The sequence below is a fragment of the Seriola dumerili genome, unplaced genomic scaffold (genome assembly GCF_002260705.1).
Source record: "Seriola dumerili isolate Sdu_G_001 unplaced genomic scaffold, Sdu_1.0 BDQW01000442.1, whole genome shotgun sequence".
In the NCBI taxonomy this organism is placed as follows: Eukaryota; Metazoa; Chordata; class Actinopteri; order Carangiformes; family Carangidae; genus Seriola; species Seriola dumerili.
This window is the reverse complement of record NW_019174697.1, coordinates 277,701-421,879: the sequence shown is the minus strand read 5'-3', so window position 1 is coordinate 421,879 and position 144,179 is coordinate 277,701. Positions and strand designations below refer to the sequence as shown.

Sequence of the window (144,179 nt, the reverse complement as noted above, 5' to 3'; positions counted from 1 at the left end):
TAAACTATTTAAATTTGATCTTAATAGTTTAATAGTTTTTTCTTTTTCAAAAGCAGTCAGATATTGACTTGTACATACGAATAAACAATGACTCTATATATTTTTCCATGGAATGTCCTCTATAGTTAGCATGCTTGCTGCCACGGTATCGTGTCCTTAGCAGACACCGGCTGGCTAGTGCCCTGAGAGTGTCCCCACCGTCTGGCACCCCCGGTTCACACATGGACACACAAATCATCACTGCTACAGCTTTAACAAATAAAACTAAAGACAAACCGTTCCACAGTACATTCTTGCCCATATTTTTCTAGACACTGTGGACAATAGCACCAGACATTAACTTCAAAACTAAAACTCAAAACGAGAGAAAACAAAAGGAAAAGACCTTCCTGAAAAGATTTGGCTTTATTAGACTGTCAAAAATGATGGCCCGCTAATAGGAACCGCAGGTCGCTGGAGACTTTGTGGCCTGAGTCTAATGCAGTCCGCCTCACAGTCTTTTTTTTACTGTGGAGAGAACAGTGGTTATGGCAGAACAAGACTAGGACCGGCAACCACAATGTCACTCACAGCACTGTGCCCAGACTATGTGTGTGTGTGTGTGTGTGCGTGCGTGCGTGTGGGTGAAAAGGCATTTGTATGTGTTGTAAAAGTGCCTGAGCTGCCTGTCCATCTGTGACCATCTACAGTATGTGTGCATGCGTGTGTTTTGTCTCTCACCCGTCAACTAACCACCGCACCATTTGATCACTATAGCATAGAGACTGCGCGAGGACAGTGGTGGTTTAGACGGGCATTCTTTGTCTATCCCCTCAGGTCACCTACAGATCCAGATGTGAGATAGCTTGTAACCTACAGTGACTCTGGTGGCGTCTGGTGGAGACCTCCAGCAGTTCAAAGTGTTTAGAGTCTGCAGCTGCTGAATTTGGCGGGAAGCGAAATTTTGCTGGAATTAGTTAACCTCTGTTGTTTTGCTTGTAAGAACTTGTGAGTGTGTGTGTGTGTGTGTGTGTGTGTGTGTGTGTGTGTGTGTGTGTGTGTGTGTGTGTCCCATAAAGGATGTCAGACTATTTCATAAAGGGTTCCTAAATGCTGTGCTGCTGCCGGCTGTTTGTTTAGAGAGAAAACAAGCCGAATGAGACAGGGGAAAGAGACTCTTCAATTTCCTTATCTCTGATTCTCCCTGGTAAATGTCCAATATCCTCAGTGTGTGTGTGTGTGTGTGTGTGTGTGTGTGTGTGTGTGTGTGTGTGTGAGAGAGAGAGACTGACTTCTCCTGCAGAGTCCAGTCTGTGCGACCTGCATTCACAAGCAGCCTCTTTTGCTTTGCTTTCCATAGTAACAACCTCCATATGGCGGGCGTTAAGATGTTGTGCTTTTTCTTGCATGAAATGGATCGGATAGAACTGATCACGGCCCAAGCTTTTTCCACAGTTTTCCCGTCACACACACACACACACACACACACACACACACACACACACACACACACACACACACACTTATTGATTTGCTTATATCCAACTAGAGGCAATACAGACATGCATAATATCTGCACTCTTCATATGTGCACACACACACACACAACAATTGTACATTCACAGACTTTACACACACATACACCCACCGACCAATGTTTACTACAGGTTTGTCCCAAATGTGCTCATGTCCATGTGTCTTTGATAAGGTAGACCTCACTGTGTCTTACATCTAACTGCCCATGTTTATCATCTAATGACTCCTCTGTACCACACCACACTGAACTGAGAATTAAAACAAGGCTTTTAAAGTCATATCATAGCAAGGAGCATTTCTGATAGTTCTTTTAAACAATATAAAGATCAGAAATGAAAAAAAAAAAAGCATTCACCTGTATTTCACCACTTAAGATTCACTGACACTTTTGCAGGCAGCCTGAATTAGCAAGAACAGAAAACATGAAGGCTCTGTTTCTCATCTCACTGGGATAGAGGCCGCAAGATGAACTGTGAGAGGTTTACAAAGATAATGGCAATTATCTCATGAGGATACCACATTGGCCCTCCCACAGTACGTTTCTGTTATCCTTCCCTGCTTTGACTTATTTTGATTGCAGCCATCAGGCCATGTTCTCAGAAGCTACAGTATGGTACGTACAATTATAAACTCTTTCCAGTTTAAATTTCAAGCCTTCAATCTTGCTTTCTTGCCTTTTTTACATCGAGCTCCTCATCTCTCTGCCATTCCATTGCTTTCCCGTCTCGCTCATCCTGCTCTGCCTGCAGCTGCCCTCACCCTGACATCTCTCCTTTCTCTCTCCCGTTGTTTTATTAGCGGAGCTCTCTTAGCCAGATGTACTCTACAGTCAGAGTTTATCTTACCTTGGCTTTAAAACTCAGGTCCTTCACATGATTAAAAAGAGTCAGGGACTGAGAACAAACTTCAAAAGAAGGGGATGAGGGACCTCAGGGAGAGAAGGAGAGATGGACTGAGCACCAAATGATGACGATACATTTATTTTCATGTGTGTGCACACTGCAATGATGCAACTCTACACTGTCAAGCTATCACTGTCAAGAATTAACTATCAACTTCATACAGCACAGATGCACGAAGAAGAAAATGATTTGCGTGAGTGTGTGTTTGTGAATTTCGAAAGCAATAGCATGTATGAAAGCACTGGGATGACACCGTACAGCGCACTAAAACCAGGACTACACTGACACGAAAATGACTATATTTGAAAACAGCATGCCTTGACACACAGTAGACATATTTCTGTTTGATTGGTAAATACTGGAGACAGTAATGATACGTTGAATAAAGAGGGAATTTGCTGGCTCTCAGAAGCTGTTGTGAAATGCCTTTGAGTGATGCATCATAACCTGATACCTGGTGTCCATCAGTCTGTACAAGTGTGCTTTAACAAAACAATCCACCAGTATAACTATTTATGGATCACTGCAGTGCTCCATAAATCGATGCAAAAAGACAGCCGGAGAAAAATTGTAGGATCGTGTTATTAACAATAAAGGAGGTACCCTCTGGGAGGGTTTCCCCCGTTGGACTGTTACATGTATGTGGTCACAAGCCTATAATTGACCTATAATTAAACAAAGCTGGGTGAATGAATGGTCCAAGCACCACTGCCACACTGAACCCCCCCACCCCACAGGGTTGTGATGTGGTCTTGTTCCCAATTCCTGTTTGAACACAAGCTAAAAGTTGTTCTGAATGGAAGCAAAGCTGAAAATGGGAGTAATGGATGAATCCCGCAGTGACTGTTGCAGCTTACATACTGCACCGCGGTTGTACCACACGCTGCCATAAGGAATGCAGTCGTATGGATTCAGTCTTGAAATTTGATTCCTATCTTGTGCTCAAGGTTGATGCACCACTGACTATTTGGCATTGGATTAGACTAAGACTTACTGGCAAGTTCATTTGTTTCCACAAGTAAGAAACCTATTTACACCATGTGGCTTTTACAGATTTGTCACATTCCCATTCAGATTCTGCTGCTCAATGACATGCTATATTTCAACACGTCATATATGGACATCTTTCTGTAATGCATGCAGTTGTACAAGTGGATGGAGAGCAGCGCAGTTTGAGGTATGACTTGGGTTGTAAGTAAATTTGTACTTGGACAGATAAAGCAGCAGTGATTGCAGCTTGTCCTATAAGCCCAAAATTTGAAAGTAGAGAAGGCAGTGTGTGGGTCTGGCAGGCTGATACTCGTCTTTCATCTACACCTTCTCTTAGCTGACCAGAGTTGTGTCTCACATCTGGTCCAGCAAATGAGGAAGATAAAAGTTCGTTCGGGAAAGAGTGATGAGGCTGGCTGACAGTTGTCTTCCTGCCTGAACCTGCGCTAAAAGCTTCATCAAGATAAAACACTGATACAACTAAACAATAACAGACAGACTACAAATACCATCTTAGATCTGTAGATATTTGACACGCAGCTGCAAGTACAGTAAAATTATTAAAAAAGGGTTTTACAACATATTCATCCACATGTGAATAATGAGAGCCAGGAGCCTGATTAAAGAACTTTGGAACCCAAATCCTCTCTAATGCACCAAGCAACACACACATGCACTTCTGCAGACTGTAATAGTTAAACAGGGATGTTTGTTGGCTGAACATAGCAGTGGTAATATGCAAATGTAGAGAACCAGCTGGCCAATGTCATCCTAATTGGTAGATGCCAAGAATATTTGTTTTTGTGATGATGATTCACCTCGTGCATCTGTTTGTGCGTGTGTCCAAGTACACCTGCGTGGGTTTAAATGAAACTTTATATCTAATATCAAGTAATGGCTCGTCCTGTACGCGTGCTGGAATGAAAGGGAGGGTTTGGCAACAGGACTTCGTAAAAATGGGAGACGGTGAAAATATTGTGTAATTCTGACAATGCTGTTTTATGTGTTTAAGTTGGATAAATAACATCTGTTATTCCAAAGGATATCATGAGCTCTAATGTGAATGATATCCCGCTGTATTTTCATATATTGCTTTCATTCAGGTAGCATTAAAACTGCTTGGAAAAATAAAAGGGATCTTCGGCACTGTATTCCCAGCCTTTACATTTCATGTGTTCACAGAAGAGACCTGACCCCTTGAGTGTTTCTGTGTCGTGTTTCATTTAGATGGCTATGGTCTTGGCTCCGCAAAATTTTGACTGGACCTTAGGACAAAATAACATGTAATAATAATAATGACTGATAACATTGGCAAAATATAATCTTTAAATAAAAATCCAAGTTAAATCGGGACATTTCATGTTAGAGAGAGAAGGTAACATGCTACTTCCCGAGTTAGCTCTGGGTTAGCTCTACTGCATGTTACTGTTATTCTCTCCATTAATGCAGGGCTGCAACTAACTACTATATTTCCTTTAATAGAGTTGATCCAATTTCAACACTAGTATCGGAAATGCCTCTGATACTGTCAAAAATCCTGGATCGGGAATCGGTGGGTACGTGAGTGTATGCACGCCTACGATAGTTTAGTAAGACATTCAGCCCTTTTATGTACTATACAGTGTAGTTGGAGAGGAAATAGCGAAAAAGAGACAAATGTCATACTGCAACAAGTACATGTACCACAGGTCTCCAAGCAACCATACATTCGTGTTTCCTCAAGTTCTCTGTATTTTCGCAGTCTCTCTTTGGACATGACACATGAGAGACAGAAGCAATGCGTGGAAAACTACAAACACCAGTGTATCGTCCAAGTGTGAAGCATCTTACAGTACTCAGCCCGGAGCCTTGGACCAACCTGCTCATCAAAGACAGAGGGGGAATTACCCTGGCCTGATGAACACACACCCATACACACATACACACACATACACACACACACACACACACACACACACACACACTCAAACAAACACAGACACAGGTCTAATGAGTCCCAGCTGTGAATGGTTGCGTGATACAGCAAGACAACAACTAATGTGGAGAGGAGGTAGGACATGTTGACCTACTAAACAGACACAGAGAGAGAGAGTGAGAGAGGGGGGGGGGGAGACAGAGAGAGAGAGAGAGAGACAGAGAGGAGAAGATGAGAGGGAGATGGAAAGATGGAGGGAAGGTGAGATACATGAGGAGGAGGTAGAGTTAGGAAGTTGAAAGTGCAACAAAGACGCTCACAGCTGAAGTGACTTACTACAGTAGAAAACAACAACCGTGTGTAACTGCTCACGGATAACATTAAAATACTTCACTGAATGCTTTATTTCCTCAAATACTTGACACTGAAATATCAACAAATAAAACAAGAAAAATGAATCGGTGCATATAGACTCATCCCTCAACAGCTGTTGGACGGAAGTGATGTCAGTTTAATCACTCTTGACAAGCCCCATACTGCAGAGAAAAGCCAGTCTAAACAGAATTGCCATGTGTTATTCTGCAGCTCGTACATGGCTCAGATAATCATTGTGAACAGGAATAAGTCTCTCCCAAAACTTGAAACCAGAGAAATTAAGGAAGAACTGAAGGCCGAGTGTTTGTGTGATTGAACTTTACTTTGCATCCTTTATTTCACTGTGGTGTTGACATCTCTGAACCAGAGAATGTGCCCATATCCCCATAAAATTTCCCTCAGTACTGTCAGTGCCTGTAAAATCAGTTTTTCATTATCGGTCAAAGGAGCAACTGTTGGCTTTGTAAGTTAAAGTCTGCAAGTCTTGACTTAACATTAAACAAAGCAGGTTTGTGGGAATTTGATTTTAGTGTGTTTAACCTCTGTCTGGAAAGTCTACGTGAAGAAAAACTACAGCTTGCTGTTCACGAGTCAGAGTGAAGAATTTGGGAACAAATCTCAACCATGTTTTTTTTCTGATCAACTGCTTGTTCATATTCCACGTTTGCAAGTAAAGGAATACAGTGTGAAAGGTCATTCTTGACCTGGGAAAATAAAATCTTGTGGTTGAAAAGCCTGGGAAAGTGAATCTTTAGTTTAGATTTTTTTAAGCAATTACTATTGTTATTATACGGAATTTTATTTTGTGTTAATTATTTAATCTTCTTTAAAAAAATTAAAAATAAAATAAAAAAAGGGGTGAAACTGTCTCTTCTAGAATGCAGATGATCAGTATTTTCCTATACCTTTCACACTATATGTGACAATTAAAATTCTGAATCACTCCATTATGCATACATTAAAATCACCCAATGCTTGAGATGAAGCCCCGAATAATTATTTTGTGTGCATGAAAAGTTACTCAAGTAATTAGGGAAGTTAAGGAAGAAGCATCAATGCAATAAATGCGATAAAGCTTTAAAAACGGGGCAGAGTACCACTGGTCCTGTGTGGTCGGAAACAGAGTCATGAAAGAATAAAGTTGCAGGTGAGATCATGATAAGACCATAAACAAAATAATCTCTCAAATCCAACAAGCCCTATCCACCCCTCTCCTTATCTCTGTATATATCCATCCATACAAGTTATGTAAGAAAGTCCTCTGAGCTCACTCTCAAACTGTTCAGGGAGGATAAAAATTAATCAGTTTCGACGGCTCTGCAAGACAGCAGGAATGTGTCAGAGTAGACACGTTATTCTCATCGAGAAGACTGGATGTCCTCCCCTCAGCCAGCAGCAAGGCTGGGTGTGTTGATGTTTAACTGGCAAACAGCTCAAGAAGGGAAACCTTAGAATGTAGAGCTCACAGTAAAATAATGCCACTGTAAAGTTGCTGCACACCACCCTATTTTAGGTCGGCTGTATTTAAATTTGAAACGTTCTCCAGAGATGATTAATCTTCCATTGACATGAATGGCTGATATCCATCAAACATCATGGCTAAACATGTTGCAATCATCACCTTCCCCTAATTCTATGATTTATTTTATCAACAATATAATCAAATTATCACACTTGACGATCTGACTATATAAACCCGTGAAAAAAATGTAATGTCATTTTAAAAAGGCAACATAAGTTCTCATTGTGCCGTACTGAAAAAGTGTTGAAATGACCGTTCTCGGGGATGGCTTTCAGGGATTTTGGCCAACACAGAAACTTACTAATGCAGTAATACTATATCCTCTCCATCAAAACCCATTAAAATACTAACAGGCCAGCAAGCTCTGGTTGCCCGGTTGTTGTCTGTGTTTACAAAAAATTAAAAATATGTATACAAAAAAGTAAAAAAAGAGGGAGGAATGGGGAATATGTGAATTTAAAGATGGCTCCATGATCTTCTGACTCAACAAAAAGATTGCATTTTTTAAATTTCTTTGTCTCCTTCTCCTATGTGTGCACTCTTGTGATTAGTGTTGGGTATCTTTTGGATTTTTTTGCGATACAGATACAAATGATACTTTTGAAATGATATCGTGCCGAAACGGTGCCTGAATTGATATTTCAAAAAAAACAAAAAAAGAAAACAGTACCCCGCCTCTCGCCCGAAAGGATGCTGGGATAGGCTCCAGCCCCCCCGCAACCCTACTAGAGGATAAGCAGTAGAAAATGAATGAATGAATGAAAAAAAGAAAACAATGATGGTCGGCAAGATAAAGAACAGCTTTAATTTTTTTATTTGAACTTGAAATTTAACAATACATTAATTGTTAACAGTTCAAAGTATACTTAAACTTATTACCTTACATTAATGAGTCTACAGTAATTTAACATTAGGAAGAAGCATTGAATTAAGTTCTCGGTCCTCATCCTCAAACAGCTCCACTAGAGCTGATTTCTTGGCACAATTCTTATGAGATGGAGGCTGAAAAATACATAAAAGTAGTGTTTAGATAAACGAAAGTATTATTTGAAATATTCCACGATTACAAACTTACATGTTCCTCTGCCTTGCCCTGCTCATGATCATTCAATCCTCCTTCCTATATGTCCTGAAGGCCCTCCATTGGAAGCTATAGGCACAATTTTGCACATATAAATAGCAATACTTCATAACAAAAACTGTAGCATGGCACAAATGGGAAACAAGGATGAGCATAAAATACCTGTTCTGTTGCACTGCCAAGTGCTGCTTTCTCCAACCTGTCCCTGGCATCAACAACAGCACATCCAAGTTTGCCTTTGAAGCGATGGTGCATCAAAGTGGCCTCCTGGAGGGAGTTCTGAATATTTTCATCCAGAGTCATGTTGTGTACTGGCAGATCTAAAACACAAATACACATTTTGAATTACAAAATGGATCTACATTGCTAAGGCTTTTTGAAAAACTTTGAGATTTATAGGGATATGCTACGTACCGAAAAGTCGCTGTTTCTCTTGCAGGACAGCTTTGGCCATGGCAGTCCTCTTCAGCTACACCTCAACAGCTCCAAGTCTGGCACATCACTTTGTAACAGCACTGTTGTAAACCTTCTGTGCTGCCTGGTTTAGGTGTATGTGTGAAGAACCCCATCTTTAAAAACTTCAGATTCTTCAGTGCGACCTTCATACTGCTGGCTTTGTGTACAGTGGCAGCTAAAACTTAAGTGTTTATCTGGATTTCCTCCAGGGCGCCGTTTATTTCGTCTGCCACCCATACACAACTTTGGTGTTTAGCACTTTCTGCTTAATGTGGCCATGACTGTTGTAGTGCACAGTAACTGTTGCACTACACATGACTTGTAGGAGGAGACTGCACAGTGGAAAAAGAACACGATCCATTCACCACCAATTTGGTCACAGCCCAGCTTCAGGCATTTTAAACTGTGTTTACATTAGCTACTAGCTAACGGTCAGCTACCTACTGCAATCCGAGCATAATGCTAACTAGCAATGGCACGTCCATTTTTGGAACACCAGAGGGCAAATATTTCAATCGACGGCTCAGGCGTTTAAGCGGAAATCTGTGTTGCAGTTCAGTCTGGTAGATAGATACCGGTCATATATGACCTGGTGCCATATCGGCAATGGGTTTCGGTATCCAACCCTACTTGTGATAGACGTGTTATGCAACACTTTTATTATTCTGACCAAGTAAAAACCAAAAGCGCTAATAACAACAGTTTTAACTATTTTAATGAAGCTGCATTGCACCTGTCAGCAGGTGAAAACATAGCTGACTGAGATAAATACCTGTTTGTGCTGCAGACACTGTAAAAAAAAAAACAAACAAATAATGCAATAATCACCTCCCCACTAACATTTTAAGAGGTAAAGTCAACCACACCACAGCAGCTGGTCAAAAATGGTCTAAACAACTCTCTCACACACACACACACACACACATATGATACACACAAGCAGGCAAGCATATAAATATATAAACTCCCTGTTTCAGTTACTTGCTCCATACACACACACACACACACACACACACACACACACACTCGGCACACACAGTCACGCTTTCAGATCTGGCCACCCAACACTCATCTAGCTAATAAAGCTTTTGGGCCGCAGCCCAGAGAGGGGCTGGTTTGAGGGGCTGTTCAGAGTAAACAGAGCTTTAAAAACAATAACAAGTCACTTGTGAAAGATTCTGAGTTTGCAGCGGCTCTGTGGACTAATAAACTGTGTATTAGTGGGCAACTTTATTGGGACCTTAGGGGAAATGTGTGGAGGTGTTTGCTTGAGGAATACAACAGAGATCAGACTGCCTGGTGTCGCAGAGTCAGGGGGGATGACAAACACGCACGTATGCACAGATGCAGACTCTCACTTATGGCTCGTCATTGTCATATTTATGGAGTTTCACCAACAATTACACCAGACTTTATTTATAAACTCCAAAGTTGTGTTTTTTGCTGAAAGCCGAAGTTTATTGTAAACAAGAGGCGCTGATGCAGCAATACTTTTGCCACAATACAATGCGTCATCATCTCACAAAGCATCAAGTGCAGATTAGTTTGTTACGTCAAGAGCTTGGTTCTAGTGTTTATCCAGCATTAGTCAGAGAGAGTATTGTAAACCTCTGTGTTTTGAAGACTGCAGAGTTTTCAAATTCAAGGATTTGCCATTCAGATAAGTCCTGCTGAAGCATTTCATCACTTCACCAGAGTCCTGCAGTATGAAGCAAGTTCAACATACCCAGGTTATCTTTTCATTATCTGGCTTAACTGAACCTAATATTGGCTGTCCTGGATAACCTGTACTACGAAGCTGGCTATCAACTGGGTAAGTTAACTCTGCGTTTACCTATTCAGCTACAAGTGCGTTCATGTGAAAGAGGTGGAGTTGTTAAATATAAGCAACATTGTCAGAACCATGAATAAAGTACTTAATATGATATGAGAAATGCTGATACCTGTCAGTACATTTGGTTATAGTGTCATCCAAAAGTGATACTCAACAAGGTGAAATCTAAACAATATGATCACGTGACTAAAATAGTAAAGAAACACCAGAAATAATTTCCAATGATTAGAGTCAGGCTAAGGATATACTGTAAATAGGTATAATTATGAAGTTTCTTACTGAGTGAGGACGCTGTACACATACATAGGGCACTTTGAACACAAACCAGATTGTAAACTACTCTGCAGCACTGATGCTGTTCTGTGTATTTGTGGTGCGAAACAAGCCAACATTTTACTTCAGATTTATTAGTGTGGTAATTATACTCTAAGGCAGCCACACCTTTATCCATTATTGTTCCGTCTGTGGTGTTGAACAGACAATGCTTCAACATTACTTGGCAGATGATGGTTTGGTGTGATGATTATCAGTTCAGGATAGGGTCACTAGTTTCCTCTATTTTGTGTTATCAAAAAAAACACTCTTCATACAGTCTGCAGCTCTTATACAGAGTACATGTTGAATTCCATCTGATCATTACAGATCAAATATTTAATTTTTTTGTCATGTTTGAATGGAAATTCATATTTTGAATAACAAATGATGACCCTGATAGGCACACATGCACTTACAAACACAAGCACACACAGCCATGTTCTGCTCTACTGAAGTTCAGGTCACCCCATCTCACCACAGTCTCCGCAGACCGGGGGAAAAATGAAATAATGTTCACACTGACAAAGAGAAAACACACTCTCCATCCAAAGAATGAGAAGGGAAAACAGGCTAGCAGTGCAGCTAGTGAGGTGGAAAAGTATTCCCCACACAAAGAATCAGCACAAAAGGCCAGGCACGCTGGAGACTGGAAGATGTAGCCACAAAATCCTGGCTCTAAAACCACACAAAAAACAATAACTGTTGATCTTTGGAGGCTAGAAAAAAAGAAAAACCTGCCCCGATGAGTTTTAATGCAGAGTTGTAAAATTAGAACGTCTGTCTAGAAATATCTGCTGTCTTTTTCCGAATCCGAGACAGCAGCGCCAATATTAATACACCTCTTAGAACACAGAGGCAATGTTATTTCAACTGGATATTGAGTATCTGTATGTGTGAGTGTTTGCGTGTGTGCAAAAATTACATCTAGGAACAGCCAAAATGACCCCTGAAAAGCCAAGTTTAAAAACCACACACACACACACACACACACACACACACACACACACACACACAGACACACAGAGGAATCTGTACTATGTTTGTTTTGTTTTGTTTAATTCCAGACCCCCAGTATGAGGGCTGACAGAACAGTGAAACAGGAGCTGAACAAGGGCCAGACACTGCCAGGAATGAGACCAAAAAGTACTCACTCACACCTTCCCAAGCCTCCGCCGAGGTGCACTTCATCTGTCATATTTACAGCAATCTTGAAACCATCTCTCAACAGAAGAACGGGGACTGGGTGTTCACTAAAAGAGGTCGTTTTAGGGTCTTACTCCGTACCTTGTACTGCAGAAGTGATAATGTTGACACAAGAGACAATATTTGAACAATCATAAATTATCTAGTAACCTTTACAATATCAGAGAGAATACTATATTATTTGGACTTGATTAAAATGTAATTTGTGCCAAAAGAAAGTGTCTCACACAAAAAGGTTAGCACTATAATTTGAAACTTTTAACGTTTCCACAAGAGGGATAGATAACACGGGCCCAACCCTGTGGAAAAAGTCTCATCAAGAAGAAAGCAGCTACTCATGTATGAAATAAAACATCTTCTAAAACACACTCGAGAAGATCACCACACTCATGACTCATGAGGTGCCAAGAGAGAGAAAAAACCCTCTGCAAAATTATATCCAAAGAAATTGTTTAATAATGCATTCAAGGTTTTGAGAACTTCACCTTCTTCAGGAGAAGTGTCCTTAAGTACTTGCACTGGGCACAGGGCCACAGGCCCCTCTTTTGTCCACAAACAGAGTTTTTAAAAACCCAGTAGAATAACCAAAAAAAAAAAGAAAAAGTTTTCTTATCCTGCTTCACTGCATTAACTTAATATTCTCCATCTATAAAATATTTTCAATGACTCATCCTGCACTCGGGGGTGTACACATGTATTCAGTTCAATGTGATTTAGGGATTCTAGCTAACCCTGCCCATCATATACAACCTCAACAGACCCTTTTCACAGCAGACATTTGGCATGTCATAGGAAAAGCACAGGTGTAATTGATAACATTAAAAAAGGCACTGCATTCACTTTAGGTGCCAGTGTCCTGCTATTGAGCATGCTGGCTAACTATCATGGCTTACCGGAACACTTCATAGAAATGAACCCTCATTCACAAAATGTCATTCATCTAATTATTCATCATTAAACAAATGCTTTGACATTTCCAAAAGAGTGTGGTTTCTGACTTATCTATTCATTGCTCGTTCACCCTCCGCCTCCTGATCTAAGAACCTAAGCGAGGGACATGTATTGCTATGACACAGCGGCAGACATTTTGATTCGTCATAGCAGGAAAAGCACACATGCTATTTATAACATCAACAATGGCTCTGTTCTATTCAAGCGTCCCCGTAAGCCGTGTGGTGTGACGGTGAGTCAGCATGCACAATACCAGGAGCCGCAAACTGAAGCAGCTTAAAGGAATTCAGTCATTATTCACTTTATTATACACACCTGTGCTTTTCTTACTGTGTCGTGTCAAAATGTCTTCCCCAGAGGCTCGTGGTCTGTGAGCCAAGACCACTTTTGAAAAAATACAATCAAACGCATCCCTACCTACATATTCTGTTTAATTTGGACATACTTCACATTATAGAGAGCAAAATACACTCACTGCTATTTTACTGGGACCTCACTGGACCAAAATACACTATGAGGATGATTATGTAGTCAAGCGAAATGCTGTCAAAATCATGCCAAATCAGGAAGCACACAATCTACAAAAATATACTTTATTGATTTTATGAAACACTAACTGATCCTTCCAGTACAGTCAAAATTTATAATTCATTTTTGGCATCTTTGCTGTCAGTTCTTGTAGCTCTTATTTGTACAACTGGGCCTCAGGGGCAACAAGCTAATGCAAACAACTTTGATATCATTTCAGGAAATAACCCTCGGGAAAGACCTCGTATAAAGACCAATACAAACAATGCTGATTTTGATTTTATTTGAACGACATGAGCCGTGGTCACTGATGGGAGAGCAGAAATCATCTGTGCTTCGCCACATCCAAACAGACAGGCAGGTAATTTTAGACCCCGAGAGAACAAATTGGCCTGTTTCACCCACACTAGTCAATCAAGAGAGTGAGGGGGAGGGGAGAAAGAGACAGACAGACAGAGAGAGAAAGAGAGGGTAAAACAGTGAACCAGACAAAAGGCAGCGGATAGCAGAGATAAAAAAAAAAAAAAAAAAAAAAAAAAAAAAAGATTGTTAAAATAAATTTAAAAAAGTATAGAAAATGGGTAATCATACACAAACTGTGAAAGAAAAAGTGGGAGAGTAAAAAAAAGAAAAATCTGTGTCTCCATCCTCCCACTGGTGGTCCATGTTCCCACTGTTGCCTCTCTTGATTTAATTGCCGTGGGTAGGAGTGAGATCAGAGCAGCAGTTCAGCACGAGGCTTCTATCAGACTTGAGAAACAATAACAAATAAGAAATTAAAGAGATGAGAGAGGAAGAAAGAGACGATAGAAGAAAGAATAAGAAACCAGTGAAGCATGAGGAAAAGGCACATAAAAAGCGTACACTTGGAGAACAAGCAGGACGACTGAGCGCAAAAACATGAGTGAAAGAAGGGGAGGGACAGAGGGAAAGCAGAAACAAGGAGAGTTGGTGGTCCATTTCCTTGTTTTCAGCTATATTTAATTACCCAAGTAGGAGTAAGTTCAGTAGATCAGTAGTAGGAGTAGCAGGCCTTCATCAAAGCAGCAGTCACTGCTTATTAGAATATTATTACAGAACAGCAGCAGCCAGCCAGTGGGCTGATTACTGACTGGGTCCAATGGGAGGCCTCATTTGACTGGAATGTATGGAGGCTGAAATGGAGAACAGGGATAAACACAGAAATACCATTTATAGACTAGACGTTTTGATAGACTCTTATAAAAACTGTGTCCACAGGAGCGAGAGTAAAAGACCAGGCGGTCTTTTTCATTATGCAATGACTTTTTTCTATGACTTTCATTCAGCTCTGAACATGAGATTTTCTCCAACTCTTGCTTTCCAAATATCTTGTTAAAAATGCATGTCATAGTTTTTTCAGTTAATGGCAGCAACAATCTATAACCTGACAAGACAATTATGCAGATAATCAAAAGAATATTATTGTTGTTTGTGGAATGGGTGATGGATAATTTCATCTAGGGTGTTACAACTTCTTAAGAGGAAATTTATGATCACAGGAATAAAAACAAATATTAGAAAATATAAAATGAATCAGAGCAAAGACTATGTAGAAGATTAAATACAGAAAAGGGGTAAATACAACAGCATGAGCAATATGATACAACTTTATAATACACAACTTTCCCTTTCACTTATCCAGTGTTTTTTGAGCTGACACTATGACAAGGGTAATGCATGGCTTAGGTGATGGGACAGGAAGACAGTTGGAGTAGATGTTTGCCTGTGTTAAAATGGGTTGTTAGGTTTACTCAAATCACTCTGCTTTCTTAGTTAAATCCAATATGTAGAAGGAAGCAAAATGGCCGAAGTCATGGAGAAGCAAAATATTTTTAAATTGGAGTATAAAGACACAGAACAGGTGATTGAAATACAGACCCAATCTATGAACACCAATTCTAGGATAAAACATGAGTAGAACAGCATGGTGGGTAATTAGCATAAACTACAGGATTTCAGATCATATCCCCACCACCAATCAGGACAGAGACTGAACTCAGGTTGATTGGTTGGTTGTGTGAAATTAGGCAAAGCGATGCCTGATATTTATCCTCAGATTTGATATGGCTGGTTGACATGGTCCTCCGCTACACAACACACACACGCACACAAACACAAGTAAGCACGCAAGCAAGTACGCAGGCTGTTTGCCTCAGCAACACACACCAACACATTACATCCCTCCAAACTCACGCACACACAGAAACATACACACACCTAGTGTGGTCCAACCGACGACCACCGTGACTGAATGAGACACAAACACACAAACCACAAGCATTCAGTCATTCCTGACTGAGAAAATATTCATGCAAAAGGTCGATTTGGTAGAATGGATAACGTGTGTGAGCACAAATTTAACACGGGGGGCAGTGCGCAAGAAAATTCAATCCTGCATAGTAACACTGTACCAAGCATTTATATTTTTCACCGTTTTGGGGAATAATATATTTTAGGTAAAAAAGGCTTTCAAATTCGGCTCAAAATAAAGCCGAAAAACGCCTCATAATATTTGTCCATAAATGCAAGAATATCCTTTTTTTTTTTTTTTTTTTTTTTTTTTTTTTTTTAAAAACAGCTTTTTTTCCTCTTTTTGCTTTTTTGTTCCAGACTTTTTGGAAATACAAGGTCTCTTCGGGCAGCTGAGTGAAACAACTGCCTTGCCGAGTTGGATATCCACTATTTGGCATGTTTGTACTAATATGACTTGGATCACAAGTTTAAGTACCAGCCCTGCCAAAAACCACAACGGTGTCAGCCGGGGTGGTGTGGAGGATTTCTGGAGAATTATGTCTGGGATTTCAGTTTGGGCAGTATCTTTCCCGAAGTCCTGGGATTAATCTCAGTCAAACAACACAATGAAGTACTGAATAAAATGTAGCGCTTTCAAATGAACTGAATCAAATGTCTTCTTACTTCACTCCCTTTTTAACCCCCCCGCCCCTCTTTTTCTGTCTAATACAGACACAAACTGCATCAACATGACCACATGCTAAATATGAGGTGGCAGTGTGTGTGCATATGTGTATGTAAAGTCCAGGTGTAGAGCAAGTCAAGGTTGGCCTAATTGGAGGTTGTTTGTATGTCTGGGAGAACGTGTAAATGATGGAGGTAAGAAGAAAATGAAGGAAAGGGAGGGAGCAGGTGGCCTCCTTCATCTGGACCACAGCTGTACACAGCATGACTCACACACTCCTACCTTGACCAAAAGACAGACAGACAGACAGACACACACACACGCGTTCAAACACATTTGCAACTGCACAACACTAAAAAAGACCTGGAGAAATCTTGAATCAGACTTCAGGGACGTCCATGTCACCTGCTGACGCATGCTTCGTTATGGAGAACAACACATTAAATGAATCATTCAATAACAAAAACAAAATGTTTTCATGTCATTTTCTTATGTTTGTTGCATAATTGCTCATTATGCAACAGGAAACATCTTACTATGCTCAACATTTTTATTCATGTTTATTTTTAAAGCCTCTGAGTATTACCATAAGGCAGTCATCCACCTTTAATTTATCCTACATTATCACTAACTTTTTTCCAAAATGTCAAACGGTGCACTAGTGCTGAGGAAATGAACCATTTAGATCCCTCCTGAAAAGCAAGCTGATCAATCATCTCACCACTGGTCAGGAAAACAGTCAAAAAATAATAAAATAATAGTACCGCATGTAAAATATTTGATTGAGGTCTACACTGAAAGTCAAGATGGCTTCCATTTTTCTGCATGGGTTGTTGTGTTTCATTCACTTTTTCAATCAGGCTTTAAGGTCTGTTGGCAGCTCTGTTCTCTTGTCTTTCACGGGATCACCTACAGGCTACAGGTTATGTTGCTGTGTGTGTGAGTACATGTGGAAAGGACATGGGGGTGCTTGCCCTCCAGGGTGTAGTTAAGGTCCTTTGGAGCTCAAGCTTTTTTTTCCCCTCTCATTTCACTTTGATTCCTGGAACACTTAACGTAGCACATGCATGAGCACACACACACACACACACACACACACACACACACACACACACACACGTGAACACAAGACATGGGCACTTTGCTGACAACAAGTTGGGCAACAGCTCAGACAATGTATTCAATTAAACTGGCAAGTGACACACTGACTCAACCCCCGTCTCTCTGAGTCACTGTGAATTACATGAATGTTGCTTTGATTTGAATCAAATTTGGAGCTTGATCAAATCAAGAAAGGCATATAAAATTCTTAATTTCATGGTGAAAAAAAAAATGATGTGCCAAAGTTTTCTTTGACAGGAACTTGAGCTGATGATTTGTAAGTCATGCCAAAAGTGTGTGTTTGTTTGAAACTGAAGAAGCAACTGTATGTTTTACTGATTTAAAATCAGCCATTGGTTAGCTGCAACTAGAGCTTGATTTAATCAATTATATAAATGTTTTTCTGTGATGTATGTGTTATGTGGTACAAAACAGAGATGTGAGGTAAAGTGAGGTGAAAAAAAAAAAACGGTGCATGCTGGTGTTCTGAAAATAACACAAAGTTACTTATTGTAGTCTGGCCTGCTGGCTTTGTATCATGTATCAACACAGCCACCAACTGCAGGGTCAGCAGAGGCTCATGGGAGGCACTTACGTATTTTAAAAACATTTAGTGTCCAATTGCTGAAATCTGCATCAAAAAAATATAAGCCATCTCTGGGTCAGTCCATCAGTCAAATCTCAGACATGATACACATACTCTTAGATTCAGCGTGACATGGTATTATCTCATTGAGTTGTTCCGATTCCAATATTGGAATCGCCTCCGATACTGCCTAAAATAGTGGATCAGGTATCAGCAAGTACCCAAGCTACGCACCAATCCCCTGGTAATCTATTCATAAACTTTATAGTTTCACACACCGATCAAAGCAGTTTTCTCAGCAATCAGTTCTTCGCCGCTCTAGAACAGTAGCCTACACAGGAAGCTGCGCTGTGCAGCCACTACTGTTTTTAAGCAGCGAAGAAGAATTGATTTCTGGTGAATAGTGTAACGTTAATTGAACGCTGAACACTGGAAAGTCCCAACAGTAAAAAGGAAAGATGTACAGCATGCACGGCTTTAATTCTGAGGGGCGGCACTAGTGTTAGGATTTATTACTAGATTTATCTATCTATTTATTCTTTATTACTGACAGTCAAATTAGACAGTAAGGTCCTATGACATTACCTGAGCCACGCAACAATGATCAGGGTTCTTACACTTTTTCCAAAGTCAAATTCAAGCAATTTCAAGGAGCATTTTCAAGCTTTTCAAGTACCTTACAGCTGTTGTAAGTTGCATATTTATATACATATAGTATATACTGAAAATGATTATTTCATTCCTCACATTAAATCCAATGTTATTATGCTATAAACAACCAAATTTCTGTTTCGTAACTGCATTCCACAGAAGGGTGACAAATTAAAGAAAAATAAAACAAAGTTTCATGTTTCAAAATGAGTGACCCATCTGTAAGTAGACTTGGCATCCTATAAAAACCTGGCTGAGCCAATATAAAACAATAATTAGACAAATAACTTTTCAATAAATTCTTTATCAAAAAAAGCTCCTTTTAGCCCCTTTCGCACTGGTGGAAAAACCTGCTAAGGCCCGCTAACATCGGGCTTTCGTCGGCAATGGAAAAGGGTTTAACCGGCATTCACACCCGGGTCAAATGATACCCCTTTTCCACCAAAATTAGCAGGTTTTTTAACACACAACTGCAAGGAGCAGAGCACACGCACAGACAAAGGGGGGGGAGCTGCTAGCCACCGTGTTAATTGGTAAAACGGATCTGTCAAGGGTTGGTGCTCCTGTAAAAGCGTTGAAGCCTCTGTGTGAGACCCTTCAATCAGTTATTGTTTATTTTAAAAACTTGTTTTGAAGCTCTGCTCACTCTTCCATCCCCGTGCAGTGTAACCGCGGTGTTTCCTTTGTAACAGCCCGTGGACAGGTGACAGGTATGTCTACAGTGTCTACAGTGTCTGTGCTCTGAAAGTCGTTACAGCACGAAAGGGGGTGAAAATTTGCGAGTTCACATGGGTGTTGTGTTTACATCAATCCCAATCAAGCCGACTGGAGCCGGAGCCGATAAAAACCCATGTCTACTGCAGAGTCATTTGACCCGGGTGTGAATGCCGATTAAACCCTTATCCATTGCCGACAAAAGCCCGATGATAGTGGGTCTTAGTCGTTTTTTGACCAGTGGAAAAGGGGCTTAACGCTGCAGTAGACACGGGTCCAAGCACCTTTCAAAACACCACATTAAAATTCAAGCATTTTCAAGGATTTCCAGCACCCATATCAACGATGACAATTGTCACATCCGTACAAGGTTAGTAGAATACAGCTGTTTTTTTCCTTTTCTTTTTTTTGGTATCGGACCAGGTACCCTATATCAGCCAATACACACAGGTATCTGAATCAGTATCCAAAAGGAAAAAAAAAATAAAAAAAAAGGTATCATAACATCTTTAGCTCATTGTAAATAAAAGTCCATAAATCTGCTTCGAAATCAGATCAAGAACACTCCTTATACGTCAAGAACTTGCCTGAGAATCGTCATGTTTAAGTTTTCTTCAGGATCAAAGTAATTGAATCATAGTTTTCTGTATATCCATGTTTATATAGCAAACAGGAACTACTAATAGCTAATTCTGCATAATTTTGATGGTGCCAATATGACAAAATGTAAGCTAATATGCAGTTTACATATATGCAACAAACAATGGACAGTTGTCTCTATTTTGTCTCGGGGGGCCCACTGTGTGGGACTTTGAAAACCCCTTGGTTAGGGCATTGGTTGGGCTAAATGTCAGGATAATTCCCAGATGCTATTAAGTAACATCTCAGTAAATGCAATTCCCTCAGAAGTTTGCTAAACCAACATATGTGTTTTTAGAGTAAAACAAGGCAGAGTGCCTTTCAGACCTCCTCTGAAGATTCCTTTCCTTCTCCTTGTAGACTTTTTGTCTACGTTTTTTACTGTCTTACTTTTCTACATTCTTCATGGCTTGTTGGGATTCCATGTCTTGAATTGTGGTTTCCCTTTGCCATGATGGTTATTTGACTGAAACTTGGCATTACTAATATTCTGAATTCTTAACATGCCCTTTTTATGGTTGGAGCATTGGAGAATTACTGTATTTTCCATTGTTGGAGAAAGCCAATGCATGCTTGTTTGAACTTATTTGGCACAAAATCTGATTTAATATAGCCTAGCGTGTCTTGTCCCCTTTGGCAGGATATAATTAAATAAGCTGATTTTACCATTAGTAATCTTATTGATGAATATGACTATACAGATCAAAACAGAAATCTTGACAAGCTTCTTCGCCTGACAAACGTTAAAAAAAAAACAAAAGAAAAACAATCGTCATAGGTGCTGGACCACTGGTCTGTTTTGATTAAACTTACAGGGATGCTGCATCTTGTTATTGATTGGCCAAAGGATGAAAAGGATGGCAAGTTTACTTGTTCAACCAGGATACAAAGCAGATATACACAAGTTCATCGATGCACGGTAACAGTGCACGACAAAATTGTATGGCTACATACAGATTTGAGCTTTCAAGAAAGCATGTGTAGGACAGTATAATATAGACTTGGCAGCCAAATACTCTATCAAGGCCTGGATATAGTCAAGTTATAGACGGTGACATTAAGTAACACAAACAGGCTAGAACAAAAACAGCACCATAAAGAATAAAGATGCAGAACAGAGAGCCACCATCATCCAAATGTCACGCATATTAGTCTTGGATAAAGAGAATGCTGCTTCGCATAGACTATTTTTTTTGCCTCCTTTTAAGGGAAAAATTTGACTCTTCTTTTTCTGCTCACTGTGCCCGTTTCCAACTACATAATGACTCTGCTTTGCTGTTTGGTCTTGGAGAAGACATCCTAAATCTCATAGGCTGCGTTTTTGTTATGGGACATCAATCTGCAGAACATGCACTAGAATCCATTGAGCCAAAAGCGCCATGAATCAGAGAAAACCAGCGAATGGTTTCATTGATGAGGTGCCAAACTAGGCACTTCTAAATGTACAATTTATGCATCATTCAGCAAGTGCTTGGCCTGGCATTTCATCAGAACACTTTTTCAGTTTGAAAACTGGAAGCAAGGAAATGAGTTTTACACTGAGTTTTACAGCCTCTCTTGAGGAAACGCAAATAATTGTAGCTCAAAGATGACAGAGTGGATTCTCCTTCACTTTCGAGCTAGAACCTGCTGCTTCACTGAACTCCCTGAACCATCCCTGAAGAGGACTTGTTGAATTGATCCTACAGGGGCTTTCAGCAGTTTATTATCTGGTACCATGACAGCATGAATGGGGTCTAACATGGAGTGTGTGGACGCGTGTGCACAGCAGCAGAAATAGATAATCAGGCTGTCAGATATGCTTTTGAAAAATCCACCTGGAAACTTGACTCCAGTACTAACATCTAAACATTTCTCACAAGCGATTTCCAGAAAAATACTGCTGAAACCAACATTGTGCAAAAAAAAAAAAGACAACTTGAAAAGTAGAGATGAAACCCATTTGTTTGTGTTTAACTTAATCTCAAGACCAAATTCTGCTCTGACCTTTTTGTTAATAGAAGTCATTGTAATCATTATCATTTAAAAGTGCAAACATTGCTACATCTCATAATCAAAACAAATGAGACTCTGTATTGTCATCCAGGAGACAGACTTTTTTCAGGCTTAGTATTAAGTTGTGTATTAGATAGCAGCAGTCACCTCCTTTCTGTTATTCGCTTCTCAGAATAGTAAAGGTAATCTGCCTGAAATCAGTGTTACAGACAGTTTTATCAATATTGATATAATCTCAAACTAAACATCAGTGCTGGAATGGAAAGTTTTCCCCTTCCCGCCTCCTTCTATCCCTTTCCTTCTTCCTTTCAACTGATCAAAATGAAACTGTGGTGAACGCTCAAAAAGGCAGAACTTTGGAAAATGAGACATTAACTGAACAAATTCTATTTTGTTTTAATTTTAATTTCATTTTTATTGGAAGAATTTATTTAAATAGTTGAGTTTCAGTTCATGTGACTTTCCTATGGTGAGCAGACTACAATATTCATTTTGGTTGTTTTTTCAGTTTTTTTTATTTACAATAGGCACCACCGAGTGCCAAATTTCACTCTTCAGTGTATGTGATTCCCTCTTTTTTTTTATCCCACCTGCCTTTGCTTTGTCACATCTTTTTCCAATCCGTTTTTTCCCCAAAATTTCTCCTCCGTTATGTCGCTCCTCTCCCCTCTACATTTCCTACTCCCCTCTCTACTTCTCTACTCTTTGTACTCTCCCACATTTCCATCGTTCCCTCAATCTCCCTTCCAATATCTCTCCCACCCATCCTTTTCTCCATCACTCCCACAGAGCCATCAGTGCTTTGCTGAGTCCAGGCTTGTATATCCATTAGTCAGTGTTATCTTCATGTCAACAGTTCCTCTCAAATATTTACAATAGTCCCTGGTGGGGGAGACATCCAGCCAGGGGTGGGATGATTCACCCTTTGTTAACACAGTCACCCCAAAGTAACTCTGTGCCACTCAGAAACACATGCACATGACTAATGAGCTTCAAGTGTCCCAAAACATGTTTGGTACACTGAAGTACGTGACCTTTGAGAACAGGTCTTATGTAAATTAAAGACAGGAGAGATCAAGCTGGAAGGCAGCAAAAAAGTATCTATGGCAAAACCTACAGTAGAAGAAGAAACCATCACAAACCCACAGACTGACATCTTCCACATAATCATCATCGTTGTCAGTATAAAATCCAATAGGTTTGACAGAAGCAACGATATCCAGAGTCTGTACAATTGGGATGTTCACACCACATATAAATACATGTGGAACTGGACTGATCCATTTACTTTACACTCAGTTGGTAGTTTAATAGGAACACCTACCTGAAACTAATGCAGTCTAATGCAACAATAAATCCTTCTTCATGAAGGTCATGTTCAGTTTGTGCTGAAACAGTGTAAAAGAGCTGTTCTTATACAGCCTACCCTCACTGATTTGAATGGGTTGCACAAAGTAATAGAAACACCCGTCAACATAACGCAGTGCAATTCAACAGCGCCACAAACTACAGCCTCCAAAATGATCACAGACAATGAAGTGAAGCAAATACACATTGCTTCAGTTTTAGTGGTTAGCTAAAAAAGGTTGGGAACCACTGTTGTAGATTAAAGCTAATACTATGGGTTGTTATGGTGATTTTTTTGGTGTTCATGGTATGCAATTGAATAATAAAATATGATTATAAATATGTAGATATATAAAAATATAAATCAAGGTAAAAAGTAGGAAAGACTGAGACTTCCAAAATCTTTGTGGATAATGGATTTTTTTTCTACGAGACCACACTATTCTCCTTAGGCCAAGAGAATACCGACAATGCATCAGCGACACATTCTTTTTTAACCACGTCAGGCAGCAGCAGTTGCTGAAGCTAGAAAACAAACCTAAACATACACTTTGAAATACTGTATATACCAGCAGTGGCAGATAGGCCACCCCAGGTTAACCACAGATATGCTGCACGCATACACTTCGTAACACTTCCATTTGGGGACACCCACTGACAACATACACAGAAGGCTTGAAAATAACCAAATATTGCAAATGTACATACAAATGTGCACGTGTCGCACAAGCAAACGTGAGCCTGTGCTTACACACATGTATACACACGGATGCAAACACATACACATTCAAGCAACAAAAAATATATTCAGAGTGACTCACCAGTAAACTCTGATAGATAAACAAGATGTTGGAGGCCAGCGAGTTTATTTGACATTTCTCTTTCTCCTCTTCTCTTTGTGGTGTCTCTCTTGGCCCATCTTTAACCGTGACCTTCTGCCTGCTCTATTTGTTTTAGAGGTGGAATTCTGTAGAGCTGTTCAGGGAAACACACACTCGTGTATCCATTCACACAAACATACCGTACATTGCACACGCAAAAACACAGACGTTGCTTAATGGAAGGAGGAAATGTAGTAACACATGACGTTAGTTAAATACTCAAGCGTTTCCTGGTAAGAGATTTTTTCTTTTTAAGAATCTGTCTCCTTCTAATCAGAACACTGGTATTAAATCAACGATCAACTAGTGCTTGAACTCTGAGGACTTGTTTTCTCTGAAACTAAATTCTGTCAGTCTTATTGAGCTTTTCTGGATCTAAATCTAGAAAAAGTTTTGTTTTTAATAACCAGATTTATCCTTTTTTTTTTCATAGTTTTGGCCATCAATACTTGGAAACATGGTGACAAGAAATAAAAAGTCTGACCGGACAAAACATGTGATCAAGACAACAAGTGCTCAGATGATCGTAACAATCCCCCAGGTTAGCCAAACTTATTTGGAAAGAAAAACCTTAAAACCTTGTGCCAAATTGTCCATTGTAGGCATTACAAACCTATGTTTGTCCATCTTCTGGCAAAATTTCCAACAGACAATAACTTTGTGAGATTTGTATAAATAGATATGGGTTTTTTTGTGGTTTTTTTTATTTTTTTATTACATCCAGCATTGGATGTGGAAGAGAGCACAGAAACAGATGAAAACAGGTCAAAGTACAAAGTCAGTATTTCATAGTGCTGTCATCATGAAGTCATCAGCTCAGTTTTGATGATGATGATGCACCTTCCAGGGTAGTCTTTCAGCCCATGCTGCACTAGTAGTTAACCTTATACCTTCATAGACTACAGGGCAATCAAGGAACACCCACACATCAGTGTGCACTCAGCCACACACACACTTATTCTCCCGGCCTGGTGATGAGCTGGCATGTGGAGCAATCCGTGTGCATGTCAGGGTGTGAGGGGTAACGTTTCAAAACACGCCGCCAATTTTGCTCAGAAACAAAGATGAGGTACCCTTACAACCCACACACACACACGGAAAAATTTGGAATGAACATCTAGAACTGATGTGAGTAGATGATGGAAAAAAAATTTTGGCAGCAAATAAAAACATTAGGCTTGCGCATTAGTTATTAGCCTTTATTGATTGTCCTACTATTTACAAATAGCTGAAGGCATTTTGTAAACAAGAACACTTGGAAATATTAAAGCATGCATGTGAGCCAATGTACAGTATGACAAAGAACTTCTCTCCCATTTCACTCTTAATTTAGATTGAAAATTGTGTGTTTCAAAGGCTTGGAGTTTGTACAATCCCCATCAAATTTTGGCTCTGTCAGTCTTCATACAGTACATCAGTTCTATGACCACATACAGTGTAATATCATATTCTTGTTTATCAACAGAGTTATCCTTATCTTGTTTTTAAGTATGGGACAGACTGACTCATTGACACAACAAGACAGAACTATCTAAAATCATAGCAATAACACATGTTGATCCAGTTTTGTGGTGGATTTTCCAATTTACAGTCATAACTTTCTGCTTGAGCCATCTCAAACTGAATGAATTTAAACTGCTCTACATACGTTTTTACTCAATCTCCATGTCTTTTTATTGCTTGCTATGTGCACTGTCAGTGGTTTGCATGCAGACTGTGTTGAATGCAAGCTTGACCACTTACGCATCTGGTTTTTAAGATCCAATAGCCATTTTTGCTAAATCTGATTTCTGTGCCCGAAAGTCAAACTGCAAAGACAAGTGTAACTGTAGCTTTGGTCTCAGGAATTATCATAAGACCAACAAGAATTGATTGTGGTCTCTGGGTTCACTCTATCACCAGGAAAGACACTGCAGAGAATTCCATGTTTCGGTGCATATTTTATCAGGCAAAGAGACAAACCACACTCAAAATCAAACTCAAATGCACACCCATTGTGCTAGAACAATATTTCCCCTCTTGGGAAAGACTCCATCAGACTGGAAAATAATGAAATTACTTTTCAGGATCCTGGGTATATGGTAAGGTGCAGATTCACATGCTTCATGTGTCAGCTTCTCTCAGCATATAACAAAACACAAATGTTAAAGGCTACAATTCACTAAGTGCATCCGTTTCATAGATGGACTACTTATGGCTTCCTCTGGATTCAAAGAAAAGCTCAATTATTTACATGATTGACACATTAAGGCAACTCCCTCCAGAGCTCGCTTGAGTGGTCACTGTATGCAACTTCAGAGGAACTCTCCACAATCTTATGTTAAACAGAAAAGGACCTGTCTAGAGCTAAAACTAGTAGTTGATTGTGTATGCAATAGCTGATTGTGTACACAATCAACAGAAAATGAATCCACAACTACTCTGATGACCAAGTATTTTAACAAGCAACATAACCAAGTCTACAGCCATGCTGAGTGGTGCTTTGAGCTAAATGCTAACGGCAGGATGCTAACATGCCCACAATGACAATGCTAATATGCTGATGTTTAGCAGGTATAATGTTTACTATCTTAGTTTAGTATGTTAGCATGCTAAGATTTGCCAAATAGTGCGAGACACATTAACATTTTGACCTAATGAAGACACGAGGAAAAGCTACGGGATGAAACAAATTATATGCAATCCATCCACTAGTGGTTGAGACATATTCAAAACCAATGTGGACCTCTTGGTGGTGTTGGTGTAGTCAAGAGATCACTTAAGTCACTAGCATTCATCCTCTGGGAAGAATGAATGTCTATTATATGTGGCGATACGTGACTGGATAATTGAAAACTTTGACCTGGTGGCACCACTAGATAGGAAGAAATTCGATAACCACAGTCAGTTGACTGTCCTCTGGGGACCATGAAAGTGAATGAATTCCATGGCAATACATCTAACAATTGGATTATCTGGACCAAAGGGGTGGACTAATCGACTGATTAACCCACACCGTCATCCCTAGAACCCAAACTGAATCTGCGCATTAAAAGAAAACAAACGTGACCAAGATCTGAAAGAAACTTACTGTAACTGCTAAACACCGAACACTGCTCTGCCTTCAGTCTCTCTCAAGCCCTCCAAGAGCTCAGATAGGGTGTACATGGTGTTCTCTGTCCACAATCACACAAACCAAAACAACCCAAACACTTAAAAATTATTATATATCAGTTTTTTTTTTTTTTCATTAAACCTGCTAGATTGAATCCAAAGTAGGGAACCACTACAGGAAAAATGTAATAAAGCAAAATAAAATAAACAACCTGTCCTTTACGTCTTTGTACAGCTCTCCACAGCTCATCTTCATTCAGGACCTTCATGCTCCCACTACAACAGCTGAGTAACATCTCTTGTTGTTGCTGTAGCATACACACATCCGAACACATCACACAGCTCTAAACACACACAAACATACAAGCACACACACTTTTAAACATACTTGCATGCACGTACACACACACACACAGGCAGGTCATGGCCTCTTATTAATATTTCCTATTCTGGAGTGATCTCTTGGCAGACTGAGCTGTGCTGCTGCAATGTGTGGCCCTGGCTGCACAAACACATCAGAGTTTCACTAAAACTTCTCTAAATTAACTTTTATTACCATTCCAAGAGGTGACTCATCGGACTGTCATACGAATGAGGGGTTCCCCTACTTCTATCCCATTTTTCTCCCTCTGTTTATTTCTGGTGTGTCTGTATTTGAGCCTCCTCCTCTTAGTCGTCATCATCATCATCATCATCACCACCATCATCATCATGCCTTCTTTCAGAACCGCACAGTGTAACAATGCACTATATCAATTTGTTACTTCAGAAAGCGTGGTGTAATTGTGCTATACTGTCCTGACCAGAAAACCAGTACTTTGCTCAAAAGGTAAGTCAGTTCATGTTGAACGTTTCTTGTCAAGTAATGTGCTATTGTCATGTAAACAATGACTATCCTCAGACCCTATAATATGAAATGTCTAATTTGACTGATTCGACTGTGACTGATCACAAAATGATAGTTGCCACGATAACTTGCCAAATAAAATCCAAACACACAGATCTATTACTCAGCCTTATTGGATCGTATTTCATATTCAACTGCACCAACACAGCCCCTTGAATTTCTCTCTTTTTTTTTTTTTATAAAAACAGCACCGTCTTCAATCTGAACACCTGTAAACCTCTGTGATAATGTATTGTAGCATTTAGCAGTGAAACACGATTTAAGTTTTAAAGATGAATTAGCAAAAGGCATCTATACTGTAAATAAGTGAAAACATGAACAACAAAATGAGTACCAGAGATTCCCTTTGCCATTGTAACAAGATAACTTGTGATGTAGAGAAACAATTTTTTTTACAAAAGACTTTTTTGTAAAGTTTTGGAATTGATCAACCAACAATAATCCAAGAGACTGACTGACTTCTATTTGCTGCAAGGCACATCTGAAAAACAATTCTGAAAACATCTGCAAGGCGCTGCATTTCTCCTATCTGAGTGATTGATTTAAAATTATTTTCTTGTCTGGCACCATGTAACTGCTGTTATTTTTCTCTGCCTATAATCTGTTCATTGTGTCAAAGTCTGTCATATATTATTCAAATCTGTTCAATTGGCAGGGAATTAACTGCTCTGTTATTACTGTCTGTTTGCAGTCAGTCTAAACTGTCAAAGCAAATGTATTTATACACTGACTAAAAGAGTCCTTGTCTGTTACCACCATGTAGTGTGACAATTAATGGCAGGCACATCAAAAGAAGTCTGCAGACCTACTTCATGTGCTGTGCTGTAGAAAATCCCATGTGCCATCTGAGCCAGTTCTGGCCCAGAATGAACAAACTAATCTTTTCTGCAGGTATTTTTGCAAATTTGATACAAATTGAGTTTACACTAGAACATGTTGCCTCCAAGAACTTGCTGTATGCTCAAATAGTATGCTCAAACTCTGAAGTCCGACACCGACAACCCACATACCTGCTTTCATCTTACCAAACTGCCAGCCATATAAATGAAAGCATTACAACCATTGAAAACCAAGAGAGTACTCTGTGATAAAGTTTATTTTGCTTTAAGTAGCATAGCCACAACTAAGCATAGCCATTTGCGATTGCTACTGAGATTACGAAGTACTACAAACCCATACAACTGATACCAGCTCTCGTACTGACTCGCTGCCTTCAACCCGCACATGTCAATCTACAGGTCTATATGCCAAAGAGGCCGCTTGGGAGATTTGTGGCTCGCTGGATTTGTTCATGTACCAGAATAAGAGAGTAGACTCCGCTTGTTAGCCTGTTGATATTACTCCTGATTTCTTCTGCCTGTGAACTTTGTAGATTCTTGCTGCTGGAGTTAATTTACACCACTTTTGGTGCCTGTTAGTATTAATGTATTTTTATTTAAATACTTTTATTGTCTCCATATGTTATTCCATATTTCTGCTAGTCATATACACAACTTGGAAAAGTTTTGTTTATTTACTGTAATAAACATAAATAAAGTAGACATGTAGAATCAAGACAATTATCTCAGCTTACGTTTTGTGGCCTACAACTTCATATATTGTGAGGATAATTAAACATATTGTGTTACTTCCAATCAACACCATCATATCATGTTTGTGTGCTCTACACTCCAACATTATGGTCTGAGCTTTACCTCAGTCTTTATTGTTGTCTTTGCATCCTTCTTCATGTAGCATTTGACCGCATACTCTGTCTTCATGGTATCCATACAAGACTACAGTTTACCTCCCTTTGCCCTGTCTATTTGCTGGCTGTAAATGAAACTTTGCAGGGACCAATCCTGTAAAAAACAGCCAAGATGCCAAAATAAAATCTCCTCTGTCTTTATGGAGCTGAGCTCGTAGAAGCATATTTGCTGTCAACGCTTTCTAATATTCTCACTTAACGAAATCAAACCCAGATGATAATTATGTGTTTTGCTGATTAAAGTATGTGAGACATTGGTAGAATAGAAACAAAAGAGACTTATATAAATTGAAGCTCTTAACAATGTACTGACCAATGTTTTGTTAAAACGATTATCCATGTGATTATCTAATAAACAAATAAATCAGTCCAATGTGCATGTGAGCATTAATCTCCTTCAGTAAGAATGGAGGTGGCAGATTGCTCTTTGTTGTGTGTTCCAGAAATTCAAAAAAGGACAAGACAGCACTGTACTGTCTCCTCTTGTTCTATCTTTTCATCCCTCTTCTCTGGTGGCACGGAATATCTATTGTCTATCCCTCACATATGGACATAAAACACCCACAACCACATCACATTCTTTTCTGTGCTTTCAAAACTTTCGACTCATGTGATGATGTGGGTATCAAGAGTTTCAAGCTTCTACCACTGCCACCATCAACACCATCATCAGCTATCCTCACTATAATACTATACATCATCAAGACACTCCCTCAACCTCATCCTACTGTCATTCCTTCACTGATACAGTACCGCACAAATTCACTTATTTCTATAGTGTGCCTTGTTACTTAATACAAGTCAATCCCCATAGACTCATCAAGGCTTTAAGTTATACATAATTGAGTGCATGTCACTTTGAGTGACAGGTGGGTGAGCGTATGCTTGTCACAAACCAACACGCACCGAAGTCTAGGCTACACACATGCCCCTCCTCTTTGCCCATTTTTCGATTGGCCAGGAGCTAGGTGGAGACAGTTACCGCCAAGGTGGTGGCGGCGGCGGAGAAGCCCATTCTGAGCTTTAAAACCACTCCTCAGACACCTATGGGTGAGGTCACAGAGGGTACGTCCATCTTTATTTACAGTCTACGGTTATAATATATGGGGAAGCCTAGCTGTCTGGAGTAGCAGGATTGGTCGGTCTGTTGGTTGATGATATATGTAGCTACACCGAAAGGAAAAAATAAGTTCTTTTTAGCTTGATTTTGCAATACACTGGCTGACTGGATTGGTGTCCGTTTCGTGGAGTTACATTTTCATCACACTTTGCAGGTTTTTTTCCCTTTCTCCCTTAGCCAAGTTTACTCTGGCACATTCCTAACAAAACATCATTATGCTGCCTTCAGGGCCCTGATGAAAATACCAAGCTGTCCATGTAAAAACCAGTCAGAACCAACCAGAATCAGTCATCATATATCATGTACTGTATGAATCAGCTCACATACATAGTGAATAATTAAGGGCAGGAAAATTCATCTTTACTCACTAACAATTAATTTTAAACCTGGAATCCAGCATTGTGTCGATGTACAGCAGCTCCTGTGTTTGGATTTATGTAGCCTACTTTTCATGAAGGTAATCCAGGATCCTCGATTTGAGTGAATGTGTGTCACCGTCCTGCACTACCAGAACTGATCGAAAACTGGCTTCACAAAGGAGATGCTAACAAAAAATCATGAAAAAGCAGTTTGCTCCTCAAGTATTGTCTGAACCATGACTTGTTTTGATCCCATCTTGTAGGGCACTTTGTTTTTAGCTTGTGTTCAGGTAACCTGAGCTCCACAAGCTGTAGAGGACCAAAAGAAGCTGGCTAAGCCCACAGCACGGTCAGTTAATGGATCTTTCATTGCGTTTATGTGAGAAAAAAACGCGTTTCATATAATTGAATGAAAAAATAAAAATAACATGCATATGTGTATTTATAAATGTTTAAATAGTAAATAAAAAAAAAAAATTAAAAGTAAAAAATAAAAAACTACTATACATATTATTATTATTCTATATCCAAAGTCGGTAAAGATACCTCATCTTTGTTGGTAAAGTTGCCAACTACGGCAAAGAACCCAAATACTACTACACTGCTAGGTGCTTCAGAGTAGTGATTATCTGATTAGCACAGCCTTACTCGCTAATGTTCCTTCATTTTTTCTTGTTAGCCTAGTTTACTAATAGGTCAATAGAGCAGGAGTAGGTCAAGCTGATAAGAATGCCCTCTGCTGGATCATAAAGGCAAAGTACAACTGATGCACTTGTAGGAAAATTATTATTTTCAACAGGTCATTACAGTTCAAATATTTATTTTTTTACCCCAAGAACAAATGCTCAAATTTTTAAAACAATGTTAAAGCCGTATTATCTTTATAACTGATAAAAAAAATCCCAGTGTTACTGCAAGGGTTTGTTGATACAGCTAGGGAAAAAAGGGGAGCACTTGGTGTGATGCAACGGATGTCCCTGCTAACGCAAACAACAGCGTTGTCATGCAAGAGTGAGATCGCGTAGGGGTGCGAATCAAGGTTGAGATTTAAAAAACGATTAATTGTGCAGCCCAATGCACTAACACCCAGCCCAAAATATCAGCATCAGTGTCTCCCTGGCAAACATTCAGATTTCATCAGACACCCATTCAGACTGTGTGATCAAACACTTCATGCGAGTCACTGATCACTGAATGGGCCACCATACAGCTGGGGAGTGTTCAAAGACTCTCAGGTAGGTAGGCAAGTGAGGTATGCTGGCTGCTGCTGTTTCCTTCTCATTCAAACACCAAAACAGAAACACACACGCACACACTCACACTCATAAGTGGCACATTCCTTCTATGACATAGTGCTGCCCAAATAAGGGGCTTGGGTGTTTCTCCCTTTGTAGTTTTACAAACACTAAGAAAGAGACAGAAAGTGAGTGAGACAGAAAGAGAAAGGGAGGGAAAAGATCTGATGTTTTCCTTTTTCTGCCTCGGCTGTGAAACCCCATCCCTCTTTCATTCCCTCCTTCATTGTGTCAGACGCTCTTTTGTGTGTGTTCTGATGAGGCCCCCCATGACACCGAAGAGGTTATCCAGCTGATACCTGAATCCCATTGAAGACACCTTTCTCTCAAAAAACACACACGCACACATTCACTATCTTTTTTTTTTTTTTTTAAACAAACCTCTGTCTCTCAATTTCTTTCTTTCTTCTTTGTTCTTTTAGTCACCTCTCTGCCACCCCAACAGATACACAGGTCACATCACAAAAAGATACCACAGAAAAAGTGTCAGAAAAACACTTACATCACCGTTGAGAGGGGGCTAGGGAGGGAAAGAAGAGTGCGAGTATGAGGGGACAGATATCTTTTCTCTTCTCCCATCTGTATGTCCTTTCCCCTCGTTCCTGCCTCTTGTTTGCATTAATGCTTTCCTTCACCCTTGAGTGATATTGTGGTTTTCAAAGAAAGCTCTTCTTGATTAGGCCATATTTCTATCATTAACAGAAATGAGTAAAGTTTCATCACCTTGAGGAGATAAGTAAACGCACTAACAACCCCCTACCAACCAGATACAGGATACCATATTAGGTCAGATCCCAAGGGATTGAACCTCCCTTCCAGACCTTCTTTTTGGTGGTTGCTTTGGCAACTCTCATGGAAAACTCTGGAGTTCCCCCTCGATAAAAGACACCTCAGATGACAGACCAAAGGGCCACCATGTCACAAGATAAGGCTGGCTATGTGTTACGGTGCTGGGTATGATGAGACATAGGGGAATAGTATGTGTGTGTCTGTTTGAACAAATGGCAACTCTTGAAACTATGAAAAGCTGGCACGTATAACTTTAACCCTTCTCTTTATCCACCTCTGAGAAAATATTTGATAGTAGTCTATTCCATTTTCTATATTAAATTTTTCATTTGTCATGACTCAGTCAGAAGTCAAATTATTCTACATCAAAGAATCTACATCAATGAGAACATAATTCATCATCCACTACCTTGTGTGATAAATTTAAGGCCCCTGTCCTGAAGTGGATTTACAGACAAATGTTTTGTTATACAGGTAGTAGTAGTAGTACAGTAGTAGTGGCAGTTATAATAGTGGTAGCAATAATGGTACAGCTATAGTAGCAGCACAACAGTAATAGTAGTTAACAAAGGAACAGCAGCAGCAGCAGTAGTGGTGGTGGTGTTGATGATAGTGTTTGTAGTCATAGTAGTCAAAGCTTGTCTTATTAATCTAGTTTTTCCTTGGTATCCAGAGGATAAGTTCTACCAGTGATTCATTTAAGAAACCGTTAAAAAAGGAGCCTCCAAGAATCTTTTTATATACAGTGGCATCCTACAGTGGCATATACATTTGGCATCCTCCAGGATCAATAAACATTCAAACAGACCAATGAAACATATTGTTTAAAAAAAAATTAACAAAAGAGCCCGGACAGACCACGGCAGCATTTACTGAACCACTCTCTCTACACACAGTATAAACACACAAACTCACCACCCCTTGCAGAGACAGAGCTGTTCAAACTACCACCCGATAGATGATCCATTTTACAAGCAGACAGGCCAAATTTCACACAGTAGGGACTTGGCAAAGGTTTGACAAAGGTTTGACCCCAGCCTCAGACTGAGCTGTGGGTGTCTGTGTTTTTGTCTTGTGGGTAATTTTAAAACCTTTATGCAATAAATATAAAAAGGAAATATGTTTTCTCACAAGAAACAGAAAACAAAGGAAGTTTGACAAATATTACCACATTCAGCATGAAATAGTGGCTTGTCAAACCACAAACTGGTCTTGACATTGTTTTACTTCGTCAGCATACAGGATACCTATAGTACATACCTAATACAACAGCTTCTATAGTGTCTGCAACAATAGTTGTTTTCTTTCCTCACGTTGCTCTATAAGCTGTTCACACACACACACACACACACACACACACACACACACACACACACACACACACACACACACACACACACACACACACACACCACACTTCTGGTAGGTATGGGAGATGCTATGAAGTAGGGCTGGGCGATTAAACGATAATAATAACAATAATTAATATATATATATTATATATAATTAATGCTTATAGCATACCCACAAATGGATCACGAACAGTCAATCATGTCGCAGGAATAGAGGTCTGCATTGCGCAATTAAGGATGCACATTGAGAGGTATCATAGTTTGTACCTCAGTTTTTAAATGTTCTGCTGTTTGGCAACTGTTTGACATGTTCTGACTAAATACAACAGTTTAAAACCACAGTTGACTGTCTGGTTTCTTCAGCTTTCACTCAGAAGCAAAAATCAGCCTTTAAACCTGAAAGAAATAAGGATGTGGCATTTATCATGATAAATATCGATAGAAGGAAATTTTTATCGAGATAACAGTTTCGGCCATATCGCCCAGCCCTACCATGAAGTAACACATAAGCAAACTGCCAGAATACCTGGTATTATGAGTCCCAAATGAAGATCGTATAGGGTAGAAGTCTTTCTAAAGAGCTTTGACTAAATTAAGAGAGGATATCTATGGGACATGGTGGATCAATAAAAAAATAAAAATTAAAAAATCACGTAAATACAATCACCATTCAGAAAGCAATGCAGGTGGACTCATCACCTGTGTGTGCAAAGTTATTTTCTTTTGTTATTTTTTTGTCAATCCAAAAGTCTGGATATTGTCTCTCAGCATCCAGCTATTATTAATTTGACTTTCACCAAATGGGAACCTTCATACAAGAGATGAGTCTAAAGCTGCACAACACAACTTGCTTCGTTATGTTCACTTTGTGGTGGGGTTGGGGGCAAATGATAAGAGCCCGATATCCTGTCAACTATTTAGATACATTTAGTATGGACATGTCAAGTGGGAAGCATGGAAAAATAAATATTTGTCTCAAGTCGAGTGATCTATTATAGCGACATCTTATGAACAAAACAAATAAATGTCATAATGGAAAGCACCACAGTTGCGTAAGACATATTTTCAAGGATTCCCATCCCAGTGTTTGTGTCTGATGACAGCCACAGCGAGGCTACATCATCTTCAAAGTCTTGCAGTGTGATTCCCCCCTTAATTTGCATAGGTTGGGTTTCCTAACTATTCGGTGTAAATACAATTTGTTTCCTTTTGCATTTCTTTTTTGCCCTTATAACTCTTGCCTAGCCACAAGACAATAACAAACTGATGTTAAGTGGTCTGGGAAGATGTTTCAATAAACATTTTGTTTCTCTCAACATTGTGATGCCTCTGCTTTAATGACACATATGCACAAACATACAGATGCAGACAGGCGTGTGTGTGTGCACGCACGCACACACACACCACTCTAAATGATTCCCTTTCTTACTTCAGAGAAAATCTCATCCCCTCACTTCTTACCACTACATTAACCACCCCCTCACCTCTTTTCCCCCGCCTTACGCCCCTCTCCTCTCATCCTTCCATCCCAACCTCTCAACAATTTACATCCAGAGATTGAGAAGCAGCTGGACAATAAAACCATCTTAAAAGGACACACTCTCACAGTGTTTATGTTAGCCAGCTCTGAGCAGCAATGAAACTCAACAGTAAAGAGGCCAGTTGTGTTGCCTGCTGGCCACGTTAGTGTGTCTACATTTATCTCTGGCCGTCACAGTCAAAACGTCTTCAGGACAGTCTGGGGCAGACATTGTGTATGTTTGTGTGTGTGTCCATGTGACAATGTATCCAAGAGCCTGGATCTGGGGGCTTTTAAGGCTTCTTCAAACAAGCTGTTAGGACCATCAGATTAGACATTAAGGAAGGGAACATGCCTGAGATCAAGGATGAAAGAGATTCCTCTCGTTGAGAGGTCCACCATTTTTACCACAGATTGATGTTACACCATCACTCCACCTGTAGCTATAACAAGACCAGTGCTGTAGTGATTGATTAGGATGGTGGCTACCAGCAGGTCACAAATTATACTACCTGCAACTTATAAAGGATGAATAATCTCTTATTTAACATTGTTTACATAATACTTAAATTGGACCTTACATTTATGTCTCGGGTCTAGAAAAAAGCAAATGGTGGCAATAGTTCAAAAGCTAGCACTTTTGAGTCATAGTATTGCCATCTTTAAATTCATGATATGATGTGCTTGATGCTTGGCTACACTGTCATTACAGAGGTATAATCTCTTCAAATATAGCCACTTAACCCTGATCCCTTTTTAAAATGTAGTCAATATACATTGTAGGCATATTTTTGAGTTGAGTATGAACATAACAAGCAATAATGTGCTTTAATGAGCCTCTGCTGTGTGGTTACGAGAACAGATTTCTCTGATTTGGGACCAGAGTTTGAAATGTTTAATAATGCCTCCTGCGGTGAGTTCAGGCTGTATATACCCATAATGCATGTCAGCAGAGTAGCAGATACACTGTGTAGTTCACGTTTAGTCTGACAATTGGTTGGAAGACATGTTAAACAGATGTTGATCCTGGTATAAATACTTGGAGAAGTTTCATCACGTACTACAGCCACATCCTCTGGCCTGATTTTGACACACACACACACACACACACACACACACAGAGACACACACACACACAGACACACACAAACGGTTCACTGTGGTGAGGATCCATGTACAAATCTCTCCAATCACACATAGTTTCATCTGCACGCCTTTCAGCAAGGATTACTTTCATGTACATAAGGCTATGTTCTCTCTCTCTCTCTCTGTCTCTGTCTCTCTCTCTCTCTCTCTCTCTCTCTCTCTCTCTCTCTCTCTCTCTCAACTAACTAGGGTCTGTGGGTTTGTTGCAGGGATGCTTTTGAGTGCTGTGAGGAAGCATACTGCACAGACTCGAGGCTGTCTGTGTAGCTCTGATTTAAAATGTGCCAGTTGAACTAACAGTGCTGGAAACAGCTCGATTCCTATAGTGGTGAGTGAGGGAAGATGTGGTTTCAGTAGGATTTGAGAGTAAGTTCTGCAAGCCAACTCAAAAGGAACACATTTTTTATGTGAATACGGAAAATGTACAAAGTTTATATTTGGCATCTAGACTCAGACCTCATCACTCCCCACAAGCATGCACCAAGCTGAGCACACCAGAGACTGGGGGGTGACAATAGTAAATAATCCCCCACTTCAAGGCAGATTAGACCCTACAGTGACTTGCAAACTGAAAGTGATGAGACAAGTCAGGCCAGGCCAGGGCTAGCATGCTTACATCAGTAGAAGTAAATAAGTGATGGAAATAGAAGCAAGCTCAAACAGTACACTTTAAGACATGGGAATGAGTGCAGCTGAGTGGAATAGCAATAAACCCCAGAACAGTAGTAGTGGTACTGTCTTCAGTGACAAGAAGTCCTGCAACAGCTGATGTGGTCCCCACAGACCCCTGACCTCAACATTTAGTGGATCTGGGATTACACAAGACAGAAAACTAAAAAGCCTAAATCTACACAAGAACTTGAGCAGGTCCTTCACGTTTGAAACAATACCTGCGAAGTACCTTGGAAAACTGTCCTGAAGTGCACCTAGGCAAAGAGTGGTCAGCCCAAACACTGATTTGATTTAGTTGTTTTTATTGTGCTTTCTTTTAAGTTAATTGATAAATAAAAACTATTCATGGTATTATTTTTGAAAGCATAGAGCCATCATGCCATAGTCTTGTAATGTTACCATAATATCCTCTACAGTGAGCCAATAGGACACCACACAAAACAACAGCAATAATCTAATGGCCAAAGCCAATTAAGCCAATAGGACCCATAATACTCTAACATGAGTATTCATGAAATTAAGCAAACACAATATTAGTACGACTTACCAGCTGCAGTACTTGGCTCAGTGAAGTGAAGCGGGTCTTCAGCATCTCAGACAGCACAGAAATCCTTCCGAAAGAGTGCGGTAGTCCCCTGCGAGGAAGAGCAGGACAGTAAACTTCCATTCAGGCGATGTGGCGTTTGAGGCCCATGGCTGGTAAAATTGCCGCTCACTTCATTACGGAAACATAATTCCTCTACAAGGTCCAAAAACCGACTTTAATGACTCTTGTCTCCCGGGCTAGCTTCTTTATGAAAACTTAAATATGAGCTGCAACCGTGGCAACATTAGGCAGTTCCGTCGCGGTGTCACCTGCTAATTGCAATTCAGCAGCACCTGTGCAGCAAACGAGTGGGTGGAGCCACTCAGTATTTCCATTTATTGTACTTTCTACTACTACTCCATTCCAGATGATAAATACTTTTTTTGTGGGTTAAGATCTTTAATACAAAACATATGATCAGTTTATAAAAAATGATGTAGGCCGACTATACAGTATTTACCTCCACTAAATACAACATTAAATTATGCCACTTAATACATGAAATGTTGAAAAACTGAAATATCACATTGATATTGACAAGTATTGAGACACACTTGAAATTTAGCTCAGGTGTCTCCCATTTCTCTTGATCATCTATGAGATGTTTCTGCACTTTGATTGGAGCCCACCTGTGGTAAATTCACGCCTGTCTATGTAAGGTCTCACAGCTGACATATCAGTGCAAAAACCAGGCCATGAGGAGGGATGAACTGCCTGCAGAGCTCAGTGACAGGATTGTGTTGAGGCACAGATCTAGGGAAGGCAACAAAAACATTTCTGTTGCATTGAGGGCTCCCAACAGCAGAAGTTTGGAACAACCAAGACTCTTCACTCAACCAAACTGAGTGATCGGGGGGAGAAAGGCCTTAGTAAGTGAGGTGACCAAGGACCTGATGGTCATTTTGGCTGAGCTGCAGAGATCCTGTGTAGAGGTGGGTGAAACTTCTAGGATAACCAAGGACAACCAATTCTATGCATGATGTCTGGTTTCCTTCAAACATGACGCCTAGAATTGAGGCCAGACAGGACAAACGTGTTTCTCACACTCTGAGAGTCCTTTAGGTGCTTATTTTGCAAACTTAAAGAGAGGGGAGGAGAGGCTTCCATCTGGTCTCTCTGCCATAAAGCCCAGATCGGTTCAGTGCTGTGATGGTTGTAAAATTACCAGGTTGCTGAATCTTTATTAAACAAATGAAATGATGTGTCAAAATGTAGTTACTTTATGTACAAACAACATTTTTAAAGTCAAAGTCATTTTCTTTATTCAGCAAAATCACACTCCGCTCACAAACAACTTACACACAAAGCTTTTAGTTAAGTACAGTAACATGAAAGTTATGAGTACACCTGACACAAAATAAATGTGTCACATGACCCTCGTCTGACTTGAGATTCATGTCAGTTTAAAACAACATTTTCAACCAACTGAGCTAGCTCGCTGCTCGGCTAGAGACATAGCATGAAGAATCTTAAAGGATCAGTAGAGGATTGCCTGTATTTGTTAGTTACTTCATAACATACTGACACTATACATAAAACATAATTCCCGTACACTGACATGGGCAGTAAGTCTTCCCATTCAGTAATGTTGCATTCATGACAGTGCAACCACTATACGGTTTAAAAAAAAAGAATGAAAAGTTGTGAAAAACTGGAGATTTGAACATTCCGTCCATTCATTTCAATGGGAAAAATTACAAAACCCCCCCCCAAAAAACATTGAATAAATCAGAGTGTATGTAATAGATGAAAAAACTGAATACAGCCAATAATATCCTGTTGAGTTGAAGTTTGAAAGGAGTGACCATGTTGAAGTGTGTAGAGGACTTAAGAATTAAAAATGGTGGAATTGGAACCTGAGAAGAAAACATAGTGCTTTATATATTGCTAATAATAATGTAACACCCAGAATAGATGGATTAGCAAGGCCCCAGGCCCCAGGGCGTCTGACTGTCAGGGACCCCAAGAGCCACAGGTTCATTGCGTGTTGACTTACTTTTTTATATTGTAGTATTTCTGGAGAAGAATCTGAATACTTCATCTACAACTGCGTGTTTTCCTCTCACACATGTAGATGCATGCTCACTGACCTTATCAAACATGGAATCCACATAGTTCGTCTCATCATCAAACAGTTTCAAAAGCATTCACTCACCAAAACACACTCTCCTTATAAATAATTAAATACCCTCCACATCAAATTGCATGCAAGGCCAGGCAAAACAAACTGTTTTTTTTTTTTTTTTCAGGGAGGAGAACTTTAAGCTTGTAGGGAAGAAGGATGGAGGCTTATTGTGGCTGGAACATGCTGGCTATCCTTCAGAGCTCTGGGTAAATAGTGGCAGTGTGACAATAGACTGAAACTGAGGAGGCTGTCACCTCAGCACTTATCAGATCATGGATCTTCATGCTCTTTCTCTCACTCTCTCTCTGACACACACACACATGCACACACCACAAAGATGCACATGACCTTTGTCGGGACCTTAGAAACTCCAGATGCATATTTCACTATCAGAAATAAATATATAGAAATATTAGATTAAGATTGGTGGGGAAATAACTTCCCTTCACATTCAAGAAGATAACTATTTCAGACAGAAGGTGAACCCAAAATAAGCGATCTCTCACACACATACACACACACACAATCCTTGTTAGTGATTTCTCAACTCGTTCTTTTATCACTATCGCTGCATCTCGCCTCTGCTGTGGGAGTGACAGTTCTCTTCAGATCTCCTCCAGCCTGAGAGCAGATAACAGCCTGTCTGAGTGCTACTTGTTACAGGATGAAGCCACCCTCATCGCACACACATGCAATCCCTCTCTCCATAAATCTATCTACGGTCTAATCTACTTTATTTCTGTAGGCACCACTCCCCATCTAAGTACCTCCAGTTCACTCTCGGCTGATGAATAGCAATCAAGTGCCGCTTGTAGGTGAAAATGTCACACAAACTGATATTTACATTTTAGTCATTATCCCAACCCTCATGACGGACTCATGCGATCCTATTCTGTGGCACAGGGACACTTTGAGGTTATAGAGGCGGCTTTTTCATAACCAGCGTGTGTATCCTCTCTTGACTATCCCTCATCAAAGTAGAGCCATTGTATTCATTTTCTTCATTTTTTGAATAGAAGAGATGCTTGTTGCATGACACTGGTTGCAGGATGGCAAAAAGAAACTGCCTCCCCGCTGTGTTTCAGTGCCTTTTTTTTTTTTTTATGAGACTGTCTTTAAGTAAAAATGCGAGTACCTTCTTGAAAACCGTGCAATGTAGTTCAAGTTATCTTGAATTGTTCAGCTGCATTTCATTTCTATTTTAGTGATAACAATTTTTTATGGTTTCAAATAATTTAATTTTTTTGGCAGATAAACCTGCAGTTTTGGCATCTTCTAAGCCCTGTCAGTGGCCTTATCTTTGGAAACTCACCTATCAAAATGCTGCTTTTGTTAAAGCTTAAATCATTTGCACAATATGTTTACATTATTTGGTCTCTTTAAAGCAGAACTACGCAGGTTAAGTATGTGTGCCAGTGTGGATACAACTCCTTCCCCTCATGATCCTTCATCCAGGTAATTGCAGCAAATATTTGAGTTTTAAACCCCTGCTGCACGAAACTGGGCAGGTAACATTACCATCAAAGCTGTGGTAGACCTCAGGGGAAACTGTGCAGATCAACTTGTTTACCATTAGGGAATTCAGTTGCACCTTTACGAGTGTGTCAGGAAAGAAATGACACCTTCAGGCAACATCTAGTGTAAATACAGGTTTATTAGGGATGAAAATGTTCCATGATAAACAAAAGAAGGGGAAAAAACACATTCACAGTACATTTCATCATTTTATTTCCTTAACATGGTGCATTGAAACGTTGTACAACTTCACAAACCCATTGTTGCTCTGCACAAATATGATGCCGCTTTACAAAAATACTCTCCTTAAGAAAAAAAAAAAAAAAAAAGGTATAAGGGGGCATATTGGTAAATTTATCAAGATTTTCCAACTCTCTTAATTTGATCAATACCTCATAAATGGCGACAAGCTACAAATATTAAGCCAACTTTTCAATCTAATAGTCGCTAAGGACTGCAGTTGCTTGTGTTAATTGACATGTAAGAACAATAACCCCTCATGAACACTAATGACATCTGCAGCTCTACACTAGCACAACATACAGTAAACTCGCCAGCAGCAAACTGAGGTCTGATGGTTTAAAAATGCAATGTGAACACAAAACAGAAGGCAATTGGTCATGTTTTAGGATGTAAGACTAGTTGATGGAAGTTGACTGGTCCGTTAGACATCCTGTGGTAGATTCAGTAAAAGGTGATTGGTCTGATGAAGGTCCTATGAAAAGCTATTGGTCATTTTATGGAGAGGTAGGATAGTTGTCATGGTCAACGTATCAGGTCCCAGGATAACTAACTTCTTACAGTACTTGTAAAATTGTTAAATGTGACAAAGGTTGCTGACATGTCACCTCATGGGCTGTTATTCCTCAAACCATGTACCACGTTTCTTTGTAAATCATTTACTGTATCATGACCATAAAAACTCAGAGTAGGTGAAGTCATAAAAAGGAGGTGTTAGGTGTTTTTAGTTTGATTGACTCGGCTGAATAAGGACAAGTGTAGAGTAGGAGTTACTGTCAATTTGTCAGTGACCTTTCTTGAACAAGTCAAGGGTTATACAGCAGCCAAACTGTCTATATTTGCGCTGTAGACTATCGAGGTTGAGTGTAAATGGGGAATGTTTGGCACAAGTTTATGTTTTTGGCAAATGTTGGGCTTTAACAAAAGAGAGGGAAAAGAAAAGATCCTGATCCTGAAAGAAATCCTCAGTCAATAATGAACAATTCATGTATTCTGAAATGTGGTGAGAAAATATAATTTAAAAAACTGCATTGTTGTTTTAGACTCTTCACACAGATGTCAGGTTAACATCTGGCTCTACTTTACAAACAGTGATCCTTCATTTCCCTCTAGAGCAAGAATGAGGACACACATATTGGAGTGGATGAGCCACATTCACTTGTACAAAAAAAAAAAAACGCAAAACGCCAATGGCTAGCATCACATGTACTGTAATATCTGAACCGCACGGGAAGATGGGACACACTTGGGTCAAAAACATCATCAAATCCATTCAGCTATCAGAGCTGCATGAGTGTTTGTACTGTCTTTACTAGCATTACTGGGCAGCTGTGGTCTCAATTGTAAAGGCCACATCCATTTGGTTTTATTGTATTAAATGCTTGATAGAGAAGGTTTGAATGGATTTTTTAAAATCTGCTTTTGGATCCATGTGTGATTGCTGCACTAGCGGCATGGGTGGAGGCCACAAGACGCACTCAAGTGAAAAGAAAAAAGGCAAATGGCGTGACTAGGTTCATCTGGCTGGCTATGGCTTCTAAAATGTGATCACGTAGACCTTGTCTGGGTTTATGATAATTATTAGACCGAATACAAAAATCTCCCAATACAGTATAAAACTTGGACTGAAAGAACTTTACAAAAATGTTGCACTATTCTGCTTTTTTTCTTTAACTTGTACAGAAAAAGAAGGTATTGAGAGAACACATGGTGTCTGGCATAAGCATTTCAGCAAATAGATCTATATAAAAGGGAACATTAATTGCCTTACTATAACAAAAACAAACTGTAGCGAAAGATTGGCGGGGACTCTTTACAGTGTGGAAAAATGTTAGTGCCTCTTTCTCTGATGGTTCACCTTTTATAAAACTGCTTTTGTTACGTATTCACTCCAATTCATCTAAAATTTTCCTTTAACGACTATTTCCTAAAAATATCTTAACAATGAATTTTAACATATCTAACATCTCAATGCGTCTGCATTTCTGATTGTTGTTTTACATTAATATAGGTGTCTAATAATAAGATGACACTCTATCAGGTGTTCCAGAGATTACACAAAGCACTTGACGTACCCTTCCTTAATATCTAGAAATAAAAGAAAAGTCACAGAGAGAAAATATCTGTATTCAAGTACATTATCACAGTGGGAGCACTATACAAAAAACTATAGTATCTGCATTGCCTGGCTCCTACTGCACATGCGCCTTTTTATTTATTTATTTTCTATTTTTATTTTTTTACCACAAACCTTTTCTTTTATTTATAGATCATAGGAAGGGATTGCCAATTATTTTTTCCTTTACGATCGTCTTTGCTGACTTGATTTGAGTCACAGTCAGAAAAAGATAATGCTGAAATAATTTTGGAAAAACTTTGCCTCATTGTCTTCTACCTCGCTCTCACTCTGACTGTGCTCTTTGTGGGGGTTTCTGTTTGGAGCAGAGCCGCCTTACTGGCTCTGGGACTCGCGGACCTTGGCTTGCAGGGCATCACAAGTCTTCTTGGCGTCGCCTAGCAACATCGCAGTGTTGGGCTTGTAGAAGATGGGGTTGTCAACAGCTGCGTATCCCACACCCAGGGAACGTTTCATCACAACCACCTGAAAGGGAGGAGATGCAGTGCACACACAGATACACTCTTATTAGCTCCTGATTGGATGATTACAGATGACAGTACTGAAGCAGAAGCTTTCAAAAAAAAAAAATTGAGGAGATGCAAATTCTGTCTAAACTATCCCAACTTTTCTAAAGTACAACAAGAAATTTCCCCTCATCCCTGCCATTATCTCCTCCTCAACGACCTCAAAGTCTGTTGACCTTAGATGTAGAAATAAAGTGAATAGATTTTTTCCTTTCAACTGGGATGCTTGAAATTTAAAAAAGCCATTTTTGTAAGTGGGCTTGAATTCCACCTTGGCTCAGATCTTACTAACAGCTGCTGCATTAACATATTTAACAAACCTGTTTTCATTTAAACCACTGAGTGTCAATCAGTTTGATATCTAATTACATAAAATGCCTTTGTAGTTTGTTTGGACAGTTAATTCAATATAGAAGTCTTTTAGTTGAGTTTGATTTGAGCAAAAGTCTAAAACTAGTAAATGTAAAAGTAGCTTATGTTGGTGTGTGTGCTCACATGACTCCTGCATGCATCACTGGGCACTTATTAATGACTATATCAAAGCATTTGTTTGATTTCTTGTAAACCCAAATTGAGCGTCTCCGTGTGTTTCTATCTGCGCACCTGATCGTGTGTCTCTCTGTATGCATGTGTGTGTTGAGGTAGAATGTCTTCTTTGATTTCCCCAGGGGAAAGTGTGTGGAAACTAGTGGGAGCGCTGTATAAATCCCAGATCTCGGATCAGTGCCAGCGCGATGCTCTGAATGTCGTCATTCCGCAGCGACACAGGCACCACTAATGGGATCAGGATGGGACTGCACCTGGAACTGTGAGAATCTGTGTCTGTGCATGTGTGTGTGTGTGTGTGTGTGTGTGTGTGTGTGTGTGTGTGTGTGTGTGTGAATGTGAGCATGCATTTCTTAAGGTTTGTGTGTGTCTTCAAAAGGAGGCCCCATATGGGTGTGGACTGTAACATTCAGTTGTGGCGATAAAAAGCAGTCCAGTTGTGGTAAAATCTTCCATTCCTCTTTATCTGTTTGGGCTTCGGGATGACCTTGTTTATCACACATTCATGTCCCAGATGTCTCACCTGCTTGGACTTCCAGACCTCCAGAACAGGCATACCAGCAATGATAGAGTTGGGGTCTTCCTGCGAGGCTGAATTCACTGTGTCATTGGCTCCAATCACCAGGACCAGGTCAGTCTCTGATTGGACACACAACGCATAAAATTACAAAACTTTCTCTCCATGATTTCACATCGCATTTATCTGAACCCATTTTTGTCAACATTTGACTCTTTATTTCTAAAACGCAACCTTTGCCTCAGACTTCCCGTTATCTTTTTTAATTCGGTCATTTCTACAGCATCAAATTTCTATGCTACACTCCAACATTTGGTAGTCAACGACACTTTGTTCAGTTTATCCTCAAACTCAATTATGTCACGGTTTTGTAAAAAAAAAAAAAAAAAAAAAAAGTCACCGTCCATTTCATCAAACATGTGTCATGTCCTAGAATAACGGTGCCAACAAACATTTGAGTTCTTTCAGTTATGGGAGAATGTGTTATCCTGTTTTTGGAGGATTGTGGTTATAACTTGTGAGTTACGGCTCATTTAGTCGGAGATGGTGCATGATGGGATCAATATTGTGGAGGAAGTTTCCCAAAATAGGTTTTTTTTATGAAACAAATACAAATGGCAGAAAATCCAACATGATGAAAATTAGCGTGACCAGATGCAACAGATTTGACTTTGACAGAGAAATCTCTGGAAAAATTAATTACTGTATGTTTCTGCAACTAGTGGTTTCCATGTTACTGGCAAACACATAAAAGTTTTTACTGTGAATCTGTCAGCCTCATTGCAATGATTTTTATTTGGTGAACAGTGGGTGACATTTCAAATTAATCTGCAGCTAGTACGCCTCAGCATAAAGACTGAAAACAGGAGGGAAGCGGTCTGGCTCGGTTCAAATTACATTACTTACAATTACAAACTAGCCGGCGCAAAATCAAACATATTGGGTGACAACAACTCTCAATGAAGGTCTGTAGACAGATGAGAAAGAGATTGATCTTACCAGGGAAGTCCTCATTAATCTCTTCCATTTCCAGAACAATATCATATGGGACACCAGCTTCAGCCAACAGCACGTTGAGCTGACCAGGCATACGGCCAGCCACGGGGTGAATACCAAACCTGAGGGAACAAAAGGCTCATTTTCAGTGAACACTTGGTCACAGTCACTCATCTATAGACGGGGTTATTAGCCACCATTAACTTCAACCTGACCTTCCTATACCGAAAAGGGAGAGAAAAGATGCCTGACATGCTTGGGGAGAGATCAAAATAAATGGAGTTGGGTGGAGGAGGAGACAATAAGATGGAGGTTTTAGACAATTGGAGCTGAGAGAAGTTTGTGATTATAGTCTGGTTACACACACGCTTCCCACTGCACTCTTCCACCATCTATTACTTGCTGTGCATGTGTGTGACTGGGTATACACAGCTCTCAAACTCAATTAGCCATGTCATGTAATCAGGATAGGAAATTAACACCAGCCACTGAATTCTAGTGGCTGGCTCTCCCTTTACCCTTCTAGCCACTCCGCCATGTGACCGACCACTATTTGGAGATTTATTTTCTATTTGTTCGGCGAGTTTAGGCGGACACAGAGTGCAGATGGCCTGTCGGTTCTGGGTTCTATTAGCGACTGTGGCTGCCGATTGAAAAAGTCCGTTTCTGCACTTCATGTTATTCCGTGCAGTCTGCAAGCACAGGAGGACAGAGGGAAGATGCAGAAAGTGTGTTGTGCTTCCAAACTTCATACTGATATATTGCAGTGTCCAAGGAAGAGGAATGAAATGGCAAGAAGCACATGAAGACCAAGAAGGAAGAGAAGATGTGTAGAGGGATTACAAAGGCAGGTATGAAGAATCACAAAATGGCAAACGGAAGAAATGCATTTGAATTAGAAAGCAGAACAGAGCAAGAAATCAGGGTGAAGGAGGTTTTTCTCTTTTTCACTGACCACCCACTTTCCTCTAATCAAGTACAAATGCTCTAAGTAGCAGCAGCTGCAACAGCCAGGATCAAACGACTGAGGCAGGACAATTACACAAGCTTCCGCTGTACCTTTCCTTTCGTCTCTTTCGCATTTCCTTTTTCCCATGCTTCTTTCGCACACAGGTCTCCTCCTATCTTTCCTATATCATCTTCATGTCATCCAGTCCAAAACCTCCACTCTTCTTTTCTGTCCTTCATGGTACAATTTACATCTTGTATTGGGTTATATTGTTGTCTTTATTTTTCCCCTCCTTAATCGACATTTACATCCATCTATGCTGTCCATCCAGATCTCCGTCTGTGTGTAGAGCTTCACAACTCTTTTTTTTTTTTTTTTTGATTTTTTTGATTAAGCAAATTCACATACACTAAATGTAAATCGCCCCTTTACCTGACTGTCTTGCCAGCATCTTTAAGCATCTTCACCAACTCAGCGATGGGGTACTGGGCCTTTGCAGCGCAGAGTCCATAACCTAAAAAAGATTTGAAAAAACAAAGCAACAGGTAAGTTTGAGCTGATTTTACAGCCCAGTGCAGACTACACAACTTTTGGAATGATTTGTTTGTTCGAGACAAACTTCTGCGACAAAAACCCTGGTATCAGCATGGATGTCTCACCAGGCTTGTCCAGCACAGGTGGCGCTGAGACACGTCTCGACCTCAACATGAACTGTCCAAGACGCTATGACAGTTTTCAAACATGTTTGATTTTACTGTATCCAAAAACAAGATGTGTTTGAAGTTGGACCACCATAGAGACGAGTCTGATGCAGGAGTTGATTATCCAATGAGCGCGCAACAGGAAACCGGGGACAGGAAAGGGGGCGACAATGGTCACACACAGTTGACTGTATTATAGTCAAATATTGCTTTCATTTGCTCCAGTCGCGGATCTCTCTCTAGAACAGTGAGCTGAACTGTGAGATCAGTTTTGTAATTTGTGCATCCCCACATCAACATGACAACGGCCTGGGGACCAAAAAAAATGTCATGTACAGCAGTGTGAGCAGTACAGCAAGTCTTAAGGCCCCTGTTAACTGAGCAGCTTTGAGCTGGGCGACACCAGAGTTGACAATCGTGGGAGAGACGTGGAAAACTTTGGTGGTAGATCACACCGTGAGACGCATCCACCGACAACCGGCTGGGAGCTTTGGCGAACGAAGACAAAATTCTGAAAGTGGATCCAAAAATTGCAACTTTAATGTGGTTCGATGATTATGTTGTTAATGTTGCGAGAGTGGAAAGAGATAGTACATGTCTGTGTCTCGACAGGAATACCACTTAAATATTAAACACATGGCCCGGCTTCCAAAGAAATCCGTTAGAAGTGATTTTAAGTTGAGGTTAAAAACAAACAAACAATAAATGTCTGTTTCATTGATGCTGGCTCTGCTCTGAGAGTGTTGCAACAGAATTCCATCAGGATTCAGCACCACTAGAGTGTGAGGTCAGACATAGAGGTGAGCGGTCCTAGAGTAGGTCTGTGAACTGGTTCTGGTTGTGACTCAGAGGAAGAAACTTACAAATGATTGATTGAATCTTTTGTGATTCATTTATTTCACTTAATCATTTTCTGTAACTTTATTTTTTGTGACCTTGTACTTCCTGGGCTGTCTTCATGTCTTCCGAATAGATACCTTTCATTATTCATTTTTAATTCAACATTTACAATACATATAAAATCAAGTTACTTGCTACTTTTACTTGCTTACCCTTAGTTGTAGATAGGTGGCAATGTTTTCTGTGTTCTTTTGTTTTGGATTTCTTTCATGTTTAATAAAGCTGGTGTGTGGTACTTGATTTTTATCACACCGTCACACACACACACAAACACACGTCAAACGGTCCAGCGGTGTTTACTAGCCTTGTCACAACAAGAAGTCAGAAACTGTCTTGTTACACACCAATCAAAATGACAAAGTTTCAAACTCAGCAGAGTGAAAAAAAAAACAAAACAAAAAAACCCTCTACAAGAAACATGGTTTGACTGTCTGCAGTACAGATCCACGATTTAATGGTTTTCACTCTTTTTTTTTTCCTCTCCATCCCAAGTCTTTCATTCCTTGTGCTTCCAATATTCTCTGTGGAGTTTCTCCTATAAGAAAAACAAGTGGACCCAGACCATGGAGAGATGGGCCAGACGAAGCCAGGAAAACACTTATGTTTATCAGGCAGAGTCTTAACCGTTTCCACAGATGTCAATCAGGCAAAGTGACTGTGACGGCTTCAATTAGGGAGAATGGTCAAAATGGAAACAAGGGGACTGACTGAGAGCCGGCGCTGTGTAACAATACCAGTCTGACTGCTGACGACTACAGCCGAGAAAAGGATTAGGGCATTTGGACGGTATGTGTGGTGAAACTGATGTCATTAGCAAAATGTTACTTACACACACATTGGCTGGTGTGATGTAATAACTTCATGTCATTTTACTGTTCTCAGTGCAGCAGAAAAACGTTTCACTGAAATTTCAAGACTCAAGGTTTAGAGGCTTTGTGACGCCTTGACTGAGCGTCAAAGCCTCGCTGACTGACTGAGCTCCTTCACTCAAATTATAAAATTACTCTCACAATTTGTTTCTTATTCTAATCCTCATATTAGCTCCGGTTTATTCTTTTCTTTAATCTTTCAAAGAAATGTGTAGCACTTTACTGTCCGTCTCATCTTGGTGTGGTGTTGTTTGTTTGTAGACCATTTTAAGAAAAGGCCCAAAAAACAAACAAACATTCATTTCCACTCCTTCATTTCTCCCACTCTTTCCAACTCCAAATTTCTATGGCCTGTTTTTGGTTTTAGCTGTCAGAGGTATTCCTCTTTGTCTCAAAAAAGCAAAAAACAAAAGATGTTTTAACTACATTGGATGTAGCTCCATGGATTATTCTTTATTTTACTTTTTTTTTTTTTACACTCCTCTCTACCATGTGAGCACTTAAATTTTGCAATTCTTGTAAACTGCATTGTATACAGGCACTCAGCGCTGTGACTGGAATCACCAATTTGCAGGCTGGATGCCTTTAGTCTGTGTTTACATGTACCCACGCGAGTAAAACAACACTTTGAAACCGTGACTGGCTCACAACAGTCTGGTGAGACGACTGAACTGTCACTGGGCCACACAATGATGGTTTTAGGACAGCAGCTCGTAACAGTCCAAGTGGGAGGTTCAGACACGTATTTAGAGTCAAATATTGAAAACATGTGAAATGAAGAAAACCCATGTAGCTGGAACAAAGGCTGGACCCCTCGCTGTAACCCCAAAAAAGGAACTTGGAGCCAATTTTGAACGTAGCATTTGAATTGTCAACAAAAACCCAACATACCCTCACATCCTATCAAATTTTCCCTTGACCTTGCGTATATACACTGCACTGTAGAATGTCGATTTACCATGGACTGACGACCACACAGAAACCTGAGTGTGTGCGTGCCTGTATGTGTGTTTATGTGTGTGTGTGTGTGTGTGTGTGTATGTGTGTGTGTGTGCGTGTGTGTGTAGCCGCTCTACCATGACTTGTCAATTAGCCTAGCAAAATGGTGATGTAACACGGGTCAAGAAAAGGTTAAATAAACAGAACACACACTTTGCGAATGCTGAAAAAAAAAAAAAAAAAAAAAAAAAAAAAAAAAAAGTGACTGGCAAAGTCAAAGTACCATGTTTTTCCACTCACGTTCAAGACCTCTGAAGAGTGTGTAGGAGTATGTGTGTGTTCTTGTATTTGTGCGTGTCTTACCTGGAGTGATGATTATGCTTTGGGCCTCTTTAATCATGTCGACGGTCTGATCCACGTTAACCTCGGTGTGTGTGCCTGTGATCTCCATGGGCTTTCCTGTACCGGTGGAGGACGTGCCGTAGCCTCCCAGGATCACATTAGCCAGCGAACGATTCATGGCCTGAGAGAGGAGACAAGATATTCTGTATTCCCTGTTTTATGATTACCTTAACCTTTGCTTACACTTTGCTGATATTTTACAGAAAATTGTAGAAAACTAGGGAAATTTGAAAGGGAAATTTCCTCTAGTAAAACACACATTTGAGAGCTGAGATTTTACTGAAATACAGGGACTATACTATCTTTCTATAATGATAAACTTAGAGTCCCTCCTGGTGGACAGGAGGGGAACAACCAGTGTGTGCTCATCTACTACCGCTCATCAAATGCTTTACTTTAGGATTTCGAACAGTGGTGCTAGGACATTTCAGTGGATTTTCTTCTTTAAACCGAGGCCGTGTTCCACTCACCACACACATAATGTATGACAAAATGGCTCCAGATGACCCGATGAGAGCTCCAACGATGGTCAGCAGGTTGTTATTGAGCAAGAAGCCCTCAGCACACAGGGCCCAGCCTGAGTAACTGTTCAGCACGGTGATTACCACTGGCATGTCAGCACCTCCAATGGCTGCTGTCAAGGTTACACCCTGAAGGAGAGAAGAAGAGAACAGGAGACGAGTTTCAACTTCTGCTATAATCACATTAGCTGTTTAATGCAGCGATTAGAGCAGATGTAAAGGGGGCAGCTGTAAAGAAGAGAAGTGATCCGTAAAGGAGAAGTGAAGAAAAACATAATGTATGAAAAAAAATTCTCCATCCATCACAACTGGGATTAGCCAGTTTAGTGATGTGCGCTTCATGTGAAACTCACTAGGACAACTTAAAGAAAAAAAAAAAAATACACCCAACCAGTTCTCTTCCATGGGATTCGCACAGGTGCACATCATGGATTGTTCTTGTTCATATAATGTTGGTTCCTTTTTAGGAACTTGTTCAAGTGAAGGAACCCCCACATGCGTACAGTAGATGATACATTACACTGTACTTTAAAGTCTGATTGGAGATCAGACATAGCTATTTTAAACTAATTCATATATAACTATAACTGAAATGATATCCATCCAACCTCTGGGGACACACTGATCATTTTTTCCTGGGACTGAGTCCAGCTGCTGATTTTCCCAGCAACACGTAGATATGCAGAGCAGCAGAAACGCTGAAACGGCAGCACGGCACTGTGTATATATCTTTTTCTCTTTATGGCACATTAGTCTGTACTCTCTGCTTTTGGCTGCTCTGCCTGGATTCACTTGATTATAATCTATTTTCAGAAACTGTACAACTCAATATCAGTAGAAAAACCTACCGAGGACTATAATATCTATACAGACTGGTTAACCATAATTCAACATAATCACTTTCCTTTCTTCTGATCACACAGTAAAAACTGATGATGACCTGTCATGATCAGCGGCCATTTGCCTGCTAGATGCGAAGTTAGGAGATTTTTGTTACATTTTCTTTTTTAATGTCTTCTACATAAAAATGCTTTTCTACTGACGTCAGTTACAATGACCTAAAGTAGAAATATTATTATTTTGCCACTTACGCAAGAGACTGATTAGCCATAGAGTATTTAATACTACCAAGAAGAAAACATCTACATTGTGCTGTAGACTGCGGACATCTTCGTCTCTGACAAACTCTGTGGCCCATTTTCAAAAGTTAAGCATGATTTAACAATGGCCGAGCCCAATATAATGAGTCGAATACAAGCAGGAACCTGGCAGATGTACAAAGTCAAGCCTGTTTGCCTCTATGGCAGCCAGACTATTTCCAGCTCTCTGCTCAACTCCGAACAAATTTCTGGGCAGCTACTGTTTCCTGTGCAAGAAGCTTCTTATTTGACTTTTTCAGTAAATCCCTTCTGTTGTCTCTTTTCTCACATATTACATCCTAGTCTGTCTCCAGCATTAAATTCTTCTGACTCTTTTATGCCTTTTCCCCTTCCTGATGTTTATTAAAAGTCTTTTACCAACATTCTTACATGTTCATTCTGTCAGCATGTAAGAAAAATCCAATCTGATTTTTCTCTTCAACGGCCTCAATGAGTGCAAAAACAGACTTTGGAAATATGAAAACACATGGCGTACCATGATGGCCGAGAGAGCGGAGACAGATCCGAGACAGGTGATGCCTGTGGTGTAGCTGGGATCCAGCATGTAGGGAATCATCCCACCAACGCTTCCTGCCATAAGAGTGGCGTTCAGAGCATGACGACCTGGGAGCATCAAGGGAGCACTGTTCAGCAGACCTGCACAACGAGAGAGGGAATGACGGGAAGACAAGGGAAAAGAGAAAATGATAGAGGTTAGGAATAAAAAACACCACTAATAACTGCAAATAAAGACATTCATTTATCATTCAGCTGTGAGCTTCTCATAGACAGGGGAAAAAAATCTAAGCAGTAGATTTCATGTAGCATTTATCATTAGAGTTCTCCCTCAGCAGCCACCACTTGAGACTTGTCATTAACTGAAAGTCATGCTCATGCATAATTTGTCATTATGAAACACTTGCAGCCAACATGGAAATTACAGTGTGGCTGCCAGGACTGGTGCCAGCGCATGAACCTGATGAACTCATTTTCTTTTCCATTTACATCAGGCGACAGCGGGTATGAAGCATCAGATCTCCCCTTGTTGATAATTACAGTACGACCATCATCTGTCTGCAGCATTCTAAAATAAACATATACGACTAATCCTGTTATGAGTTTTTAAAGTTCATTCAATTAAAAAAAAAAAACTATCACCATATCTATCTTGCAAACATATAAAAAGGAGTGTGGGCCTTCTCTTCACACTGGGAGTGTAAACGTTTGCTCTCTGTGTACGACTGTGCTTCTCACCTTGCAACTTGCCATACGCCACCAAAGAGCCACTGAAAGTGATGCCGCCAATGTAGGTGCCGAGGTATGCAACTATCTTGGTGAGGTTGGCTGCGGGGTCTGTGGCGAAGTGAGGGTACTCGATCATGTATTCAGCCACACAGGTGAGGACGGCAGCCAGCCCCACCAAGCTGTGGAAGGCAGCCACCAGCTGGGGCAGGTCAGTGATCTGGATCTTCTTAGCAATGGCCAGACCTACAGATACAACAAATAAATAAAGTTCAGTGGTCCTGACACACACACACACAAACACACACACACACACACAGAGATAACATGCAAAACACTGGGACTGCTGGGAAGCGGGTCCATATGAAGGACCAGGTGTTGCTGCTGAGGCCTGTTTGGGAAAATTCCAAGTTTGTGAGTGGGTCAACGCCACACGTGTGTGTGTGTGTGTGTGTGTGTGTGTGTGTGTGTGTGTGTATTACAGGAAACCTTGCCACTTTGCTACACTTGGCATTACTGTCTCTGTGGATAATTTAGTCTAGGTTTCAGCTTTGTTACTGGAAGAATTATCACTCAAATGATTAAGCTGTTGTGAGTGAGGGAGAGAAAGTGAGTAATGCATGATGCTGATCATTTCGACAAACCCCCTGGGTCTGATGGGGAGTTAGTCATGCTGCTTTTGATGTAAACATCACAGAGAGTCTCTGCGCTCAGCACACCTGCTGCTTAATCTGGCCAAGCTTGGAATACATGCACACATAAACACACACAAGGCAAAATCCATGTCCACTCATTTTCAGACAAGAGGTGTTCCATCTTCTGCAACACAATTCTGCAAGTCTCAGAGTCTGCCTGCAAGTCTGCCTTCTCTTTCATTTGACGGAAATACACACAGACTCACCAGCAGTGCCACCTACAGCCATGGCTGCGCTCATCTGTGCCAGAAGCTCAGGACTCGGTTTGAGGGCACCCAGAGTGGCAACAACCCCCCCGGCGACTCCCATCATCCCCAAAGCGTTACCCAGACGGGCTGTGCTCTGGTTGGAAAGGCCGGCCAGGGCACCAACACAGCACATACCTGAGCCCAAGTACATCATCTGGTGGGTGAGAGAGAGAGAGAGAGAGAGAGAGAGAATGGAATAAAGGGGTTATAGACAAGGATTGAGGGACCACACGATGAGAAAAAAAAGGCCAAATGATTCACTTGGAAGGTCCTGTACAACATCTGGGAAAACACAGAATACATTTGGAGGCTGATTAGCCAACTTTTACATGGTCATGGGCTGAGGGACTGAGAAAATGGTTTGTGTAGGAAACCACAGATACATGCTTGAACTAAACATATGGAGATGGCATAAACATCCTCTCACACCTGCTCAATGTTGTATCCAGACTGCAGAGCAGCAGCGTAGCCTCCGATGAAGACGCCTCCGGGAAGCAGATAGAGGTAGTTATGCTCCGGAGGATCAGTGGGACGCTTGAACATGTCCAACATCTTCTGTGTCACCAGGAAACCACCTGGGTGAGACAGAGAGAGTGACTATACCTGCTCTTAAAAGGTGCTTTACAGAACAAAAGGAATGGTAACACACTAAAAAATCTTTATTGATTAAAAAAATAGAGCAAGAAGCCAAAAAGAAAAAAAAGAGAGCAATGGAGGACAAGGATGTAAAGACCGGGAGTCAAGGTGCCTGAAATAATTAATAATTTTAGACAACAGGTGTTTTAAAGCCAATCGCTAAAATCTGTTCCCAAGAGCAATAACCAATGTTAGGAATTTAATGACTCTACTTTATGTCAGTGTAAATATTTCAAGTAGAAAATATCAAAAGTGTCAACCTGGGAGCAGACAGTGTCTCACTGCTTTATAGGAGATCACTTTACTGTGTGTATGTCTGCCTTTTTCCCCGCTGGCATGATTATAGCCACGTGCACACACACATGCACCCATACATACACGGGTGAAACAGAGGCTAGCACCTGTTTCTTTTCAGTTCATGTAATTTTAGTCTTAGACTGTCCCAGTTAAAACATGTAATAACAATCTGACTACTATTATTGCAGGCCAATCTGTGTCAATATATTAATATGGAGGAATGTTCATGTATTTAAACAACGCAAAGCCAGTTTTCACTCATTTCTTTTGGTTATTTTTTCCCCCTCAGAATGGGTCTCCTGGCACTATATTTAGAAAGCTTGCAAAAATAAAAGCAAATCAGCAACACCATCATGAGGTCTAATAAAGTCCATCTGAAATCCCACCTAGTCATTCATTTTAGTAGTCAAAAATAATGTCAACATTATTTTTAAATTTACTGTTGATATTTTTTACTATTGAAAGGAACAAACAAAATCTCTTATGGATATGTTAGAAATGCTATTTTTCTATCAAGCTATCTAACCTGCAAACTAGTATTAGCAGTGCACTTGGTGGCAGTTTGATTTTACAGTTTAAAAGTTTAAGATGAAATGATTTTGATTTGATAGGCTAGAAAGTTCTCAATCTACGCAGATGCAGAACTAATGACTTCTCGACTGGTTTATGCACAGACAGGGGAAGCAATCATGAAACCCAGAAATACTACATATTACATTTCTCCCTTTAGTGTTATGATATTTTTCATAACATGTGGGCATGTGATGTTACAGAGCAGTTGTGTACTTTATGCTGTAACAGAAAAAACGTAATGCAATTTATTTCAGTTGTAAAGAAATACATGTGCTGGTTCACGTCCACTGTATTGTTCTTTACAGGTCAATCATTGAATTGAACTGACTGTCTTAAGAAGTGTTTCTTTTAAGCCACCTATAGTCAAAGTTACTGATGAGAATTAGCTAAATGAGTGGATGGAAGATGGAATCTAATGTAAATCTGGTAGCTCAAGATATTCAACACCCAGGTGTCTTCCATAGATTTCCACATTTTACGACTATGTAGACATGGAGGGAACAAGAAACTAAAAAATTCAGGGTCTGTTTTACTGGAGCTAAATTTCTCCATTGTGTTTCGTCACTTGCCATGGAATGTTTCTTTTTCTGTGCCGAGGGGATTATGGGTAATGTGGTGAGCCGCTTTGAAATGTCCGTGTGGAACTCAACCCATGGAGAACATCAAAACTGAAATCAAACAGTGGGAAAGAAACTAGGTATTTTCTATAAAAGCTGTGGTATTTTTGCTTTAGTTAAGGGACCTAAAAACACTAAAAAGTGGTGATGCCACAGAGCCTAAAGGGCTCGTGATTTGTAGCAGGATTCACAGCCTTTGCTTTGAACTTAAAACCTTGTGGCGTCCTGCATCTCTCACACACAAAACTCCAATATGTTTCGGTGCAGCCTTAAAAAACTCACACAGAGTTGGGCTGAACTGATCCATTATGCAAGTTAACTATTCATTTGCTTGCATCAAAGTCTCCCCTGGTGTCTAGCTGTCCGCTAATAGGAGAAATTAAAACTAATTCATGGCTCAGCTCTGGAGGCACTCTCTGGTTCCCAGGACTATTAGAGAGTGATGAGTATTATAATGACTCCAGGAACACTTTGTCATTATAATAGGGATTATTAAGGGGAATAGCAGCAGTGAATGTGTGTGGTCCTAGCCTGAACCACCGACTCTGGTCTGAGCAGGTGGGTAGAAAGGGCAGCTGCAAAACTTGGTCGAAAGGCATGTTATTGTATAATCAATATAAAACATTTCAATTTTCAGCCTAAGTTGATATTTTATTGGCTTTAGGTTGCTGTAACTGGCAGGGATCACTGTGAGGTGTCTATGTGCGGGTGACTCACCAGCAATGTTGACCGAGGAGATGAAGGCGGCGAGCACAGCCAGTGTCTCAGCAGTAGTTGTTGGGGTGTAGCCTCCTCCCATCAGGGACAGACCACCCACAGCCGTCAGACCTGCAGAACACAGATATTTTAGAATTCATGAACCTCAACTTTCATAATACAATATACATGACATTGAAAACTTTGGTGAAGATGTTACAAAAACAACACAGCAACTCCACAAACACTGATTCAGACAGTCGCAGCAGAAGTTCATCTTAATGCTGATTAGAACCGTTTAATCAGCACATTCATAGACTCATTCTAAAGCTGGCTTCTTAAACTCAAAATACTCTGTTTGCTTCCCAGATTGGAAAAATAAAAAAAAATTTTGAGATAAAAAGAGAGGGAGAAAGAAAGAGAGTGAATGTGTGTGAGTGTGTTTACCAAAAGAGGCTCAGGAAACCTTGATAACATCAGTCGTGTAATGACTTACAGGCAGTAAGATGAAATAGACAGCATCCCCGGAGCCTGCATTCACACGGACTTGTTTGTGTACAATTCAAGTTGAATAACAGGTACAGTATGTGTGTGTGTGTGTGTGTGTGTGTGTGTGTGTGTGTGTATGCGTGCGAGCAGGTTTGTGCTTTAAGTCAATAGTGTTAGATTGGATTTTCAAATGAGGAAAATGTGAAGTTTGACCTCTTCTCACCCTGTTTCCCCTTTTTCGCCAACAGAGTTCATAATCATGTGTGTATATCAGCTCCTAAACAAAGCAAGTTTCAAATGCTGCCAAACATAATTTCACAACTTTTACGACATAAACACAAGCTAATTTAAAATTTCCACAGTTACAAAAGAGAACGACTATAACAGGAAGTATTTAAGCTTATTGTGATGAACATAGGAAAAGATTGAAATAACAACCTTTCCAAGCATTTGTTGTTTGGTTTCTGGAACAAATGTACGTCAAAGTGTGTCAGGCTGCTAATCATCACCTTTTCCCATATACTAATGATTAGCATCTTTTTTCTGCTGGCACAGGTCCAAGCCTACATCCATAAGGTAAACTAGATATGTTCCAGTCTACTCTTACACGGCTCTTAACTGACCTGCAACATTTGTATGCCTCCGAATACATGCGTTTCTCAATGTTCAGTAGCAGTATTGTGCTTTTTTCCCTACATATTTATCTAGATTGTTTTTTTTTTTTTTGCTATTTTTTTCCCCCACACTACTAATATCTGTAAGATATATTCACTGCTATATCTCACCCAACATTACACAGATGATTATTTGGGGCTTGTGCGTGAGGTTTTCATGCTCTGTTTGCATTTGGCCTGTGTGATCACTGAACATGGTTCTTGCTTTAGCCTTTCAGAAGGAATTTTGTTCACCTGCCGTTTACACTCACAAATCTTTTAGCCTGTTCTTGCAAGAAAATTGAGCAATCAGTGACAGGATTTTCTATTTGTTATCGCCATAAACACTCTCAAATAACACAAAATAAACTCACTGTTAATCAAGAATAATTGGTTTGTAATAATAATAATAATAATAATAATAATATATAATTATTAAATAATGACTGATAAACTGGTAATATAATATACATTCACATCCATCACATTCCTGAAACTGTATTGTGCCCAATCAGAAGGCTGAACCTGGTCATTTACAACTGACAAGCTGACGTGGTAAAGCCAAGTTTGTATCAAAGAGTTTTTAATCTAAAAAATGAAGAAGAAAAAGATACGGTTACACCATTTACGTGGAGTTTAAAAGCATGCCTGGCTACCAAAACTAACAGATTAGCCTGAAAGAAAGCCAATAGGCGTCAGTGGAGCTGCACGCATGCGCGCGCACACACACACACACACGCACACAAAGGGTGGGCCAATGACCTGTAGGTGTGTCTCTGTTACAAACATCGGGTACCTGGCTACAGGCAGAGTGTCAGAGTGTGGCTAGCTGTGAATCAGTGCTCTCAAGTAGATTAAAGCATTTATATCAGACACCAGATGTAAAGACGTACTTCAATGAGCTACTGGATATGAAACCAGTCTCTGAAAGATTTAAGATGACCCACCAGTCAGAGTCACCACTGGTTGTAACACTATAATCTCCCCATGAAGAATGTAACTGTCCCTCACGCAAACCCTGAATTCCAATACGATTCCCTAATGTCTGAGTGATCGTGTGTGTTTGTGTGTGAGTGTGTGTGTGTGTGTCTTTACGATGCCTGGCACAACAACAGAACTCTTTGGGTCTCACTGTTTCCATAACCATAGTCAGTGACAGGAATTAAAAAAAAAAGAAAGGTAAAAAGGCTACAGCAAATATGAAGGGAAAAATACCTGGACAGGGAGGAAAGGGAAAGAGGAAAAAGAGACGAGGATAAATTGAGGGCAGACAACGTGAAAAGAAGAGAGTCTCCAAACGAACTTAAGGCTAATTCATTTATTTCATTTGTGGTCCCAGATTCTACTGATATTCTTGTAGAGTTATGAGTTTTAGAATGATCCCATTGTACACTCAAACTTACATTCAAGAGTGAATTTGACAGGAGAAAATAAGGTATAAAAGGATATGTAGACCCACAGGAACAAGGAAAACAGTGTGAAGATGTGAATGTGAAAATAGGGTATAAGTGTCACTCATAAAGTTTTAAAGAAAGTGAAAAGTTTCTCTTGGTTGTTACACTGCTGGGACACCGCCACCTAGCTCTGATGTCCCGCTGTGTGCACGAGTAAACGAGCAAAGGACTTCCCTGACCCTCAAAGATCACCGACAGTGTGTTACTTCCTACCCTCAGTGTGGGTCTTCAAGTGATCAAAGCCACGAGAACACACACATGCACTTACCTCTCTAACCTCTTAACCCCTCTGTGTTAAGCGGCAGCCGACAATAAGGACACAATCTTTAAAGTTTTTATTTGGACTGAATGGCAAAACCTCAGAAAGCAACACTGCGGCTGCAGAGACGTGCTGGACTGACATGTGACATGTTTGATCTTTGAGCTTTAGTGTTTTAATGTTTTATGATTTGTTTTGAGATATCTTATTTGAGTTGTTAACTACTATTAGCCAGACATTTCTCTTCTATTAAGTCCAGCAAATTAAATTCCATATGTGTCCATGAGGAAAACTATGCTCTAATGTATTTGTATTCCCTATCTATTCTATTTGTTTTTTAAAAAATCTATTTTACTGGTTTAATTGGTACATTTCAACATTTTTATTTCTTGTGTGCATTAGTCTCAAATTTGTTAACATTTGTATTGTCTTCTCCGCCTCTCAATCATCTGTAAAGCACTAACGTGAACCAAAGATGCTATACACATAAAGTTTGATTGTATGATTAATTGAATTGCGAGAGACTGCAACTAGTTCAGACCATTTCTGAGGCTATATGACTGACTATAAGCATTGGTTACTTGAAAGTGGTTCATTTAGGGCTGCGTGATGATACTAAAATGTTCAGAAAGGTTATTTTAAGTTAAAAGATTACATAGATGACAGCTGACTATATTAGTGACTTTGAATCACGACAGGCCTGTAAACTGTGAAGTGAATAACTGTAGTCTATGTGGACCTGCTGCAGTTTACCGGACTGTCATGTTTCAGGATAGTTAGCTGACTCTGGTTATTTTGTAGAGATGTAGAGATCACTTCTACGAGAGGGAGAGACTGAAAAAAAAGACACTGACCTTAGTCCTATTTGTGTTTGTTGAAGAGACATTATCCCTGGCTATAAGAGACAAAGTTGTGGATGTTGAGTGTGTGGATTCTATTTTATTCAGTCATCACTAGTTAACCAGCCGTCTGCAGATCTCAGGCTGATGTCTTCTTTCACTTGTTGAATACAGATGAAATCTAAATTCCCAGGATACATTTTATGATGCGTTTTATGCACCATTGGTATTTATCTGATATAATCAAATCGAATCAGGAGATCAGCACCACTACCCAGCCCTATTAAACACAACTAACCTGAGATGGCGTTGGTGACAGACATGAGTGGAGAGTGCAGAGCAGGAGTGACCCCCCACACTGTGTGGTATCCAACGATCCCAGCAAGGCCGAAGGTGGTGACCATCTGAGTGAAAGCGGCGTTAGGAGCCGAGAGACCCAGACCCAGCAGGGTGGCAACACCTGGCACAGAGAGAGAGAGAGAGACGGAGACATAGTTAAAGAAAGTAAAGGGGAGTTATTTTAGCAACTAGGGAAAGATTTTGTTTCAATAATATGCAAGTTACTGAGATGAATAACCGCTCAAACTAACAGATTTCATCTGTGGCATTCACTCAATTTTCTGGACTTGTCATATAAGCCATGCGCATAGAGTCTGCCTTTCTCCCCAAGGAGGAAATAAAAACAGTGGGTTTTAGGATAAGAATATAAAACACGAAAGGACCTTGCTATTCAAGTGGTAAAGTGGTTCCCAATTTTTTTGCCTCCCATAGATTTGTCCATGTCTAGAGGCTGGAAGACATGAACTAGCCAATACTTCACAAAATGACTACAGGGAAGTCAGAAAAATAAATGTTATTTTGGGAAAAGATATATGTATATAACCATAAATATATATGGATATAAACACACACACACATATATATGTATATATGTTTTTTTGGGGTTATTTTTCTATGCTGTTATCTTCATTCAACCCCCCTCGATTAATCTCTAGAAATAAAGTTCCTTAACTCTAAACCCATCTGGTTGACTGTTAGATGTGGTCGGCATCTGACCACCCATGTTGTCCTTATTTCCTGTTAGTTGAACTCACATGTACAGTTATCAGTCAAAGAGAAGTTTGTCTGACTAAATTTGTGACACTGCTGTCGTGTAACGACCTTTCTTCACCAGACTAACTGTTGCGGCAACAGAACTTGTCTGTGTCCATGACAGTCAATACAAAAATATTAAAATGACTATGTTACATGCCAGGCTAATAAGCATGTAACCAGCACTAACCAAGTTCTCACTCTTTAAAAACAGAGCAGTTAACATCAGTAGCTGTGTGGTGGTGTTAAGTAGGAAACTACTCCAGCACCTAAACAATGTGTGAACCATATTAACTGCATGTGGTGCACTTACACAGAGGGCTGTGTGGCACCATGGGAACCACTCACTACAGCACTACATCAAACAAACACTCAGTGTGACACTGTTTTTACAATGCACACTTCCTGACACTAACAGGGTGTCTGTGTGTGTGTGTGTGTGTGTGTGTGTGTGTGTGTGTGTGTGTGTGTTTGTAATCTCTGTCACTTCTCACCTCCTGTGCACATTCCTGCAGTGACCTAAAAAGCTGATTATTAACCTTCACCTTATGGCTGGACCTCAGCATCCCTTAAGACCCAATTTACTCAGACTTAGCATTGTCCTGATTTTTCTACTTAACCAGAAAATCTAAATTTAATGGCACATTCAGTTTTAATGGCAACAACTGACCTCCAGTGTACACGCTAGCAGTGGTGAGTGTAGCCCTGAAGGGGGAGACTTGTGCGGCCTTCTGTGCCTCCAGTTCCTGGACAGACTTGGGTTTAGGAGGAGCTGCAGTTGGCAAATTGTTAGGCTGAGGAGCAGGGAACAGGTTCTTTCCATTCTGAAAGTGACAATAAATAGAAAATGGTACAATGTGAAAGGTAGAAAGAGGGAACCTTTACCTTGTAGAGAAGAGATGAATGGTCAATGAGGGCAGCCATTACTTTGTGATATCAACAATATCAAATGACATTTCTAAAGAAGTGATTTGAGGTCTGCCTTTATTCCCTGATCTCATTACCCGATTCTCGGCAAAGACCTCTGCTGCATTAGTAAATCTGTGAAACATTAGACTATGCTGTCAAGATCAAAGAAAGCAAACTAATGATCAGTGGGTACCGTAACTAATATCTGTATTTCAGCATCATTTATAAGCTTTATAAGATCACTGCTGTGATCAGATATGGGTCAAAATACTATCTGCACTCTGTGTTTACTTGAAAAATTGAAAAATTGAACATAGCTTGACTGCGACTGATTAGAGCAAATCATTTATAAATAAATAAATAAATAAAATATAATTACTGCCTCTCGGTTGTATGCCTCCACCACTCACACTAATTACAGGTTACATCCGTGTTCATCAAGAGTCATATAAAGTATTAACCATTTGTGTAAAACTTTGTCATAATTGTGTGAATTTTTGAGTTATGGCTAAAGACGTATTTTATGTGGTAACAATGACCTTGACCTTTGACCTTTCACCACCAAAATCTGATCAGTTTGTCCTTGAGTCCAAGTGAACATTTGTGCCAAATTTGAATAGACTCCCTTAAGGAGCTCCAGAGATGCTGCGTTCACAAGGGCAAAATCATATTTTGAGGTCACCGTGACCTTGACCTTTGACAAATTGCTACAAACCAACCAATCAGAAACCAGCCTTTACCTTTGACTACAAAAATCTAATCTGTTCATCCTTGAGTCCAAGTGAATGTTTGTGTCAAATTTGAACCATTTCGCTCAGCGTTACTGACATGGATATTAAAGAAATAAAGCCACATCTACAGTAGCGGTGGTGGTGGAGCTTCACTGCCTCACACACACTAAATAAAGATGCTACACCTCTGTAACTAACAATAGAGTCAGACAGTTAAAAGATTTTTGAGGCTGATCCTGACATTCATATTAAAGAGTTAAAAAAAATCTCAGAACATATTTGTTATCAAATTTGTTTATTTTTACATTAACATAAATTTACTTAACAGATCTGCAATAACCATAATTTGGTTATTGCAGATCTGTGACCACAATCTGTACCGAGGACATTTTACAGCTGAAAAATGAACTTGTGCGACACCACTTCTAAACTAAGGGAAAAAAGGAGGGGAGCTGTTCAGCGTAGGAAGGTGAGAAACGTAATCTGCTAAACTTCATATGACACAATGCAGAAGAAGAGTGGACTGGCAGCTACCCTGGATAACAATTAATTAATTGGATGGACAAAATAAGCTTCAGTCCTAATGACATGACAATAACTCCTTCATTAGCCACAGCTGAACAGACCAAATTAAAATAAATTCATTAAATAACCCAATGCTATATCAAAAGTGATAATAAAATAATGCCAATGATTGAAAAGTAGAATAAAGTTCTGAGGAGTAGATTATGCCAGATTTACCCTGAGTCGTACTCTTTATAATGTAATTTTATTTGCTGCAATTAAAGAATTTTATTGTCTGAAACATTTTTATAACCAATTTATAAGTGACTTAATATTTCCACTTGAAAGGCTAAATCAAGGGCTTTGTTTCAGTAAAATCATAAAGACAGAAAACCATGCTGCTGCATGGTCTACTGAGGAGAAATGACTCCATAGGGAACTGTAGACATGCTGCAAGTAGATACGAGTAAGAAGGGAATTATGTGTCCTTAGGGTGACATCTAGTGACTGTGGCAGAGACCCACAAGGCATTTTCAATGATTTTCTATATGACTGCATGAAATTTGTGGGAAATCTCAGCTGCGCACATACACGCTTGTTGGTTTGACAGCTGGCCACATGAGACCTCGTACCTGCATGACGACGGATCCTCTGACAACGTGATCCATGGTCCCATAGTCGAACAAATCCTTGACGTCCAGGTAAAAGTTCTCCTTGCCAGGGCTGACAGCCCTCATCAGCTTAGTGATGTTGTTGGAGTAGAGAGTGCTGGACTGTGTTGGCAAACGGCTGGGCAGGTCTGTGAAGCCGATATGGGTCACTCCCTAAAAGAAAGAAAAAAGAAGTTTTGTGGTGTTGCACCAAACTGGAAGGGAAAACCAATGACAGATGATGTGTGATATCCTCAAAAGACAATCAACACAAAGCAAAAAACACCTATTAGATTTGGTATGAACATGAGCAAGTGTGGGCAGTATGTGCACTGACCTTGTGTACCGACAGCTCGCCAGGCACTGTGGTCTCAATGTTTCCTCCAGCCTCAGCAGCCAGGTCCACCACCACTGAGCCATCTTTCATGCTCTCTACCATTGGTTTGGTGATCAGGATGGGTGCCCGCCTACCTGCAATGTTAAAATGGACACACAGACATCAAGGCACGACTTGTCACATTTACTATACATTAAGGTTCAAATCAAATGCCTAAAAATCTGTGTAGAAATGTGGTGAAAAAGCTACAAATATACACAGACCTCCAGGCCACATTATGGCCTACCAAGCGACTAACATTCACAACAGCTGAGCTCACTGTGGCCATGTACAGAAACAGAAACCCAGAGTAACGGAACAAAAATGAAGCTGTTATAAAATATGTTCTGGTACATTCCGGTAAAATTATTTTTAATGTTCAATATTCCGTGACTTGTCCTTTTTTATTTCTAAATTCTCTGACTACTTGCCCAGAATACATGTCTCATATTCTGTGACATTCCAGATATTCCACGACCAGGGGGGAAAGCTATTTACATGGCCTTGAGTTTAAGCACAGTCTATCATGGAAACGTGTCCTTCACTTTATAAATTTAGAGTCAGCGTTTATGTTGTGCCTGAGTTTGTGCTTCTGTGCATACCAGGGATTAGAGCTGTGCTGATGACAATGTCCACCTCCTGACACTGTTTGGCAAACAGCTTCATCTCTGCCTCTATGAACTCTTTAGACATTTCCTTGGCGTAGCCTCCCTGGCCCTCTCCTGACTCCTTAATGTCCACCTCCAGCGGCTCTGCGCCCAGAGATTTAAACTGCTCCAAAGCTGCAGCTCTGGGAGAGGGGGAGATGAGGTGTCAGAGGTGATTTCTTTGTCAGGCAAGAGGGAAAATATCTCTGATAGAACATGAGAACACACACATGTGCATATTCAAAATTTCCATTCTCTAAACTGGTAATGCAATTGTTTGTCCTTAAAACCGAATACATAACTGTACTATATGGCAGGATGCCTTAAGATGCATACACCTGAAAGGTTCAGTATATAAACAGTTAAAGTAAAGATTTTCTTGCAGACAGCATTTTTTTTTGTACAATTCTAATTTATTGTATTTACCTTCAGAAATCATGAGAAACCTCTCTATATAATAATATGCATTGTTAGTGGCAGAGTCCGCCACACACAGAAGGGATTTACAGGAAATGAGGCATGCATGAAATACAGTGTAATTTTATCTCATTCATAACTGCCTCACTGTTCACTGTTCTCTTCACACCATATTACGTTACTGCTAATGCAAACTGAAGATTTAATGGCGCTGCTGCTTCACAATAAAAAGCATTCAGCTGACAAAACATTTATTTATTTATTTCCTTATTTTACATTTATTGTGAAGAAGCCACAGGAGCCGCAATGTGTTTTTCACTGACAAATCAAATCCACACATATCACATCCCATTACTGTTGTTACTCTTACATTACCACCTCAGACTTTTTCATGACAAAACTGACCATATCAGCTGGTGAACAAGACAAATAATTTCATCTTACTCTGCACCTGTGTTGAAATACAATCAGTATTCATTTAATTTGTAATTTATACATATCATATCAAAAACAAACCTGGTATCAAATCCTCTGACAATGGCCCCCATGGCTCTGGCACTTCCAGCAGCTGCCAATCCAGCCACACCACCTCCAATGATCAGCACCTATTCAAAAACACATATATGGGATGGGATGACAATACAGCCACGTGGCCTGTTCAAAGTTAAAACTGGCATACACACACACATTCACACTTTGGATAACACTTAAAGAAACACACGCACTCATACTACTACGCACCTTTGCAGGTGGCACTTTCCCAGCTGCTGTGATTTGTCCAGTGAAAAAGCGGCCGAAGCTGTTGGCTGCCAGCACAACTGCCTTGTACCTAAAATTACAGAGGACACCAACACAGGAAATGATCAATCAAAATAAATCTAATTATGAACTGTTCTTTCATGTGCTTAAACATGTCCAATTAAGACATTACCAAACTGTTAATGATAGACGGCTGAGAACAAAGCCAGCCAAGTTAACTAACTAGCTAGCCAATGCTACAAGTCTTTTAAGCAAGAAGTCGTCCCAACTATTGCCACATTGCTTGCTTTTTATATTTGAAGGGTATTTTAAATATGAACAGTATATCAATATAGAGTATAAACATACACCGTACATACGATCATATCAGTGAATCTTTCAAGTTGACCCTTCTCATAAAAACAGTCAACACCTGAAGGCACCATGTACAAACCCTGCAATGTTTGCCATGGAGCTCAGTGCGTCGTAACCCTGAGCGATGGTGACTCGCGGAACCTGGTCCATAGCCAGGACAGTGGCTTTCTTCTGGGACAGCATGTCCATCAACTCAGGGTTCTGAGCTGGGTAGATGAAGCTGATTAAAGTGGCTGCTTCCTTCATCATCTCCACCTCATGGACACCCAAAGCCGGGTTGAAAGTGGGAGCACGGACCTGGAAGCAGAAAAATATGGTCGGAGAAGATAAGTGGACAGGGACAACATGAGAAGAAAAGCAATATATTCATCCTTCAACCTTACCCTCTAAGCACATCAAGTACACTCATGACAACTTAAAACCTCTTTTACTACTCAAATCTACACTTCTTTCATTCATTCATTCACACACCTGGAAATGTTTGATAAGAATAAAAATCCCTGCACGTGTCAGCCTGCTTTTCATATTCTTCCCTACTCTTCCCTCTCCATTTTTCTGCCTAAACTACCGTGTCTAAGTAAAGACATACTTCACAGTTACTTGTTGTTTTAGCCTAGGAGCACTGGCTCTCTCCCACATTCCCATGCTCCGTCATTCCCCCTCTTCCTGCAGCACCAACACCACAAAATGCACATTAGGTACAAAAAGCTGCTGCCATGTTCAAAACACTGACTGGCCCACCCTGTTCCATCCTTTATCCCTCATTAACTCTTCTTATACCTTCCTCCTCCCCCTCTCTGGACTTGACGAACTATTAAATACCCCCCCCCCACCTCACTTTAATCCTACCTTAACCACCACGTCAGACGCCAAGACATCTTTAATGTCTTTAATTGTTGCTCCAGCCTGGGTGTACTGTTCATCAGCGAACTTAGAAGGCTCTCCGGCTCCAGACTCCACAATGACATTGAAACCCTGTTTGATGAGCGCCTGCACACCAGCGGGAGACAGCGCCACACGACGTTCACTCTGGAAAATTTCTTTGGGAACGCCGACTGTGAGTTGTTTGTATGGAATACCTGGAGGAGACAAAGAGAAACAATACAGGAGTATGTGAGATAAGCAACAGCTGTTGTATGAATTCATTTATGCACATTTCATTCCTTAATGACGACAGAGTCACCCATGCCAGGATAATGAACTGTTATTTCTGGCCTTGTTGAAACCTATTATGGGGAAATGGTTTTTAAAACCAACAGGCTACAGAGACCAAAGCAGATTAAGCTTTTTCCAAAAGTTTTTTCACAAAGTATTTCACAATGTTTTCTCAGTTTTCTCAGTTTAACAAAAAAAAACACAGATATGAGGATGAAAGAAATGTGCACAATGTGTTTCCAAACAACAGTTACACAAAAAACACACAGGATACAGCTATTTTGTTGACTGAATGGATCATTGCAGATATATGTATGACTGATCACTTTCTCTCTTTCACAAGTTAGAGCTCATGATTTAAGAAGAGGACAGTTCAAGAAGAAAAAAAAATCATCATTAAGATCAAAACAACACAAGAAAAATACTCTTTCAGGCAGATACCACTGCAGCTTCAAGGAGAAATTACCTCAGCAAATGACCGTGAGTGGAGTTCAAACTGAGTTTACCATAAATACAGAATATGCAGTAGTCAAGGTCACTCAGTGTGCTGTAACAACATTACCATCTACAGCCATGCTACCCTCTCTGAAGCTTTTCACCAGTTTAATTATTAATAATAGTTTCTATACGTTGCTAATCAGAGGCTGATGAAAATGTCATTAGTTTTGCAGGTATTTGGTCATTCAAAGCATTTTAGCCTGATAGCGGCGCTATGAATGTCTGAACTAAATATCATGGTAATCCATTCCCTAATGTGTGAACATTTCACACTGAATCAAAAGTTTCAACAGTCAGAGTCAGCAGACTTTTTCATCTAAGGGCACTGCAGGACGGGATACGGTATTGAAGGGCATCTCACCAGGGAAATACTGTAAATCACTGTCAAACTTGTCTTTATTTAAAGTCACACGGCCCATTTATATTCTAAAATGAGAAATTAAAACACAGACAAATGTTTTCACTGTGGATCCAGACAGCTTTGCTTTGTTGTCCAAGATTTTTGCTATTCAAAGCACAGCCGTTCCAAAACTGTACGAACAAGAGGGGAGCTTAAAATGAGAATGACATTGGTAAAGGAAAGAAACACAGGAGACTAATGAGTAACCAATGTGAGAATGACTAAGACAAAAACAGAATAAAGTGGCTGAAAATCATTTTAGTGGTCTTATTCGTGTCTGGTGTTCAAGCAACAGGCAGGTCACATGTTGTGTTGGCTCCTACGGAAAATTCCACTGCAGCCCTTTCCCACTGTCTCCTCGTCTATATATAAACACTAGCGCCTCTGACAGGCTGCCGTTCCTCTAACCCTGCTTTCGTGACCTGTCCTCTAATAACTTCTATTTTACAAAAAAACTCCACAGCACCTGAAAAACTAAAAAAAAAAAAAAAAAAACTGTTTCCAGCTGTCCATTTGATTTTTGAAAGTCTATAAACCAAGAGTGGCCACGTTGCACTGCTGGTATACTGTTGTTTCTACCAACACATTTTGCAGTCAGGTAGCAATCATCTTGAGACTCAGAGATTAAAGAGAGAGAGACTGGCAGCCTATCCCGTGGCCATCGGATTTCTGAACAAAAATTATGTTCAGAATGAGGACACAAGTAGACACATCCATCCACCACTATAGGCTGAGAAGGCTAGTGAGCATTACCTTGTTTAGACTTTACATATTTGACTTTTAAGTGCTGTGAGTGATCTCATAGTAGAGGTGATATGATAACCCTTAAAACTCACCATCTTGATTAAAGATAAGCGTCATAAGTGTGTGAACTTCAGTGTACTTAACAACAAAACTCTAAGGGTCACATGTAAAGAGTCTCTCTGTAGGATTTTGTTAAATTCTTCTTATTAAGTTTTTCCAAGAAGTTACCTGAGCCAGTTGTTGGCTGAGCCCAGTTCCAAGCTGGGTATCTGCCCCCAAACCAGAGCCACAAGTGAAGCACTGGCCTACTGGGCCCTTCAAGCACTGAGGCCTCATGGGTACCCACAACGTGTTTAGGTAAGAAAGACCCAAAAATAAAAATCAACTGAACAATGTAATTTCAAAGCTATGCCATTAGGACAATGTGGAAAAAATTTAGTCCCCACATTCAATTTCAGTGGAAGTTGTTGTTCTCTGTTGACACAGCAAGGTATAAATGATTCTGTAATATCTTTCAGTTGTATAATCTTTCCTTACAGTATTAACCCATGTTTTTGAGTCTGATAAGCCTTCCAACTCCTGGATGTATGACTTAAACTTGCCTCCCCGAGATAGATTGTATTTATCTGTCTCACCAGCACCTGAAGCAACCAAACCCCGAGGGCCCTGTTTTCAGTTTGCACGCCCACTGAGGCTGCTGTGTCTCTTTCACAATGTAAAAAGAGACAGATCTACATAGGTAGCATCTGCTAACCAAGAAGCAAAATTAGTGTATTCATTTAACAATACTAGTTCCATAAACAAGTGCATCTAAGATGGTAATGCTAGCAACTGTCCATATATAAAGCACAGTGTCACTCAGTTCACAAATGCACCCTCACATCAACGTGCGGCCTCAGTCTATACTGCACATCTATAGGCTCCCCAGAGGTCAAAGCATAAGTGCGTGTGGTGTTACCTCTCCTCTACTTCTCTGACAGATTGTAAGCTGATACTTGTGTGTCCAGAATAGACCCTGCCAGCTGTTTCTGGAGCCAACTGAACTGTAGGAATGTAGTCAATCTAGTCAAAGTGAAACAGGTCACCAGCACCCCTTTAACACTGGACTACACAGAGATAGAGGGACATTGGCACAAGCATGAACCCAGCATGCACAGACATGAAGCACCTGCAACCAGCTGGCACTGGCTTTCGCAGTACACACACACGCACGTGCACACGCGCACACACATACAGAGACAGAGAGAGACAGAGAGACAGAGAGAGAGAGAGAGAGAGAGAGAGACAGAGAGAGAGACCTTCTGTCTGGTTAGTGGGTATAGAGTGAGGTCATGGAAAAATGCAGAATAATGCCTGAGGCCTGCATTATCCTGAATGTGACCTTGGAGCTCAGAGCAAATGAAGGTGGCAACACTGACCATTAAAATAGACTTCTAAGAGTTAAAGGGAAAAAGCTAATGTATGGAGTTAAGGAGAAACAGGATTTTCCCCTGTTTGGTTTTATTCATCTCTATTTTGCCTAAACAGTGGATTAACTTCTACAATGTGCAAACCTTAAAAAGGAGTGAGCATGCAGAGAAAAAGAATGAATGAATGGTAGCTCTACAGTATAATTACATGAGAATGACAGATTTGTCTCACCAGTTGCAAAGGCCAATGAAAGCATAATGTCTGTCTTTTTCAATTTTTACTGAAAACCTCTGTCTATGTTTATGTAATGAGTAGGCGACACCTGCACCTGATACACAGGTGTATGAGAAAGCAACCAGAAGCTACAGGTGGCATTGCTTTCACGCTGCTATCAGTAGTAAAACATGTCTCTATAAACTTGGGTTTCAAATGTTTTAAAGGAGGAGGAAAATCAGCCTGAATTACACCATCCAATTACGATCTTGTTTACGTACAGCACTTCTACCATAAAATATACTGATTCTGAATCTAAATGCATGTATACTGTGCTGTATGTAGTACGCAATTATGCAGTTTTGTACTGCAGCAGTTTGTACTGCATTGAAACACTTACATCTAGGTTAGAAATGCTCAGGCTAACAATAATTTGCTGACATAGAACTGGGTCGTCCTGCCAACTTCAGAGTTTTCAGGCCATCCACATATTATCTAAGAGTCTACAGTGTATAAATATTTTCTGATTGAGTTCCAGCACACTGCTCTCAGTTAGCTTTAAAAGTATTATCTATTGTCTGCGGCTGGTGTGACATACACCTAAGAAAGAAGGAGCTATATAAAGGGACATAAGTAGTGAATTAAGTGATTAATTCATCATCAAAATGGTTTTAGATTAATTTTATATTGCTCTACTAATCAGTTCATGGTTGAACGGAATGTAGTGAGTGACACAACCATTAGAAGAGGAAAGAGAGCTATCCAATGTGAACAATCCCTACATACATCATTTACATATGGTACCTGTACAATTAAGATGCTATTGCTAACCTCATTATCTTAGCTTGTCTACCAGCGTAGGCATGCTGTCAAAAAAATCAAATGCCCAAAGCACTGACACCTTATTAGTATATGAGTTTTATTTGCTCAGGGATGGCTGGAGAAGATTTAACGGTTGCAGTGACACTGGGACAGCCAGTCACCGTCACAACCTCTATGCTTTCTCTCTATGCTGTGCATACAAGACACATGTTTTTTATGGATAATGTGATACAGTAAAGTCAGTGACCTCAGTGGAGCTCCTTCATTGCAAGAACATTGAGTTGATTCATCCTTTCTAATCAACAAATCTCAGTTTTCTGCAGTTTTTGCACTGACTGTAGAATTAAATGCTTTCTGTAAATTATTCTTGTTACACATGCCCCTGTAAAATCTCTGTGTATGTGTAGCATCTTACCTGGACTGGCACATCGTCCAAGGGCTTGATGGGTCCTGAAAAAACGAATGCATGATGATTTTATTGTACGGCTGCTCTGCAGCTTCATACAGGAAACTCCGCTGAACACAGGGGCTGAGCAGCTGGCCGCCACTACACGTAGGAGGCTCGCCATGGTGCACACACACCCGACACTCACACACCAGGAGGAGCTCTAAAGGACAGGCAGCACCCCTCCTGAGGAAGAGACATGAGAGACAGGTGAGAGATAAGGGCACCAACAAACAGAGAGGGGGAGGGGGGTTATGGGTAAAGAAGAATAACAGGAAGATGAAAGTATGAAAGTGAAAATAAGATGATGTCACTACTTTTTCCCAGCATTATCAGCTAACTGCTCACACTTACATTTGAAAAAGTTCCACAGAAATATGTCGCTACCTGTTCACTTGTAGAACAAGCACAAGACCACAACCTTTGTTTATGCAACAGGTCACATTCACTGATAAAACATTCCTACATGCATTTGTACCTAAATCCAATATATTCTGGCTGCTGGGTTCACATTATGATTCTGTCCTAGGTTTTTGTCATCATACAAGCATACGTTTATTTCTGACCCATTTTCTGCAAGGATAATTTTGGAAAGAAAAAAATGGGTCACGTCTGTATATTCACAAAATCATGTACAACCACAGTCACCTCTTTAAACTGCAGCCCACTGAATGACTCTGAGGCGGCAAACATGCATGAACGACTACATGTTTACTTAAAAGGGAGATAATGGAACTGGGATAGACTGGGATAGCTTGGCTGGCATAGTAGGGTTTAGACTAGAATTAACTGGCAATAGACTCCACTCTGTCATTCTGTGTGCCCTCACCCCTGTGTTCAAGAGTCCAAACCAAATAAAAACTTAGAGTAATAAACACATTAACTCAAGTCATTCATCAAGTAAAAATGCCTGTCATTTGCTGGTACCAGCTTCCGATATGAGAATGTCCTGCTTTTCTCTTTTCTATTTTGATGTAAACTGAATATTTTGGGGTTTTGGGTTCTTCTGAACTTGTGACTGGCATTTTTCAATTTTCAGCAATAACTGACCATTAAAACTCCAATCCATTCTCTGTTGATCAGCTAATCACTGCAGCTCTAATCAATATATCATTACATCTAATAAAAGTCATACAATCAAAGCACAGAGAAAAGTTCTGATCTATAAGCATTTTGGAAGTAGATTGTCAGTTGTGTTTGCTGATTATATTTTGGATTAGTTGATTAATAATTTTGGACCATAATTACAAAACATTGTGGAAAAATGCCCATCAAATTTTTTTTACCAGTGTCCAAGTTGATATCTTCAATTTTATTTGTGCAACTAACAATCCAAAACCCAAATATATTGTCTTTATTATCATAGAAAAGAAACTAAGAAAAGCAACAATTCTGCACCCTGAAGTGAAAACTGTTGACTAACTAGCGATTCATTGACACTACTTTAACTGATGACTGATGAGAACCACAAAAACGAGCTACGTTAAGAGCAGACGGGATTAACAGTCACATTACGGCCTGTGTGTGTTGTTTTATCATATCTGACCTGTCATTAAAAAACACTCAAGCTAACACGTCATCAAATTATGAATCACTGAGATTCAGCTAACATTTTGCTGACGTTAGCTTATAAGAAAAAAGGATGAACACGATCATCTTTGTCTTTGTCTTGAAAAGTGCCGGATTAAACCCGGGTCAGGACTTGAACACCTCTCATACACCCCTGGCTGTGAATAAAAACAAATGTTTTCGTTTAAACCAGTAGCCTCCATGCAGCAACATGAGAACCTGAGGCGTAAAACTGACGGATTTAGTGTGTTGTTAGTGAACCAGTGCACGGTGCCGTTTCTCTATGAGTCAGAGATCAACATGGTTATTATCCAGGCGAGCACCACTTCTCTCTTTTTGTCTCCACTCCCTGTGAAATCTAGCGGGGCGGTGGTGGTGGTGGTGGTGGTGGCAGCGGCGATGGTGGTGGTGGGAAGGGAAAAAGCTACAATGAGCTAACTAGCGCGCTAGCTGGCGGCTAACCCATATCTGTTTCGTGCATGAAAGCGACGTATGACTCAAAAAGCTCCCTACACAGGCACAGAAATGCAAAGCGAAACAAATGCGTGGTGAAAAGTGAGAGTGGAAAAGTTAGCGGCAGGTAAGTCGACTGACCTTTGCAGACAGTCCTGGCTCTGTGCAGCACAGGCGAACTTTCTGTCGACCCGGAAGATGTCTGCAGAAGCCGCTGGTGTTCAATATTGCTGGATCATATGAGAAGCATCAGAGGATATCCGATGACTTCTGATGTGCTGGCTGTGCCTGACCAACGGGACATGACAAAAGCCATTAAAAAAATGTGTGTATATAAATATATATATCGCTCAATGAAAGTTACATCAACATTTTGTTAATTGACAATAACATTATAACATTTATGTTCATATTTTATACACTCAACCGAATTGTCACTTAATTTCGGTACAAACTTGTGTTAAAAATCAGTTTGAAGCATATGCATAAGTAGATTTCTAAACAGAACTGCATACACATCCATGCACACTGATAAAGATGTTAATGATTTAGTACATTTATATATTGTACAACATTATATATACTTTATACAGTCTATGACTGTACTGTAGTAGGTTCAGAAATGGCGTCTCGAAAGTAAACCATACGGAAGATGCAGTTCTATATACTCCCACTGAGGGTCACCCGTTTACTATTTGTAATCCACCAACGTACTGTGGGATAATATCTATCTATCTATCTATCTATCTATCTATCTATCTATCTATCTATCTATCTATCTATCTATCTATCTATCTATCTATCTATCTGTCTGTCTGTCTGTCTGTCTGTCTGTCTGTCTGTCTGTCTGTCTGTCTGTCTGTCTGTCTGTCTGTCATATATCTATCTAAGTGTTTCGTTTTCTTTAAGACTTTAATACATATTGGTTAATTGTACACAAAATGATTTGGTTTAGTCGCATCATTGTTTGCGTTGAAAAACCATTAATATATATTCACAACAAGGAGTGTAGTGCTATTTTTTAAGTAGCAGAGCGCACCTATGACTTGTAAGTTTCTAATTTTCTAAGGTTTTCTAAGTTTACATACATTAGTCAACTATAATTGATTCCATGATCAAATAATTTACAAATAATTAATAAAGTCATCATGTTGCAACTCATTTATTTACAAAAAGAACAGATTGCAGTAATACTGCCATAAAGGATTATGTCTATAGTGTCTCAATATCTTATAAGTCAAATGACTATTAAATGACAGACTGGAGCCAATAGTTAAGCCATTTTGATGGTTTGCTCATAAGAGCAAAGGACTAAGACATAAACAATGCTGCCTCCCCCTGCCAGCTAGCTTGCAGCCCAGCACCAGGCCGGTAGCTAACACTACTTCCCTTATGGAACTAAGCTTAAGAGTTAGAGCAGCAGTTCAGCCTAAAGCCATTTGTTCAAGAGGAGCTAAAGGTTTTAAATGAAAGGAAATGGCAGCAACCATAAATAAACCTGACAGCTTAACAGACAGCGCAGTCTGAAAAAGTTTACACCAGTTCAAAAGATGTGAATCTGAGTCAAATGTGCCCACCAGTGAGTGAACCCTGACAACTGTCTGCCAGGAAAACATACTTATCCCTCCTACAACCACATGTGTCTTGTATAGAAAATAGAATAAACGTGAATTAGATTTTATAACTAAATGAATGACTCGAGTACTTGACTTGAAATACAAAGAAATACGAAGCAAAACATGAGGAGAACATGAGGAGTCAAGAGCAGCATTTGATGAGAATCAGAATACAAAGTGGGTTCTAATAAAGTTTATACAAGAATGGGATTTGATTCATGATCCTACAATTTACTGCTTTTTAATGTAAATGCAGGGTCTCTCACCATAAGTCCAATGTTTTATGGCCTTTGATATATAAACATCTTTGCAGTTTGCAGCCATAAAATACTTGACAATAACTTGGATCCCTTACTTCTAATTACTTCCCTTATGGAAGTAATATTAGGTCAGAATACCAGTGAAGTATGATATGAGGTAACTGAAGTGAAGTCTGTTCCCTCCACCCTATTCCCAAGATGTGTTTGCAGAACTATGACAGCACGTGCATGTTGCCTCATTCCTCCAGTGATGTGATGATGTCCTATGAATTTAGTGCTTTGAGGGAGAAATTGCATCTGTGCTTCTGTGCTAATAAAGACACATGGAAGGTCGATGGGTTTCCTGTTCATGAAAAACGAAAACTGGGACACAACCTGTTTTGACACGTGTACAAGGAAACAACAGCAATAACTGCTTTGTCTGTCTTTGTTTATCTCATATTCAGCATATCTATTCACTCTGCACTAGCACGTGCTTTCACTTACAGTATTGTATATATTGTATACAGTAGATATACTCTCTCTCACACACTGATCATCTGTTTCTCTTTATCAGGCTCAGAGAGTGGAATGCATTGTCGCTACGCCTGGTTCTCATTGAAGCGTTTCACCCTAAAGATAGTTCTTTTAATTGAATTGGCTTTGCTTGCACTTCTTTGATTTTCTTTTTTCCCTGATATTCTCTTTCCATTTCTTCTTCTTCTTCACTGACAATAAAGCTCTGAATTTAACCGACACATATGTAGTTCTAAGGTCAGGATGCATGCAGAGGAATACTTCTGCCTTTATTGCCCATTAAAAATCACTCTTTTCAGTTAATTTTAAGTAACTATATGCTGTATCTTGCTGTGTGTAGCACATGTTTACGATGTTATCAGATGTTGCATATCCACCTTTCATTCTCAAAACTATCCTCCTCCTCTTCCAGGCCATGTTTGTTTTCCATGTTACTGTTTGGAAAATGAAGGACTGTGAATGACAATGAGGAATATTAATTTTAAATCTGCCACCAGAATGCAACCTAATTTTATGGACACCTGATTTTTATGACACAGTAAAAACAAGAGAGCCTATCTTAAACGTGGATTCATTAACCCTCTATTATATCACACACAAAACATCTTTTCATTTGATCCAAGTTCTTGTCAAGTATTTTATGGCTGCAAACTGCAAAGATGTTTATATATCAAAGGACATAAAACATTGGACTTATGGTGAGAGATCCTGCGTTTACATCAAAAAGCAGTAAACTGTAGGATCATGAATCAAATCCCATTCTTGTATAAATTTTTATTAGAACCCACTTTGTAATCTGATTCTCAATAAATGCTGCTCTTGACTCCTCATGTTCTCCTCATGTTTTGCTTCGTATTACTTTGTGTTTCAAGTCAAGTGCTCAAGTCATTCATTTAATTATAAAATCTAATTCACGTTTATACTATTTTATTGTGAATTGAATTCAACTGAATTCAAGGTGCAATGTAAATATATGACACGTGGTTGTAGGAGTCTTCCTGGCAGACAGTTGTCAGGGTTCACTCACTGGTGGGCACATTTGACTCAGATTCACATCTTTTGAACTGGTGTAAACTTTTTCAGACTGCGCTGTCTGTTAAGCTGTCAGGTTTATTTATGGTTGCTGCCATTTCCTTTCATTTAAAACCTTTAGCTCCTCTTGAACAAATGGCTTTAGGCTGAACCGCTGCTCTAACTTTAAGCTTCCACTTTTATTCCCTTATTCTCACTTTTTTTTGACTACTTTTTTTCCCTCCATGTCTGCAGCACCCTGCAGTATATTATAACTCATTTTACTCAGGACATTGCCAGCCCCTGATGGACAGTGACAGATTTTAAAATCAAAATGATCAAATCTAGTGTAATAATGCAAGTAATTCTATATTTTATTGATCTTTGCAGAGCTATTATCTCTTCACTCCCCTGACACTGGTGAGGTCAGAGCTCTGGGTCAGCTTCACCCAAGAGGCAGGTAGGGATTCAGCCTCTTGATCAAAGACAGAGCAGGGCAGTTGCCCTCACTCTGCCCCTACTACCCTGCTAATGTTATGCAACAATGAGGGTGATTCTGAATGTGTGTACGCATATGAACCTGTATGGGAGTATATATGTGAGTGATTGTTTTTCTGCTGATAATGGACAGCAAAACAGACAGCTGTGGAACAAAACAGTGCCACACACAGAAAATATGTGTGTGTGTGTGTGTGTGTGTGTGTATGTGTTTGTGTGTGTGTGTGTGTGTGTGTGTGAGAGAGAGAGAAAGAGAGGGACATGGAGAGAGAGAGAGATTTTTGAGCAAGAAAATGCTTTGAAGTCACAGAAAATTCCAGGAGTTTCCTGTTAACAAGCCTGGGGTATAATGTGAACCAGGAGTGTGTGTCTGTGTGCAAGCAGAGCAAAGTCTCCCCAGTCAGTCTCTCGCTGCTGGTGAGAGGGGTTACCATCACTCCTCTCTTTGCTATACTTTTATCTTTGAGATTCATTCCTGATTCGGTCCACCTGTTTTTTTTGTTTTTTTTTTACAGAATGCATCAGCCTTCAGTGGAGTTTTGAATTTGCATTCAAAGTATGGAAGTTTCTCAGCTGGGGAGTTTTTAACTCTTTTAAACAGCTGGTGGATCCATCTTGCCTGTTTCAGATGCAACATTGCTGCCTATGACACAGCACTACACAAATGTGTGGAGGATTTGTGTGATGCTAACCAGTTCCAGCTGATATATAAACAAACCGTGTCAAGCCGTGTCAGTAAGGATGTGTAATTTCTATACCTCACACTCACATCTGTTGTTGTTTGTTGCCTTGTGGAGCCTCAGCTATCTGAGTTTTCTTGCCGCCTGGCCGGGCATCGGGCGTAACAAGCCCAAGGATCAGTTGGACCCTAATGTAAAGGACTGGGGAGACTATTCAGACCTCCCTCCAGGAATCGAGCAGGGACTGGGGTTGGATGAAAATGGAGAACATGGAGACAACAGAGGACTCGTGGGGTCATCATCAAGCCTGGCTCCGGAGCTGGATTTCCTGGCTGAATTTGCAGGCAAGAGAAATAAACTGATCAGCTGATGCATGTATTTGTCTGTCTGGCTACTTACAGTAACTACACCCCCCTTCTCCGCTCTAGGTAAAAAGCGGCTGTGGGTGATAACAGCCTCATCACACAATGACCACTATCTGCGTATGATGGAGAATCAGCTGGAAGACATGGAGCAGGTACTGCACTTACTCATTTAGTCTTTACACACATACACCATATTGATTTAGAATCTGATGTTTTATTTAATTTGGGAAAATAACACATCGGAATTTCACTCAAAATAGTTTTTGTCCTATGTTTTCTGTAACTCTCTTTCTTTTTCTTTCTCCTTTTGGTCTCCCAGAAAGGGCTGCACTGCCGTCTAGCAGAAAGAGACACATTCATCATCACCATCATCCAGAACGCCATGATGGAAGGTCGGATCCAGAAAACAACTTTCCAAGGTGAAGCAACAGTAGAGAGTCTGGACCCGGACACAGTTACCAAACTGCTGCACTACCTGGATCTTACCAGCCAGGTAACCAGTATGCCTCTAAAGTATATATATATATATATATATCTTAAAAGTACATATCTTACAAGGTATAAATAATTCACTGCCTTTTGAGATTGTTTAAAGAAGAAGAATGCGTTTCTTCCATTGTGATTTACCTGCTCTTGACTTGTGCTTTCCATTCAACAACAATTGTTTCAGGAGCAAGGGTTCACCATGCTGGTTCTGAAGAAGAACCTACGGGTCAGTGAGCGGTTCCCCTATCCGGTCCGCGTTGAGGCCATTTTGGAGCTCATAGATCAGTTCCCCATGAGGAAGCTGGAGAAAATGACAAGAAAAGGATCCAACTTGAGGTTCCATTATACCACTATGCTCTTAGCTGTACTAATAGAGAACTAACGAGTGCTTTTATAAGGTCATTCAGTCCACTTTACATCTACTTACTAAATAAATGTAAAACAATATGAAAAAAGTGAGCAAAACCATAAACATGTCCAAGCTTGGAAAATATGAGTTTTGGACAATCCTTCTTCCATTTCTAAGAGCTGTTGTTAGTGATTCTTGTTAAGCTGCTCATAATATTTAGCATTTAGCTTCATCATGTGCAAAGAAAAATGTTCTGTTCTGTCACATCTACCATCTAAGATGTTAATGTGCGTTATCCAAGTGACCCTGCACTACGATGTGAATTAATGGTTTCTTTATGACAATTTAGATCAAGGTATTTTTTTTTCTTTTTAATTCAGGTGTAAAACCACTAAAAAGAAGGTTGTGGTGAAAAGGAAAAAGATGAAGAAGACGATGGTGCTGAGCCCTCAGAGGCGAGCAAATGTGACTTCTGTGGTGGCATTACAAAGAAAACCTCCTCTGGACAAAAAAGCTGCCTTGAAGAGTAAGGTCCAGGACATACTGAGTGGACGGTCGAGGTTTGTTATTCGCAAGGTGCCTGCTGTGGGGCCCACGGGGGGAAAAGACTCGAGCAGCGGCGGTCAGGTGACTTCTAACAGACAGGAAAAAGAGAAAGCGCACAGTTCTCCACCTGTGTCAAGGAGCAACAAACAAGTAAAGAAACACAGGTGCCGTCTTTCCTTTTTTTTTTTGTTTTTGTCAAAACATAAAGGGAAGAGCGTGAATGTTTTGATTGATTTAACTGAAAATGTGCTTAGATTTTGTATTCCCATCTGGTACGTCATGCCTCCTCATCCCTCCACGCCAGACAGACAGTGCTGGATGAACATCAAAGTAAACATTTTGTATTGCATTGCAGGCCTGACTCCGCTGTGGAAGAAGGAAAGAAAAGACATGGAGGGAAAACAAGTGAGGATACCACAGAGAAGAATGTAAAGGACGACACACAGGAGAAACAGAGCTCTAAGAAAAAGGGCAAAGGGAAAAAAGGAAAGAAAGGAAAAGGAAGAGGGAAAAAGTCCAACAGAGAGGCCAGCGAGAAGGATAAAACAGCCTTGAAGGAGCTTTTGGACAATTTAAAGGGAACAAGAAGATTGATGGTGAGAACTTTCTCTCTCTTTTTCCTCCTGTCTATTGATTTACAGTGGCATCCACATTCCAAATGCGTGCAAAACACTGAACTTTGAAGATATATCCGTACATAATCAGCGCCTTCCCACTACCACGTCTGATTGAAGTGTATGTTTGTGTGTCGTCCTGGTACTAGCTGATCTCGACGCCCAGCAGAGACGCATCACTTTACATCCAGCAGAAAGAAGAGAACGAGAAGCATCACTGTGACCTCGCAATCAGGAAGATCACTGTGGCAACCATTGTGGAAGGCAGTGACGCCACGCTCACGCTGCAACACCACCAGCTCGGTAGGAAGTGTTTGTACATTTGTGTGTGTGTGTGAATGATGTTGTATGTTTGAACATTTGCATCTAAAACATTTGGTTAGGTTCTCTCTAGGGGTGATTCAAGTAATCAGAAAATGTCATGCAGATGTTATCAAAGGAACGCACTGTACTTTTTACTAAGGCAAATGTGGCTTCCATGGTTCCATTGTACAGCAGTCTGGAAATTAATTTCTTCACTCCTGCATTTGTTGTAGCAAGGGTCATACTGGTGTGTTTCATGCTTCATCCTCTTTACTTCAATTCTTTTGAAAAAAATCTGCTGCACACTGCTCTCTAACTGCCAACATTTGTTGTTGTGCTGTGTTTATATGTGGTGGGTACTTCTGACTTCCAAGACATTTGCTAATTTGCAACAAAACACAAACTACAACTGTGACCCATGGGGATGTAAACTGTTTTTGGAAGAGGAAAAGTCAGGGACCACCAAGGCCCTTACAATTCATCCTGAAGGTACACATAAATGTGTGAATCGAATTTTATGGCAATCCGTCCAATAGCTGTCAAGACATTTTGCTCAAAAACCACAAATGTCAACCTCATGTTGGCGCTAGAGGAGTAGTCAGAGGATCACCAAATTCATTAGCATTATCTGGGACCCATGAATGTGTAAAAGGTCATCATAATCTATCCAGTCATTGTTGAGATATACACCAAAGTGGCAGACTGACAGTAGTAAGCTGAGACAGACAGACAGCAAGAAGGATATTTTGGGTATCATAGTTAGTCTTGCTGTGATTGTACTGGGTTCCATTTGTTCCTGTCATTGTGTCCGCTCCCTCCACTGTAGGTCTATATGTACACACGTTCATTTATATATTAATATGTATGTGTGTGTGTGTGTTTTAGAATCAGAGCGTCCACTCAGTGACCTATCAGAGCAGTTCTTGGATTCAGGCCTGACCTCCCTGTTGAGAGCAGAGCTCGGCCTCTCGTCCTCTGACCTCTTTTCCATGACAGTCACAGACTACGACATCAAGCCCAATGTGAGAACCTTTTTTTTCCCCCATTGTTTTCTGCTTTTTCTGTCCTTTTACTTGAATACAGGTGAGAATTTATGCTCCTTTTCAGCACCACTTTTACACAAGCTCACACCTGGAAGCTGTATAGTTTTATAGATGCAGGATTGTCACCTCCTCTGCCAAGACTGTTCAAACCATTCTTTCACACGCTTAAACTCCAAGGTCCATCCTTGAATTATTTTTGAAATTGTTTAAGAATCCAGCATCATTCAATTGAAAAATTGAAAGATCGTATTTCCTTTTTTACTCATCTCATTGTCCACATTTCTAAATCCAGCAAGGTGATAGGAGTTCAGTGTGTCTTTTCTCCCTCTTATGATTCCTATATCACTCTTTAAATTGTCTAACTAGCTTTTATCTTTCCCCAGAGAGTCTTTGAAGCTCCACCATCAAGCACTGCTCTGTTTGAGTACATTGACAACTTTCCCTCAAGGCGCTCAGAAAAAGAAAAAGAGAGGAAGAGTCCTCCGGTCTGCTCCAAGGACAAGCAGCCTGGAGCTGAGAATTCCCTGCTTAGGTAAAGTATTGTAATTCAGTGCTCATTATTATCTTGTATCCTTGAGGCAACAATGTCTGGAGCCTTTTTTGCTACTATGAAATCCAAATTAGTACTCTTAAAAAAAAGACTGATGCTTAGGATATATTTATATGTGCATGCTATCATCACAAAAATGTGCCTCAAAAAGCCTTTCAATAAAAAAATAGAGTACATGAGATTCAAAATTGCCTCTAGGTGAGTCTGAATTCTTGAATGTTATTGGTCTCCTATGTAGTGAGACATGTCAGACGTAGGTTTGACTGACCTACACCACAATTTTCAAACCTGACTGACTATTTTTATGGACGTTAAGGTTCATGTCTAAGAGGAGACTGTTGCTCATCTCTGCTCCCTCTGAGGATGACTACTCTTTCCAACAGCAGCTCTCTGCTCTCAGTGGACAGGAGTGTCACCTGGGTCAGTAACACACCACACGAACAATACACTCTGTCCGTTCTGTAGGTTTTGGTAAAATATGCAAAAGCTTTGACAGAGTCAGTTTTCCCCTCTGACCTTCAGGGCTGGGAAAGGCAAACAAAGACAACATTATATTACATAATGAATACATGAATATGATAATGTCATACATGTACTTGATGTACAGTAAGAGAAACTAAGAACTGCATTTTATTATTTCACTTGTAATGGTTTTTTGTTTGTGTATTTGAATCCATGAATTGAATTACCGTATGTCCCTTACTCTTGCTGCTAAAATACACATTCTTGGTCTTTCTGCAGGTATTCGCCACTTTGCCATGTTAAAGCTGACTGGAACCGGAGACAAAGCGTCAGGAACTGTGGAGTTATTTCCACTAAATGGTGAGTGACAGTAATGTGGGGCAGTCCAGGGACATGGGACAATAATGGCACCAGTAACTTGGAATGTATTGTCAGTACTGTGTGTTTTAATGTGAAAATACATTAAGATTATGCTTTATCTACATTTAAACTAGAATTACAATTTTGTCTTGTCTCTCAGACTAGTTTCAGGTTACATCCCTCCCTTGACCTTTGACCACCAAAATCAAATCAGTTCATCCTTGAGACCGAGTGAATGTTTGTACCAAATTTGAAGAAATTCCCTCAAGGCATTATTGAGATATTGCATTCACAAGGCCAAAACCGTGTTTTATGAGGTCCCCGTGACCTTTGACCTTTGAACACTAAAATCTAATCAGTTTGTCCTTGAGTCCAAGTGAATGTTTGAGCCAAATTTGGAGAAATTCCCCTTACAGCTTTACTGAGCTATCCCATTCATGAGAATGGGACTGACAGACAGACAACCCAGAAACATAATGCCTCCGGCGTCGAGGAATAAAAGTGCATCATCAAAATGTGAAACTGTTAAACTCCTAGGTGGTCCTTTTTTAGTTTGATCCATTTTTGCTATGGTCTGTGAAGTGCACTGCTTAGTTTTCACTCCATTATCTTCACTTCTTCTAGGTCATAGTCAGAGTGAGGTTGAGCCATTATCCCGTGACATGGTGAACAATCTGAGAGAACAGCTGAAGATCAGTAAGGACTACTTCAGCATGCTAATCGTGGGGAAGGACAGTGATGTCAAGGCGTGGTTCCCATCCCCCATGTGGTCCTTGGACAACATCTACGACCTGGTGGACTCCATGGAGCTTCGCCTCCAGGAGGAAAAGCTGCAGAAGAGATTGGGGATCCACTGCCCTGAGGACAGAGGAAGAGGAGGTAGCGAGGCGGGACACTATCACAGCTATGATCATGACAGGACGGAGGAGACGTACTTCTATCATGGGTCAGAGGAGTGATCAGAAAAAAGGAAGAAGAGTAGAGTGAGGAAGTGGAGATACATCCTTGAGATGAGATGGAAAATACTATACATGAACGCATGGATTTTAACATGAGAAAACTAATAAACAATGACCTCAAAAACTCATCTTGAGGACTAATGAATTCTAAATAAATGATGATGATACATCTGTTGGATACCACAATAAGCTGGATCTTCTCTATTTGTAAGTAATAAATTTGAAAAGTGAAGCAGAAAGTAGTTGAATGGTTTCATTCAAGAAAGTCTCAATGAAAGCATATGTGCACTCTTCAACTGTTCTTTAGAAAAGCTGGTGTTCCGTTATTTTGTTGATCGCAGCAACAGGGGAAGAGGAAGAATGTCCATACAAGGCCGAGCAGATTGTGCTTTTTGGCAACATATCTGTCCAATCTATTTTAAACACATTCACTGAGTTGTACAGGAATACAAATGGAAAGTTCCTGTGTTGAGACATTGTGATGCTGAAATCGAAACTGCATTTAAATGAAACAAATGTTTGTTTTTTAACTCTGAGTTAAACATCTGTTTTTAAAGAGCTGCAGTCTGCTGACACCTCAGGGTCAGTAAAACAATGAGTTATTGATGTTGGGCTCTGCATGCCCCAGGACATTTCTTTGAACAGCAAAATTTAACTTGTCTCCAAAGTTTTCCAGTTGTTATTAAAAAAAAAAAAAACATATCATGAATGTAAGCAATGATGGTGCCAGAATATCTACAGTTGCTAAAATCTAACTGTTGGATTAGAGAACCTTTTGTACCCCTAGAACACATGGAAAATCATCAAATAAATAAATAAATAAATAAAATGAAGTCTAGAAGCCCTTTTCAAAGCCACCCACATAGATTTGACCAGTCCAGGGTCCAGTAAAAAGATTGTTGAATATTCCTGACGTGGTAACATGTCCTATTCTAAGGCAATGTTTGAAAGATGAGAAAATATGCAGATTCAGTTCAGAAAAAATTAATCTGTGTCAAAATTATCAACAAACACCACACATGCATAAGCGTGGATGTTAGTTTCCATGAGATCAGCAGCATTTTACAGTAACAAAGAGGGAAGTAGACTTTTGGGAAGTTTGTAAAATGCAAAATTATACTTTAAACTTTAGCAGATTCCAAAACACTCAATGTAAATTAATGAAATTAACTCTTGTGATTTGTAAACTGTAGTAAAGATTGCTTTTAAATTGGTCCTAAAACATGTGCAGCACCTGTATGACAAATATTGAAAGTGTTGATATCATCAATGTATGATATCAAGTGACAGACTGAAGATCTGGCATCGTGATAACATTAACATTGTTGTGTGGAATGTGAAGGTAAGTCAGTGAAAACATGACCAGGAGTAAATCTTTACAGCAGAGTGAAGGAACTGAGGCAGTGGAGGAACATGAATGTAAAGATGAAAGATGGCAAAGTAAAAGGATCCATACTTCAGGAAAAAGGAGAGATAATAACTTGTGATGTAGTGCATGCTGCCACATAAGTGGCTTTACAGTCAGTGGGCTTAACTTTCAAAAATCTAAATAGAAAACCAGCGAGAAAGGTGAAGAATGAGGAAAAATAAATAAGAAGAAGCGGGAAGTTGGCTGTAATTGTGTAACTGTCTCTGTGTGAAAATTTGCATGTTTGTGTAATGTACCTCCAACAGTCCAAATAAATGGCAGCCAAGCAGATTAGAGACTTCAGACTGTGTCACATTATGGATGATGGATGGATCCCAGTGCATCCTGGGAGAGGATTACAATGGATAGATGGATGGATGGAAGAATGGATAATCCAAAATTTCAGCTTCAGCTACATTTAGACAAAACTGAGGTCTGTGTTAATGGTGATGAAAACTAAAAAAAATCTGGAAAAAATCTTCATGTTCATACTTTTAACAACAAATAAAGCTCCATCACTCTTCAAAAATTAAACTCAGTCATTTTAGGTTTGTTTCTTATCAGTTGGCATGTTTTATATCCTCTTCTCACTTACTTTGTGTAAATCCTTTAACCCATTATGAGCTGCAGCACAGTTGATCAATCTGGAGTTTATAAATGATAAAAGTCACTTGACCTTTCCTCTTAGTGTCAGAGGCTCTTATAAACTTTGGTTAATTGACCCTTTATTTCTAGAATGTGAGGGATAACCTCATTATTTTTAATTAGTCATACAGTAAATGGCTACACAAGAAGCATAATTGCAATTGCAAACAGTGATCATACCCTAAACTGAGCAACAACATGGGCACAAGCTATTACTACTACAGCAAGGAATCAATATTACAGCCTTAATTAAAAAAAAACTCTGAAAGTAGAAATTAAAGTAAAAATTCCTGTAACTATTTCAACATCAGAGGTACAGTCTACTGAGCCTTGACAGCTTGCCTTGATTCACAAATAAATCTTATATGTTTTCTTGCTGCCTTTGATGATGCTAGCACAGCCATGGAATCCACCAAGAGGCCTGCTCAGCTTTCTTAAGATCAAATGAGGTACAAAAGGTTGAGCCATTTAGCTTGCTCAAAAAAAAGCATCTATTGACACTTCTTCTGCTGTTTTCTGTTTTCTTCTTTATTCAGGGTGATCAAATGGGCCACAATAATGTGGCCACAGATTGGCATTTAAGCCAACACCCAAAAACCCAGACAAATATGGCAACTATAACTATTTTCACACCGTACATGAACAAGAGCTTGGTCACACAGGTGACTGTACCAATAGTCAACCTCAGCCAACTACAGTAGACTACTGTACCTGGCATGGTACAAATATATCTTAAATCCTTTATGGCTGCATATTTAGCATATACCTTGATAAATTAATAATCAACACAATTTAAACTGTGATCAAACTCAAGTAATTTGCTGTCTTGTTAGTATTTTTAGATTCCTCTCTTTTTTAGCCATGCTAGTGGCATGGCTCCCACACACATTTAGTTTTTTGTTTTTTTGTTTGTTTCTCTGTTTCTTTTGCTTTTCTCTTATGTGTTTTTGTGTGTTTGTCTATTATTACACCTTTGTTCACTTGTCCTCTAATCACTTAATAAAAGGAAAAAAAAAGGTTCTCAATAACATTCCCATCAACATCTGCTGTATTTTCTGTTTAACAGAAAATGTTAGCATGCTAACAAGATGGTGAACATGGTAAACATTATACTGGTTAAACTGAGTAAACATGAGCATGTTTAGCAGGTATTAGCTTGTTGGCATGCTGGTTTTAACATTAGCTTAAAGCATCAGCAGTATAGCCACACAGAGCTGCTAGCATAATGTCTTGTAGGGCAATACACATGGCCACATCCTTTGATGTGGTGTCTACTACAGTATTGTTGTTGCTTTTTATGGCTGTAGCTTTTTGCCTTGTCACATCAATGTCACATTATATTTTTAAGTGTTGTACACAGTTGCTAAGAAACACTTCTCATCATGGGTTTCCTGTTGACCTTCCACTGAGTGAGTAACCATCAGTTGTTGAGCACACAGGGAAACTGCAGGGAGTTTGCCAGGGATAGGCAAATCAATTAGATTAAAACACACAGATAACAGAGGCTGTGAGACTCATACAAAACACACACTACTAAGAGAGGAAGTAGTCAGTTGTAGAGAGATGCTTATGTCACCACCAGAGCTGGAGTATACATCCCCCCACATACAAACACACAGACTCACACTCAATGCTTTGTGATTCACAAGTCTCACGGTATCTCTCTCTCTCTTCGACAGCAACAGAAACTCACACAGAGACACTGGACAAACACTCTCCACCTCTTATCTACCAACCATTTGGACATAGCAGAGTCCCCCTGGATTTGTCCTCAATATGGTGAGTACAACTTAATAATCAACTGAAGCTATTTAAAAATAATCACCTCCTAAATATTAGAATTACTCTGGGATGCCCTGCTAAGAAAGCTGCCATTGGAAATCTTTGTTACGTACATTTTTAAAAGACTGAATGGATATTATGCATAATTCTTTGTAGGAACACCTTCAATTCATACTTGTGCACATGATTCTAACAACATCATGATCAGAGAGAAAAAGCTGTCATATTTTATATATTCTAACTTTGACTTCACCAGAAATTGGACTACAAAGTCGCTTAAGCGATTTGTGGGCTTTTAGTTATCCTAATATAGCATTTAAGACCCATAAGACTACATTTGGTAGTTTTGCATTTGATATTCAAGACATGTATTGACACATTTCTTCACACATATTGTGTAAAAACTGAAGAAGTAACCATTAGGGTAGGGTTTCTTTTTGGTTTTGTGTCAACTAGATTGAGCAAGGCTACTTTAGCCTCCACTTTACACCATAAAGGAATGAGAAATGATGGTTCCTCTTTGCTTTGAGCCGAACAGCTTGTTCTTTTCTCTGCCCTGTCTTAGCAGGTCACTAGACTTGAAATGTACTTGCACATAGTAACTCCATAGACAGCATTTCTATTTAAATTTGCACAAACAAGGAAACAAGCTTAACACTTAATCATTCATCTGCTTGTGGGGATCAGGCCAGCATGTTGTGGTTGTCTCTTCTTCTCATGAATTCTGTTGATGTTGTCTGCTTGAACGGTGAGTGGTATACAAAGTAAACCCATCACCCACAACCCACTCACTCAGTTGCCAGTTCATTAGGTATACTCTAATTGCAGTCTGATATAACAGTCCTGCATTAAATCCTCCTTCATGAAGATTACAATGTTGAATTTTTGTTGAAGCTGTTTTGGAGAGGTGTTGATACATGTTTATAGTCATTTTGGAATCTTTAGTTGCTAGTGATGTTGAATTTTATTGTATCATACTGAAAGGTGTTTCCTGGATTTGACATAATTTGTAGGTTTTCACAAAGTTGCAACTGCACCATTGTTTAGACTAGAGAAGCAGTAATTGCAACTGTGTGGTACAGAACGTATTTGGTCATTTTAAGTTTACTGCGGTTGAGAAAACGGAAGCACAATGAGGGAACTTTCTTCTGCATTTTTCCCTTTGATTTCATATTTAGACACATCTCAGGCTTACTGTTAACACACTTTGTCACGCCACCACTGAAACATACTGGCACCACTGAAGTGACATTCCACCCAGAATCTATTTTTTGAGTACCACATATACAATCTGAGTTGCATGAAAATTTTATAGCTTCCTTCCCAACAAAGCGAGCAGCAGTGGCTAGCTTGACTGCCAGCGTATTTTGTGAATTCAAATAGTGACAACAAAAATAACAGAATCAAAGAGTGTTTTAGTAACATTTTGGCTGACGGACGATAGATGGATGGACAGTGGAGAAATGCATTATGCTGCAGAATTAATTTAAGAAGTGGTTGAAACCAGAATAACACATCTAGTGATCTGTTACCATACTGTTGTCCACACACAAGAACTGATTTTTGAAATTTACAAAGTGATTCAGAGTCATAGAATCAACCCTCCTAAAAATGACATTAATATACCAATTTGCATCGACAAAATTCTTTTTTTCAAAACAAGTTTTGAAAGAAAGATGGTGTTGGCGTAAAAATGTTTCTGTTAACATAATCTGCAAAGTCACAGATGTGTCACTGACAACATATTGAATTTGCTCTGCCTTCAATACACGCTCAAAGCAGCAAGAGCATGGTTAAAGTTTTTTTTGGTTAAACTCAAGGCACAAAAAGATCATCATCTTGGCTAAATATTGAAAAAGTGACTCAAGACAGAACTTGTTTACTTTTTCAACATTTAACCAAAATCATAATAATTCCCTACAACTTCTATGTGGTACATGAGCACTTTGTGGACTGTAAAAGACATTTCCAGTGAATGTAATCCAGGAGGCAACAAGATTTCCTGTAAAACATATAAGCCAAAAACAACTAAGAATCAGATAAGAAACTTGATTTATATGTGAATCAGTTTTTTTAAACCTGTCTCCCTTGACTGAGCTCATTTACACAGTGGACCGCACACTGTATATGATATCTGGCTATGGCTATACAAATCAGTGAGACTTTGTGTTACCATTACTCCCAAATAGCATACTGAAGTCATCCTAAGTACAATAACAAATACAGCTGCTTCTTTATTGCAAAATGGCATTTGCATGATAAGTTGTAAGTGTTTTTATCATTTTCCAGGTGGGTGATACAACATTCACTTGACCCGATGTTCACGCTGGTTTAACTTCCCATTTATCTTCATATTGTTGTACCTTCTGTTGCAGTTTCTAGTCGCTTTTACTGCTCTGCGTTAGGAATAGCAGTGACTGTGTGTCCTTATGCTCTTATCTCCACTTCCTGGTATGGTGTCTCTGACTCCAGTCAAACCAGCCTCATTAAAATAGGTGTGGCTGCTATTGGTCACTATGTTATGACATTTTGTCAAACAGCTTTTGGATTTTGGACACATTTAAGATGCAACTTGTGGTTTGTAATGCATCAGCCCCAACATTTGGTCATTCTGCACTCATATCACACATATGCAACATTGTGACCATTTTTCAGTGCAATAAACACTTAAATTGAAATACGCTAAAAACCATTTTGCTGCTATGGCTCATTCGACCTCAAAACAAACGTACTGTATCGTAAATATAGACCTCCCCACATTATTCAGCAATAAATACTAATAGACAAAACTGCCTTCTCTTTTCAAATTTCACATTTGCTTTTCAATTATACATTTTAATTTCAAAAATTCTTTTGTATTAAAGCAGATACATGTCAAGGTGCATAATACATGAATGCGGTTCTCAGTTCTTATCCTCAAAGACTACATTAACCAAATAAATACAATAGTTGCTACAGTTGGTAAAAGTCGGGAACTGTATGTTAGAATATTCTAACAGGACATTGGTTTTTTGGTTACTAATAATGAAAACTCTTATTCCAGAGCAATAGAGTAATAAAATAATACAAAAGTATTATGGGGGCTCAGTTTATGCAGTCTTGTAAGTGAAGAGAGTATTGCTTTCCTGTTAAAAGAGAGAAGAGAGAGAGAGAGGAACAAAGAAGCGATTGATTAATTTGTTTATTTTGGGATAGAGGCTAATTTGGCATAAACACTAACCCAAGGTATTTAATCATTAATAGGTAATAGTTATAATAGAGTGATTGTGATGTCATTTAAATATGACCGAACCATAAACCCTGTGAGCCACGGTTGTGTGAGAAGTTATGGTGTGTTTGGCATGGTTTGTGTATATCTGGTATGTTAGTGGCCTTGCGAAAAGAGATAAACAGATATGTTAAAAAAGTAACTAAAGCGAAAGCAGGAATTTCACAGGTTGGATAAAAAGGTCGGAAATAAGAGAAGGAAATGACTTATTATGGTATTTTTAAAGTTTTGCAACTTTCAATTCCTATGTTTATACCAGTCAAATGGAGTATGAATCTTTTCTCTCTTTTTTTGTTCTTCTTTTTCTTTGTTCTGGAGTTTCTATTTTAGCACGTGTTTGTTGAAGTCATTTTATATTCTGGCATGAGCAGTGCATCCTAACTTTATTTTCTTCTTTTCTGTATAATTCTGAATCAGATTGAATCAGATCCTGTTTGAAGTTTTGCATTTTGATCATTACCTCTACTTATGATCCTCTTCCATTCATTCCAGGAAAACAAAGCTGATGTAAAGGCCATAATGGCTCGCTTCCAATCGAGCGGGTGGAGCACCGATGAGACTTCTTCCACACCGGCTGGACGACCCAAACAACTCCTGCATCCCACCCTTTCCTCCGGCGCAGCCATACAGACAAAGAAACCTGTCATGGAAAGCCTCTCAGGCAGTGCAATAAGTGTTCCTCCTAAACCACCTTTTCTGAAAAATACAGTATCCACTAAAAGTGACACGGAGGTACATGAGCCAAACAAAACTAAAGCCCTGGCTAGCAGGTTTGCCAACACACAGGATGACACCAACAGCAAACCTTTAATTGGTACTAAACAGCAGATACCCCTGAAGCCTCCTCTTTCACAGCATCTTGAAGCTAAAGGCCCTGTACAGAAGCCTCCTCTCAACAAGCCCTCCCTCAGCTCCACCCTGTCCGACTCCAAACCTGCCTTTCCTAAACCAACTCCAGCCATTGGCTCCAAGCCCAGCTGGATAAAAGAAGACAGTGGTGGGGGTGTGCCATCCGCTACCAGCTCCACACCCAAAGCACCCCCTTTACAACAAAAACCGAGCAGCAGCATTATAAAATTACGGCAGCAAAATGAAGAACATACAGGAGCTAACACGGACACCGCGAACAAACCTTCACCTCTGACAAACTCCCCTTTTAAGCCCCCGTCCAACTTTAAGACTGCTCAGAATATGTTCAACAAGGAGAAGGACAAGAATGAGCAGTCAGCTAGTGGTGGGGCCAACAAAACGCCCCTCACTGGGACTAACTCCATCCCTCCTCCCAAACCTCCACCTGGTAAAAAACCAAGCTTGAAGAGGCCGCCCACGGCCTCTGCTAAGCCCAGCATCGTTAACGGTGATGCCACTTCAGGCCCCAAGCGTAACCCACTACCCAACAGTTTAGCTCTGGGTCTTGCTCCTGCCAAACCTAACCGACCCCCGAGAGTCAACCTGGAGAACTTTAAAAGAGATGCTGAGGCCTCTGGTAAGTTGGACATGGAGTTACAGCTTTGTTTGTTTACTAGTGACACCACTGATATAATATGAACAAAGGTACTGATCAGGAGAAGCACCAATCCAGTAAGGGAATAAATATCAGTACTTACACAAATTAATCAATTGTCTCTGTGAGGCAACACATATTAAACATAATCGTACAATGTACAAGTTGCTTGTGCAGCATACTGAAGGGTATTCACAGGTACCACCAAAATAAATACACTCTAACGCACAGTGTGTCAAAGATGTGTGATCACACTTTCAAGGCAACAGCTAAACTCATGTAGGCAATCTTCATTTAGACTTGGCAGAAAGTTTGTTCTTCTGCAATTTGTAAAGAGCTCTGTCAAAGATGGCATGTTCCTTATTTACCCACTTAGTTTCAAAGTCTTTAGGGGTTCCTATATTAGTACAACTGGATAGTCCCAAAAGTATAAAATTAAACCATTGCCTCATGAATTGGTAACATTTTACTGGCCCTTTAATTTAACAAATATAATTTAACAAATATGTACTAACAAACTAACAAGACATTACTCCTTGATCGTACTTAGAGACACTAATTCCTCAAAGGGAGGTGCTGTGAGTTGTGCTGTGTGTATTTACAATTTGTGATGACTTTTTATGTAGGGTTATAGGTATCACTGAGGACACAGAGAACGTGTTTCTGGGAATTTCTGGGGTTCCTGTACAGTGTAAAAATGGTGGGGTTTTTTAGACTGAGAGAGAGACACCATTTAAAACTTATAGATGCAGGGAGATGACTATATAAAATACTGAGGAAATCTCACAGTTCATTCCTAATCAATAAATGTGGACTAATGATCTCATTATTTATAAAACTCATGGCTACAATCCAGGTGACTGACTAGTCTTGCTGTGAGTTATCTAATGTGTTCCTTCTTTACCTCAATTAGACTTTTTGAATAAACAGAGTTTTACTAACATTAAAATAAAAATAACTGCCTTTAAAATGAATATTTTATCAAATCAACACCCTGTAAGATATACTTGTGACAAAAAGGAAAAAAAATAAACAGAAAGGGTTCCTCATATGTGTATTTCCTATCATATGCGTGCAACTTTGTACAGACTTTGTGAAGCCATCTCTTAAGTGTGAAGAGGGACTTGCTTCACACCTCATTGTGGCTTCAGTGACATTAGCAATGTGTAGTCTGCAGTTGGTGAGTTTATTTTAGGTCATCTCTCCAAACAGCAATGCACACAACTTCTGTTTCTGCATCATAGCATTAAAAATAAGTTATTATACATGTTTATACACTGATTGTGCATTTTTTGCATTCTGTACAAAATTTGCGCAAGTTACAAAGAAGCAGCTAAACAAATGCTCCAGTACAGATAAGATAACAGACGAAAGTCACATGAACACTCTTGGTTCCTCTATTTCCCCCGGCCAAGTTCCCTGTCCAGTTTCTCCTTTCTCCTCCCCCCTTGCTCTCCACTCTGACAGCTGAGTTTGTTTCACCATATGGGGAAGTAAGTTCTAGCAAACAGGGATAGTTTCGAGTGAGAGGTAGTGTTTTTAGACTCACACCTAATCTGAATTTATTTCCAGTCAGAGGATAACTGTTGGCTGTCATTCATCATAAAACATGGGCAAATACTGGAGGACAGAAGACGATGCTATGAATGCACTTTCACAAAAGTTGTTTTCCATGCTGTGCTCTCCCTTTGTCCCTTATTATGATGCAATATGCATCACAATAAGGGACAATATTACCCTGCAAAATTTGTGAGCACCAACAGGCGTCAGGTTATAAGGTTTAATTTCGTGTGTATTGCCTACTTTATTGGTTCTGTGTTTTGGGATCATCACTTGTGATTGGCCTTTTACTCATGAATAATTGTACAGCTTGGTTTCTTCTTCATACTTAGTGGTTAGGCGTCCTCCTGAGTGGTGGTGGAATGTAATTAATTTACTCAAGTACTACACCAAGTACAATTTTGAGGTGCTTGTACTTGAGTATTTCCATTTTGTGGTGCTTAATACTTCTACTTGACAACAGCCAATTATAAGATACAACAGTGACAGCAGCTGTTCTGCTTTCACTTTTAATACTTTAACAATTTGCTGATAATTCTTTGTAAGTCTGAATGCAATTTTTACTGTCATATTGATTGTTGTGACCTGTCTGACTTGTTTTTTCATTGTTTATTTTTCATGGGCAACCAAACAAGTTGCCACCCTGGGGACTGATTAGATTATCTACAGTACACATGAGGACACTGTCAAGGATACTTCAACTTCTCTATTTTAACATCATGTTGTTTTGTTACAGGTCCTGGCACCTTTAAGAAACCCATCACCCCAACTCCTCCGTCCTCTCACCCCAGTAACCAAAGCAACCACGTGGCCCCTACTCCACCCCCTCAGTCTGCACTCCCCAGTCTGCCCCCTCGACACCCTGGATCCATGTAAGTCACACATGCAAACACAAACAATATGATATATACTGTATTAATTTTCTGGATAAAGCTACACCCATTAACGAAAGGTAAATCCTGACTGTGTTTTTCAGGGTCCAGCAGGAGGAGTTCTATGATGATGTTGATGAACTGACCAGCTCTCCTCCACCTCTACCACCATCCACAGGTTCAGTAACATTCACTATTTGTGCAAATGTAATGTGTCATGATCATTATTTTGCAAGACTACCATGTTGTTTTTAGCACCAAAGAAAGACGGTACAGGATTGTGTAATGCTGAACTTTATACCCTACACTGAGTATATTAGAAGACACATCAACAAAATTATAATTGCATTATATTCTATTGGTGTATATATGGTCTATATGGTCGTCCTGACTGCCACCAACTTCTTACTTGCTTTGGGGTGGTTATTCATATTGCATATGATACTGATTAAGACCGTAGTTCCTGTCCATGGTTACATAAATGTTGTTTTACATAATGTAGTTCCAAATAATCATGATTCATTGTTTCTCCTCTGCAGGTCATCCGAGTCAGAGGGCAAAGGTTAGACACGCTGAATTACTTTAATTTACATAAATACAGATTTGCATGCAGGTGCTGTGTGCAGATGCAGACACACACACACACACACACACACACACACACACACACACACACAAAGATAAGGACAAGGATGTGTTCACTTAAAGACACGTGACTAATAAACTTAGTGGAATATAGACACTGCAGCAGCAAGTAACAGGAATGTATGAATCCGATGAAAAATTATTAGTTTATGTTCTCAGTAGTCCCAGAAGAAATTTAAGTACCTGAAATATCAACAGTATGATGAAAAATATTGGGAAATATGTTTTTACATGGGTCTACAGAGGTGTGTAGCACATTGAGTATGCATTTTATGACATATAAAAGACACACAACAAACTGATTCCCCATTTAAATTGCTTAATTATGTCTGTCTTGTCTGTTCAGGAGGAATTTGATGATGACGATGGAGAGATGTATGAGGACCTTGATGAACGATGGTGAGAGATTATTACACATTAAACTGTTGACCACACGCTTCACTGATTCTGCCATATCATTAAATCCAATTTAAGTTCAACAAAATTATTTGAGCGATCAAAATGATTTGTCTGTATATGGATGGATGGTTGGAGTTTTTATTTACTGAGGCTGGTTGGGGACTTTAGCTCCAAAACAGAAAAACCCTGGCACGATGTACTCTCATCACTGATTTTGATTTTGTAAACATACAAATGTATCACTTCAATAAAGGTTTCAGTCCCAGTTCAGCTGTGTCTAACTTCACTAACACTACTCTCTGGTGGTTGTTTTATAACACTACAAGAAGTTATTCAGTGTCACTCTGATGTATTTGAGGCAGATAAACTCAAAATGAAAGGCCCAGGTGGGATCATTTTAAATTCAACATTTTTTAGGGGAGATCAGGCATGTAGTCATGGTTCATTAGGTCTGTTGCCTCAGATTTTTTTCTGTTTTGAAGATACTAATAATTTGCGTTTTCTATTAAGTGTTTTGTATTTTTTATAAATGCCCATCTGGGGACTTTTATTTAAAAAAAAACACCAATAAATAAACTGTGTATTTTTATGCTTGTACTGAAAAATCATTTGTCTTTTGTAATATTGTAATTTGTTTTTTTTAACCTCAATACTCTTTCTCTCTCTCTCTCTCTCTCTCTCTCTCTCTGTCTCTCTCAAAAGGGAAGCGGCTGAACAAAAACAAGAAAAGAAGAGAGAGAAAGATGAGAAGGAGGAGAAAAAACGACTGGAGGCTGAGAAGAAGGAGCAGAGGGAACGTGAGAAAAAGGAACAAGACACCAGAAAGAAATTTAAAGTGAGTGGAACAAGACTGGACCTCTCAGCTAAACCTGCTGGGAGACATAAAGAGCTCTCATGTCTGTATGTTAAATATGAAGCTAGAGCCAGGGGATGTTGGCGTAGCTGAGCATAAAGACTAGAAACAGCAGTAACAGCCATGTTTTGTGGGTTATTTGCCTGACTATTTCTTGGGTGGGCACAGAAGCTAATCTGATTAAAAATAAAGAAAAAAGAAAAGACACACTTCAGTACATAACCTTGAATAAAACCACAATGCTAAACTAAGATAATCTAAGCTAAACTAAGTTGAGCTAAGCTAACTGTCTCCTGGCTCCAGCTTCAAAGTTACAGTACAGACATTGGAGTGGTATTGATCTTATCTTCTAACTCTCAAGAAAGCAAATAAGTGTATTTCCCAAAACTATTAATTTGTATAGCACTTTCCTGTTTTCAGAGACTTGTTACACATGTTGTGTTTTGTACATGTGCACATGCACATGCAAACACATGAAGTAATAGCCCAATAGAGAATACACCTCGTCTGCTCTGTCATAAACAAATGTCATGATTTACAGTATTTTTACCTGTGTACATTTTCAAACATATTTGCGTGTGGCTGTGTGTGTGCTAGCTGGTGGGCCCCCTGGAGGTCATCCACCAGGGGAAGGCTCGTGTGGACTGCAAAAGCAGTAAAACTGACCTCGGTATGAGGCAGGGAGACTGCGTGGACATCATCCGTGTACAGGGCAACCCGGAGGGGAAATGGCTGGGACGAACGCAGGACGGATCCAGTACGTTCACATATTCATCCCTCATCTGTCTCATGAGTTACAAACCTGCAATCAATGATGACAAAAACCCTAATTAAGAACAACAAATTAAGTCAAAATTTCATTTTGCTCTTTGTTCCAACAGTTGGTTATGTAAAGACCACTTCAGTGGAAATTGACTTTGACTCTCTGAAGAATCGTCAAGCTCAGCAGTCGTACGACCCTGAGGTCTATGACGACATCGACGTCATCTCTTCTGATAACAGGTACCAGGAATGTGAAATGATATATTACGTTATGTTACTCCACATCTGTTGGTTGCACTTTTGTAAGAATGGGGACAAGTAAATGGTAATTATATTTTTGCATTGTAAACTGCCAATAAGAAAACCTCAGTGTTGCTTAACATGAAAACATGCACATCAGTTCTTAACAATTTCACTTTTGTTCTGGACAACTCCACCCAACAACTCAACCCAAGATTTGTTCAATTTGGTATATTGAATGGCACTAAATACAAATGAGCCAAATGGATACTGTATGAGTCGCCAGGCCAGACCAAGCCATGAAATAAGAGTTCTAACATATTAAGAAAGTTTTATTGTTGCAGTTTCTTAGAGGAAATGTGAAGCAAAAGTTCATTTAGTGAAATATGCTTATTTACTTTCCGCCAAAAGTTAGATCATATGCCTGTACATTCAATGTGAAGCTAGATATGAGAGTCGCATCGATCATCTCATCTAACTCTCAGCAAAAAAAGCAAATAAGCATATTCGCCAAACTGTTGAACTGTTCCTTTGACCTGTACTAATTTAAATTGAATTCAGAGTTAACGCAGTTAATTGGTCACCTCATGTTGCACTTCTCAAGTTAATGAAATTCACTAATGAAAGCTCACTCAGTCAGCTAGTCTTTAATATTTATATTATCCAATTTTTCTCTATCTACAGTGGGATCAAAGGACCAGGAGGTATGCTTATAATCTTACAATAATAATCTTCATTTTATTATAGTCAGTTACTAGCTTCGCATTCAAAGATAGAGATAAAACATGTCACCAATTAAAATATATATTTGTTTTTGTCTTGTAGTTGTCCTTCCCCCACTGCCAGGAGACGAAGGAGAAATATATGATGATGTTGTTGATCCAAACCTGGAAGTCAGGTAGGAACTGATCTATTGACTTATAATAAATAATAAATAAGCAGTAGAATCTGCTTTTATGTACGACAAACTCTCACTACTACTGCTAAATGGAAAAGGGTATATAGGAGAGATGCAAAATGACACGGAAAAAGAAATGCAGGTCTTTTCATGATTGGTTGACTCCCTAGTCCCCTGGACACCAGGTCTCCTCTTACGAAGCCCCTTAGCTTCCTACGGATGTTTGACCGGAACAGACGCCCTGCCAGCACTAAAGTGTAAAATACACTCAGTAGTAAGACTGATCACAAATCTACTGCCCGCTGTTGTTAATCCCTAATCTTTCAGCCGTCACTCTCCTTTTAATATCTGAACAGTTCCTCTTGGACGAAGTCGCCTTTGAATGTTGATTTTCTCCCCAGATCAGCACCAGATCAACAACGTCACTTCTATCTGAATAACACTGAACGACTTTCATTTACAAATTGACTATTGCATGAACACCTGATCATCTGTGATTTTACTAATCTTCTTTAGTTATCTGCATGTCTTTGAATGATGTATGTTGACATGATCAGAAAATCAAGACATTATCTGCTAACACTGTCAAAAACATGTTTTAACAAGTATACTAATTAAAATACTGTGTTGTAATTCATGAATATTATTAAATCAGGCTGATCATAATTTAATCATAATAACCTACTTTTAATTCATGACATTGTAATTATATAAATTATGTAACATTTTAATATTTTTCTCTCTGTTGTGCCAGAGTGCCTCCACCCAGCCAGTTTACTGCAGAGGGGAATTCAGGTATAATGCACTGTGATAACACTACATGTTGAATGAATATTTAATGAAAAGCACTTGTTTCTCAGATTTTTCCTTCCTTGGCTTTTCTTTTGGCCTCTCACCTTCCCTTAAGAAAGTGGTGTTGGGCCATAGGCAAGAAGTTTTGCAGCTACAGCTATATTTAGTTTGGTATGACCAGTAGCTCATAGTGACTCATGTAAGCTAATGTTAGCAAAGTTCAGATACAGTAGATATTGTTGTAAAATCACCATTACTGAGTCACTTTGTTGACTTTATGAATCTCCTCTTCTTGTGTTTCTCTTATGCTACATTTTTGACATTTAAGATTTTACTGTCAATGAAAGTCACATAGTCTCAATTTTAGAGAATACTCCCTTGACAATTTGCATTTAATTTCTAACAAGAGATGTTTGTACTGCTCTAAATGCATGTATGACTTTAAAATGGGTCTTGGTATAAACTTTTACATCACGTTTTAAGTTTCACTAGCCAAAGTATCAATTGCCCCACACCTCCACTTCATATCCTTTACAACTGATAATTCATTTTTATTATATGTAGTGTGATTAAAATGTGTCCCTTCTGAATGCATGATAATGTCACGTGTCAGGTGCATTTTGTTATTAATGTTATTTTTCTTCATTGTCTTCTCCCACATATTACCTCAGATCAAGGAGCCACAATTGATGAGGAGATATACGATGATGTTGACTCTCAAAATTTGCCTTCATCTCCGCCCATAAGCAGGTACAATTACATCAATTTCAAAACTTAATAACCTTACAGTAGAGTCCGTCCATTTAGATTCATGGTTTTAACCTTAATATATTTTACTGTTTTGTTTTTATCCTGTAACTTATTATGTTTCTGTCCAGCTTTTCAATCCAGAAAGGCAAAAGCAAGACTGATGAGACGGACCCAAAGAAGCAGAAAAAGTTTGAGAAAGAGGAGAAGGACTTCAGGAAAAAGTTTAAAGTCTGTCTCTCTAATATATTTTAAACATACTTATCAGTCCAGTCCTCTAACTGTTGCCAGGATCATGCCTGTTGAAAAATCTCCTGATATGAATTTATCAATACATTTAGCAGGGCTGTGATTAACAAATAACAATAATAATACTAATTATAAATTTATATCATTAGAAGATTGACTGTGACAAAATAAAGTTAAACTTAAGCCCTTAAAATGACATTTCCTTTCCACATATTTAGACTTAACAACTACCAAGAATGTAAAAAATGAAAAAAAAAATGTATTCACAGTTACAAACTTAAAAATTGAGAATATCGTGTTCAATCTCTTTCAGTATGATGGGGAGATACAGGTGCTGTACCAGGTGAACATCGTCCACACACTCACTAATAAGAAGTGGAGTGGGAAAGAGCTGGCAGTCAAAGCAGGGGAGAAACTTGACGTCATCGTTAAAGCTGTGGACAACAAATTGATCTGTCGGAACGAGGACGGCAAGTGTGAGTATCTGTTTGATACCACCAAGATAATTAATCAGTTCATGTAGAATTCACACACTACCGCTTTTTCATTCTTTCCTCCAAAAAACTGAATCGTTCTCATCTAAAATCTTGTGTGTCCGTCTGTAACAGTTGGTTATGTTTCAACCAGCCATATTGCTACGGAGTAAGTATCAAAAACATTTATACATTCATTTACACACAGACTAAGAAAGAGAGACTTAGCAACATGTTGTCTATACTGATCATTTTGTTTTTGTTTAAAGTGATGGTGATATCTATGATGACATTGGAGATGGTATGTTCAATTTATCTTTTAATATTTCATGAATAGATTTCCGCACAGTAAAATTGTGATATAATATTATTATTGCTTTTTTCCAGATTGCATCTATGACAACGATTGAAAAACGTCCTGCACTGGGTTTATTGTTTTACATGGATATTGTACATGTTATTTATTATGTTTACTGATGATATACATTGGGAATTGCTTTGAGATAGCCTGAAAATCTGACTAAATTGTCATTTCATTTTCACTTGATTATTTATTAAACAATATTTGAATTGCTGAAAACAAATTGGACCTGTGGCCAGTGATTTATCTAGGAACAGTCTGGCTTTGAAGTCATTTGAACAATGTAATCCTTTTAAATTTTGTTTCTTCAAAAAAACAAAAAAAACAACAAAACAAAACAAAACAATGCAATGTGGTTATGTTACATGCAACATCTCGGCAAGGTGGGAAACATTTGTTGGATCAACAGTATTTGCATTTTTCTGTTTTCATTTTTTTTGCCTTTTCCCCCCTCTCTTGCACTGCCTTTAGACATTTCACAGCTCTGACTTCACATGTATGCTTCTACTTTGGCTTATATTTATAATAAGGAAAGTGGCATGTTTAAATGAAAGTTATAAACATTACCTGCTATTTTGTCAGTTATTTCTGTCCATGATATGGTACTGATCATAACTCTGGTTTATTTGTCTAAGGTTTCATCATGTAGACTTAACAACAGATGTAGTGCCAAAGTGATTTTGCATACTGTACATAAAGTTATGACATACATATGATTTTTTTTTCTTAAGTGTGTTTTTCATTTCTTCCTACACATCTTTGTATGTCCTATCTGTTATAAAGAGGCCTTTTAAGACCCACATTAGTTAAATGCATCTATCACCAACATGCACAATAAAGTGTTGTATGATTCCTGTAAACTTGAGTGATATGTGTGCAGGTGTTTGATGAGTGCATGACTAAATGAGAACCATTTAACCGACTTTTTCCAAATCAAGTAATCAGCAACTTACCTCTCCTCATGATGGCCTTCTCGCTGCAGTTTTTGTGGAACAAGGGAATCAGTGACATCTAGTGGCAGCCATTAAGACCTACAAGAAAAGCAAACCACAGTGAGATTTGGGTTTCAGTAAGTGGTCTAAAGTTTGCTGTCATCTTTAAAAAACACTAAAGAGATAAGCCCAAAGAAAACACTGAACATATATTTGGCATCTCATACCAACTGTACTAATATCACACTTACTTGTTTCCACCAAAACACCACAGATGAGGTGGGATCCATATCATGTCACATTCCCTAGATTGACAGCAGAAAATAAAGACTAAATTGGTGACATTAGCATCACATGATGAATTAACTCAGGGGTGTCAATAAGCACAGAGAACCAATGAACTAGGGGTCTGGAATTGGAAAGGGGCCCTGCCAAATATGAACAGATATATTGTAAAGTAGTAAAATAAAACGAATTATTTCTAGCCTATTGACTCTCTTTTAGGTATTTTGTAGTATTTTTTATAAGAGTAATATATACTTGATATTAAATTGTAATTGTTGTATAAAAAGGCCCAGGGGGTATGCTAAATTAACTGAAATAAATATAAAACATAGTAAAGGTATGTAAGTAGTACATAAGTATGTGGTTAGTTGTAAACTATTAATAATGAAACCGTGTCTTCACCACAATGTACTGAACTATAACAAACTAGCTATTTATTTATTTATTTATTCATTTTGTTAATTCTAGATTTACTTGCTAGCTATGTAAGCATCAATACCTCGTAAAGTTGGTTAATTCACTCAGTTTTTTTCTGATTCCTTGGTCCTCTGTTTGTAGTAAAATACGAAGGCGAAAAGGAAGGAGAAGAAAAAACACAGAAAAATGTGGAATTTTGGAAAATTAAGTTTGCCTGAAAGTACAATTTAGCTCCACTGCCTATTTGTTAGTTTTTTTCAAGAAAAAAAATCATTTCCGCTCTGCCCCGGAAGTCACTTCCTCGCTTCACAATGGTTCCCCCAGTCGCAGTGTCGCCGCTCATCAAGGTAATAACGACTAACATTTGACCTTAATATTTTTATGAATATGAATTTGCAAAATTAGAGGAAAGAACGCAAACTAAAACTACAGCTGTCATCTCAAGAGCTGCAGCTATTGGCTAACTACCGTTAGAGTTAGTTGTCGTGCTAGCATGCTAGCTAGTGTTTGCTAGCAGTGACATTGAGAGGCTTGACAGGTGAACCGCACTCCGTAAAAACACCTTGAAAACCTGATCGTCCACATCTGCGTGATGCGAAATTCATGATTATTATTATTAGTCATCGTGCTACTATAAGCCATGCGTATCATTTCAGTCAGGATATAGTTAACCAGCGTTAAACCATTTAAGCAGAAAGGTCAGGGTAAAGCTGAACTTCGCCCCAGTTACGGCTAACTGCTAGCACTGAGCGTGGTTAGTGTAGTTATCTGAAGTTAGTTTGTTAAACGCACACCCTGAGCACTGTTAAAGTCAGAACTGTATAAAGATCAGAAATGTTATAAGCTGTTGTTTGTTGTGCTTAAATGTGACCTGACACAACAGCGAAGTATTGCAGCTGAAATCTTAAAAACTGTTAGACATAACTATTGACAGCTAATCTTACTGACATGTACCAGCTCACAGAAGAAGCCGATCAAGTCATTGTTTTATTTTACTAGTTAACACATGTGAATCACTTTTATTTCAGACGGCCAGGTGGTCTGCTCTCCTGCTTGGTGTCTTCTATGGCAAACAGAGGTTTGGTAAGTTGTCGGAGTGTTTCTGAAAATGTTCAAACTTCAAGGGCAGTTTAACAAAGGGAGAAAAGTTCTCTGAATAGGACTGTTGAATAGTTGCACGTTTGTGACATATTCTTAACCGTAGATACTTTAACACATAACATTAACATGACATTTTGCCATCTAACATTGGAAAAAATACAGTAAAGTAAAGTATAAAGTAATGATGGTTAAATTCCATTTAGCTGCTTTGGTTTCAGGGTCCTGGTATTGTGCATATTGGCTCACTGTTACTCATTAATGTTAACAGCAACACGTTTGCTTTTCCTACTGTGCCAAGTCAAAATGCCTCCTTTGAAAAAGGCCTACTATAAAGTTGCAGTGTTGTATTGCAACACACACAACTGTGAGATCTTTTTCTGTCTTCTGTTCCTTCAAGCTATGTGGCAGGTAGGGAGCCACCTTCAGGCGATGAGTGTTTGATACTTAAAAGACTAGAATTAAAATGATATACTGAAGCTACTTTCCAAAGCAAGTTCATCATGAACATGAAACATCCAACATAAACCCAGGGGTTCTCAGGCCATACATTGGACCCCCTGGAAAAAAAAAAAAATCTGTTTAATTGCATGATGTTGATGTATATTTTGCACCCTACGTCAAGCTAAAATGAAAAAATATTCGGTGTTTGATTTGAAATAATGACTAACTGTGGCGTTATTCTTGTTCAGACTACCTAAAGCCCATTGCTGAGGAGGAGAGGAGGGTTGAAGAGGCAGAGAAAAAGGCCAGAGAGGAGCAGGAGCGCATCTACAAACAACTGTCTGAAGGTATCAATGACACACAATCTCTTTGTTCCTGTCTATTGTTGGTTATGATAATGATGATGAAAAATGCCTTATTTACACATTTCCCCTCTTGTTCTCTCTTCTCTCTGCAGCAAACGCTGACACCATCCTCAAATGAGCTATCTCTGGACCTTTATGTTTCAAAGTCAATAAAAACAGAAATTATTTTTCATGTAATAATTCAGTGTCCTAGTGTTACTTGTGGTTTGTGTGTGTGTGTTTGTGGGGTTACTTTATAGTAAAATGAAAAACAACATTAGAGTAATTAATATCATCTCATTCCTTATTATTCAGATTTAGTTTTTAGTTGCTTGCAGTGCAAAAAAAGGAACACACTGCAGCACACACGTTTTGTGACTAGAGCAGGTATGTGTGTGTTTGTCTGTACCTGTCCTTCAGTAGGAGATGAGCCTGGGGCAAGAGCATGGTTGTAATCCTGGCCTAGTTTAGCAGCAATCCCAGGATTGGGGTCAGGGACCAGTGGAAGAAAGTGCAGTGTGGACAGAAGTGTTCCCTCAATACTCTTTTGTGTTGTGTAATATTGTAACCCTCATTATGAACTCCGCACTGCATTATAGCATTATATAGTACATGCTATTGCATTATGACTGCGATGGCTGAGGGACTGCCGATGGGGGTTTTGTCATATTTTATGTAGCTACATATGACTCAGACAAAACTTGTCTTTTGTTTTTAATAAATTAAGCTGGTGATATGTTTTATAAGAGTTAAATCTCTCAGCGAATAGTGAATTACCAAACTACAAGTATGAAAGAACAGTCATTTTAGTTTCAGTTTCACTATAAAAGATAATTAATTCACTGGGATGCCTGATAAAAATACATTTGCTTTATTTGGGTCATCATTGTACACATGGAGCACATGAAGAGGCAAGCTTTAATATACTGACCATAAGGTAAATAAAGTCTATTTAAAAATGTTCTGGGTATGTCTGCAGCATATTTAGGTACATGTATTGCCTAATACAAGTTGGTCATGACCGATACAGCCGTGCTTACTTGTGGAATACTTGTATATCAGTAAAAAGAGGCAAGCACGATAAAACCATAATTCAATATATAAGGGGGAAAACAAAATTACTTGATGGCTCGGTTGCCAGTGCCTGCATGTAACACTAATGTCCTAATTAAAAAATAAGCATCTATATTTCAACTAGAAAAATATTTTTTTTATATTTACAGGGAGGGATGGAATATATACAAGTTTTTACAAGAAGTTAAGTTGCTCCCTCGCTCTGTCTCAAACAGCTCTGTTCCCCTGGAGCCTTCGTTGCCCGTCCGCAGGGATGGTTACCACAGATACATGATGGGAGAGTGGCTAGCACCAATGCCTCACAACAGACCTAAGTTCAGGTCTGACTTGATGCTTTTTTTGTGTGATGTTTGCATTTTCTCCATATTTGTGTTTTGTTTCCTCTGACATGAAAATACATATGAATATTATGAAGACACTGGCCTCAGAGCTGGAGTTAGTCCTCGGGAGGTGCGTTGCGGCTCAACCCTGCTCCTATTAAGGAAAGGTCGATGAATTCAGGCGATGAATTTCCCATCGGGTGATAACTTGTAGCAGCTGGAGAAAGATAATTGCTCCTGCTATTGTTTTATGCTTCAAATGAATTGAAATCCAATTATTCAGTTCATAATAAAATAAATCTTATCTGGAACCAACTAATTTCCAGAGCTGTAACTGGCTTTCAATGTGCTCTATTTTATTTAAGACATCTGTAACTTTATATTCATAAAATACAATAACAATCTCAGCTACTCTCTCAGATGTATGTACAGTAAGAAGGCATCATGAGTAAGCAACTACAGGCTTGTCTGCAGACAGTAAAGTTAAATGTCTATGCCATTGCCTTAATATTCCTATGTACTAACCATACTCTTCACAAATATGCAGCTTTTCCTGGAGCAGCCCTGAGCTCGGCATCTACCTTTGGCTCTCCGCAGTCAAGGTAAACAGACTCTCATTTGTAAATGTCAAGTGACTGGAAGGAGTGAACATGAAAGTATCATTTTGGAATATTGGAATATATGTACAGTAATTCAGTAATAGTTCAATCAACCCATTATCTGAATTTACATTCTGAAACCCTAAAATGAATATTACATTAATGTACAATATACAGTATGTTTGAAAACAGCGCTCCAAACATGATATACAGTCTACAGTGACATGGACTTTGCAGTAAAGAATTACTTGTATAGAACGTTCACTCTTAACATAATACATAATCCATACTTAATCCTCGAAATGTCAGGAAACAGGTACTGTGTGAGGATGAGTGAAAACCTGAGATTCAAAAAATCACTGATCTCCTGATTCAAATTTTAAAACAAATAATTTTAAGACAGGCAACTTTGTTTAAATGTACCCTGAAGTAGAAGCAGTAGTCAAGACTGGCAGCTTCTGTTGTTCTTCAGTGAGTGTTTTTCCCAGATGTCCTGCCTTGTTCTGAATTCATATTTTGGCTCACCTGGTTAGTGTCCCTTCAAGATAAAAAAAAAAAAAAACCCTCCTCCCTCGGTGAGGATTCTCTCCTTGTTCGCTTTTTTTTTCTGTTTGGAACCAGTTTCTCTGAGGAAATACTATTGGGGCTTTGTATTCACTCATGTATCCGTCTTCCTTACTAATTCATTTTTTTATCCCTTGGCGGTCAGACTGAGTGGCTGACTGGTTGTGATTCTGAAGGTAATTCTGAAGTCAGTCTGTCGTGAGCTGTCCAGCTGTGCACCTCCATCAAGTGCACAGCTTCATGACCTTCTAGCACACAGAGCAGGTCTTGGAGCCAGAACCCCCGGCGCTGGGGTTGTTTGCAGCAGCTGGAAGACAAAGAATACATCGGTCAAAAAAAGTCAGTATATTTGTGAATGAGGAAAATGCTAATGGTTAAATGTTCAGTACTTTGTGTTGTGGCTAATTTCAACATATAAAATGGATAAACACACAGCTATATAAAAGCACAATTGAAACTTTTTGGCTTTAATTTTCTTTTGGATCTCTGACTCCACATTGAGCCACACTTTGAAACAGCCACCAGATGATACAAAACGCCAGAACAGTAACATTAGGTTCACAACTTTCCAGCAATTCATTGCAGTTGTGTGATTATTCCAAAGAATCACTGCACCTTTACTGCCGGCAGCTGCCTCTTTGGCAGCCTTCTCTTCCTCAATAACTTTGAGTTTAGCTTCATACTCTTCTTTTTTAGCATTCCACTCCTTCCTGTTATTGAGGATGCCGTCCAGCATGGGAGTGATTTGTGGGTGGAAGCGAGAGAACTCCTGCACAGAAAATGGTCAGAAAACAAATAATGTAGAAAAAAATACATCAAAGAAAACATAACAGATAAGGTAAAGGGATTTGTTCATACTTGTTCATGCTCCAATGAAAATACTGTTAGTGGGAACTACATCATCAACTGGCCCTCATTTTTATTTTATCAGATTGTACAAAGTTGCACAATAAATATTAAAATGGACCCGGACCCTTTTTTTTTTTTTCAGGTAAACTGAAAAGAGTACAGTCAACGTGAAACATTACCTTGTAGACAAACGTGCAGACAAAGTCAATGAAACCACACTGTAGCTTTGGAAGCTCAGCTGCCTTGTTCCTGTCCATCATGGGCTGGTGGGAGGGACAGAAACAGTTTGTAGCGCTCAACAGCAACATATCAGTTCAGCACATCAGTGACAACTGCTGCTGCTCAAGTGATTGAAGACGTAATGCTTCTGGCTTTGTACAGTATCTTTCTACATCACTACCGTTGCAATACAACTTTCAACCATCACTGGCAGCACTCGAGCACGTGAGGGAGGAAGAAGGAATGATGCATCATCTTGAATATTGTTGTGTTTTGTTGTGTTAACATTCTTGCGTTAATCATTGCCTGAAATGATTTAGTCACTAGAGTCGGGACTCGATCGACACTCGACGTGTGTAGGTGTAGGCTGGTTAGAGACACTACAACAAGATGAATTTATTGGGTTCTGTCTTCACAGACCCACAAAAGAGTTATCAGTCTGTCTGTACCCCTTGCTTCTGGATGTGTCGATAAGGCAATTGGCCACAGGATAGTCTGAAGCTACCAGTCAACAACAAGCAAAAGGCTTGGATTTTCCCGAATCCCGAATTTGCCACATAAATATGAACAAGCAACATAGACAGAAATACAGAAATATCAATCGAAAAACATTTTGATAAGTGATTAATTGTTTTAATAAAGCAACAATGTCTGGTTCCAGCTTGATCAATGTGAGGATTTGTTGATTTTTTTCCCGCACTATATTATTTTAAATGAGATATTTTGGGCTTTTGGACTGCTGCTACCAGGGACTCTAAGAAAATGTGATGGGGTATTCATCACCATTTTCAGACATTTAATCGATCAAACAATTGGCCGATAATGTAAATAATTGTTACTTGCAGCCTATACCACGGACAGCCTACACAGTTATTTACTGGTATTAACATGTGCACATTCTCACACATATACAGTTCAACTCACAATGGGTTGCTGTTCCAGTACTGTCCTCTCCAGGTCACCCTGCTCCCAAAACTCTGCTGCTACAGACAAGGCAACCTGAAAGACGCACACACACACAGGACAGTCATCTTTAGAGAAACAGCTTTGTGAGACTTTGACTATTGAGATTTTTGGGCTTCTTACCTTGCTCTGCACCTCCCAAGGCTTGGTGATAGCAGACAAGTCACATGCGGTCATCATCATAGCCCTGGAGTGGAAAAGATGTCAAGAATCAGAGAAATGTCAAGGAACAAAGAACTTTGTGTGTGTTTGTTCTACTCACATGACGATCTCCTTCCTGGTTGTTTCTAGAGACATGAAGTCGACCCACTTCTTTTCATCCTCGTATGTGTGTGAAAGGTCCACGATCTTCTGGAACATGGTTCTTTTCCTAACAAGGTACATGGAGAGCAAGTATTTCAGTTGTGTAGTTTTACTGTATAGACTTGAAGGGAATGAACAAGCAGGTGGAGTGAGTAAATGAGAGATTGTGCTGACTTGAAATAAAGAGCCAGGTCAGTGGCGATGATGGCAATGTCCATGAGATGAATGACATGGTCCACCTGTCGCCTGTGAAGGTTCTGGTAGATATTCAGTGACTGCAGGTGAGATGAAAGGAGAGTCGTAGGTAATAGTTAGTGACGAGGAAGAGGATTCAGGACTGCACAGGTTAAGTTATTCTCTAGTTCTCCTCCTCTTTCTCACCTCATCAGCCAAGAGGAACTTTCCAAACTCTAGATGGTGTCGTTCCAGGATGGAGGAACCATGTAGCTTGGCCAGAGGGTTACCAGATCTGAAATCAGCAGGATTAAACATGAAATTAACAAGAATCACCAACAGCTTCAAGTATCAGGCCTCAGTCTTTGCAGCGCAGGCCTGGCTTTATTCACAACTGAATAAAATCCTACTTGCAGAGACTCCCATTACAGTGAACCTCACACCTAGTTTTATTGTTGTCAAAGACGCTTTATCAGTTGGATTGTCATGCAGCTGAAAGGATTAACACGCATTAAAAAAAACTCACTAACATTTATGTCAGAAGGCCATATTTCAGATCTACACATAGGCACATACATGCACCATTAATGTGCACAATTCTGAGAAGAGAACAAAAGAAACCTGGCATGGTGTTCACTTTTGAAAGATCTCAAGCAAGTTTCAAGTCTCTGTAAGTTGATTATCATGCTCTATGAAAATGAACATGATGGCACTGCTGAATGTTTGAAAACCAAACTAGGAAATATATTAAAAAAAAAAGAACTTTTATGAGAGTGTCCATGTGAGAAAAAGAAGCTCTTTATACATTCAGCATGAGATGATTATTTAGCATTGCTATGATGCTGAGACACAGTAGTGCCATTCTTGTACATGGGGACTGATGTTCCCTCCGTACAGTATCATTGTGCAAAGTTTAGGCTGGGTTGTGTTTCTGTTAAGAAGTGAAAAAGCTCCCATCAGCACTTACTTGACTTGGTACAAGTTGTTTGTCCCTCTGTGATCAATATCATGCAGGAAGCCCGCAGTTATCATGGCCATTACCTCCAAGTCAGTGTAATACCGTTTCAGCATCCCCGTCTGAACTCACACAAACACACACACACAAAGTGGCCCAGTAAAGAAAATACACAAAATCCGTAACACAGAAGAGACTAAAATGTTAATACCTTTTAGACCTTTATGTATATGCAGATATTGAAATAGCATCTACAGTAAATGGAGGCTAAAATGATGCATAATATAGTACCGTTAATAGTGTGAACATGGTCTGTCCCACGTTGAAGCCATGGCGCCAGTTGTGGTAGGTGATTCGTCGGTAGCCTTTACTGACTGAGTACATGAACCGAACCAGCACCTGAAAGGGCAGGAGAAGACAACCACTGAAGACATAACAAACCTGTTGCACACAATCTGAAGATGTGAAGCTTGTATGTGTGTGTGTGTGTGTGTGTGTGTGTGTGTGTGTGTGTGTGTGTGTGTCTGTGTGTGTTTATTTGTGCGTCTAGATCACCTCTTGAGGGACCTGGAACTTCTTGACCACCCCGACCTCATAGTACATCTGGATCCCGCACTTCACCAGATCCATCTCTGTGCAGTTAAAATCTGAAAAGCGGAACTCGTAGATCTCAAACTTCTTAATCAATGGAGGGAGATCTTTTTTCTGCGGGGGGAATGAACAGAAAGCAGAGTGGGACACAGCACATTCATTACACTGGCAGACAGACAGGTAAGTGTAATGTCACATTCCAACATATTTCACTCAAATTTGTCACCTCTTGCAAGGATTAAATACTACTTATAGGAGGACACATTAAAAGACATTAAATTACAATCAAGTCTTAGTATTACCAGCATAGCTAGGAGCTCATCCTCTTCACAATCTCTGGGTTCACAGCCGTGGACCTCTCTGGTGTTCTGGGAGAGACGAGAAAACCATTGAGGTTGTATACCTGAATTTACAAATTAGTTAAGTCACAAGTACAGAGGTAGTTAAGCCTCCTACAAAGAGAAACAGTCCAACTGAACACAGAGCGTGTAACATTAAGCTTTTTTAAGTAGACAAGCTTGAATGTGCTACGTGCACACTGGACTTTTTGATAAAGCCAAAATATAAAAAGGTATGAAGTACTGACCAGGATGTTCTGAATCTCATCATCCCGACATTTGACATGGTAGAGCACCATGTCCTGAGCAATGTCTTTCCGATTCTCGAGCTTGTTCATTTTGTCGTAAGTGTCGGTGTTCAAAACTGACCAGCCCAGGAACTGGGTCAAAGCCTGAGAAAGAGGGAAATCAACAACAGAGAGTCAGGAGCAGCACAGTGTGTATCCTACAGTTGGCACTGTATCAGTCAGATGGTCCACAGACAAATACAGATGAGTATTTTTTGGACAGCATCCCAGGGAGTATAATAGGCCATATTGAGTAGAGCTGCAGTGCATAAAATTACAAAATAGAATTTCATTCAATGACAAAATGTAATGTAAGAGTGATTGATTAGTTAATTAGTTAATTCATTAGTTACCTCCATGAGCTGCTCATCCTGATCATCAAAAGGCTTTCCATCTTTTCTGTTGTAAAAAGTGGCCACTCCTACTATCTCTTCTTTTTTGTTGACAATTGGCAGCGACAGAACATTTTTTATGGTCCAACCACTGCTGTCAAGTGGCTCAGTCTGCAACATTGGAACAATAAGTGAAAATGTGATGCATTTTGAACCTCCATTAAGATCCCTGGACTTTTATTTTTTCGGAAAATCATTTCTGTTGTTGTTTGGTGTTTGGCCTTCTTAACTCTCTTACCTGAAACTGGAACGTCTCGTCAGCAGCTGCGTTCATAATGTTACAAATCTAAAAAAAAAAAAAAAAAAAGGAAAGGAACAAACTGATCAAAGGGGTAAAATGTGCAAATGCTTTCAGTTTTAGTTGTAATGTATGTAAAAATATAACTCACAAAACCACTCTCAGCAACATAAGTTGGCAGGCCGCTGCTCAAGGCCCAGTGATCTGCAGGTGGATTGCTGTGTGGCAGACGGGGGAATAGACAAATAAGCAGGTATGTGACCACAGATTGTGTCCAAGCTGTTATTGGGCAACTGACACTACTGTTTTTAATCTTAATCTTTTAAACTTCTTCAATTAGTTCGGCAGTTTAAATAACTAAGGCTGTATTATTGGTTTTTTTTGTCATATTTCCTGCCTGGAATAAATATTCAGACTGAGGCAAACTTGAAAATATATTATATTAAAAATATATTACTTACGGTATGACTTTGATGTCTTCTTTTCCATGTAATATATAATCAATCACTTTGTAGAAAATTACCTCCTGAAGAAAAAAATGAAACACAGAGATAAGAGTAGAAAAAAGATCAAAGACAACGTCAAGTTCGTAGATATCTTCTACAAACACAGCGCTGACAACAATGTTAGATAAAGACAAAAAAAAAGTACCCTGCCATCAGGAGTTACAGGACCAGAGTAAGGTGGCTGCTCTCCCATCAACACAGGCCAGATGTCAAAGAATTCCTAGAGGGAGATAGACAATGCAAAGAAAAAAGTCATATCTTGAGAATAAATGCATGAACACAAAATGTGCGATGTTATAGGCAAAAACACAAGTATAAACAAAATACCTTTTCCTTTGTCATGTCCAGTAAGCCGACAGAGTAGCGGTCACAGTTGAGGTAGGCTCGGACTGTGTACAAGGCTTTGTGAAACTGTCGCTCAATATCTGTCAGCTCCTCAAATACCTTGTTGGCAGACCATAGCAGCAGCTATAGGACACACACATACACATACACATACACATACATACACACACATACATATACATACATATACATACACACACACACACACACACACACACACACACACACACACACACACACACACACACACACAGTACATTAGTCATGCGCAGCATTCAGTTCACGCACGAGTCCATTATCATTTATTCAGCCACCACAAATTAAATGCAGTGGTTTAAAATAAAATGTTACTGTATTTGTGTATCTGTGCTCATGTTTATGAACTTTACCATTCCTTTACGTGTCTCACAGCTGTGCAGGTAACTCAGATGGTAGATCTTCAAGTTCAATGAGGCAACTTTCAGATACTTTAAAAAAAGCTAAATGGACAAAGGAGAGAAAAGAAAGCGATGTAAGGAAAATCCTGACCTAATAACAGGAACGAGATGTACGTTATGAGACAGTGATGTGTGATGATCTCAGATGCAGTTTAATCTGATACACTGCAGATGGGGATAAAGAGATTACATGATAAGGTGTGAATTAAAAAAGAAAAAAGAAAAAACACTGCAGCATGAGCACCCCCTAAGTTTGGATCAGTCAATGATTTTTTTTGAGGAGGTGAGTAAAATCAGTCTGAGTTGTGTTGAATGCATATATTATTGGTGAATCGGTGATACCAGAGAGTGCAAAGGAACTGCATGATTCAGAGGTTACTTAAAAAGCACAATCATTTCAGTTTATAACAAAACTGAAGCGAAAGAAAAGTGTAATGATTTATAGTCAAGTCTTATCTCCAACAAACCAGGGAGCTTCCTCCTTAAACCACTTCTTAATTCCTTGTCTTTTGTCTTCTTTTGGTTTCTTCCATTAACTGTTCATGTTAGACTCGTTTCATCATTAAGTATGTAAAAAATATTCCAGCAAATTTGTTCCTTGTTTAAAAACATGTTGAATAAAAGTCCATTATTCCAGCCATGTTTGAAAATATTTCATGTGTTAATGTGAAGGTAATGATGATATTCAGGAAGATGACAACTCTGGCAAATACAGCGACAATATAGAAAAAAGTATAAACAGCAACCAGTATTTATTTACAGTACCAGTCATGGGAAAGTGTGTCTAAACTTTTGAGTGGTACTGTATATTCCCCCTGAAGCACCACCATATAGTCTGACTCCTGCTGCTGTTATTCAGATTCCAGTTTTTATTTGATTTTGTCCGTCCAGTAGTGATGTCATTAACCTGCTGTGGCTCCAGGTCTATTACTGACCAGTCTTTACCTCAGGCTTATTTCTATTTTAAAGCTTAGTTTACTCCTCGTTGGGATGACATCACCAAACGTGACGGATTAATGACCTGACGTATATGAACACACTATGCTCCATGTCGTAAACACCTTAATAATCTACCGGTAGGCTCCAAGGGAATTCCCCCAGCTGCAGTAACACCCTTAAAGTATCTCGGTTGTCTTTCATAGTTGCCATCACTATTTGATATGATATCAATGTCCAAAAAGAGCCACAATTAAAAACCTTTTACTTTAAGACAAAAGCAAACAGTTTATGTTGAAGAAACTGTGATTTTTTTTTCCTGAGGCCTCTTTATATGTTGCTTTGAGTTTTTATGTGCTCTTATTGACTGTGTGTGTGCTTTGTGCATGGGTTCATGTGCGGTTGGGACTCACGTCTTCGTCCTCAGCAGTGAAATGTGGTCCCGTGGTCTTGTTTAGAGCCATGATCACTGCCACCATGTCTTTACCGTTGAGGATGGGCGTAGCCAGAATGTTCTTGGTCTGGTAATCTGTGAGTTCATCGACAAATGAGCTGAAGTACTGGTTCTAAAGGAGAGAAAACATTATGATGATTTAGTACATGTAGAAGTATATTTGCAAACACACTTGTGACACACACACACACACAAAATTTTGTTTATGTTACATTTCAAATGCTCTCAGTACTGTTACTGTGTGTATAAACACACTTGAAAAAAAAATGTAATTTATTTAGTAATTTAATTTAGTTCTAGTAGTTTAGTAAAGATCAGAAATATATTTACGTATACTTTTTAAAAATGTTATCTATATTCAGTATTTACAAGAGTGATGTCTCAGGCATGAGTGTCAATGTCTGTTTTAAATGCCATGTTGTAGAGAGGTAGCTCCATAGGCCTAAAATATGCAGTATAGACTAAAATTAAGAAGCTGACAAATCACTTGCAATGACATGTTTTTAAAAACCTGAAATCACCATACTGAACTTGGCAAGAAATAATTATCTGCCTTGGAAGAAAGCTCAGTTATCAAGATGATTTCATCATGAAACTAGAGTATTTATTTAAAATATACAACACATATTTACTTGGGCATCTTTGAACCTGATGTAAATATGTGCCCCATTAAAATCTTGATGTAAAGGCGCCGTATGGACACACTGTATTGGGGCAGTGTAACGTAAACTAGTTTTGATCTGTTTTAGATTCCTGCTGACTGCTGACTAAATGCCAGAGGCGTCTAATCCACAGCTAGAGCAGAGGCTGATGGGATCTGGAAATAAATGGATTATGTCTGACAAGGAGATTTACACCCTCACTTGGTCAAGTATAGATACATGTTATCAACGCTTGTTTTACTCTGGTCTAAAACCAGCCAGCCCTAGTTATAAAATCTAAGCATATTATAATTCATGAATACATAGATTAGATTTAGTAAGGACATGCCATTGGCTATAATCAAAGTGTAACATCTGTTCAGTTTTATATAATAATATGCATAAATCAATTGTTTTTTTACTGGATAAACAGACGAGTTGGTGTAAAACTCCAGAAATTATGTTTTAAACTCTGGCTTTCGTTGTGTCAGCACTACTCAAAACCTCTTTACAAAGACGACAGTACTTCTGCACCTCGCAGTGTGGATAACCACCCCACAAATCAAATCTGCATGAGAACATAGGATACTGATTGGTTGATCAATTGTATAACATCACAACAGCTCACAACTAATAGGTTGTTTTCTATTAAGAGGATGAGTTCACACATCTGCACAGGTTTCATCACTGTATGCATTTAGTTAAAAAGCCCAAAATATTTTCATTCCATCCCAATGAAATATCCTTTGACTGTTGCTCTGGGTCTGTCTTTTGTTATTGCATTACTGCCTTTTCCAAATGCGAACTATCAACACTTGTCAATCGGTGACATGCTATTTATAACCGTGACCCACATTTATTTTACTGGGATGATTTCTGGGGGAGGAGAACATTCGGCCAGCAAAACTTGCTGCAGCTTATTTTTAGCAGATAAATTCAAGGAGTGAATTTACTCTTAAGTTTAGATTAAAGAAAAGACTCTGAATTCTGACCTAATAACATAAGATTCTGCCGGGAGTGCAGTTTTAACATCTCCAGGAGTGCCGTAACAGACGGACGGGCTGAGTCACATTTGTGAGTTCAAGTGAAAATCACTACTCTTATGTCACTCTTACTCTTATGAGCTACAATGACGTTAAAAGCTATACTAGCTATGAAATTAAGATTTAATTGTTAAAAAGATAAACATTTATTTATCAGTTAAAGCCACCATGCGTAGGATTTGAAGATTGAAGGCTGTGGCGACGCCTGGTGGTAGAGTCATTAATAACACTGTGACTTAGTTTTAGAGTTGCATAACATCTGCGCTCCAGCCTCACTCCAAGCTTTGATTTAGTGTTCAATGGTGCATTCCCCCCCCCCCATGCCCCCCCTCTTACCTCTGTGACATCTTTCACATTAACAGTCTTCTTGGTCAGGGCCACGTGGCCGACTATTCCCATGTCCAGCGGATAGACGATCTCAGAGTCTGGTTGCACCACACAGTCGTCCAACTCCGAGTCCGTGCTGACATTGAAAAGCCTTGTGGCAAGCTCTCCGATGCCGTTCCGCTGCCGGTACATGAACAAGCTGCAGCGGTCAGCGTGGATGAGAGCGGTGATCCTCTTCAGGATCTTGAAGACCACTTTTTCCACGTTGATGTTCTCCTGCATGTCTTTGATCAGGTCATACATGATCAGGCTTTCCTCAACCTTGAAAAAGACATAAAAAAAAAAAACACCCACATTAAGATTTTGGTTTTAGTAAAGAAGATAAGGGCCTTCATAATCAATAGAGAAGTTTCCCAAAGTTTATACTGTATATCGATAGGTTTATGTTAGGTAAATTTGGCTGTCTCCTTTTTCCCCTCAGACACAAGAGGAAATAATTTCATTTACCTGACTGAGCTCCTGGAACTGGCTGATCTTCTTGGAAAAGTACTGAGAAGCAAATGCAGGATTCCCTTTGAGGAACTTTTCCACATCTTCCTTTTGCGCACCCATGGTTCTTTCTTCCCCCTCTTCTCTCGAATGCTCCTGTCTTCTCCCTCTTCAGCTCAGTGATGGAGCTCCCGATCGGTCCAACGTTGCTCTAAATGAGCTACCTCCAACTTTCTCTGAGTAAACAAAAAACAGACTAAATAAGCAAAAAAACAATCCACACAGCTACCGGTTCCTTTATCCCCTAAAGAAAGAACGGATCTTACCCAGGTATTACACAGCAAGGGGGAAGACAGAAGTGGGCACATTCAAATGCAGGTTAAAAAAAATAAAATAATCCCCCCTGTTGGTGGGATGAGCGCACTGAGAGAGGGAGAGCCCTGAGGAGAAGGCAGAGGGCTGAATCCAAACAATCCTTGTGTCATCAGCAGATAGTGCTGAAGGTTAGCAGGGATCTGCCCATGCTAAACTTGTCAGCTGATCATCTGGTAACGGATATGGGGCCAAATGATCCAGCCCCCTGTGCACTTCAGTACCGATACTGTACCACCAAAGTACAGTTCGCTGAAACACACTGAAAATGAAATATTTGCTGTAAGGAACTGTATGGATATATTATGAAAGCACATGTCACACAAAAGGTGTATGACTTAATACGGTTCTCTATAGTTACACAACCTTTTTCTTTTAACAGCACTCAGGTGCAAATTAAGATTTATTCTAGATGTATACTGATGATGAGTTCAGATTGATTTATTCAAACCAGATGTGTCTTCTAGGTCTTTCTCACAAGTTTTAAAGCGCCTCAAAACAAAGATGATAAACTGCGTTTGTATTGGTTTTTCTGTATTTTAGACATGTTTTCTGCAAACATCTGTGCTGTGATGAACCCCCACTTCATTATAACATTTATACTGAATGCACAGAAAAGTATAAGTGTAAGATACAGTACATACAGTACACACAGATCAGTGTTGCGTATCTGCAGTATATTTCCCATATTTTTCATCTCGTATGTATGATCTGAAGTGTACAGTCTCTCTCACTCGTAGGCCTACCTGCACAAGCTCTTTAAGTCCTTATTAAACAAGGCCTCCTCTGGCATAAGCCCTATTTAGTTAGGACACTAGCTGATTATCTCAGCACCCCAACTCTCCGTCTTTCTCCATATGCAAGCTTTAATGCAGTCTTTCTGTATTGCCTTTCTGAGTTTACACAACAGTGACTGGTATCAGTAGATTTAGGAGACAAGGGTCTCACCGCCATTGATTTTCTGACAAGGCCAAGGTAGTGAGGCCAAGTAGAAGCTAGATGCTAATTTGACAATAATGAGATACTGTCAGCAACAAACACACAAAGAAACAATGTGGAAAAAAAGATGAATATAAAAAAAATATGAGAAAATGAATCCTTTCATTCAGAGCAGGAAGGACCTGTCTATAATAAGGTTTCATAAACATCTTAAGCAATAGGTCAAATAGATAATCTGCTTCCACTATAATAGATTACAGCAGAGACAGAGAGAGAGAGAGAGAGAGAGAGAGAGAGAGAGAGAGAGAGAGAGAAAGAGAGAGAGAAAGAGAGAAGGCAGTGATTTAGGTTGGTCAGTTTGATAAGAGTGTGTATTTGATGTGTACCTGCGGTGTCTTCTGTAAATCCACAAACAGTATCATCTGAACAGGAATCATGCTGAGGCAGTTATTTGGGCGTCCTGGGGGTTCACACTGTGCTTGTCCATTTGATTTCTCCTCAGTGCACCAACACTTTTTATTTCACGTGCAACCACAAATGTCAGCCTCATGGTGGCACCAGAGTATCACAAAAGTTAGTAGAATTCATTCTCTGGGGACTATGGATGTGTGCACCCGATTCCAGGGCAATCTTTTTATCAGATCTTGAGATGTTTGGACCAAAGCAGTGGCTAACAGTCCAACATTGCTATTTTTACTGGCTAAAATAGACATGTATTTACAGACATTTCACTTATTAACAAGATTGATCTCTCCACCTAAAACCATATTAACAATGGCAATTTTGAAAAAAAGTTTTGCACGTCCTAGATTAATTTTTTTAACAACCTGCTTTATACTATAATGATTATGGTGAGTTTATGTAAATGTTTGACTTATTCATGCTGAATATGTTTGGTTAGTTTGTTTACACTGAATACTTTTCAAAATGTAATCAGTGATCATTGGCTGCTTGTTGTCACTCATCCATCACACATTTTACTCTCCCAAATAGAAGTCATATGGTCTTTAAAGATTAATTCACATTTATTCCAAGTCTATCCAAAATCAGTACTAACAGGCCCATATGTACACTGAAACTGTTCTTGAACACTGTAATTGATCCTCCTGTCCAGACTGCCAGTGGAGTGATCCATTCCTAATGATTATACTGTTTAAAAAAAAAAAAAAAAAATTGCATTGGCATTAGAAGATGATATTTGATGTAATTGTTCCTGTCGTTTATACTGGCCCTGTAAAGGTTTGATTGCACGTATGGACATGAAGGTATTTTTAACAAGAGGCCAAACCTACAATAAGCTAACTTGGATTTAGTGATTACAGTAGGTAATTATGTAGTCAGGACTGTTTACTACCACTGTACATAAGGGATAGGGCCACAGGATAAAGACTCACAATGCACAACTCAAGAGACAGCGATCAAAGTCACGGTCTTCAATTCAGGCACGGTCGATACACAGGGTCATCAATCAGAACAGGCAGACAAATCCAATGGGCTAAGGCTAAACTATTGGTCAAAAAACTACGGGTCAAAAGCACACCAGTTAGGACACGGAGAGATTGCTGGAACGTTTGTTACTAAGAAAAAAGACGAATTGGAGCACGCAGAGGACGGGAAGACAATGAGACGCAGGTGCAACACATTATGGGCGGGGTCGACAATCACAGGAGCGGGAAACACATGATGGCAGGAAGTGGAAAGCTGGAACGAGAGGAGAGGTTAGACATACACCAAAATAAAACAGGAAGTGAAATCCAAAACAAGAAAACAAGAAACAGAAACACACAACCTAACGTAGGACGGGAAATGACAATAATAGACCACTTATTAGTTGCAATGCTGACATGCACCACAGGATGGCGGCAGACCCATATCTTAGAAGCTGTACCCATGAATGTCGTCACACACCTCTGGTTCATGTGGGTGTTTTGACTTTTGCTTGATTAGATGTCTCCTCAGAAGTTTGTGGCATGCACAGAATTATAATGATAACTGGCATCCCTGCCTACTCTCCCGGTAATTTTCATCATTTGGGGGGTATTTTCTGCCTTTGTTAGAGCTGGCAGTAGATGAGGAATGACAATGCATCAAAGGTCCCCAGCTGGACACAAACTGGAGGCACTGCGGTTTTTGGTTGCGCCTTAAACCTTCTAGGCTACAAGGGTTACATTACAGAAACAATTAAGCAAATGGAAACAATCAGTGTGAAAGTTATTGATACAAAGTAATGGATATGTTCAATGACTCGATACAGAAGGAAGCTCTGGCCTGGTGGAAATACACTGTAAAATATGATATTCTTCCTTTCACACATGCCAAACACGGGGTCACAACCCCAGATACCAGGAAATATCTCTGTGGTTTGTGAGTGGCATGCTCAGTACAAGCTTAAGGTTTTAGGCAGAAGAGGTTCGACCAGTCGCTGAACGTGACAGTACTTAAACAGATATAAACACAGTAGTCATGAAGATCAACAGAGGGTGTAATCATCCTCTTAGCTTTGCCCCGGGTCTATCCTGGTTACCAGCCAATCAAAATCAGCTGATGGTCATGCCCTGAGGCCTGTTGAAATGCTCTGTTGATGAAGCCATGTTTGGACTCACAGACATCGTCAGATCAGAGGTTAATTTATATTAGGATCAGTAGAAGTACTCCTTCATCAATCTCTCATTTGTTTCCAGTAAATGGACTCAACAACAGATGGGTCACAGAATGACTTTGTCTGCATAGAACTTTTATCATCAAGTCCTCATATAATTCTACTCATTCACACTACTAATAACTGTGGTCCATTTCATAACCTTGGTACAAATGAATATACTGGTTTTACCTTATGTAAAGTATTGAAAAATAGACGAGTGGTATTTTTATATGCTCCCACATTAACATCCAAAATTTAATCAATGGAATTAATTGTAAAATCAGTCTAGCTATATAAAGGTATATAGTAAGTCTATTTCTGTCAATGATCCATTTCAGGCAACACAAGTAGGATTATTGCACTGAGCAGCACAGTCGGTGGAAAAAATAGATCGTCTTGTCTTCATTGGCTTGTCTGTATCCTAAATGAGGAGACTGTTCACTATTAGTGTGGTGTGAGACTGTAGTGGTCATCTAATTATTCTATTTTGTGTATAAAAGTAAAAGATTAAAACTTTAATTAAGCAAAAATATATAATAGCAGGACAAACCTACACTTGGAGAAGACTATAGATATCATTACGTCATATATTATGACAGAGGTAATCTCATGTGACCAGGGTTAATCCAGGAAATGAGAGTCTCATGGTTCACCACAGAGAGTCTGTGTGTAGGTGCAAGACCGCATTCATGAAAAGTTGTAGTTACAATGAGTCCCACTTCTCCTTTTGCCATGACATTTAAGAGAGCATGTTCTTTTTTGTGCCGAAATCCTTCTCAAACACAGTATAGTGTGTATAAGCACTTATCTAACTGTATTATGGGTGTTGCTGTTATTATTAGCTGATCATCCCATTATTTGGAAAAATTTAGACATGCTTACCGACTGTTCCTCAGAGGATTACAGATTGATTGCCCAACCAAAAGAAGATAAGATAATAGTAGTTCAGTTCTTTTTAGTCTCTCAAATAACAGGTATCATGTTATTTATGTCAAACTGAATTTACCAAATACATGAACCATATACACTAGAGGTTCATAGTTGCAGTGTATGTCTGCGTGTGTGTGTGTGTGTGTGTGTGTGTGTGTGTGTGTGTGTGTGTGTGTGTGTGTGTGGACTACATGTGGAAATGCTGTACATTTTTATATTGTTAGTAATATTCATAATTTTGATTTAAACTGGATTTTTAAATTCAACTCTCCTTCATTACACCTTGTCATAGACTTTTTTCTTATTGTGAGCATTTCTGCAGTAAATCACTGTAAATAGTTCTGTTAGGGTTTGGACGTGAGCAACAATGTGCATGTAGTGAACTCATAACTCCTCATGTAAGATGAGATTGTTTTTACAGTTACACCGTAACATAAGTTAATATTGATATGTTGCATGCATCATTTAAATCTTTCAGGTGATGTTCTCTGACTGTGAATGGTGCTTGTCTCGGCGCAAGTGCTGAATCTCTGAAGGTGTAATTACTGACTGAATAGCTGTTTGCCAAGAAATGCCATGTCAGGAAAATTCAAATGTAAATAAACAAATTTGCAGCATTTAAGCTTCTTTTCTTCTTGATCCTACACAGGCATGGAAGTTTTTCAAGTCTAGTTTCACAGAGGGATTAGTACCATTCGTACCGTTGTGGTCAACTGGCAGTGGCTTGTATCAGAAACTTTCTCTTGAAATCAACTTCATATTTTTTTATATGTTTTGTCTTCAGAAATGGCTGCACTGTAAAATTGCAAAATATAACACTGAAGATCCCTTTTGTTGTTTTATCTGAAACTGTCACGTGTAGTTGAGTGAATGTTGGTATCGTGGCATCTAATTTAAAAAAAATCTCTTCATCTGTATATTTGTGATGCGGATACTTTCTGTTATCTGCAGTGGTGCACTCAGTATGTGTGAATGTTCATGTATTTCTTCATAAGTCAAACATCAGACAACAAAGCTCAAAAATGTCTCTTCTTTTGTGGTCTGTATTTTTTTGAGCACGTGCTAATACAGTTTATTTGCCAGCTCTGGTGTGTGTGTGTGCTTGTTTTATTGTGCTTCTAGTCGGTTACATAAAGGTCTAATTGTTTTACAGTCTTGGGCAGGTTTGAACATAGAAGCCAGATTACAGTAAGGATTTCAACCCAACAGGATTACCTCTAGATTTAAGCACCTTATTTAGTTCCAAGCAATGAAAATCAGCCATAAGCTTGTCTGTTGAGTGTGTATATAAAGGCAACGTCTGACACCAGACTCAATCTGGTGGATAACCACGAACAGCACTACAGTTTTAATCACCGTTGCTACTTTGACTCAAAACAGGTAAGAAACTGAAATTTTACAAATTTTAAGACAATTCACCCTCTAGTTTTGGGATTTCTTTCAATTTTGTCAGAAGTTATCATCAGAAAGTGTGAGATTGTGTTCCTTATTTTCCGTCAGATACTCATGATGCTGTATGAACTTGGTGTCTGAGGAAATATTGCTGTCTATTTACCTGAAGTTACATTTGTGGATTTGCCAATTTATCACAGAATTGTTTTTTAGACTGTATTGTATTTCTCCAGCACAACTTGAGATCTGTCACATGCTGTAGTGCTACTGTTTTCTTTATCTCATGTTATATGCTTCAATATATTCATGGTGCATTTATAATATTTGTATATATCAGCTGTTGGTGGACTGAGACCCAAGCATGCAATGTTTGGTTTCAAACAATGAAAATTATATTCAAATTTGTATTCAACAATCTGGTAGAAATAATCCCACTGTTCCCCTGGCCCTGACTCTTCTTCATGATTCTGTTCTTGTCATTACAGAATGGGATCCTCTAAGCTGGCCCTGCTTCTGGTCCTGGTGTCCTGCGTAGAACACTGTCTGTCTGCCTCCTGTGTCGTTGACAGCTTCTCAGTCAAGGAGGACTTTGACCCCAAGAGGGTGAGTTAATTCAAAACACACATATGCACAAACAGCATGTGTGTTCAGAGAGAGTTTAAAACAACTTCTAACTTTCTTCCTCCATTCCTTTCCATTGCAGTATGCAGGGAAGTGGTACGCGCTGCAAAAGAAAGATCCAGAGGGCCTGTTCCTGCAGGACAACATCTCAGCCGAATACACCATCGATGACGACGGCTCCATGACTGCCTCCTCCAAGGGACGTGTAACTCTGTTTGGGTAAGTGGCCCCCGCTTTACATCAGTTAAAAAAACTCCCTCTAACCAAAGCAAAACCTGCTGGTCTCACCCCTCTTTAAATGCCCCTCAGGTTAGGGTAAAGGGTCAGTTTCTTGACTCTCTAAAAACTGGGGGAGGTGAGGGCAGCTCAAATACTCAGCTTCCAGGCTCAGAGGTCAAGAGAGGTGCTCAGGTTCTGCCCAAGGTCCACCCTAAGATTTAAGATAGACACAGGTATAATTTTCCAGAAGCACATTCTGAACAGCATTAGCTACAAGTTGGGTTTTCCCTGGATTATGAAGGATTAGGAAGAAATGCAGTTTGAAGAGGTAGGATTTTACACAGGAATGTGGGCTTGAATGCACTTTTACAAACACAGGAGATATGAACTCAAATGCTCATGACTAAAAACTTGTTTCATCATGTTACAGCTTCTGGGTCGTGTGTGCTGACATGGCTGCCCAGTACTCAGTCCCCGACCCTGCCACCCCCGGCAAGATGTTCATGAACTACCAGGGATTGGCCAGCTACCTGTCCAGTGGAGGTCAGCTGTGCACACATACACACGTTCATACATACATACATACATACTCTCATTGCTTTTCACTCTAACGTCTCCCTTTCCTTCTAACCAGGTGACAACTACTGGGTGATCGACACCGACTACGACAACTACGCCATCACCTATGCCTGCCGCACCCTGAAAGACGATGGCAGCTGTGAAGATGGCTACGCCCTTGTTTTCTCCAGGAACCCCCGTGGCCTGCCCCCCGCCATTCAGCGCATTGTGCGTCAGAAACAGGAGGAAATCTGCATGGCCGGAGAGTTTCAACCCGTCCTGCAGTCCGGAGCCTGCTAAAGAGGAAGCAGAGCGAGGGGAGCAGGAGAGCGTGCCAGCTAGCTGCAGTCTTGGTGGCTGGAAAGCAAGAACAGGGGGAATGAGAGAGTGAATGTCAGAGATATGTTGTGTATGTGAGAGTGAGAAACAAATAAAAAAAATGAAACAGAAAGACTGAGAGGAGGAAAAAAAAAACAAAAAAGTGAAGCGAGGATAAAAACTTGCACATGTCCAACCAGGATTTCAAGATTTCCAAGAATTGCATCTGTTTTTTTAAAAATCCATTTCCTCCTTGATCTCTCATGTTGTTATCGTTTGTCCAAGGAAAAAGTCACTGTTGCTCTGGTGTTTTGAGTGAATGTGAAAAGTAAAATAAGTAAAAAAATATTTTTCTAAACAGTTTATTGGGATTTTGTCTTTTTTGTTCTGTAACAAAGCTATAGTGTGCTGTTTGTATGTAAGTATGAATTCACTTATTAGTCACCTGTTCAGGCTTGAGAACATGTTGCACTTTGGCCATGTATGTGACTGTGATCCCTCCTAAGCCTGAGGAAAATGCAGCCAAACCCTACACAATACGCACTGAGCAGTAATGGGCTTACTGGTGGTCTGATGTTTCGAGCCCTTAGTCCTATTATGCCAACTCACTTAGTGTGCTCCACGGGTCAAGGATCATGTCACGAGCCTTCTGAAGCCACGTCTCGCTAACTATGCTAATGCGTTAGAAAACGCAGCAATTTGATGCCGAAATAGTCCAGTTTCATTAACTAAATAGGTGAAATGTTGTCAGGGAATGGAGAGGAGAACCAAGAAGGCTTTCAGAGTCATTGTACTTCATGAGTTCAACAGTGAGAGACAGCCAGGGAGGCAGAAAGACAAATGGAGATGATGATTTGTTTCTATAGCTGGTGTGTAATCCTGTTATGCAACAAGCTGAAGAGCAATGTGCTGAAGCCAATAATGGCCAAGCTTTGCTGTAAATCAATATAATACACCTGATGACCCGACTTCACACAGACACCTGTTTTGTTTCCTGAAGTATACATGTCAGGGGAAATAAAAAGTAACACACTTAGACACAAAATAGAGAGATTACATTTTCTTCATATACAATAGTGATCTTTCACTAAAACTACATGAAATATAATTGACATGAGTCAAATCACTTTTATCAGATTGTTGCCCTTTTGTTGACATCTCACCCTAATGCACCAAAATTGATCACAAATGTAGCTCAGTTATTATTAAACCGATACCTATCTCAGTCAGTTTAAAATCATAACATTTTCGTGAGATCATAGAAACATGAACCATGCATTTTGAAAACATTTCAGCAGTAAATGTTTGAATTGTGTTTGGAAAAAGCATCCCAGTCGTATAATGGACCTGTGTGACAGCCAATTCCCTGAGAGTGAATACGCAGGTTGGCAGGACAGTGTGTTAGGGTCACCTGGCCAAAGCAAGCTTAGCTCTGATGGGATCAGCTCGTTGGCCTTACTGGAAATGAAACCATCTGTAATTATCAAACAGCTAAACCAAAACAATGTTTTATGCTTCTGTCATGACTTCTCATGTAACAAATGTATTTTATTCTCTCTATTCTATTCAAATTCATTATAACTGATCCAGATCTGACTCAATATTTAATGGGCTCTACCCTGGTTCATGCAACATCCCTCCACTAAGTTTGCGTAATCCTGTTGACAAATAAGCAGACAGGGATGAAATCACTCTCTTGGTGGAAATAAGCATAAAAGACACCAAGATTACACAGGTGAGTGTAGGGTGCGGGGGAGGAACGTAGTAAGAGGGGTCCAACAACGCCAGATACTATTTCTAAACCTTAACTGTTTGTTAAATGGATACCAGGACGCAGGGTCATTTACTGATAAGGCAGAAATGTGTTTTTGAAAACAAAATATTTTATTAGAAACAAAAATATAAAATAACAGGGACTGGAGCTGCTGAAAAGGAAGATTATATTAAAAGGCAAATGAGAATCAAAAGAAACAAAGAATAAATCTATTTTATTCAACGTAGGATTTCTTAAAGGTGAAGCACAAGACCAGAAGATTTACAAGAAATTCACTAAAGATTACCAATACTTACTCAAATGCATAAAGTGTGGGTGACCTCAACCAGGGTGGCTAGCTTCCCAACCTCACAGCACTCAGCTACACTGAAAAAGAAAAGCTAATGCTAATGCCCCTCTGCTATGGGGCATGAATGCCCCACTATGGATGAACCAGTCTACATCTGTATGAGGAGGCAGCGCTAAAATAGAGGCATCGCAGGTAAGTGGCAAGGTGACTGATGGGTGTAAAATTATGTTTTTTTTTGTTTGTTTTTACCACTTACCTGCAGCCAATGCTTCCAGCCACACAGCAGGTGGGCTTTATAACCTGGCCCTGATGAGGTGGTCGGCTGGGGGAGGAGTCATCCCTGGGCTGTGTTCACAAGCCCTACACTACCTGAAAGCATTCACCACTACACAGGCACCACTTTGGAAGTAAAATGGAAAGAGGGTGGAAAAAGTAGTATAAATATAAATATTACATTTGTGATGCAGTCTCGCCTTCACTGCAGAGCCAAACCTGCTGTTAAAACCCAGACTGTTTTCACGTAAACAGGCTACAAGCCTGAGGTAAGAACATAAGTGGATTTATCTGCGTGAGTTTGGTGAGGCTCCAAGGCAAAACTCACACGTCTGGAAAGTCTGCCAGAGTTATGTTATTCTCGAAATGCAAACTAAACAGAACAACTCTACAAGCCTGTGTTATTCATTAACTGTATGTAACCAATGGCTTTCTTTTCATATTGTCACATTTTTGACATTTGGAGTCACTGAGGTAAAAAGGTTTTACTGACATGACAGTATCATGTCTCTGCATTCAACCAGAAATAACCCACTCTGCAGAATCATGGATGTTACTGTTTAATCTCTCTACTTCATATAAAAAGTGTCAGTGTTCATATACTATATATGAAGGTAAACAAGTGCTACCTACTGAATAAATGTTGTCTTGTTAATTACTATATTAGGATGTGCCCACTAGAGTGCAGTCAAACCATGTTGGATGTTAAACACTAAGCTTGAAAACCATTTGGCCACCGAAACTGCAAAGACTTTAGCTTTTGTTTTGAATGTTTATTTTTATGTCTCATGCTTCACTCTCATCTTTTTATGCAACCCCAACTTTTACTGGTTTTGTAGTGCATTGACTGAGCAGCTCCCGACTATAGATGGCAGATGACATCACACCCTGTGCTCTGTGAGGGGAAATGTGACGGTCCTTTGTTCCAGGAATGGGTGTGTGTATCTGCTGTAACGAGAAGAACATACAATGGGACTGATTTGTCAGCCATCCCACCGATAAACAGTATACTGATGCACTAATGTCACAAAAATGACCCTTGAATATTGCCGACACAAACTGATATGAAAATACAACTTAACGACAAACATGTCACTCTCACTGGCCGATTATTTTGTTTAAAGTAAATTTCAGGACCTGGTAAGATTTTTTTTTTTTTGCACTGTAAGTACCTGAGATAAAACTGTCTCTAATTTTATCTTTCATTATTCAAATACTTTCCACTTGAGGAAAACTGTTCCTTCAAAGGGTTTACAAAGGGCATTCTCATCTTCTAACATCGACACCCATACATTATGTCAGACGTCATTCAGTTAGCTGGCCAAGATGTAAAAGGTATATTGTTTAAATAACCATTATTATGATGAGAGGGCAGTAGTGTGAGACAGTCTCTGTCTTGTCTATTTTTCCAAATATCTACCTGTGAAATGCTCGCTAACTTTGTTAACCACCTGTCTCTGTGACTCATCTGACTTTCTGTCTCTGTTTTTTACGACTCTTTGAATCGTCTGACTCGAGCTGCTCTGCAAACAGCCGGTTTATCACAGTTGGGGGGGGGGGGGGGGGGACAAGGTGCTCATTAGGATAACCTGAGGCTGTGTTTCAGGGTCCACATTAAGTGCCACCATCCAAAGCACCATTGACTGTACAGGATCAGACATAGTCATGAAATATTTTTATTGGCTTAATGTTTAGCTCAGGAGAAGTTTCTCCTTAATGTTACATTCTTTACATTTATCATGTAGATGGTCGCCTCTGCTGTGTTTTGACAGTGCAGGGATTCGTGTTGGAGCCATTCCTCAGCACGTCATTAGCAGATAGATAAAGGGACAGAGGGTGTAGCGCAGTAAAAGATAGTAAAAGATAACTGGTGCTATTGTGTTTGAGTTTGTAGAATGATGTGAAAATCGTGAAAACCTGCTGGCTCAAATGATCTGTACAGTAATGGAATGAAATGGATTATGGACCTTTAGGAACAACCTGAAAAAGTTGTCATCAGTGGAAACCTTCCAAGCTATCTAATTCATTCTCATTGATGTGGTGGAGTCGTGCATGTGGGCCATTACATATAAAACCTAAAACCTAAAACATAAAAAATTATATTTTCAAGTTAAAATTGAGACTTTCCTCTTTTTTCATCACTTCCCTTTGGTTTCCTCCTTGCTTTTAACTTTTGTTCATGAGGATCTTTGCAATACAGTGATCCCAGTCAAAAAGGTCATGACCTTAAATTACAGGGCTGATAGAGGTCACAGTGGGGTTCATATGTCATGACACACAAAGTGTGCGCTCAGGTAGGACGCGCTTATTAAAAGATTATCAGTGCAGAGAAAAAAAAAAAATCCTAAAATGACTCAACAAAGAGCCACATCTTTATCTGTCTGTTGCTTTTTCAGCTCATGTAACCACCTGACAGATAAATCAGTGTCAGCCGGTGTCTGGATAATTTGTCTTAAAGTTTTCTCAGACACACAAATCTCAGTTACATCACCCAGTGCAGAAATACATCTCACCTCTCAGTGAATGATTTAACAACTCTCATTATAGTAATTTCCCCCTTATTTACCTCAATATTAGAAGCGTTATGTCAGGAATGTCTGTGATGAAAGACCTGAAAGGACGTTCTCTGACTGACACAGACATTACTTCACACCTAACCCCACCTAAGTTTTGACATATTATCAACAGCTCTAATTATAAGGCAACTGTCACTCCCCTTTTCATCTCTATTTTCTTTAGGTATCATCTTTCTATTTTTCATCACTGTAGCTACTTTTATCTGCAGTGTTTCCCTTTTCTTTTCTCACTTTCATCATTTGAAGTTTACATGATTCATGAAAGCGTGGGCTTGGACATCCTGATGACTGACGGGTTATGTGATAATCAGAGTAAGTGCTCATTTTCTTGATGGTAGAAAATATAATTAAATATCATTTTATGAACTCAAAGTCCCTACATGTAAACTGATACTGTTGTACAGCACAGACTTTCAGACAATTTGAAATAAATCAACAAATGTATTATTTCACCCGCACTTTTTCACAGCTTGTAACATAACATAATAAAGTAGGCTGCTGTGATATGCTTATTATCAAGCATTTGCTTGAGCCAAAGTCAAGAGAAATTTATGCAACAAACTCAACAGCGAGAAAACTAATGTCAGGGTGCAGCAGCCCAAGAACTGAGACCACTGAGACGCTGTGTGTTGCCATTTGTTGAATTCAGTCTAGAAGCCATGAAATGTTTATTCTGAGTGACATAAGAATAAAGAGATAAACAGGCACAACTTTTTATTAAGAGTACAAACACAAAAACAGCAAAGACGATTAAGAAGCAAAGGCATGTCTTACATTTACTATGGTAAATTTCACCACACTAAGAAATAAATATTTTGGTTGAGTACACAACATTTATTAGTAAAACAGTATAAGGCTAAAGCACTGGTTAGTAAGTTCCTCTCACACACACATCTCTATTCAAAATTGATATAAGCATGCATAGCTACAGCAGTTACAGCAATATAGGACATATCTGTTTGTGGTTATGCTTGTACCATTTTTTTCCAGAAAGAAAAAAAAAAAACTTTGTCACTGGTTAACCAACCTTGGGAGAACACTTCTCTGAAAACATAAAACATTCATAATCAAGTAATGGATCCCATATCTCTCTCTCTCTCTCTCTCTCTCTCTCTCTCTCTCTCTCTCTCTCTCTCTCTCTCTCTCTCTCTCTCCCCCTCAGAGTTCTGCTAATTTTGGTTGTAATTTTTTATCTATCTTCACCAACTTCTTCTATTTCTTGGTCTCCTCAATCTGCTCCACCTCACTGGACTCATCCACCACTTTGCCGTTGACCATCGTCTGAGTCACCACCTTCACAATCTTCCTGGTGCGAACGTCAGGCTCCTCTGCACAGAGAAAAGAGATGGGATGAGATGAGATGAGATGAGATGAGATGAGATGAGAAACAAATGATTTGGAATGAGTTAAGTTGAAATAACATATATAACAACATATTACACATCTATATAAGAGATATATGAGACTAGTTGAAATGAGATGAATATGAGATTTACACAGCTGACAGTGCAAACTGAGATGCAGAAAGAAGAGAGGATAATGTGGAGATGATGAGACACGGTAGAGAAAATATTAGAAAAATATGATTCGAAGAGATTAAATATGATGAGGTGATAAGAGAAGAAAGTTGAGAAGAGAAAGGTAGAAGAAAAAACATTGTGAGGGGAGATGAGAAATAAAAATGAGAATAGCTGAGATCATCGTAGTCGTTTTCATTCATAATACCCCTGTGGTTTTTCACTGGGAGCAGCTTTAACTCTTCAACTCTTGTGTCTCACGAAGACGTTACAGCCTTTGACTCTGTGTTGTCTTTGGTCTTTTAATGTTGTGAGACAAAGATGAACATTCTCAAAACACCCTCCACTTTGATAATCCTGCAGCGTGAGTCAGTCGGATTAAGACGCAGTTACAACATTGGGATAAGTGTTTTCACGCCCCACTTTTGTTGCTATAGGAGCTGAGCTGTTCGTGGTGTTTGCATTGTTTGGAAGTTCATAAAACTATCATTAGTCCTGGGCCTCTCGGATGCGTGTGAAAGAACATATGTGTGTCTGTCAGTCTCACTATGACGCTGTCTCAAATTCACATCTGAATCCAAAAAAGGTGTGGCTATTATGCAGCAGCTGTTAAATAAACATTTGTGAACAATTTGCTCGGCTTATCTCCTTCATCATTTCATCATCAATTCAGTCTTTCTTTACCTCCCTGATGTTTCCTTCAGGCTCTGATAAGATGCATTCAAAATGAATAAATGACCACTACTGCGATATTTGCTGTTCTATTGTACTATTATATAATACTATGCTTAGGTCTTTCTGTTGTTCTGACGTACAAACGGTGACTTCATGCTCTGTCATCAGATAAAAATCAAAATCCAAGGACTCACTTTTCGGTGGAGGAGGAACTTCTTTGACTCTATGGGGTAGAAAGAAAATATTTAAGAATCAACGGTGACCTGTACACAAGAGCAACACATTTAAAGGAATGTTTCAGCATTTTGGGAAATATGCTTATTTGCTTCATGGAGGAGAGTTAGATGAAGAAGATCGATACCATTCTCATAGCATATGAGTAAACATGAGGCTGGAGCCAGCAGCTGCCGGCTGAACTCTAAAGATCACAAATTCATACTCACGTATTGAAACAGAAGTGTAAACACAAGAAGTTATGGTTTCATGGGGAGTTTCATCACCTTTGGACAGAGCCAGGCTAGCTGTTTCACTCTGTTTCAAGTCTTTGTGCTAAGCTATGCTAAAGGGCTGCTGCCTGTAGCTTAATATTTTGTATTGATTTTCTCATTTAATCCCCAACCCTGAAGAAAAATTCTCTTTTATGACACTTGGGTCTTATTTTTGTTTTGTATTTTTGTCATTTCTGTACACTGTACTGAGATCTGGGAACTTGATGTTATCACAGCAACAAAGGGCGACTAAACTATTTTGTTTGGAGGTAAAGGCAAAAGTGAGTGAACCCAAATTGTTGGTATTAATCCCCTTTTACATAGGAAGACTACAGTAAGTGTGGACGGTCAAATTTGTGAAATTTCAACAAGGAATTTGGTCTATCTACTATGATGGATATTTACAACGAACAGATTGATGATCAGATTCATGAAGTTTTTCTTCTATTTAGTGATGCCACAAAACTCCCACATTTCAGCATTTACCTTGAATACAAAGTTATCATTACACCTCAAAGTCAAAACAATGAAAATAAGACCTAATTTTTTTATGAAACTAAAATTCCCATTTCAATTTAAGATATTTAATCTCTCCCATTTCTTCATGAGATTGATGAAAACTCACGTTTCCTCTCCCTCCAGCAGGCGCCTGTAGGTGGCGATCTCCATTTCCAGGTTCTGCTTGATGCGGAGGAGCTGCTCGTAGTCGGTCTTGGTGCGCTGCATGTCAAGCCTGAGCTGGGAGAGGTCGTCCTCCAGCTGGCTCAGGGTGGCTTGCAGCCGCTCCATCTCACCGGAGTATTTCTGACCTGTCTCACCCAGGTTACCTTCCAGTGCTGCTATCTGAGGAGAGGGAGGGAAAATAATAAGTGAGCTGGCCATCTGTATCTGTATACCTGGGTCTTATGTTACCATTGTCTGTTTTTAATGTGGCTCAATGTTGTCCAGTTCAAGAAATGTACCAAAAAAAGGAAAGAAAAGAAGTTCTAGCTTTTCAACTTTTCAACCTCCTCCTGTTTCCACAGGTGTTTTCCAGTGGAAAGTAGACCTCAAAAATATCTCCTGATTCTGAAATTACTTCCTAAACCATTATCAACAAATACCTGTGAACTGACAAGGCCTTGGCATCCACAGCAAACACTGAATTGCTCAGACATGATTACCCAACTCACCACCAAAACTCACCCCCACACAATTTAGCAACTGAATCCACTATGTCCTTGCATGACTTGGCGGCGTGGGAGAATGTGTTGACTGTCAAACAGGATTACAAAAGAGAAAAACAAAACGACTTTTCCCAGACGCTCAGATGATACAGTAGCATGGAAATGTACGAATTAAGAAACAGGTCTACCTGAGACTTAATCTGAGCATCTGAAAGGATTTTTCTGTGTTGTTATTTGACAAATCCCTTATTAAAGCTGCCTTTCCTTAACACAACACCATAACTCATCAGGGCTTTGTGAAAAGGTAATACTCGTGACCATGTTTTTTCAATCATGATCATGGAATTTGCACTGCTTGATGTATTAGATTTTGTTTTCACAGCTTCCAAATGTATTATTGTACATTGTATAAAGTAATTATTTTCTCAGTTTAGTGGATAAAGAAAGTATCTATCTATCATCGTCTATCTTATATTTAAGAAATCCCTTAAAGTTAATTAAACCATTGCACATTATAGTCTGAGTTAAGGTTTCCTTAAAATAAAAATAGTTGCAAAACACCCTTCATTTCATCCATAAGATTTCCTTAAAATGCTCACTTAAGTATGTAACAGTGTCTTCTTATCTTGGTCTTATATTAAAGAAATCACTTAAAGTCAGTTAAACCATTGCACAAATGCCTTAAGTTAGGATTTCCCTTCCTTCCTATTTTCCTGTGCTTTACTTCATTTTTCAGAGGAAAATATTGAACTTTTTCTCCACTATATTTTCTTAATTTAAATGAGTTAAAATTCTGTCACATCGTCGCCATTGTTGTTTACATTTAACCACGAGCGAAGCCCGTAGTCGCGTGTGACGTCATTCACGAGACCGTAGCGAGAGTACATCAATGAGCTAATGGACACATGAATATCCCCTAGTCAGTTCCTGCTGGCTCCACATACATTTTGTTCAGGTTCCAAATGTCACTGTCAAACTTTTTAGTTCTTATGCAGCCAAAAGATGCGAAAAACTCACACATTTGCTTTGTGCGTGGGAATCTTTTACCTTTAAACCCAGCAGTATATCGACTGTATGTCATTTAATGTGGCTAACTTGTGCGTTCTTGAGATGTTTCGATCCACTTGTCACATTCCCCTAGGTGTAGCAGCTCACCTGCTTGTGCAGACTCTCCAGCTCCACCTCCAGGGTCTGCAGGAAGCGCTGCCTCTCGATCAGCTCGCTCTGGGCTCCTCTCAGAGCCTCATTGCTCTCCTTCACCTCGTTCTGCACCGTCTCCAGCTGGAGAGGGAAAAAAACACACACAACCACTTTTTTTTTTGTTGAGACTTTTGCTTAACTTTATTCTGGCCATTCAACATCATCTGAAGTATTTGATCCAGAATCACTTGATTGCACTTTCTCTACGCACCTTCTTGCGGTACCACTGCTCCGCCTGCTCCTTGTTCTTCTTGACAATCCCCTCATACTGAGAACGCAGGTCAGACAGAATAGTGCCCAGCTCCGGCCCGCTGGTGGAGTCCACCTCCACATTCACCTCATCTCTGGCGATACGAGACTTCATCTGCTCAAGTTCCTGCAGGAGGAGACATAGTTTATGTACTTTGTGTTGCTTTGTCTCAGTGTGTGTATGTGTGTGTTTATTTCTAAATGAAAAGAACATTATGGTTGCACTGTGTCATCTTTAAATGAACTTGTGTGGATATAATTGTGTGCACAAGATATGTCTGTGTTGATAACAGGCGACATATGGAACCAAGAACAGTTGTGTGAATCCTACACCACAGTACAGCAGAGAGGATGTGAGGGCATCTTCATTATTCAGGTATTCTCCATCAATAGTTGATGAGGCAGAGCTCAGTTTACCCCTGGCCTTTCAACCCGCATACATACACCTGGTACACTCCTGCTCATGGTGGATCTCTTTCACTCTCTCTTCTCTGTGACATTGTGTTTTGTCACATACAGTTTATTTTAATGCGATGAGGCTGCTATTAATGCTCTTGATTCATACACTTTTCCAGGCTCTGTTTTGGACATTTAAGTTAAATGATATTATTTATTTTATGTACAGTGATTGTATCCTTGCTTGGGAAGGGGAAGTATGAGAGAAAACAGCATGATCTAGTTTCACAGTTAACCTCCACAGATGCTGATTTTCTCTGTCTGTGGGAGTAAAAGCCAGTATTTTTTTTATCATGTTGGATTGGCATAGGAGAGAGCATGAAGGAGGCACCTACAGTCCAGAGTGAGTCAGTTTAATAGACTGAGCCGCCATCTCACCACTATCGTCACAACAGACAGGATCCACACCTTCACATATAGCCAAATAAGTCAAACAATCAAATTTAAAATAAGTATATATCACTAATATACATGATTTTTGTGCCTAATGCAGTACACAATTCACATACAGCAAAATAATCAAGTCTCATTTGTTTAAATTAACTCTCAATATCTGCACTCGGTTATGGTTTTGTGTTTTGAGGTTTGAATTGGATCTGTGTAATCTTGTTCCAGTGTTGGGGAGATTAGTCCTTCCTTTGGTGAGAGGGGGTAAGTTTATCTTAGTTGTTCTCCCCCCCCAGAGGACACTAGTCCGGCGCCTTGGATCAGCTGATTGGACAGAAAGAACAGGTTTGGGAAACCAGATCTACCTGCTCCCTTTGTCTGTAGTAACCAGAGGACCCCCCTCTAGCTCTCTCTCTCTCTCCCTATCTGTCTCTCTCTCTCACTTCTCCCTCCCTACATGTCCTTTTCCTTCCTTTCTAAAAAGACCTTGTGAGTACATCAAATTGGGTCAAACATCTTGTTGTTTGTGAGAGCTGGTTGGAGAATAAGAGAGAGCGCCAAATGGAAAATGAGATGAAAGGTCACATGTCAGAGAGGTAAAATAACCATGGAAGGTATTTTAAAAAAAAAATGAGAACGGAGAAATAGACTTGACAAACAAACTTACCTCCTCATGGTTTTTCTTGAGGAAGTAAAGTTCTTCCTTCAGGCTGTCCAGATCTCCCCTCAGAGAGGCAATGATCTGCTCGTGGTCAGTCTTGGCCTTTTTCAGAGCGACACAGTCTCGCTCCACAGACTGACACATCACCAGCTCAGTCTCCCACCTTGTGAAGGCAGGAAGAATAGCAGAGTATGGTGTATTACAGTGAACTCAAAGTTTACACAAAACCTCTGCAGACAGGATACTCAGTGTTTATTTACTTTCTTTTTTTTTTATTGCAATACGAAGATATTTTAAAGCTCAGATATCTCTGCAGATGGAAAGTAAACACATATATAAGAAAAGAAACATTTGTGTTGATGAAGTTCTGTCCATGTCTCTTTGCATCATAGTAATTAGTCTAAATACTTGAACATGACTATGCACTCAGGAAAAACATTGGAAATGAATGTTTGCAGCTGTACAAACCCAATGATTAATTTCCAATATTAATCAGAATTTGCGTTAAATTAATCAGTCTAATATTACATTATTAGATGTTAAAAAATATTAGTTATTAAATATCAGACAGTTATTACAAACATGCACAGCGTGAGCTACAGCAGGAAACAGATGTACTGACTCATTCATCAAAGACATGGATTAAACACGAAAGGTCTCGGTAAGTCTTATCATAAAAGACAAACAACCAAAACCACTTTGAGTTTGTCATCTCCAGAATGTAATCAGTAATCACTCACTTGATTCTGAAGTCATCGGCGGCCAGTTTAGCGTTATCAATCTCTAACATGAGACGAGCGTTCTCCAGAGTCTTCTTCCTCACCTGACAAACATTAACACGTAACAGGGTTATGAGATCCAGCATCCTTCATTAAAGTCTGCCTTCATGCTGAACTCTATTACATGGATACATTCTTCTACATGTGATGTATTGTGTTTTGACTATATTTGGTAAACTGACAGGAACAGAGTGTTTATGTTGTGGAATTACTAATGGTGAAAAGACATCTGAAGATTTGCGTCCTTGTCCAATAAGCTCACACACATTTGAACTTCATTAAACTTTAACTATTTCCCTTTAGTCAAAATAACTAAAATAATTATTAACTTCGTGTTGACCCTGTTGGTACAGAATTAACTCAAAGATCAAATGTGGGTCCGATTTGGCTTCTGAGGAATGAGGCCCGTGGCGCATTTGCATGAATGTTTTGTCTATGTAAAAATCATCAAGGTCGTCGTAACCTTGGGCTTTGTTGATGGACATTTACGAAACTCTGAGCTTGTAATATGGCTCTCTAGATGGACCTGTGTGTAAAATATATGTGGCAGCATGTTCCCTCTTCTCCCACCTCTTGCTCAACAGCGTGAGCTTGAGCCATCATGGAATCAAGGTCACGACCTTTGGGAACGCGGTCGAGCATCAGCTGCTTGATCTTCATCTCCAGGTCTGCGTTGGAGCGCTCCAGTGACCGCACCTGGAGAGACACAAGAAGACTATCATGTTCACAGTATGTCAGCTTGCTGCTAATAGTATCATTTCCTTGTCTGCATGCTGCCAAGCTGAGATACACCCATCACATATTTGGCTGCTGGCCAACATCCCAACACTGCGGTACTGTGCAATGTATCCAACCTTGTCCAGGTAGTTGGCCAGACGGTTGTTGAGACTCTGCATGGCTTCCTTCTCGTTGGTGCTGTTGCCGTGCAGACCGTTAAGCTGGAGGCTGATTGGCCCGTTGAGGTCCTGGCTGATGGAAGCCGAACGGGTCAGCGGGCTGGCTGCCGCAAAAGAGACTGAGGCACGGGAGCGAGCGCGGCTGGTGTCCATCAGAGAACGGCTGGAAAAGGAGGGCTGACGGCCCATAGAGAAACTCCTCACCGACATGCTGGAGGCCATGATGGGTGGCTGTAAAGGCTGGAGAGAAAACAGATAGCAACGCATAGAAACTGGGAATTAGACAATGTTGTGTTGGTGAACTTGTGAGAGACAAGATGGAGGCGAGTTGTGAAGACAGAAACAGAACAAGAGCACAATCACAGATGTTACGTCTATTCCAGCTCTTGCGGGTCCAATTCTCTGAGAAGAGAGTGGATGGATGTCACTAGGAAAATACACAACTCGGAGAGCCAGACTGTTTGACCTATTGCAGTCATTTAAATCTAGTGTTACATGAGATCTGGCTGCAGTGAAAACTCTTTTGTGGCTCTTAAGCAAATGTGTTTTATTCTAGTATTTGGCCAGACCTTAATGGAAATACAAGTAGGGCCTAATATTCAAGACAGCTGAACGCCCACTGGAAATGATGAAACGAGTCCAGTCCGGTCATTCATACTAACCATACTTTTATGGTCAGAGTCACTTCAGTCTGCCATTCTCAGCTCTGCTCAAATACAACTTCAACTCGAGTCAGTGTAAAATCTAAATGTAAATGAGTACATCGCAACCCCGGGTCGAAGAAGAGCCTCTCACCGGGACTGAGGACACTCTCATGTAGTCTATTACTATGATAATAAGATGCATTTTATATTTAAGAGGAGGATTCATCATACAGAAACAAACAGAAAAGATGAAACATGGCTCCATAGCCTTCATAAAGAAGACTGTTGAATATTTCTGGCTAAATGTCGTTTAAAAGATTCTGCAATCTAAAATTAGGATTTTATAAATGTTTCTTTTTATATGCAAAGAACATTTTATTGATATTATGACTATGTGACATCTTTTTCTTTCCTCCTATTTCAACCTCATTTGACAATAAGTTTAACATGCATTCACATTACTTCCTGAACGATGGTGTTTGAATGTCAAACATAGTACAGGACAGGGTATCTCTGTCTATGTGTGCGCGTGCGTGTGTGTGTGTGTGTAAAGTTTCGCGCATGCTTGCTTTTGTGTGTTTCTCAGCAGGGTTTCAGTGGCAGATTAGCGGTCAAGGGAACCTCTCTGTCTCTCTGTCACTTGATCC

General features: G+C 39.6%; 6 protein-coding genes across 7 annotated transcripts in view; 3 read left to right on the top strand and 3 right to left on the bottom strand.

Moving 5' to 3' along the window:
- Positions 1–42,790: 42,790 nt before the first annotated feature.
- On the bottom strand, positions 42,791–77,096 carry LOC111234159 (NAD(P) transhydrogenase, mitochondrial-like). Its single transcript, XM_022762101.1, has 22 exons — positions 77,014–77,096; positions 74,821–75,036; positions 70,013–70,242; positions 69,243–69,460; positions 68,792–68,879; positions 68,567–68,655; positions 67,589–67,776; positions 66,948–67,081; positions 66,593–66,784; positions 64,487–64,640; positions 63,023–63,184; positions 59,052–59,162; positions 56,641–56,786; positions 56,170–56,365; positions 55,281–55,514; positions 54,523–54,683; positions 52,837–53,016; positions 52,328–52,487; positions 48,988–49,069; positions 47,610–47,728; positions 46,617–46,732; positions 42,791–45,506 (listed from the first exon to the last, which is right to left on the bottom strand). Exons 2-22 carry the CDS (start codon positions 74,972–74,974, stop codon positions 45,357–45,359), a joined length of 3,264 nt encoding a protein of 1,087 aa, XP_022617822.1. The 5' UTR covers positions 74,975–75,036; positions 77,014–77,096; the 3' UTR covers positions 42,791–45,356.
- Positions 77,097–81,478: 4,382 nt separating this feature from the next.
- On the top strand, positions 81,479–87,717 carry LOC111234248 (coiled-coil domain-containing protein 80-like). The gene is made up of 12 exons (XM_022762218.1): positions 81,479–81,797; positions 81,882–81,970; positions 82,138–82,311; positions 82,492–82,640; positions 83,034–83,363; positions 83,555–83,795; positions 83,963–84,116; positions 85,002–85,138; positions 85,543–85,691; positions 86,026–86,129; positions 86,451–86,531; positions 87,156–87,717. Exons 1-12 carry the CDS (start codon positions 81,515–81,517, stop codon positions 87,488–87,490), a joined length of 2,226 nt encoding a protein of 741 aa, XP_022617939.1. The 5' UTR covers positions 81,479–81,514; the 3' UTR covers positions 87,491–87,717.
- A 3,438-nt stretch (positions 87,718–91,155) lies between these two features.
- fyb1 (FYN binding protein 1) lies at positions 91,156–105,808 on the top strand. Of its 2 annotated transcripts, XM_022762207.1 has the most exons (19): positions 91,156–91,322; positions 95,086–96,079; positions 98,394–98,529; positions 98,634–98,707; positions 99,069–99,091; positions 99,521–99,573; positions 100,276–100,408; positions 101,024–101,183; positions 101,308–101,428; positions 102,113–102,132; positions 102,254–102,326; positions 102,497–102,583; positions 103,081–103,121; positions 103,790–103,868; positions 103,997–104,096; positions 104,428–104,590; positions 104,723–104,756; positions 104,857–104,888; positions 104,975–105,808. In XM_022762207.1, the coding sequence occupies exons 1-19, from the start codon at positions 91,320–91,322 to the stop codon at positions 104,995–104,997; spliced, it is 2,349 nt and encodes a 782-aa protein (XP_022617928.1). In that variant the 5' UTR covers positions 91,156–91,319; the 3' UTR covers positions 104,998–105,808. The 2 variants fall into 2 exon arrangements, with proteins under 2 accessions (XP_022617928.1, XP_022617929.1); XM_022762208.1 differs by lacking the exon at positions 102,497–102,583.
- A 3,515-nt stretch (positions 105,809–109,323) lies between these two features.
- On the bottom strand, positions 109,324–121,971 carry LOC111234173 (rod cGMP-specific 3',5'-cyclic phosphodiesterase subunit beta-like). The gene is made up of 24 exons (XM_022762124.1): positions 121,839–121,971; positions 121,531–121,748; positions 121,033–121,344; positions 118,972–119,124; positions 117,575–117,664; positions 117,168–117,308; positions 116,986–117,060; positions 116,796–116,860; positions 116,486–116,552; positions 116,335–116,382; positions 116,058–116,207; positions 115,666–115,809; positions 115,382–115,447; positions 115,044–115,193; positions 114,780–114,887; positions 114,501–114,610; positions 113,741–113,828; positions 113,534–113,634; positions 113,319–113,426; positions 113,180–113,243; positions 113,018–113,092; positions 112,054–112,137; positions 111,641–111,794; positions 109,324–111,332 (listed from the first exon to the last, which is right to left on the bottom strand). The coding sequence occupies exons 2-24, from the start codon at positions 121,633–121,635 to the stop codon at positions 111,274–111,276; spliced, it is 2,517 nt and encodes an 838-aa protein (XP_022617845.1). The 5' UTR covers positions 121,636–121,748; positions 121,839–121,971; the 3' UTR covers positions 109,324–111,273.
- Positions 121,972–127,677: 5,706 nt separating this feature from the next.
- LOC111234198 (purpurin-like) lies at positions 127,678–129,865 on the top strand. Its single transcript, XM_022762160.1, has 5 exons — positions 127,678–127,774; positions 128,272–128,389; positions 128,490–128,626; positions 129,057–129,169; positions 129,261–129,865. The coding sequence occupies exons 2-5, from the start codon at positions 128,273–128,275 to the stop codon at positions 129,482–129,484; spliced, it is 591 nt and encodes a 196-aa protein (XP_022617881.1). The 5' UTR covers positions 127,678–127,774; position 128,272; the 3' UTR covers positions 129,485–129,865.
- Positions 129,866–135,127: 5,262 nt separating this feature from the next.
- LOC111234207 (keratin, type I cytoskeletal 18-like) overlaps positions 135,128–144,179 on the bottom strand; it is a 9,700-nt gene continuing 648 nt past the window's right edge. Inside the window, exons 2-10 of the mRNA XM_022762170.1 lie at positions 142,847–143,128; positions 142,563–142,688; positions 141,954–142,036; positions 141,220–141,376; positions 139,672–139,836; positions 139,416–139,541; positions 137,720–137,937; positions 136,801–136,829; positions 135,128–135,742 (exon numbers count right to left, since the gene is read on the bottom strand). Of these exons, the coding sequence (XP_022617891.1) occupies positions 135,627–135,742; positions 136,801–136,829; positions 137,720–137,937; positions 139,416–139,541; positions 139,672–139,836; positions 141,220–141,376; positions 141,954–142,036; positions 142,563–142,688; positions 142,847–143,110 (1,284 nt within the window). The 5' untranslated portion in view covers positions 143,111–143,128 and the 3' untranslated portion in view covers positions 135,128–135,626. The remainder of the gene's footprint in view (positions 135,743–136,800; positions 136,830–137,719; positions 137,938–139,415; positions 139,542–139,671; positions 139,837–141,219; positions 141,377–141,953; positions 142,037–142,562; positions 142,689–142,846; positions 143,129–144,179) is intronic.

Excerpts from the sequence above, each read along its gene's own strand:
- LOC111234159 (XM_022762101.1), bottom strand. The coding sequence starts at position 74,974 with ATGGCGAGCCTCCTACGTGTAGTGGCGGCCAGCTGCTCAGCCCCTGTG. Across the intron at positions 67,082-67,588 it reads CAGCACAGCTCTAATCCCTG|GTAGGCGGGCACCCATCCTG; the intron begins GTATGCACAGAA and ends TTAACATTGCAG. Across the intron at positions 63,185-64,486 it reads TGCTAGCGTGTACACTGGAG|GTGTTGCCACCCTGCTGGGT; the intron begins GTCAGTTGTTGC and ends TCTCTGTGCCAG.
- LOC111234248 (XM_022762218.1), top strand. The coding sequence starts at position 81,515 with ATGTGTAATTTCTATACCTCACACTCACATCTGTTGTTGTTTGTTGCC. Across the intron at positions 81,798-81,881 it reads TTTCCTGGCTGAATTTGCAG|GTAAAAAGCGGCTGTGGGTG; the intron begins GCAAGAGAAATA and ends TCTCCGCTCTAG. Across the intron at positions 82,641-83,033 it reads AGAAAAGGATCCAACTTGAG|GTGTAAAACCACTAAAAAGA; the intron begins GTTCCATTATAC and ends TTTTTAATTCAG.
- fyb1 (XM_022762207.1), top strand. Across the intron at positions 99,574-100,275 it reads GAGGACCTTGATGAACGATG|GGAAGCGGCTGAACAAAAAC; the intron begins GTGAGAGATTAT and ends CTCTCTCAAAAG. Across the intron at positions 103,122-103,789 it reads TACTGCAGAGGGGAATTCAG|ATCAAGGAGCCACAATTGAT; the intron begins GTATAATGCACT and ends ATATTACCTCAG.
- LOC111234173 (XM_022762124.1), bottom strand. The coding sequence starts at position 121,635 with ATGGGTGCGCAAAAGGAAGATGTGGAAAAGTTCCTCAAAGGGAATCCT. Across the intron at positions 121,345-121,530 it reads AGTTCCAGGAGCTCAGTCAG|GTTGAGGAAAGCCTGATCAT; the intron begins GTAAATGAAATT and ends GTCTTTTTCAAG. Across the intron at positions 114,611-114,779 it reads CCATGTTCACACTATTAACG|ACGGGGATGCTGAAACGGTA; the intron begins GTACTATATTAT and ends GTGTGAGTTCAG.
- LOC111234198 (XM_022762160.1), top strand. The coding sequence starts at position 128,273 with ATGGGATCCTCTAAGCTGGCCCTGCTTCTGGTCCTGGTGTCCTGCGTA. Across the intron at positions 128,390-128,489 it reads AGGACTTTGACCCCAAGAGG|TATGCAGGGAAGTGGTACGC; the intron begins GTGAGTTAATTC and ends TTTCCATTGCAG. Across the intron at positions 129,170-129,260 it reads CAGCTACCTGTCCAGTGGAG|GTGACAACTACTGGGTGATC; the intron begins GTCAGCTGTGCA and ends CCTTCTAACCAG.